Source organism: Rhinolophus sinicus, linkage group LG10, assembly GCF_036562045.2.
Source record: "Rhinolophus sinicus isolate RSC01 linkage group LG10, ASM3656204v1, whole genome shotgun sequence".
In the NCBI taxonomy this organism is placed as follows: Eukaryota; Metazoa; Chordata; class Mammalia; order Chiroptera; family Rhinolophidae; genus Rhinolophus; species Rhinolophus sinicus.
The window spans coordinates 69,771,692-69,886,750 of NC_133759.1; the positions used below are offsets into that span (position 1 = coordinate 69,771,692).

Here is a 115,059-nt window from a genome sequence, read left to right on the forward strand (position 1 = left end):
TTAGAGGAGAGATCAAAAGATACATAGAAACAAATGACAATGAAAATACATCCTACCAAAATTTTTGGGATGCAGCGAAAGCAGTTTTAAGAGGGAAATTTATCTCATTACAGGCCTATCTCAAGAAACAAGAAAACTCCCAAATAAATAACCTCATGTTACACCTTAAAGAACTAGAAAAAGAAGAACAAGTAAAACCCAAGGTCAGCAGAAGAAAGGAAATAACAAAAATTAGAGCAGAACTAAATGAAATAGAGAACAAAAAGACAATAGAATAAATTAATGTGACAAAGAGCTGGTTCTTTGAAAAGATTAACAAAATTGACAAACCCTTGGCTAGAATTACTAAGATACAAAGAGAGAAGACACTGATTAACAAAATCAGAAACGTAAAAGGGGAAGTTATCACGGACACCACAGAAATACAAAGGATCATCCAAGAATACTATGAAGGACTATATGCCACCAAATTCAACAACCTAGAAGAAATGGACAAGTTCTTAGAAACATATAGCCTTCCAAGGCTGAACCATGAAGAACTGGAAAATCTAAACAGACCGATCACTAGTAACGAAATTGAATCAGTCATCCAAAACCTTCCCAAAAGCAAAAGTCCGGGACCAGATGGCTTCACTAGTGAATTCTACCAAACCTTCAAAGAGGATCTAATACCAATTCTGCACAAACTCTTCCAAAAAATTGAAGAAGAGACAGTACTCCCTAACTCATTTTATGAGGCCAACATTACCCTGATACCAAAACCTGGTAAGGACAGCACAAAAAAAGAAAACTACAGACCAATATCTCTAATGAATACCGATGCAAAAATCCTAAATAAAATTCTAGCAAATCGAATACAACAATGCATTAAAAAGATTATTCATCACGACCAAGTGGGGTTCATCCCCGGGGCACAAGGATGGTTCAACATACGCAAATCCATCAATGTGATACATCACATAAACAAAATAAAGGACAAAAATCATATGATTATATCAATTGATGCAAAAAAGCATTTGACAAGATACAACATCCATTTATGATTAAAACACTTAATAAAATGGGTATAGAAGGAAAATACCTTAACATAATAAAGGCCATATATGACAAGCCCTCTGCTAATCTCATAATTAATGGAGAAAACTGAAGCCCTTTGCTCTACGTTCAGGAACACGACAGGGATGTCCCCTATCACCTCTGCTTTTCAACATAGTGTTGGAAGTCCTTGCCAGAGCAATCAGGCAAGAGAAAGAAATAAAAGGCATCCAAATTGGGAATGAAGAAGTTAAATTATCACTCTTTGCAGATGACATGATGCTATATATAGAAAACCCTAAAGACTCCACCAAAAAGCTATTAGAAACAATCAATGAATACAGTAAAGTTGCTGGCTACAAAATCAACGCACAAAAGTCCATTGCCTTCCTATATACTAACAATGAAATCTCAGAAAAGAAATACAAAAACAATTCCTTTTGCAATTGCAACCAAAAGAATAAAATACCTAGGAATAAACTTAACCAAGGATGTGAAAGACCTATATGCTGAAAACTATAAGACTTTTTTGAAAGAAATTGAAGAAGACACAAAGAAATGGAAAGACATTCCGTGCTCATGGATTGGAAGAATCAACATAGTTAAAATGGCCATATTACCCAAAGCAATATACAGATTCAATGCAATCCCCATCAAAATCCCAATGGCATATTTTAAAGAAATAGAACAAAAATCATCAGATTTGTTTGGAACCACAAAAGACCCCGAATAGCCAAAGCAATCTTAAGAAAAAAGAACAATAATGGAGGTATCACACTTCCTGACTTTGGCTTGTACTACAGGGCTACAATAATCAAAACAGCATGGTATTGGCAGAAAAACAGACACATAGACCAATGGAATAGAATTGAGAACCCAGAAATAAAACCACATAAATATGGACAGATAATTTTTGACAAAGAAGCTAAAACATACAATGGAGCAAAGACAGCCTCTTCAATAAATGGTGCTGGGAGAATTGGATAGCCACGTGCAAAAGAATGAAACTGGACTGCTATTTGTCACCATGTACCAAAGTTAATTCAAAATGGATCAAAGACTTAAGCATAAGACCTGACACAATAAACTGCATAGAAGAAAACATAGGTACTAAACTTATGGACCTTGGGTTCAAAGAGCATTTTATGAATTTGACTCCAAAGGCAATGGAAGTAAAAGCTAAAATAAACGAATGGGACTATATGAAACTTAAAAGCTTCTGCACAGCAAAAGAAACCATTGACAAAATAAAGAGGCCACCAACTGAATGGGAGAAGATTTTTGCAAACAGTGCCTCCGATAAGGGGCTAGTATCCAGAATATACAAGGAACTCATGCAACTCAACAACAAAAAAACAAACAACCCAATTGAAAAATGGGCAGAGGACTTGAAGAGACATTTCTCCAAAGAGGACATACAAATGGCAAATAGACATATGAAAAAATGCTCAACATCACTAATCATCAGAGAAATGCAAATCAAAACCACAATGAGATATCACCTCACCCCAGTCAGAATGGCTATCATCAACAAGACAAATAGTAACAAATGTTGGAGAGGCTGTGGAGAAAAGGAACCCTCATACACTGTTGGTGGGAATGCAGACTGGTGCAGCCGTTATGGAAGGCAGTGTGGAGGTTCCTCAAAAATTACGAATAGAATTGCCATATGACCCAGCAATCCCTCTCCTGGGTATCTACCCAAAAATCTGAAAACATTTAGAGATAAAGACACGTGTGCTCCAATGTTCATTGCAGCTTTGTTTACGGTGGCCAAGACATGGAAACAACCAAAATGTCCTTCGATAGATGAATGGATAAAGAAGTTGTGGTATATATACACAATGGAATACTATTCGGCGGTAAGAAAAGATGATATAGGAACATTTGTGACAACATGGATGGATCTTGAGAGTGTAATGCTGAGCGAAATAAGTCAGACAGAAAAAGCAGAGAACCATGTGATTTCACTGATATGTGGTATATAAACCAAAAGCCAGAAAAGAACAAGACAAACAAATGAGAAACAGAAACTCATAGACACAGACAATGGTTTAGTGGTTGCCAGAGGGTAAGGGGGGTGGGAGATGAGGGTAAGGGGGATCGAATATATAGTGATGGAAGGAGAACTGACTCTGGGTGATGAACACACAATGGGATTTATAGATGATGTAATACAGAATTGTACACCTGAAATCTATGTAATTTTACTAACAATTGTCACCTCAATAAATTAAAAAAAAAAAAAAAAAGATGAAATGTGTGTAGGAAATTCCTTGGGCTTTTTTATTAATTCCTGTTCCTGCCCTGAGGACAGTCCCAATTACAAAGCTATAGTGTGGTGCCAGCAGCACAAATACTACACCTCTAAGAGGAGACTCACGTTAGAACGTGTAGTAAATCCCAGAGGAAAGAGCATGAGAACAGAGTCCTCATTCTGTGGTGAGTCAGTACGGATAGATCTCAGGCTCACTTCCCTGCTGCAGGGACCAGACCCAAAGCAGCATGGCAAAGTTCATTTACAAGTCTTTCATTTTGAAATGATTATAGATTCATGGGAGGTAGAAAATCTTGTGTACCCTTCACCCAGCTACCTCAGTGGTGATATCTTACATAACTGCAGTCTAATATCAAAACCAGGAACCTGATTTGCTGCAATACTATCAACTAGACACAGACCTTCGTCAGATTTCACCAGGTTTTACATGCGCTGTGTGTATGCCATTCTAAGCAATTTTATCCCATGTATAGATTTGTGTAACCACCACCACAATCAAGACCGAGAACCATTCCATCCCCATAAATAGATTCCCTCCTGCTGCCTCTTTACAGTTGAATCCAACTCCTTCCCTTTCCCTGTCCTCTGGCAACCACCAATCTGGTCTCAATTTCTATGATTTTGTCATTTCGAGAATATCGGATAAATAGAACCACACAGTATAAACTCTCTAAGAATCACACAGTATCTAACTCTCTAAGATTGGCTTTTTCCACTAAGCAAAATTCCTATGAGATCCATTCAAGGTATGACATGTTTCTATAGCATGGTCTTCTTTAACACTGAGTAATGTTCCATAGTGTGATGGTAACAGAGTTCACTTAACCATTCACCTGATGAAGGACGTTAGGGTTGTTTCTGGTTTGGGACTATTATAAATAAAGCTGCTATGAACATTCACGTACAGGTTTTTGTATGAACATAAGTTTTCATTTATCTGAGATAAATGCCCAAGAGTGAAATTGCTGGGTCATATGGCAAGTATGTATTTAGTTTTATAAGAAACTGCCAAACTAGTTTCCAGATTAGCTGTGCCACTTTACTTTCCTGCTAAGCAATGCCTTTGAAAAGGTGACATTGTATCTACCACCCACAGAAGTTAGGGTAGAACTTGTAATCTGAACCTAACCAGGATGGATTGACTGATTGTTAAAATCACCACAACAAAAATCATTCTTCAGAGGAATTTAATAATACCCAGAATCTCATAATATGGTATTTAAAATGTCCAGGATATAATCCAAAATTACTTGAAGAATCAATAATGAGGAAAATATGGCCAAATGTCAAGGGAAAAGAGAATTAACAAAAGATGCCAACCCCCAGATAACACAAACGTTGAAGCAGCGATTAAAATTATAATCCAGGAGGCATAAGTAAACACTCTTTAAACAATGGAAAGATAGATATTCTCAACAGAGAAGCTGAAACAACCAAATGGAAATTTTAAAACTGAAAAATACAATACAATACCTGAAATTTAAAATTCATTGGATGAGATATATAGCAAAAAGGAGATGACAGAGGAAATAATGGACTTGTTCTTAGAGCCTTAGGAATTATCCAATTTAAAAAATACAGAGAAAGAAAAAGTGAAGAAAAAAAAAGAAGAAGAACTTCAGGGATCGTGGGACAATATCAAAAGTTTTATGATTCATGTTATTGGAGTCTCAGAAAGAGGGGAGAACATGATTGGTACAGAAAAAAAAAAAAGAAGAAATAAGGGCTGAAAATTTCCCAAGTTTGATGAAGGTAAACATTTATGGATTTGAGAAGCTCAGAAAATCTCAAATAACATAAACTAAAAGAAAACCACACTCAATCACGTCATAACAAAGCTGATGAAAACTGAAGACAAAAATAAATCTTGAATGTTCATGTCCATGGATTAGAAGAACTAATATTGTTAGAATCTCTATACTACCCACAGCCATCTATAGATTTCATACAATCCCTAACAAAATCCCCATTTTTCACAGAAATAGGAAAAAAAAAATCCTAAAATTTATATGGAACCACAAAGACTCCAAACAGCCAAAGCAATCCTGAGAAATAAGAATAAAGCTGGAGGCATCACACTTCCTGATTTCAAACTATATTACAAAACTATGGTAATAAAATAGTATGGTTTTGGCATAAAAACAGACACAGAGACCAGTGGAAGGAACAGAATCAAGAGGCCAGAAATGAACTCCTTTATAAACAGTCAACTAATATTTGATAAGGGAACCAAGAATACTCAATGGGAAAAAGACAGTCTCTTTAACAAATGGTGTTGGCAAACTAAATAGTCACATGCAAAAGAATGAAATTGGACCCCTATTCTACATCATCCACCAAAAATTAACTCAAAACGGATTAAAGACCTAAGCATAACACCTGAAACTGTAAAACTCCTAAAAGAAAACATAGGGGAAAGCTTCTTGGCATTGGTTTTGGCAACAATTTTTTGAATATGACACCAAAAACAAGCACCAAAAGCAGAAATCAACAGGTGGGACTACATCAAACTGAAAAACTTCTGCACAGCAAAACAAACAGTTGATAAATGAAAAGGCAACCTACAGAATGGGAGAAGATATTTGCAAACCATATATCTGATAAAAGGTTAATATCCAAAATATATGAGAAACTCATACAACTCAATACCAAAAAAACCCAAATAGTCCAATTTAAAAATCAGCAGAGGACCTGAATAGACATTTTCCCAAAGACATACAAATGGCCAACAGGTATATAAAAAGGTGCTCACCATTACTAATCATGAGGAAAATGCAAATCAAAACCACAAAGAGCTATCACTTCACACCTGGCAGAATGGCTATTACCAAAAAGACAAGAGATAAGTGTTGGCAAGGATGTGGAAAAAAGAGAACACTTGTGCGCTGTTGATAGAAATATAAATCGGTACAGTCACTATGGAAACAATATGGAGGTTCCTCAAAAAATTCAATTAAAATAAAAAATAGAGCTATCATACGATCCAGAAATCCCACTTCTGGGCATATATCTGAAAGAAATGACATCACTATCTTGAAGCGGTATCTGCACCCTCATATTCTTTGCAGCATTATTCACAATAGCCAAGGCATGGAAATAACCCAAGTGTTTATCAATGGATGAATGGAGAAAGAAAATGTAATATATACACAAATATACATATATACACACACACACAATGAAATATTATTTGGCCAGAAAAAAAAAATCCTGCCTTTGTGACAATGTGGATGGAACTTACGGGCATTATGCTAAGTGAAATAAATCAGACAGCAAAAGACAAATACTCACTTATATGTGGAATCTAAAAAAAACTGAACTCACAGAAACAGAGAATAGAATAGGGGATGCCAGAGCCTGGAGCAGGGTGGTGAAGGAGATGGTGAGATGTTGGTCAAAGGGTACAAACTTTCAGTCATAAGATGAATAAGTTCTGGGAATCTAATGTATAGTATAATGATTATAGTTAACAATGGTGTATTATATACTTGAAAATTGCTAAGGGTAAATCTTAAATGTTCTTATCACAGATACACAAAAAAAGGTAATTATATGAGGTGATAGAGGTGTTAACTAGCTTTAAGGTGGTAATATTTCATATATATATATATATATATATATATATATATATATATATATATATCAAATCATCTTGTTGTACACCTTAAACATACACAATGTTACATGTCAATTATATCTCAGGAAGGCTGGGGGAAAAATAAACCTTGAAATTAGCCAGAGAAAAGTGACACATTGCATGTAGGGGAACAACAATTCAAACAACTGTGGATTGTTCATTAGAAACCATAGACCCCAGAAGACAGTGGAGCAGCAGCTTCAAAGTGCCGAAGGGAAATAATTGTCAACCAGGAATTCTATATCCAGCTAAAATATTTTTTAGGAATAATGGTGAAATTAAGATGCTCTCAGATGAAGTAACACGAGGAGATTTGTTGCTAGCAGATCTGCTGTAAAAGAAATGCTTAAGGGAGTTCTTCAGGTTGAAGAGAAATGATACCAGAAGTGGGCTTGGGACTTCAAGAATAAAAGAAAAGCACCAGAATGCTAAATATCTGGGTAAATATACTAGACTATTTTTCTCCTCTTAAATTCTCTAAAAAATATGAATGACTACTAAAAGAAGAAAGTATAACATTGTTTGACAGGTTTTGCAATCTGTGTAAATGTAATACATGTAATAACTTTTTAAAGAGGAGAGGGTAAAGGGATGCATATAGTGGTAAGGCAACTAATTCAAAGTTCAAGGAAACACTGAATTCATTGAAACATGGTATGTGCCCTTTCTCGCCTGTGTCAAAGTGCTGCAGGCCCTATTTGTGCCTCCTACCTAGTTAGACTGAAAGTGTTAATACTCAAAGAAAGTGACTGAAAGAATAAATGAATGGATTTAGCCCCAGATGTGTTGCTCAGTCAGCAGTTTTCATAGGGCCTGTGGGTTCTGTTCTCAGACAGATAGATTTCCAGGGAAAGAAGCCTTTCCTGTGAACCCCTCAAGGTCAGAGCTCTGTCTCCCTTTTTCTCTACATCTTCATCCCCTGCTCCCATTTCCCCCACCCAGCTCCCATTCAGGTCTGGCACAGGAAGTGTGGATCTCAGCAGGGGCGCATGCTCGTCAGCTGGGCCTGGCTTGGGATCATCTGTGGTTTGCCTGCATGGAGCCTCTTTACATACCCCCTTCTTTGGTGAAAGACCCTTGGATTTTCTTTGTGGGACCCGTGTAGCTTGGGTGAGCCCCACCTCCCGAGGTTCAAAGTGAGTCCCTGGCCCTAGTCTGGCCATTCAGGATTGACTTGTCCTTTAGGCAAAGAAGGCACAGTGCCTAGGGCCCAAAATGCTTTCAGAGGCTTATGGAAATGTTTTAATTTCTCTTAAAATCAGAAGAAAAAAAATGAACTTTTACGGTATCCAAGATTATATTTGTCTTCACACCAATGCAGTCGTAAAGCATATTTTAAAATATGTCTTATGGAGGAAGGGGCCTACGAAGTCAGCAGTGCCAGGGGCCCACAGAAGTCATGATGCAGGCCTGCTGACAGGCCAGCAAAGGGCCCAGGGTGGGCACATGCCACATCGGTCTGCCAGAGGGTGTTCTGAGACCCTTGCTGGAATTTCTGGGGAGGAGATTTTCCAAACTCATGGAGGGTTAGCCTTGAGCTACAGTGGGGAATGGGCCTTGATGCCCACACACCTGGGGATGGCCTGCCTGAGAAGGGAACCAGGCCAAGAGGAAAGAGCAGGCTTCTGACAGCCTCACAGGTGCCAGTGGGCCTCAGGCCACTGCTGAGCTGGACTTTCCAGTTACTTGAGCCAAAGACTCTGAAGTTTTGCTGGGGCCAGTTTATGCTGGATTCCAACTGTTCACCACCACAAGAGTCCTCGCAGATGTAGCCCAGAAGGAAATGCCTTTTTCTTTAGTACAACGGAGTTTAGAGTTGCTCAAACACTCTAAAATTACCGGCCCATTCAGATTTTTCAGTTTCTTCTTGTCAGTTTGATAACTTGTTTTTCTAGGAAATTTCCACTTTTATCGTATCACTTTTTAAAGCATGAAGTTCTTTTTAGTATTCCCTTATTCTTTAGAGTTCTTTTTACTTTTAATCATCCAACCCCTTGGTATGCCAATCCTTGTTATGGTTCATAATTTGTTGTGCTAAACTTTGCCTGTTCAAATAACTCAGTGGTTTCTTTTGCCTTCCTGGATTCAGACTGATGTAAGTGTTTTTATTTATTTATTTATTTATTTATTTATTTATTTATTTATTTATCTATCTATCTATCTATCTATTTATTTATTTATTATTGGGGAGTATTGGAGAACAGTGTGTTTTTTCCAGGACCCATCAGCTCCAAGTCACTGTCCTTCAATTGAGTTGTGGAGGGCACAGCTCAGCTCCAAGTCCAGTCACCGTTTTCAATCCTTAGTGCAGGGGGTGCAGCCTACCATCACATGCGGGAATTGAACTGGCAACCTTGCTGTTGAGAGCTCATGCTCTAATCAACTGAGCCATCTGGCCGCCCAAGTGTTTTTATTTTTAATGCAAATTTTATTTTATTTTTTGTATAGATAACCATATCAGTCAGGAGGAGCTAGGTTGTGCTATGGTCACAAACAATGCCAAAATCCCATTGGCTTTCAAACCTTGCTCATGCTCCGTGTTTATTCCAGGCTGTTGTCAGCTTCACTCTGTGTGGTTCTTACTCCAGGACCCGGGCTGATGGAGCTCCTGCTGATCTCTGCAACAAGAGGAAGAGCATGGCATCTGTCATTTCTGCACACATTTCATTGACTAAAGCAAGTCACATGACTGCATCTAACTTCCAGGGGGTGCAGAAGTATAATCTGACCATTGAGTAGGAACTCCTGAAATTTCAGTGAGCAGACTAATGATTACCAGGGTAGTACGTTCATGTGACATACAGCCATATGGACACTAGAAGCATCACTTGTTGACCTCATCCTTGACACAGGGCTCCTAAAACACTTGTAAATTCCTAAGTGATAAGAGCACTAGCAGCATCTTTTGTTATTGAGGTGACTCTGGGTGGGATCCTGGATGGCTCTGAGACAGGGGCATGTCACCAGAAAGACCAATCCATGATTAGAAGCTAACTGGAACAAATTTCATCACTGGAAGTAGGGCTCTGTCTTGATGGAAACCAGAAACATGTGGCATTGGCTTTGGGACTGGTTGCTAGGTGGGAGTGTGAAGGGTCTTGTAAAGACTACTGATAAGCACCTGAAGGGCAGCGAGAAGCCTGTTGTGTGTTGGCGCCCTTGGGCCACAACACCTACCACCCTGCTCTCTTCTTTCTGAACTTTCACTTGGGCCAAGGCTCAGTCATCTCCTGGGCAAAGCCTCCGTACGCCTGCCCTGGACAAGACATTTAGGACGTTCTCTTGCCAAAGGCCTCAAGTTGGTGTCCTTGGGTAGGGCAGGCTGGTCTGGGCCCTTGGGGCACCTGGGAGCCTAGTCCTTGTCCTCCCTCCTTGTCTCCCTTCTGTCCTCCTGTGGGGTCCTCAATGGCTCCCCTCTTTCCTCCCTCCCTGCCCAGTGTTGGCCCCTTCCCCAGGATGGCAGGTCCCGATGGATCTCTGGGACCCACCTCTTCCCAGCTGCTACAGCTGACACTGAAGGGTGGGCTTTGCTTTCCTGCCAATGGTGAGGGGCTGGACTATTAGGGCCAGGGTCCTGTACTAGCAAAGCTGGGGTAGCTTTTATTCTCAGGGCCCCTAGCACCAGACACACTCACCCTGCGACCATTGGCTTTCTCTGCAGACCACGAGGCCACTCCACATGGTCTTTCCACTCATGGGACCGGACCCATTGCCTGGGAGGGAGTCACTGTATTCGCTTCCTGGGCTGCAGCACAACTCCCCACAAGCCTGGTGGCTTTAAACTGCACATGTTTATCCTCTCACACACAGTTCTGGAGGTCAGAAGTTCAAAGGCAGTCTCATTGGGCTAAAGTCAAGGTGTCAGCAGGGCTGGTTCCTCCTGCAGGCTCTAGGGGAGAATCCATTTCCTGGACTATTTCAGCTGCTAGTGCTGCTCTGGTCCCCTTCCTCCATCTTCAAAGCACACATTCCAACCTCTGCTTCCTCGTCACGTCACCTTCTTCTAAAGTCACATCTTCCCCCTTTCATAAGGACACTTGTGATTGCATTGAGGGCCCACCTGGGTGATCTAAAAGAATCTCCCATCTCAAGATTCTTAAATTAATCACACACACAAAGTCCCCTTTGTCACGTAAGGTGACAGTCACAGGTCCCAATGAATTGGGGTGAGGACAACCTAGGGGCTGTTATTCAGCTTCCAGTCACCTGGCATCTTTATGCTTATGGTGCACAGGCCTCCATCTGACCCAACTTTTCCCCTCCAGGGAGTCCCATTGTAACTGGAAATGCTTCCTCCTGAGTGTGTCCATGAACAATGCCAAGCTCAAGTGGCTTCTTTAAGCTTCAGTAAGCTCCCCAGGGCCAGGGTGAAAGGTTCAATTTATCCTGCCATGAGTGCCTGCCTCCCCAGCTGGGGTTGGAGGCCACTGCTCATCACCCTTGCCTTTCTCAGCTCCTGGATGGTACAGGCTTCCACGGCACCCACTGACCCAGGGGCAGAGGACAGTTCCCACTCCCACACTATGGCCTGGGCCCATGACACGGCCCTCTGTCCTCCTGGATGGCTGAATAGGAGGCTCTGCACTCCTTGGTCCCTCACAGCCCGGCCCTCCTTGGTCCCAGCACAGCCCGGCTTGCTGGGCCATGAATCCTCCAGGGTGCATTCATGGCCCAGCAAGCATCCTTTCCTGCCCAGCTGCTCCTCCAGGATACGTGGGCGAGTTCAGTTCTGGGGACAGAGCGGACATCTGTCTTAGCCGAGGGCCAGTCTGGCTTATTCTGTCCAGCTCTGCCAGCAAAACTCCTGACTCTATCGCTCAGAAACCACCTATAAGGAAGGGCCATCAGACACGCCTGGCAGTTTCTGAAACCTTCTCTTCTGGGTATTAAAAAAAAAGAAAAAAGAGAGTGGTATCATTTTCAAGTAGTTGGAAAATTGAGACTGGATCAGATTACAGAGGGCTGTGAATGGATTGTATTTGAAAACACGTGGATACCAACCTCGGGGCTCCCTTAAGCTCCCAAACCCAACCAACTACAGCCCAGATGGGCCCCACAAATGGGTAGGAAGGCCAGTGGGGACTGTATAGGATTGCCATCAGGAGATGTGGGCCAGAGCTAGCAGATGGTGCAGCTTCTCAAGAAAAGCCTGAGACCAAGGTTGGTGTGTATAACCTCCAGTTCTAAAGGTTTGCTGCCAATTACGTGAGCTGAAACCATCCTGCAGGCTGGGCTAAAAGGGTCTGGGATGCGGGTCCCCCACTGTGCTTTTGTGTGGTCGTGCCTTTGGCACCATGCTCTGTGGAGCCCAGGCTGATGATTTCTCATTCTGGGGATTGTGGACCACTGTGTTGTCATCACCTGGGGACATGTTATCATCATGACCCCGGGCCTATCCTGGACCCCTGAGCCTGAGCCTTAGGGATGGGGCCTGGGCCTCTGCATCTGCCAGAGTACCACAGCCGTGGGTCCTTTAAAACTGCTGGATTGGAGACCCTGGCCAAGGTTCACCGTGGAGAAATCAGACATCCAGAGCTATTTACCCTACTCAGTATCATGTTTGGGGCTTATGTAAAATAAGAGTTCCTTCAAAAAGGCAGCCTCATCTGCTGAATGAAGTGTCTGTCTTGCTCTGCTGATGTGGGGGTGGGGCCATGGACTTCTGGGATCCAGAAGAGCCAGAGCCATCTGGATCTTACGAAAATGACTCCAGCATGTCACTTGTTTGCTTCCACCCTCCAGTGGCTCTTTGTACACTCACAGTCCAGTCCTCAGTGTTCCCACAGCCTCGGGCCCTCAATGTCTGGGTCCCTCCTGCTGTCATTCTCCACCATTGTACTTGACCCTTTTCTCAAATGTCACTTTCTCAGAAAGGCTTTCCCTGACCATCTTTATAACATACCCCTCCTATCCTACACACTCTCTCTCGTCCTTACTTAACTTTTCTTTCTAGCCCTTAGCTGCTTTCTCATTCCCCACATCACTTATAGGATGTTTTGTCCCCTGTGGTATCCCCAGGGGACAACTCTAGCAAGAGTAAGAGTTGTAAAACTATTTGTGGATTGAATGAATGAATGAATGACTCCACAATGGTTGTTTCTGCCTCAGGGCCTTTGCATGGGTTGGGGCCTTCACCTAGAATGCTCTTCCCCTAGCTAAACCCACAGTTTGGCTCCTCTTTGTCACTCCAGTCCCATCAAGTGTCCTCATTTCAGGAAGGCCTTTCTGGTCTCCCTAATATACCACCTCTCAGACTTTCCTTATTACCCTGCTTTATTTTCTTTTCCATTAACTTGAGATACAACTCATACAATATAAAATTCCACATAACATGAAATTCACCATTTTAAAGTGTACAATCAGTGCTTTTGAGTATATTAATAAAGTTGTGCGTTGTGCAACCATTACCACTATTCAATTCCATAGCATGTCTGTCACTCCAAAAAGAAACCCCACGCTCATCTCCCTTCCCTCAGCCCTCAGTAACCACTATAGATTTACCTATTCCGGACATTTCATATAAATGGAACCATACTGTATGTGCCCTTTTGTGTCTGGCTCCTTTCACTTAGCATAATGTTTTAAAGATTCATCCATGCTGTAGCCTGTGCCAGTGCTTCAGTTTTTGTTTTTTTGTTTTTCATGACTGAATAATAACCCATTGTGTGGATAGACCACATTTTTTTCATTTGTTCCTCACTTGACGGGCATTTGAGTTATTTCTACTCTGGCTATTATAAATAATGCTATGAACATTCACATGTAAACTCTCGTGTGGACAACTATTCTCGTTTCTCCTGGGTGTACACTTAGGAGGACAATTACTGGATCACATGCTGATGTTTTATTTATTTATTTGGGAGGAGTGTTAGCACTTCCTGAAGTTTTTACTGGGATTACTTGCTTGTTGACTGTGTCTGCTGGGGCCAGGACTATGGTGCGGTGAGTGAAGCACCTGCCTCAGGTGCCTAAAACCTCAGTCATGAATAAATAATATTTTTATGCAATATTTTTAAAAATCAAAGACAGGATCACTCAAAGTGCTGGAGCCTGAGGTAAAAGGAAAAATCAAATTCTGTCTTTATTTAAAATGTTGATGTTTTGTTTATCATAAATTTTTTGCATTAGTTTTGATTTTTTAAAATCTTGCATTAAAATATTATGAACCTTGATGACTGAGTTTTGGTGTCCTTGTACATTTCCCAGGGGAGGTAGGTGCCTCCATCAGCTGAGTCCCCTCGGGTGTAAGCATCATGGTGCTCTTATGTGCAGCAGACACGGCAGGCTGTCAGGAAGCGCATGTCTGGGTGAAGGAAGGGACTGTTTGTGAGCAGGGAATGGACGGTCATTTTTTGTTTTAGGGCAGGCCCTCAAGCTGTGAAGTCCCACAGCCTGTCTGATCCCCTCAGAACCCCAGGTGAGGCTGCACCTCAGGGAGGGCTCCCTGTTGGAGAGGAAGGAGCCAATCCCAGGGCATCTTGGAGGAGAACTGGACACAGACCATCGAGCAGTTGATGAGGGAAGTTGGGAGAGGGATTTTCCCATCCAGGTAGTATCTGATACCTTGCATTCGTGGTGCAGAAGGCCCCATGGCTTTGGATGTAGGGTGGCCAGGACTGGGATAGTTGGGGTTGCTCTCCAGAGCTGAGTTGGGAATGCCAGAGGGAGGGCGCCTCCCTGATGGCTCCATGCTATGCTGGCTCTGGTTGTGGCCTCTGTGAGCCTCCAGGTGAACATCTTAACAGGACCACAACCCAGGTGCAGAATTTAAGGGGGAACCAAAAAACCCAATAAACAAGATCAATATTTTTAATGCTGTATTAAAAAAAAAATGAAATCAGCAAACTGCTGCTTGTGAGCTGGCCACCTGTTTGTTAAAATAAAATTTTATTGGAAATTAGGCAAAAATTAGAGAGCAAAGCCTCTGGTGCTGGCCACAACATCACGGAAGGGGACTCTCACGCCCTCGGTGTCCTGGGTGTCCTGGGAGGACACTGGCTTTGGCAGGGCTCTCTTTGACTGTCTCCCTCATGACTGAGGGACTGGGTGTCCACACAACCTTTTGGGAAAGCACTTCGACAATATCTATTAAAATGTAAAACTACTTCTCCTTTGGAGCTGTCATTGCATTTTTAGAAATCCATTTAATTTCTTTTTATCGGTCCCTGTATTAAATACTCCCATTCAAAACACAAGAATGATTCTTATTTTCTTGTCTGGATTCCGATTGATTTGTCTCCTACATCCCTGTGCAATCATTTTAGGGACAGAGGGGAATTATACCCAGGAGTGGGATCACTGGTTTATAGGAAATATGCACACACAGTTTTTCAAAATGCTGCTAACATCCTTGCCAGCATGACTATCACACTTAATCCCCCTCAGCAGAATCCCTCTCATTCTCATCAATTTCTGAAATTACCTACCTTCCTAATTTTTGACATTTGGGCATGAAGTGGTATTCCATCTTAGTTTTGATGTGCTGTTTTTCCTAGTTCTTGGAGAGTTTTAGTTCTTCTTCATAAAGTTGTTACTCTTTCAGGATTCATGTTTTTGCAGTATATCTCCTTCGCTCATTTTAAAATTGTGTTCCCTATCTTTTTACTGCTGATTTTAGAGAACTTTGCTATAGTCTCTAGGTGTTAAACACTTGTCAATTTCAGATTTCACAAATACTTTCTCCCAGTCTATTATCTGTCTGTTAATTTTGTCATGTGTACTTCTTTGAACAGAAATCCTTAACTTCATGTAGTCAAATTCAATGATTTGTTTTCTGCACCATTTAATTTCTATAGAATTAAAAATACAGTACAGCAGGATACACACACACAATATTTTAGTCTTGTTTATAACGATAAAAAACTGGGGCCTTTCCTGCCCCCCATCCCAGTCCCATGTCATCAGTAGGAGAAAGGCTGAATACATTGAGGGACACCCATACTTGGTACAACATGTTAAAAAAGAGTGAGAGACATCTGTATCTATTGCATTTACAGAAAAAAGACAATTATAATGTGTACCATAAGATCCAATTTTGGTTAAAAATTGCTTTACCACTATCTATTCATGTATACATGTTTATAAGAACAAGGAGAAAGATGAAAAAAGATAGCCAGCTGGCTGTTAATATTAACTAGGCTATAATGGGATGCAGGTGTAGGAGCAGAGGGTGGCGGGCATTTCATGTGTGCGTGTGCACACTCTGGGCTTCAGCACATGTTCCTTCACATCCAGTCGATCCCAAGTCCTGACCAGTCCACGTCCTTAACACTGTCTGTTCCCATCACCTCTGCTCCATCCATCCAACCATCCCTCCCCCTCTCTCTCCCTCCATTCCATCCATCTGTCCATCCATCCCTCTATCTGTCCATCATCCATCCATCCATCCATCCATCCATCCATCCATCCATCCATCCATCCATCCATCATCTATCCATCTATCCACCCATCTACCCAGCTAAGCCTCACCCCCTAACTCCTTACCCACAGTTCCCTGTTCCTTGCGGGCTTCCTTGCCCTCAGCTGTGCCTTCTTTCCCAACTGGCACACTGACCACAAGGAAAAGTATGTGACCTTGTCAGGGACCATGACTCTTCAATGGCTCCCAAGGACCTAGAGGATAAAAGCCATACCCCTCTTCACGCTGAGAGTGAAGAGTGAGAAAGCAGGTGTTGGTTCAGACGACATAACTCTCACTGTCCTGAGTTTTAGTATGTTTTCTTAAATTTTTCTCCATTTACTCTGCGCTTTTAAGACAATTTCCAGAAGCTTTTTCCTTTAAATCCTTTTCACCGCTTATGCCTGTTTTGCCGGGGAATGAACACAGTTCCTTCGCCACCATTCTGGAATTGGCATCCCTCCAGCCAGCTATTCGAGATTTCTGCTCCCAATGCCAGGAGGAGGCCCCTGATGCTCACTGCCTGGAATTTCCCTGGCCCTCCCCTCCCTGTCCCGTCCCCTGTCCCTTGTCCCCTGTCCCAGGGCTTCCTCTCCTGGCAGTCCTCTGTGTTTGGGATCACATTATTTTGCACAGAGACACCTTTGAGAGATGCAGGCACCACACAGCTGTCTGTGTGCTTCCCCACCACCCTGCCCAGCATCGTGGGTGCAGAACCCCCTTGCAAGGCCACAGGCCCTCTCGGGAGCAGGAGCCCACCCTACTTCCCACCATGATTTACTGTAAGTTGTGGTTATACGGAGCATGAATGACATTTTATGATTCGGCTTTAAAAGTTATATTTAAATTAATTTTAAAAATTGGAGTATTACTTGAAAATGATTATAGTGATAAAGGGTTTATAACAAAAGCCAGCCATCCCTCTCTTGCCCTCTCCCCCTTTATTCTACCCCCAGAGGCCTCTGGACCAATGGTTAAGATGGCCGTGCCTGCCAGCCTTCTCTCAGTGCCGGCTTCTCCTGTAGCCCCTGCCCTTCCCCTCACTCCAGTCTGCCCTGCGTGCTCCCTGGACACTGTCCACTGTCTCCCCTGGACGCACCTTGTTCTCTCCCTGTGTTGGATGCTATGGTTTCTGACTCATCGTCTTTCTTGATTTATTTCCTCATTTTGGTGCACATATCTTGCAGCAGGAACATACCGTATTTCCCCGAAAATAAGACCTAACCGGAAAATAAGCCCTAGCATGATTTTTCAGGACGCTTGTAATATAAGCCCTACCCCAAAAATAAGCCCCAGTTAAGATCGTCAGCCAGACAGAAACATTTAGTACATCCATTGCAACACACAACGGACATATTGAATTATAAAATAATAATATTAATATATAATTAAATATAAGTAAATAATATTATTGACATAAATACTTAAAATAAATGAGAATATAAATTATAATTAAGTATTTGTAAATACCCAAGCGGGCACCTTTGGACGAGAGGTAAACGCCTATGTAAACAGATGAACTCGAGACTTATTGCTGAATGACCAATCAGAATTTAGACACAACGCATGAATAACGTGCGCACTTGATGACGAACGGATGTGGTTGTGTCTAATATGAATCTTCATAATTCAATGTGTCATGTGTTGTAACGGACGTACTTACTGCACTCATGTGAAATAAAGAAATATTTTCTGAATTGTGGTGCCTGCAATTTTTCGTCGCTCTTGTGTGGACCATCATTCTTAACTGTCATCATTTTTGTTGCCACTCCTGTCTCGTAAGTCTTCAATTAACACTTGATTTAATGGTAGATTTAAAGGGAATAATATTTTGACCCCCAAACAAGATGAGTGCAAAAAGAAAGAGCTATTCCATTGAGTATAAGAAAGGAATCATGGAGGACTCCCGGGGCAAGAATCTTACGGCTTTCTGCAAAGAGAAGAAGTTGGATCTCCGAATGGTCCAAAAATGGCAAGCAGAGTACAATAACCTCAGTCAACAGGTGGACAAGGGAAATGCTAAGAAGCGCAAGTGTGGATCAAGTCAGCAACCATTATTTCCTGAGCTGGAAGACATCATCTGTGAATGGACTGCTGACAGGAGAGCAAAGGCTTTGGTTGTGTGCAGGGCTAATATTCAAGCATTTGCCCTTGCAATGGCATCACAGTTAGAAATATCCCCAGAAGAATTCAAAGCATCACAACACTGGCTGGATGGCTTCCTTCAGTGATATGAACTGTTTCTAAGATTGACAACACTGTTCCAGCTGGAAGATACTGAAGTTATTAAACGTGCACTTGCATTCAAGTCCTTTGTTGATGGCATCGACTTTTCTAAATACCAACTCTCCAACATGATTGCTATGGATGAAACTGCAGTGTTTATGGGCCAAGGATCTCAAATGACAATTGATCAGAGGGGTGCCTCGTCAATCTATATTCCCTCCACTGGTTTCAAAAGTGCATGTGTTAGGGCCGGCCCGGTGGCTCAGGCAGTTAGAGCTCCATGCTCCTAACTCTGAAGGCTGCCTGTTCGATTCCCACATGGGCCAGTGGACTCTCGACTACAAGGTTGCCAGTTCAACTCCTCGACTCCCACAAGGGATGGTGGGCAGCACTCCCTACAACTAAGATTGAACACGGCACCTTGAGCTGAGCTGCAGCTGAGCTGCCGGATGGCTCAGTTGGTTGGAATGCATCCTCTCAAACACAAGGTTGCCGGGTTCAACTCCCGCAAGGGATGGTGGGCTGTGCCCGCTGCAACTAGAAATGGTAACTGGACCTGGAGCTCAGCTGCACCCTCCACAACTAAGATTGAAAGGACAACAACTTGACTTGGAAAAAAGCCCTGGAAGTATACACTGTTCCCCAATAAAGTCCTGTTTCCCTTCCCCAATAACATCTTTAAAAAAAAAAAAGTGCATGTGTTACCTATATTTTGGTAATTCGTCTGGATGGAAAGAAAGCCCCACCTCTAATCATCACTAAGGGCAAGAAAGATAAGGTTGAACGTGTTTCAGGCATTTATGTTCTTGAAACCGAAAAAGCCTGGTGCACACAATCAGTTATAAGGAAGTGGATCGATTTAATGCTGCCACTTGTTTTGTGAAGTGGCCAAAGAGGTCTGCTAGTCTGAGATTCAGCCAGCACTCACCGCGCTAAAGACATGAAGAACTTCCTTGCAGAGAGAAGAATAAATCAAATAATGATTCCTGCAGGAATGACTGCCTATCTCCAGACTCTTGATATTGCAATAAACAAGCCATTCAAGGACAATTTGCACATGGAAATCAATGACTACATTGAAAATAGAATGAAGAGACATCAGCATGGAAACTCTGTGAAGCCTCGCCTGCAAGAGGTCGTGACTTGGGTGAAGAATTCATGGGATAAAATCACTGCCAGCTGTGTTGCCAATGCACTAGAGCAGGCTACATGGACAAGAAGTGCTCATGTAAGGAGAGCTCTGTTGCTGGACACGAGAGATTGGGGCCAATGGTTCTACAGGAAATGGAGGCGCAAGAAATTCAACCCGGAATTCGGGGTTTGGAAAGTTATGATGATGTTCCAGAAGAAGACGACATGACTGTATTTGAATAAAAGTAGATTTTTGTACATGAATAAATGTTGATTGTTGTACATGAAAAAATAAGACATCCTCTGAAAATAAACCATAATGCGTCTTTTGGAGCAAAAATTTATATAAGACCTAGTCTTTTTTTCGGGTAAATATGGTATCCTGGTGATACTAAGTGTTGGCAAGGATTTGGGGGGCCCCCGAACCCTCTTGGTGGGAGCATAGACTGGTACCATCACTCTGGAAAGCAATATTCTGTAAAATTAAGAACCTATGTATAGATCCTGTCTAGTAATCCCGTGTACAGAGAATTTTCCCGTAGCTGGAAGTTGGTAGCAACTTCCTCTCTCCTTAGACTCTCAGATATATGCTATGTGTGTGAGTGTATGTGAGTGTGTGTGTGTGTGCATGTGTGCACGCATTCACTAAATTGTAATTGATTAACTAATTGTTTTCAATAGGTAATAAGCTGCATGGTTCAAAAGCAGAAAGTCTTTATCTACCCCGTCCACATCTCTCCAAAGTTCACTATCGTTAGGCTTTCATATTTTTTTAATGTTTTAAAAGTTTTAAAGAGATTTTTAATGTAATATAAGCGAATCGAAATGTATGTGCTTTCCTGTCCTTTCTGCACAAATGCTGTGGCACATACTGTACACTCTGTCCTGTGCCTACATCATATCACAGGTACCTCTTCATGTCAGTACATCCCCATGACAGCTGTGTAGTCTCTATGGTGGGCCATGCAGTGTCCTGTGCCTGAAACACTTGCGTTCTTCCAGTCGTGGGCTGTCAGGGCTCACTCAGCAGGAACATACAAGCATGATGGGAAGAGAAGGGCTGGCGGTGGGATCGGTGCGCTGCAGCACACACACATTTGAAATCTTGATGAAAATTGCCAAGTTTGCTTCCAGAGGAGAGCATCTCCCTGCACTGCACAGCGATGTCAGAGTGCCTGCTGCCCCAGCGTGGCCTGCCATGGTACCACTATTTCTCTGTCACCCTAAGAGTTAGAAAGGATACACTGCTGTGATGCTCCTCAGTGGTGGTGCTCCTCTGAGTGAAGTGGAGATTTCTCACCCTGAGCTTCTTTTCTCACTTTCAGCTCTCACGTTTCAGCCATTTGCATTTCCTCTCCTGTGGACTGTTTTTATCTCCTGCCCATTTTGCTATTAAATAGTTTATCTTTCCATTTCCTTTTGAATCAACTTCAGTCAGACTTACACCCCCAACATTTCCCTGGAGCTCCTCCTTTTGAGGCCACCATTTGCGTCTATGTTTGTGTCTATGTTGACAACCCAAAGGTCAACTCTTTTTTTTTTTTAATTGGGGAATATTGGGGAACAATGTGTTTCTCCAGGGCCCATAAGCTCCAAGTCGTTGTCCTTCAGTCTAGTTGTGGACGGCGCAGCTCACTGGCCCATGTGGGAATCAAACCAGCAACCCCATTGCTCAGAACTCCCGCTCTAGCCAACTGAGCCATCAGGCCGCCCCCGAAAAGGTCAACTCTGGATTCTTGTCTTACTCCTACCTGACCTCTCAGCAGCATTTGGCACAGCTGATCACCCTCCTTCTTGATTCTTCCTCTTTCAACTTCTGTTTCTTCCTTGATTTTCCTCTTAACTTCCAGAAACTCCTTCCTACTGTCCTTTGATGGATCTGCCTTATTTCCCCAACCTCTAAACATTCGACTGCCCCAGGGCTCAATTATCCCCTCTCCATCCCCTCATAGAGCTTCATCCAGCCCCCAGGCTGTAGAAGCAACCTGCCCGTGGAAGACTTCCAGATTTCTACCCCCAGGCTGGATCCTCCCTGTGAAGCCCACTCATGGCATTCCAATCGGTACTCATGTCTTCACTGGGCTAACAGACATCTCAAACTGAACATGCTCCAAATCAAATTCCTGATTTTCCTCTTCCGTACTGATCCTCTCCCAGTTTTCCCACATCTCAGTAAATGGCAACACCATTCCTCCATTTGCTGAGGCCAAACAACCTTGGGGTTAGTCTTGACCCTTCCCCTTCTGTCACTTTTGACTTATATTCCATTAGCAAATCCTGTTGGCTTCACCTTCAAAATGTATCTGGCCACGTTCGCCACCTCCACTGCTACACTCTAGTCCAGGCTACCTTCTTCTCTCACCTGCATCACCACAGAAGCCTCCTAGCAGACCCCGGCTAAGTGCCTCGGTGTGTGAGACCCAGCGATTAACTTGGAAAGACAGACCTTCACAGAGAGGTTGTATATGTTAGCGTTAACAGATTTTAATTTGAACTGAACCGTTTTACTTATGTTCTAATTCAAAAAGGTAAATCATTATTGAAATAGTGTGTAACCTTCTACAAAACCAGTAGGAATAAGTAAATTGATTGAACAGATTCCTGTATCGCTGGGCTGCACTGATCAGCCCATCCGACGTGCACAAGAGACCAGGAGAACGCACCGGTCTCCCACGTGGGCTCCAAGAAAATCCTGTTGTTCAGGTGTGACTCCTCAGCAGGTGGGGGCTCGCCAGGGTCTGGGCTGGGCTGGGGAGCACAACCCACTTGCTGTCAGCGAACTGGAGTAATGTGATCATTACTTACTTCTCTGTTATGCAAATACTGTGCTAATCTTGGATTTTTTCCTTAGGATAATTTATAAAAGTAGAATTATTGGGTTAAAAGTTATCAGAGAAATCTTTCTAGAACTGACCTGTGTTACCCCTGGATTAGTCTGGGTTCTCCAGAGGAATCAATAGGTGAAAGAGGGAGGGAGGGACAAAGAGAAAGAGAGAGAATGGACAGATGGACATTTATTATAAGGAATTGGTTCACACAGTTGTGGAGACTGAGAAGTTCCAGGGTCTGCTGTGTGCAAGCTGGAGATCAAGGAGAGCCAGTGACGGAAATTCCAGGCCAAATGCAGGAGAAGAACCATGTCCCTGCTCGAAAATCGAAAATCGTCAATCGAAAATCGTCAGGCAGAGAGAGCTAATTCTTCTTTACTCCACCTTTTGTTCTGTTCAGTCCCCTGACTAGATGAGGCCCATCCACACTGGGGAGGGCAACCTGCTTTACTGAGCTCACCAGTTCAAATGTGAATCTCACCCAGAAGCGCCCTCACACATACACACACCCAGAAAACTGTTTGAACAAATGCCTGGGCACCCCATGGCTGAGTCAAGTTGACACATAGAATGAATAATCACGTACCCCCTAAATTCTTTAGTGTCCCTCCACCTACACCCCCCAGCCTTCAGGGTAAACTTCAAGCTCCTTGGTCCGCCCAGTGGGGCCTTCCACCACTTGGCCTCTGCTGGTCTTTCCTGCCATTGCTCTCTGCCCCACTCACTGGGTTCCTGTGTCCTGCTGTGTGCTGAACTCTTCTCCCAGCTTGCCCACTCGGTGAGGTCTGTTGGCCAGCAGTGGGGGCTCTGGCTTATGCTTCAGGTCTGTTCAGTCCCAGTTAATCTTCCCACCTCTCTGGTCCTGCTTGGAGGCCCAGGGTCAGATACCAAAGGAATGTGGTGTCAGGGGCCCTGTTCAGCCTGTAGGCAGGAACCCAGCTGTAGCCTCGAGGCCTCCTGTGCATGCATTTTAAGTTCTTCCTGTTGGATCTGTGTCCTGGCCCAGGACCTCATCTGAATCCTGGGGATGAACATGGAGCCGTTTCACTGAGGACGCTGTGCAGTAGACCTGAGGCTCAGGTGCCTGGTGACAAAGGATGGCATGATGGGGAGTTAGGCCTGCTCTCTTCTATTGCTGGGGACAAGGCAGGGCTTTGCCTGGCAGGGCCCGTGGTGGGGGGGTGGGGGTATGTGCAGTAGGGGAACTGGGGCAGGGGGAGGTTTTGTATTGAACACATATGAGACACTGCAGGACACTCCTGAAGCACCAGAGGATACCAGGGGCTCACAGACCCTCCTAAGATGGGGGGCAGGAGGGGAGTAAAGACGTGTGTCACTGTATATGTGCTTGTGGGGAGAACAGGTGGTCAGTCGGTCCTCGTTGGCTTCTGAGCACCCTCAACAACAGAGCTCTGGAGGCCAGAGACCTGGGGCCCAGGCCGAGCCCCGGGAGCTGGTGTCCTCGGGCAGTGGCATTTCTTTCCTGAGCTTCCATACCCTCACTGGCCATGGGGAATTGTGACAGCATCGACATTGTGTGGTTTGTCAGGCTGAGTGTAAAGTGCTAAGCCTCGGGCTAGGCACTCATGACAGAGTATTTGAGTTTGGGGGTGAAATGGAGCTTTTAGCTGAGGCACACCCCGACTGTGGCTCTTGACTGTTATGTGACTTCTGGGCCCATGAGCATTAATGGGCGTATCAGTGGAGAGTTAGAAACTGTGGAGGGCATTGCTTGGGGTGCTGTGGGTGGGGTGTCCCTCCCTCGAGAACCTCATATTGTAACCTGACCTATATATACAGCCTGTGGGGTAGCTTAGCACAGACTAACTTTTACTTGGAATTCATAACTTTGCTTAGATTAACCTGTAGACCCACTTAGATGACCCTAGGTATTATAAGGTTTGTGTGACCATATGCTGTAATTAGCTCAGAGTTTAACAGGAGGGCTGAGACTTAATTAGGTAAACTTCCTTCCATGCCTGTGTCATCCCTGGCATTGACGGTTGCCAGAGCTGGTTTTCAGGAGCAAGCCCAGGATGATTTGCAGGACCAGGGGGCTGATTTGACTGGAACTGCGTGAGGCAGGCAGAAGGGCTTGGAAGACCCTGTAGTGACCTCCTCATGAACTGTTCTCTTATCTTATACCCTCATTATAATGCTACTGTTTTGTCCTAGGGGCAGAGATTGTCCACCATTTCTGAATCTGCGATGTATGTAGACCCATGTTTTCTAAATGCATGTGAGCAGGACTGTCCCCACCTATTCATGCAGTGACAAAGCTCACCTTGATGTTTATGTATGATTTCCCTGAATAAGGACGAATCCGAACCTTTGTTCAGGGACACGCTGCTTTGAAAGTGACCTTCTGTGTGTCCTTGTTTGCTGCCTCACAATAGAGACAATAAAATCTTTTCATAAAATTGTCTTGGTGTTGTCGTTTGGCTGGCAACAACTGAGTAATTGGACCTGGTTCGGTCCTGGACAATAGGAGCTCTGGCAAGGTGTTGGGACACAGTACCTGAGGCCTGATGCCTGCCTGAGAGGCCTGAGGGACGAGGGGCCATCCTGGCGCCGTTTGTTAGGGAAAGGGTCCCTGGGGCAACTTTGGCCATGCGTTTGAGATCTGCCCTGGGGTTACCGGGGTCCTGCCCTGGAGGGTTGCCAGGCAGGATGGACAGGCTTCCACAGAGGCCTGGATGTGGCTGGGTTCCTGGGATAAGTCGCTGGTTGTGATGAGATGCCCTCCCAGGGAACTGTGGGGTATAGGGGATGGTCCAGGGTTCTCCAATGGTGCAGAAATATGGGGAAAGGGCGTCAGAGGACTCCTGGATCACCCATGTGAGAATGAATCAGAAGCCCCATGCCTGGGGCTTCTGAAGCAAATCCCAGTTAGGGAGGTCTTCCTGTCCCCCGACTCCCCACTCTTCCCTCCCTGGAGGGCTCAGGAAAGAAGTGCCAGGCTCCGAAGGACAGACCACAGCCATAGCTCTTCCCTGGCCTCCTGGGCACAGTAGGGTGCCTTGGAGCCCTGGGGCCCAGGCACCTGACATGTCCCTGAGCTGGCAGCTTCAAACCCTGCGCTGCGTGTTCAGGTTGCGTCATCTGGCATTGAGCCGCGCCTCGGGGGCATCCGTCTTGGGTGCTGCTGACACCTGCTCCACAGGTGTAGGCCCCGCCCATTGGGGCCCTGTGGGCCATCTGACCAGGGTGGCAGAACAAAGGGGCCTGTGCAAGGAAAGGGTCCCTGGGGCAACTTTGGCCATGCGTTTGAGATCTGCCCTGGGGTGACCAGGGTCCTGCCCTGGCGGGTTGCCAGGCAGGATGGACAGGCTTCTTGTGGTTAAGGAACCGTCTGTGTGGCTCTGAGCAGGGCACCATCCCTCTCTGGGCTTCAAGGCTGCACCCAGAGAAAGGGCACCATGATTCCCACCTGGGTGTCTGCTGGGGTCCACTGAGGGAAGGCTCTCCTGGCTGCACTAGGGCCTGGCACCCAGCAGCTGTACAGAGAGGTGGAGAGCAGGTTCAAGGGCCCCTTGCATAAACCTGAGACACAAATGCACCACCTTGAGTCCCCTTGGCCCTACGTTTTCTGTGGGGCTGGTTATAGGCTGCCTCTTTCTTCTTGTCCTACACCCTCCCCCAAATGGGGGTGAGCCCAGGCCTCATGTCACCATCCTGCCCTGACACCCATTCTGCATTGGGTCACCGAAAGGCTGGCAGGCTGGAAGGAGCAGGTGTTGAGGAAGGGGTTACATGTCAGGAATCCCTCCCAAGAGGCTGCATCTCTGACTAGATTGACAAGGTGGGGAACAGAATACCAGGCACTGAGAACAGCATGTGCAAGGCCACAATGTTTCCTTTGCATTGGGGCTGCAGGCCTGGGGGTAGCAGTGCCAACTATACTCTGTTAGCACCGACAAGCTTGACCTGCCTCTCCATCTAACCACTGGAGCTTCAACTAAAAGCCCTGCACCGCTTTTTCTGGCATCCTTCCGTCATGCCCTCACAGCCTGGGGAAGGCTGCTGCAATCTCCTGCAGGAGACAGAGAAGACTGAGTTGGGCTTTGGCTGCCGGGAGCGTGGCTGTGGGAGGCACCTGAGGGCTGGCTTTGGAGAGGGAGCTGGGATCTTGGGCCAGAATGAAGGATTAAATGAGGCAGGGGAGGGCACTGTGGCCAGCTGCCTCAGGTCTCTCGGAACTCACCTGCTGACTCCGAAGCTCAGCATTCTGGGGTTTCCTCACAGGCCCCTGCATGAGTTGCGCAGGAATAAGAAGATGGAGCCAGATGACCAGCAAGGCCTGGGACTTTGGGGTGGGCTGGGAGTCCCCTCCAGTGTCCTTTCTCCCTGTCACTGGGTTAGCAGACAGCCTCCTCTGGTGGGAGCTGGGCCCTGGGCAGGATTCCCAGAGCTCCAGGAGCATCAGACTTGGAGCTGCCATCCAAGGACACTAACTCCTTTTGTGTCACTTGTCCCTGCTCCTGACAGGCAGCTCTCAGTGTGACCATGAGGCAGGGACAGTCCTTGCTGACATCTGCCAGGGCCCCGTCTAATGTTGCCCCAGGGAAGGCCAAGCACTGAGGGAGCGTGCTGTGCGGGGATGAGAGGATGAGGAGATGCTTCTAGCCAGCTCCTGGGACCCCCAGGACTCCTTGGGTTCGGTCCCAAGGCTCCGCCCAGGACCCCTCAGGAGCTGGGTGTGGTGCGAGGTGGGGCGGAGCCTGCTCTCAGCTAACGCCCAGTGCCTGCGCTGCCACCACTCCCTGAACTACTCACCGTCTCTGGGGTCTCAGATGGAAAGGGGTGGGCTGGTCGGGCGCAGAGCAGATCCTGCTGAAGCCTTACATGCAGCATCCCACACCTCTGTCAGGCTTCTGGGCCCTTTCGGGGCCTTGCTGAGGTCCCGGGTTCCCCAGGCAGAGTTCCCTGAGCTGGGGGAGACACCTGGATTGCCTTGTCTCTGCCTGTCCCTCAGATGGGAGAGGCCATGCTGTGGGTGGGGCTCAGCCCCTGAGGGGCCTGATGCGGCCCCCCAGTACACTGCCCTCCACCTAGCAGGTCCTGGCCAGGAATGGGGGTGCACATCACACTCCCTGACTTCCTAGCTGGGGGTCCTGGCCACATGCCAGGTGAGAGCTCAGCAGCTCCACAGCTCATCTTCCCGGCACAGAAACTTAACCCACTGTGTGCGGGCTGATGGGGACCCCACAGGAGGAGCCTCATGGTAGGCTGAGGGTTCTTCCCCACCTTCATCACTCCCCCTTCTCTCCACACCCCCAACAAGAGAGGCGTCTGGCCACTCGCAGGGCTGTCGGTATCTGTTCAGCGGAGGTTTATCGAGCACTTACTACACACTAGGCCCTGACAGCATGGCCTGGGGTCTACGGAGTGGAAATGGCCACTGTGTCCCCTTCCCGATCCAAGGCCACCATTCCCAGGCCTGAATCCTTGCAGACGCCCACTGTGAGAGGAGATGTGGACGTGAATATTCGGGGTGTGTACGAATGTGTTTATACCAACTCTACAGTTTAAATGTACTGTACATGTTGTCAACTCTGTGACTCAAATTTGTCCTGCTGACCAGCATCCCCGTTGTCCCCAGAAAGCTATCCCCTGATGCCAGCATGGTCCAGAAAGGGAGTGCATGGAGCTGCAGAAACCAACCCATCTCAAGGGGCAGGAGAGGAGCCATCTGTAGAACGGCAGAGGCCACTGGTGGGCTCTGGCCCCTCTCTCGTCACTGTGACCTGCTGGGGATGTGGAGGCTCCCAAGCCACCTGGCGGCAGACTGGGTGCCAGCTTCCACGGAACGAGTCACCCAGTGAGAGTAGGTCCTTGTCGAGGATGGACAGACTGACCAGCAATGTGACCGCCACCGTCCCGAGGCTCGTGTCACCCACATGTCTGGAGGTCCTGGGCCCCGCCAGGGCTGAGGCTCCACAAAAGGCAGAGGAAGTCCTCCAGAGCCGTGTGGTCACTGTGGTGGGCACCAGGCCACGGGGTCACGGTCTGCAAAGCAGCAAGGTGCCCAGGCCTTCCCTGCATTCCTCACGTCTTCCCCAAAATAGAAGACCTGTAGATTTAAATGGGCCCAGACTGGTTAAACTTCCCTCCAGCATGTCACCTTCTCAGCAGGTGCCTGCCACCTACAGGGGTGTCATGCAATGCCCTTGGCTCAGGCCTCCGCTGTGGATCATCTCTGAGCAGAAGGAGGTATGTGCCTCACTTTCTCACATAAGAATGTGGACTGGGGGTTCCGAGCCCTAGGACACACAGCTGATCACCCACAGAGGCAGCCACTAGCCGAGGGGCCTTGTGGTCCCAGCCGCCTCTCCTACCCAGCCTTGGAGCTCTGCCCCCTCCCAAGACTCTGGCCTGAACTGCCCTCTCGTCATGGGCTGGCGGGGCTCCCTAGAGGCTGATGACTGGGGTGCTGATGACTGGGGTACTGATGAAGCCCCTCGGCCCCCCTCTGGCCCCAGGTACCCCACGTCCTCCCTCGACCCTGTCTTGGCACAGACTCACCTGAGAGTTTTCCACCTCTCTTTTTCTGTGTGGTTCTCTGGGCTCTCACTTTCGTAGGAAGCCAGATAAAGACCTAGTCAGAAAATGAAGTGAAATTACACAATTATGGTCGATGATAATAACCTGCTCTACACCCAGAGACTGACCTGCTTTTTTATTTTAAAATTAAACTTGTGGTTGGGAGAGAATTCATATGCAGTTCTAAGAAATAATACAGAGAGATCCATGTACGCTTTACCCAGTTCCTCCCAATGGCAGCCACTTGCAAAACTATAAGATAGGTCACCACTGGGCACCGGATGTTGGCGCTGATACAGTCAAGACACAGAACATCCCTCACCACAAGGACCCTATGTTGCCTTTTATAGCCTCACCCACTTTCCTCCCATCTCCACCTCGTTCTTAACCCCTGGCAATCCCTGATCTGTTCTCCGTGTCTATGTTTTGTTATTTCGAGGATATGATATAAATGGAATTAACCAGTATGTTAATCTTTTGGACCTGGCTCTTGTCATTCAGTGGAATTGTATTGGAGATTCATCGTGTTGTAATACCAAACTTCACTCCTACTTGCTGCTGACTAGTGTTCCATGCTGCGTGTTCTCCACAGTTTGTTTAACCTTTCACCCACTGAAGGGTATCTGAGTGGTCCCCAATGTTTGACTATAACAAAGTAAGCTGCTATAAACATCGGTGCACGGGTTTTTGTATGAACATGACTATTCATTTCTCTAGAGTAAATAAGTGCCCAGGAGTACAATTGCTGAGTCATACTCGTATAATAGTTGCATATCTCGTTTTATCAGAAACTCTTTGTCCAGTTCTACATCCTGAATATTTTCTCTGCTTTTTTCATAGTTTTACATTTAACATTTGAGTCTGTGATCCATCTTGAGTTGATTTTTTTTATAAAGTGTAAGACTTAGGTTGAGGTTCATTTTGTTTTTGGCCTATGGATGTCCAAATGCCCCAGCACCATTTTTTGTAAAGGCTATCTTTCCTCCACTGAATTGCTTTTGCACCTTTGTCAAAAATCACTGGGCATATTTGTGTGGGTCTATTTCTGGGTTTTCTATCCTGTTCCATTGATCTATGTGTCTGTCCTGCCAACACCACACTGTCTCTATTACTGTGGCCATATGGTATTGGCCTTAATACTGGGTAGAGAGATTCTTCCCATTTTATTCTTTTTTTCTTTTTTTTGTAAAATCGTTCCAGCTATTCTTGTTCTTTTGTTGTTCTGTATAAATTTTAGAATAAACTTGTCAATAGATACAAAAAAAATCTTGCTGGGATTTTGGTAGGAATTGCATTAAACCTGCACTTAAATTTGCAGAGAATTTGTTGCGTCTTCCAATTTATGCAGATCATATCTTCCCATTCGTTTAGATCTTCTTTGATTTCTTTCTTCAGCATTGTGTAGTTTTTAGCATATAAACCTGGTACATGTTTTAGTAGATTTACACCTATTTCATTTTTTGAGCAATTATAAGTGGTATTGTATTGTTAATTTTGGTGTCCACCTAGCCATTGTTAGCACGTACAAATACAGTAGATTTTTGCATGTTTATCTTGTATTCTGAAACTTCTGCTGAACTCAGTTCTAGGAGTTGTTGTAAATTCTTTGGGATTTTCTTTTTCACATTCTGCAAACAGGAACTGTGTTAATTCTTCCTTTCTGATCTGTATGTCTTTATTTCCGTTTCTTGCCTTATTGCACAGATGAGGTCTTCCGTTACTACTGTTTCCCTGAAAATAAGACCTAACCGGAAAATAAGACCTAGCATGATTTTTCAGGAGGACATCCCCTGAACATAAACCCCAATGCATCTTTTGGAACAAACCTTAATATAAGACCCGGTCTTATTTTCGGGGAAACATGGTATGTTGAATAATAGTGGCAAGAGTGGATATCTTTTCTTATTACCACCCCTTGTGCGAAAGCATTCAGTCTTTCACAATTAAATATAATGTTTGCTGAAGGGGTTTCATAGATACAATTTACGAAGTTGATCAATTCCCCTCTATTCTTATTTTTCTGAGAATTTTTCCCCAGGCATGGGTGTTGAAATTTTCAAATGCTTTTTCTACATCGATTGATATGAACAAGAAAATTTCCTCCTTTAGCCTGTTCATATGGTGGATTACGTTGATTGATTTTCAGATATTGAATAGCCTCACATATTGAATAGCCTTGCATCTCTGGAATAAACCCATTTGGTCATGATGTGTAATTATTTCTACACTTTGCCGAATTCTATTTGCTAACATTTTGTTAAGGAATTTTTGCATCTATATTCATGAGTGACTATATTCATGAGTCTGTATTTTTTTTTTTATGCTGTCTTTGTCTGGTTTTGGTATCAGGGTAATACTGGCTTCATAAAATGAATTGGGAAGTTCCCTCTTTTTCTATTTTTTTAAAGAGATTATGCAGAATTCATATTCTTCTTTAAATGTTTAATAGAATTCTCTAGTGTATCCATCGGGGCTTAGAGATTTTATTGTTGGGTGTTTTTAAATTACAAATTCAATCACCTCAAATAGTTACAGAACTATTCAAATGATGTATTTTATGCTGAGTTGTGGTAATTTGTGTTTTGTCTAACTTGTCAAATTTATGTGTGTAGACTTGTACATAGTATTTCTTTATTAGCCTTTTGATGTTGGCAAAGTTTGTAGTGACACCTTGCTTCATTCCTGATATTAGTAATTTCTGTCTTCTCTCGCTTTTTCTTTGTCAAGAGGTACTTTGCTAGAGGATGCAATTTTATTGTTCTTTCCAAAGAACCAGCTCTTTTAAAAATTGACTTTATTGTTTTTCTGTTTCATTGATTTCTGCTTTCCTATGTTCTCATTTCCTTCCTTCTGCTGGCTTTGGGTTTATTTTGCTTCTCTTTCTCTAGGTGCTGGAGGTGAGAACATAGATGATTGATTTGAGACTTTCCCTTTTTTCTAAAGTTTGTATTCAGTGCTGTAAAATTCCCTCTCAGCTGCATCCACAAATTTTGAATTTTGATTGTATTTTAATTTAGTTCAATTATTTTTCTTTTATTTCCTTTGACATTTCTTCTTTGACACTTGATTATTTAGAAGTGTGTTGTTTAGATTCTAAGTGTTTGTAGATTTTCCTGTTGTCTGTGTTACTGATTTCTAGTTTGATTCCATTGTGATTAGAGCATAAACTCTGTGTGATTTCAATGACTTTAATTTGCTGCAGTTTGTTTTATGTAATTCAGGATATGGGCTATCTTGGTATATGTTCTGTGAGTAATTGAAAAATGTGTATTCTGTAAATGTGTAATTGTATGGAGTGTTCTATAAATGTAATTATACACTATTATTTGATGGTGTTGGTGAGTTCTACGAGTGCTGACAAGTTCACGAATTTGTTGCAATGCTGTTGCTAATCTTTTTTTATATCAAAGGGATTATTCATTATGAATTTGTACCAACTGGACAGTTACCCACATTTACTATTTAGAAGTGATGAAAAGGCTGTGTGAAAAAGTTAGATGACCTGAACTTTTCGCCAATTCATGGCTCACGACAATGCACCAGTTCACATGGCACTGTCTGTGAGGGAGTTTTTAGCCAGTAAACAAATAACCGTATTGGAACACCCTCCCTACTCACCTGATCTGGCCCCCATAACTTCTTTCTTTACCTGAAGATAAAGGAAATATCGAAAGGAAGACATTTTGATGACATTCAGGACATCAAGGGTAATACGACGACAGCTCTGATGGCCATTCCAGAAAAAGAGTTCCAAAATTGCTTTGAAGGGTGGACTAGGCACTGGCGTCAGTGCATAGCTTCCCAAGGGGAGTACTTCGAAGGTGACCATAGTGATATTCAGCAATGAGGTATGTAGCACCTTTTCTAGGACGAGTTCACGAACTTAATTGTCTGACCTCATATGTCTTTGCTGATTTACTGTCTAGTTGTTCTGTCAATTATGAGAGAGGGGTGTTGAAGTCTCCAACTATAATTGTGGATCCATTTATTTCTCCTTTTAATTTTATCAATTTTGCTTCATAAATTTAGCAACTCGGTTGTTTGGTGGATTCACATTTAGGATCGCTATGTCTTCTTCAGCGATTGATCCTCTTATTATTATATAATGTCCCTCTCTGTCTCTGGAAATTTTCTTTCCTCTGAAATGTACTTTAGCTGATATTAATATTGCCATTCTCACTTTCCTTTGATTAATGTTTCCCCATCTTTTTACTTTGTAACTTGTCTATATCATTATGTTTGAAATGAGCTTCTTATAGACAACATATAATTGGGTTATGCTCTTTAATTTACTAGTCAATGTCTGTCTTTTATTTGGTGTATGCAAACCATTTACATTTAGTATAATTATTGATACATTAGAGCTTAAGTTTACTATTTTATTCTTTTGTTTTCTGTTTGTTCTCTCTGTGTTGTTTCTGTTTTATCTTTCTTGTCTTTCTGTGGGTTACCTGAATAGTTTCTAAAATTCCATTTTGATTTATCTGTAGTAAACTCCTGAATGACATTTTAACTGGATATGGAATTGTAAGTTGACAGTTGTTTTCTTTCAGCACTTGAAAAATGTGCCACTGCCTCTGTCTACCGTGGTTTCTAATGAGGAATCTGATGTCATTTGAATTGTTTTTCTCTTATAGGTAAAGTGTCATTTCTCTCTTGGTGCTTTTAAGATTTGGTTTTTTTCTCTTTAGTTTCCAGAAGTTTGGCTATAATGTGTCTTGGTACAGGTTTCTTTGGGTTTATCTTCTTTGTGATTTAGTCAGCTTCTTAAATCTGTAGGTTTATATCTTTTCTAAATCTGGGAATATTCCAGGCATTACCCCTTCAAAAACTTTTCAACCCTGTCCTCTTTTCTCCTCCTTTCCTGACTCTGATGGCATGAGTGTTAGATCTTTTGTTATAGTCCTAAGTCCCTGAGGCTCTGTTGTTCAGAGTGTATAATTTCTATTGTTCTATCTTGGATCTCACGGATTTTTTCTTCTGTCCTCTCCATTCTGAAGCTGAGCCCATCCACTCCGTTTTTCTTATTTAAGTTATTGTATTTTTCAGTTCTAAAATTTCCATTTGGCACTTCCTTATATCTTCTGTTTCTTTGCTGAGACTTTCTATATTTTCATTGAGTTTCAGGGAGACCCAAGGCTGAGTGGATCACCAGGTGGGCCCTTCCAAGGAAGGCCAGGAGTTGAGGGTAGGGTGGGACTTCTCTCAGAAGCTGTGATTGAGCCAGTCAGAGCTCAATACATTTTAGGTCCCTTCTCTTGCTTTTCTCCACTTTGGGGTGGGGAGGGACAGAAAGAAGAGAGGGTCAAATGGAAGATGCTCTTCTTTAATGGTGCTTCAGAAGGGGCAGGGTTTTATCTGTATATTCATGGCCAAATCACTACCTGGCACACAGCAGTCTCTTTAGAAATACTGTTGGCTGAAGGAGTGAATGAAATGCCCTTCTGTCATTCTCTTCCCTACCCATAGACTCCCCTTACCTCTCTCAAATGTGCCTTTGGCACATTTTATTGCCCAATTTCTATTGGCTAATGACAACACTCACTGTAATAAGTAGTGTGGTAGTTTGAATAATGGCTCCCAGAGATATCCAGATCCTAATTCCCAGGACCTGTAAATAAGTTACCTTATACAGAAAAAAGGGATTTTGCAGATGTGGTTAAGAATCTGGGGATGGTAACTTATCTAGGTGGGTCCTAAATGCGATCAAAGTGTCCTTCTAAGAGTGATACAGAGGAAGACTTGACCACAGAAGAGAGATGATGTGATGGTAGAAGCAGAGGTAGGAGTGATGTGCTTTGCAGGTGGAGGAAGGGGCCATGAGCTCAGGAATACAGGCAACCCTAGAAGTCGTAAAAGGCCAGGAAATGATTCTCCCCTCAGAACCTCCAGAAATAATGAGCTCTGCCAACACCTTGATTTCAGCCCAGTGGAACTGATTCTAACCTCTATAACTGTAAGAGGATAAATTTGTGTTGTTTTGAGCCACCAAGTTTGTGGTGAATTGTTTCAGTACCAATAGGAAACTAACACAACTAGTATTGATTGAGTGTAGTCCTATGGGCTTTGCCAACTCAAGTGATTCTCACTGCAACCCTGGGAAGTATAGGTTCCCCACTTTGCAGATGTAGCAGGGGAGGGTCACTCAGGGTGAAGACCCTGCCCAGAGTCACACAGCTTGCTGGGGTGGGAGTGGCCCAGGTTGGTTTACTCATCAGGCTGCTGAGCTTATTGCAGGGAGGCCTCCAAATACTGGTGAGACCCCCTCCAAAAAGTTACTAGCTCCAAAAACAAAACATAAAGTGGCAAAGTTGAAAGTTGAAAAATTAGAAAGCAAAATCATTAAAAAATCCTTCCCCCTGATTTTTTTGTTTTGGGCAGAATGTGTTCTCCTGTCCCTGAGTGTGTTCCCTTTGTAAAACGCTGGCCGTGACAAGAAGCCAGGCTGGGAGTCGCCCAGCGTGGCTCGGGGGTGCTGGATCCAGGGAGCAGCTAACCATGGGACCACACTGCCCCACAGTGAAGATCGGCTCAGGCCCAGATGACCACTTGCTTCTTCAGCACTTTCTGTTCCTGGAGGAGGGGGCTCCTGAATTTCGCTCACTTAGCAAATTCATTAGCAAATCTTATATCTGAGAAGTGAGCAGGTGGGGATGCTGATTTTCTGGAGGGGGCAGACGTTTACAGTGCTCTGGAGCTGTCTCATCTGACGCTGGTGTGTATCACATACACATGCACACTCACACCAGCTAGAAGGACATCCCCACGGGAACTCTGGGAAGGCAGTTCTTATCATCACCCCCACTGTTTTGAAGAGGACAGTGGGGTCAGACAGAAGGTGGTCCAGATTTACGATGCCCAACAGCTTCCAAACTGTGTCCAGGGGAAGCCTGGCTCTGGGAGGTTCAACCTGCAGCTCCTCAGGCCCTGTCCAGTGCTCCAGGGTGACAAGCAACTGGCCAGCGGGATGCAGCCTTGTCTGCTCCTCCCGAAGCCAGCAAACGTGGGCATGGTGTGTCGTGCTCAGGGCAGGGGCCCTGAATGGTGAGATGACTAAGAGGGCACACAAGAGTCCCATGGCCCGGGGGGGTCAGTGCGGCCTGGGGCTAGCTACCTTACCGTCCTCACTGAAGATGGGGGTGGTGTACAGGTAGTGGGTGATGATGGGGTCTTGCTCGAAGGGACACTCCACTTGTTTCCATGTGATAAACTCTCCAACCTGCTTGGCCAGCTCCAGAAATTTCTGTCAGGGTCATAGAGACACAAGATGGATACACTCCCAGGGTCTGGATGTCATCTGCAAGAGTGGGGCAGGCCCTGGCAAGGCCTTTCTCTTCACCTCTGAAACGGGCAAGGTGGAACATGGGGCAATAAATGACAGCATCACCCACCAGTATTGGGTATTCGTCACTTCCAGTCACCCCCTCTGAGGAATCAGCTGCACCTGACACCTAGGGCTCACCAGCCCCCTGTGTCGGGACAGGGCTCGGGCTACGGCCCTCAGCAGGCAATGCCTCTAGCTAGAGGTGAGCATTCCTTCAGTTTCATTCTATTTATTTTTGTTGTTATCCCTACTTATGGCAAGTTTGTTTATTTAAAGAACATGCAAATAAATTTAAATAAATGTATTTAAGTAAAATTTAAATAAACTTACTGAAGTAGCATTTCATTTAAGTAAAATTTAAATACAATTATTTAAATTTTAAAAATGTGCTACTTTAAAGAAGGATTTTAAGAAAATAGCAGCATCAGGTCATGACTAGGTGGGAGCCCCACTCTGAGCCTTATTTGATCAACCCTGGGCCGGCTCCACCCCTACTGACTGCACCCTGAATCTGGGACCACGTGAGAACCTTGTAGTCTTGAATCTGGACCCCCAGCCTTGGCTTTGCAGAGCAATTCAAGTAGGCAAAAGACAGGGTTCCCAACTGGTGTGTCACAGGGTCAGCTGGAGAGGGAGCTCCCCAGCCTGCAGGTTCTTGCAGCCCTGCCCAAGCCCAGACTCTTCCATGTCACCTCCAGCCTGAACTGCTCTCGGGATTCAGGGCCCAGGCCTCCTGTGGACTGACGTCCCCAGCCAAGCTGGCCCTCAGTGGTGACCAAGCCTGGGAGCAGCATGTGGAGGTCTACTGGGGTGTCCGTGTGAGGCTGAAGGGCCCAGGAGGCTGCTGTGGGCCCAGTCCTCAGGGGACAGCTGCAGAGCCCTTTGCGGGCATCACAGCATGTCCTCCCAGCTCCTCTGTGCAGTTGTGGTAGAAGCCCCGTTCTATAAATAGAGAGACTGAGGCTCAGACAGAGCAAGGGGCCAGCCCAGGATTGACTGCCCTAGAAGTTGGAGGCTGGATGGGCCCAGCACTAGGGTGGGCTGGCCCTTCCGTAGGAGAAGAGCCCCCTTCTTCCTGCAGTATGCCCACTGCCGCATCACATGCTTGGTCTGCCTCGCTCAGTGACCACCTGCTGTCACTGTCCCATGCCTTCAGTTCTTCTGGGCCTGGCGCCCACTATGCCTAACCTATCAGCTACTTAGAGCCACGTGCGCTGGGTGGCCCCATGTGGGGGGGTCGAGAGATGGAGTGGAGCAGCCTGGCTTGGCTTCTGAGGAGCTCAGGGACTAGAGAACTGTGCCCAAGGAATGTCCAGCCTATTTTGCATGGGTTTCCCTCTACCTGGGAGACCAAGGGGGCTTCCTGGAGGAGGGGACACTGACAGTGGTGAGTGCCTGCAGAGGAAGAAGTCTTTCTTTCTTTGTGCCCACTCCGACCTCCCTCTGACCACTTCCTCCTGTTGCTCAGGGCCCCTCCTTTGGGAGGCTTCCCTGACCCCTGGGGAACTGGGCTCCTGTGCAGCCTGTCACAGCCTGACAACCTCACCACTTGTCTTCGTGGGTCTGTGGGGTTTCTCACCAACCTGGTGCTCCTCAAGGGCGAAAATGAATCTGCTTCACCTGTGCTGGGCACGAGGCCCACATGGACTGGGGATCAATGGCTGCATGAGCCTCAGTCTCCTCTTGTGGCAGATGTGGGTGGGGAGACCCCGATAAACCTGCCCTGATGTTGGTGGTGGACGGTTACACTCGCTCTCAGAGTCCCCATTAGTCCAGTGCTTCAGGCCCGTGCTCCTGCTCTGGGAGCTGTTATGTCCTGACTAACAGGTGGCACGCCTGCCCCCTGGGCCCTGAACCCTACCTCAAAGTTGATGTGTCCATTGGGGAGGCGGTTGGCACAGCCCTCATTCAGGAAGTAGATGTCTTTGATGAGCAGGCTGAAGAAGGGAATGACGATCTGGAAGGGACAGGGGGTAGGTCAGCCCTTGTCAGCAGCCACCTGCCCTGGGGCCTTCAAATGCTACTGAGGGCACAGTTGGCTAACCTCAGCCTTGGCCTTGGGGCTGCACGGGGTATAGGCTACTTAGTGTGCATGATGGGGGCAGTGTGGAAACCAGAAAAAGGAGGCACAGGCCTTCTTTCCCTGGGGCCAGACTGTTTCTTCCCAGCCCCCGTCAGGCTCCAGTGCTGACTGAGCTCCTTCTGTATACAGTGCCATTCCCCGCTGTGGTGGGGCTGGTGAAAGTCCCAGTGCCCCTTAAACATTTCTGCCATCTCCTGCTGGGAGGAAGAGCGCATGCTGAGCACACATTAAATCCTATGGATTGGGAGTCATCTGCTATGAAATTTTGTGGCCTCCTTTTTAATGCATGTATATTTAACAATTTGTCATTATATCTGTCTTGGTGCTACAGGTCTAAATCTGCGGCACGATGGTGAGGCCCAGCACATGCCCTCTCTGGTTCCTGAGGTCAGGCTGACAAGCTCAGCCTGTGTGTGTGTGTGTGTGGGGGGTGGGGTAGGTGGGGGGGTGGGCGGGGTGTGTCTCTGTGCTTCACTGTTCGATGTCTTGCTTCTCCCTCCCTGCTCTGCCAACCCCTAGAGGACGGAGACCACTGCTGACAGCTCAGACCACCCTGGGGAACTAGCTGGCTCTACCCTGCTGTTTTGGTTGATGTCCTAAACCCCAATGTCTATGAACGAGGCCTTATTTGGACAGTCTTTTCAGACAGATCAAGTTAAGATAAGGTCATACTGGATATGCTGGGTTCTTGTAAAGAGAGGAAAATTTGGACACAAATAGGAAAGGTGGCCATGTGAACAAGGAGACAGTGATGGGAGCGATGTGGCCACGGGCCAAGAAACTCCTGAGGCCACCAGAAGCTGGAAGAGGCCAGGAAAGACCCTCCCTAGAGCCTGGGAGGGGGCATGGCCCTGCCCACCCTGATTATGGCCTCCAGCACTGGGGGAGGGCACTGTTCTATTCTAAACTGCCCAGCTTGTGTGCTTCGTTACGTCAGGCCCAGGAGCCTAACATACCCACTCTGCCCTTGGGCTCCAGAGCTGGGCATGTGCTGCCAGTCCAGCCTATCATCCTGGGACTGGGCACCAGACCCTGACATTTCTGGCTCAGGGATTGCTGAGGTCACGCCCCCATCTAAGTTGACAAGGGCTTTGAGGAGAGGACCTGTACGCCGACCACTCTGCAGAGCACAGAAGCACGGATGGCTCAGCTGGGCAGGGCAGATGGGGAAACTGAGGCCCATGGAGTGGCAGGCCTGGCCCAAGGTCACTGCCTAGTGACCATCAGGGCCAGGACCAGAGCCAGATTTAGCAGGGAGACCAATGGCCTGGTGTGCCCGGGACCCAGGAGTTTCCTGGGATGCATGACTTTTGGTTCTAAAACTGGGGCAGTCCCAGGGAAACTGGTCACCCTAGATTTATGTCAGTTCCACAGCATTCACTCAGGTCTTCTCTGTGCTGGGTGCCAGGGCTTGGGGGACAGTGAGGATGTGTCAGACACATTCATCTGTGACCCCAGTGGAACAGGAGACAGTTGTGGGAACAACTACAGATTGAGTTGTTGCTACCCCTAGGCTCCCAAAGGGCCTCCACTTACACCTCTGTCACGGGGCATCAGTGGCGGCCTGAGGGCTTCACTGTGCAGAGCTGTGATGCACAGAATTGCATTTTGTCCTCACTAGTCCTGTGAAGCAGGGTCCTTGTTACCTTACTGAGGAGGGAGCCAAGACCCAGAGAGGTTAAGTAACTCTCACAAGCTCCCACAACAAATAAGGAACAGAGGCAGGATTAAGACCCAGGTGGCTCGGCCCCAGAGTCCCTGTCCTGCCTCTTCCTCACTGTGCCAGGATGGAAGGTGGCCTCGCCACCCTCACCACTGGTGCTGAGTCCCAGACCCATGTCAGTACATGATGGCCGAACTGGGTTGGAATGGGGAAAAGTGCTGGGAAAACGACGGGATTAAGGGCAGTGGGACTCTGTGGACAGACGGCTCCTCAGGGGCCTGGTGCAGGCATCCTGGAGGCAGGGGCATGGGAGCTGGTCCTCTGGGCAGTATCATTTTCCATATACGAGCACCTCCCACCACTCCTGCCACGTGGTCCAGACCCATCCTATAAGGCTTTAGCGTCCTTGCTGGTCTCCTTGTCTCACGCATGACTGTAAACCCACTGCCCTTGCTTTCTAGAGCTGAGCAGTTCCATCAGAACCGAGCCCAGCCTGGATGTCACCCAGAAAAGCTTGTGTAGAGCCTGTGACAGAGATAGGGGCGGGGAGTGGGGTGGGGAGAGGGTGGGACAGACAGGAGCCGGCCACAGGCAGGAAGAAAGCAAAGGGCAAATTATGAGACCTCCTGGCCTTCAAGTTTCAGCTGAGGGCACTGGGAGCAACCTCTTCCTTCCTTCCTTCCTTCCTTCCTTCCTTCCTTCCTTCCTTCCTTCCTTCCTTCCTTCCTTGCTTGTATCATTCCTTTTATCCATCCATCCATCCATCCATCCATCCATCCATCCATCCATCCATCCATCCATCTATCCTATAGCCTTCCATCCATTTAAAGCAGCTTCTGTGGGCTTAGCCTATGGTCCACATCGCTCTAGAAATTAGAGGAGAATGCAATGAATCTAAACACACACCTCTGTAAGCCACCGCTTTCAGCATCAGACCTAAACGCATAGCACCCCAGCACCCCAGAGCTGGAAGGGTCTCTGAGCGCAGGAACAGGAAGACCCAGTGTGTTCCCTCGACCCCATGGTCTCAGATGGAAGACAAACAGTACGGAGTGCCGGTGTCATGACTAACATCTGAGACCAAAAGCCGCAGTCAATGCTATGTACCCCTACCCCACAGTCCAACTCCGGGGCCCTCAGCCAGTACCCCTGTGACAGCCACACGGCGCCTGTGCCTGGGAACGGGAGGCAGCCCGATGGCATGCAAAGACCATAAGATTCAGAGCCAGACAGGCTGAAGTCTGACTCCCAGCTCTGCTGCCCACTCGCTGTGTGACTGGACAAGTGAGACCTCCTCTCTGAGGCTCAGTCTTCTAATGTGGGAAATGGCCATGCTGAAATCCACCCATAGAATAGTTGTTAGAATTAAATGAGGGCTGGAGGTCAAGTGGCCCTCATGTGGTAGGTGCTCAGTGAAGCGAGGTCCTGAACCTCTGCCCTGGTTTTCCAGCTTCCTGGCTCATGGGGGACAGGCTCACCTGCCATGGGATTTGAGGTCTCACCTCACCAAATGCTGCCCACACGTACTCAGCCCTCATGGGAGCAGAGGTACAGAAATGCTCATGGACTGAATAGGAAGGGACAACTGGATAGGAGCGTCCATATTTCAGCCAGCTCCCCAAACCTGACCACTGGTATCCACCCAGTACAATCCCAGAGTGACTGCGAACTTCAAGAAATGGTGGCTTGTTCTATTATCCCTCAAGCTGGACACAGACCTCCACAAGCCACACAGGGACCTGATGCCACCAAGTTCCCACAAGAGACCAGAATGAAGGCCCAGCCAGCCTTGGTGTTTCCTGTGCACAGAGATGAACAGCGCTAAGCACCACTGGCGACAGGATTTAAGCCAGAGAGAGAGAGAGAGATCACTGCCGTCCCAAGGCCTGCGCACGGCTTGTGTCAGAGGTCACGAGGAGAAATTGGAGGAGAAATAAAATTGATCGTGGTCAGCGAAGATCCCCTCTCGCCCCCCAATGCAAATGTATAAGAACAGAACCTGGAAAAAGATAGTTTTAGTGAGCAAGGAGCTTGGGTCACTCATCGCCAGAAATGTCAATGGGATCTGAGGCCACATCAATGAAAGTATTGAGTTTAGAATAAGGAGGTGTAAGACCCTGTGTACTTGGAACCACACTTTAATCTGAAACAGAAGGGATTCTGACAAATGGAGTTGTTCAGGGATCAAAGGGACCCAAGTGGGGAGGGAACAGGAGACCAGAATACAGCAGGGTGGGCTTGGGGCTGTGGAGGAGGGGGGACCTGCAGGCTCTGAAGGGCTGGTGGGTGGAAGAGGGAAAAGTCTCCCTCTGCACGGCCCTCCAGAGAGGACAACCCCTGGGGGCTGGGGGCAGCCCCATCAGGAAGCATTTCCTATCAGTTAGAGCTGCTTGGGGGTATGCTGATCTGTTTGGGGAGGTCATGGGTTCCGCATACCGGAGGCCTGCAGGCAAGGAGGCGTGGCTACAGATGCTGTAGAAGCACAGGGGGTTGGACCACGTGACCCTGGAGTCAGCATCCAGGTTCCCTGATGTGGCTGACCTGGGCCTTGCTGCTCTAGAGCAGGGAAGAGCCTTGAAGTCTGGGCACACCTCTGACCTACCTTCTCCCGGCTGCTGTGGGCGGTCAGGGAGCGGTGGGCCGCCCCGCGCAGGGCTGTCCTGTAGTTGCAGAAATTCCCTGTTGGGTCCATCTGGTGCTGGAAGGAGAGAGGGATGCAGCTGGGCAGCTGTGTCAGGGACGACTGTGTCACCCAGACAACCAACAACCTTGCTTACCTCGAGGATGAAAAACTTGGCCGTCTTCACTTTGGCCCAGGTTTTCTTCAGCCTGGAGACAGGGCTCATGTTCATGCCAGCTGAAAGAGGGAGGGCTGAGCTGGGGATGGCTGCTCCGGGCTGCACAGTCCCCTCACTCTCTCGGGCAGGAGCCTTCTGTGTGGCCCCAGCTGACCCAGTCTCTCAGGCTGCACCCTGACCAGGGCTTAGGTCTGTGGCAGCTTCAGCTGTCAGATGGCGGGTAGACATTGTACTGGGGTGGGCCTGGCTTCTGTGTGTGCAGGCCCCCCATCTTAGTTCCCAGCACACGGGTCCCACACCGTGACCAGAGCCTGCTTGGGGCCCCCGCTCTCCCTGGATCTGGGGACACATTGCCAGGCCCTCACCGAGCATCCTAAGGGGGCTGAGCTTGCCTCAAAAGGGGCACCCCCCAGACTTCTACCAGGGGGATGTGCACCCAGCTGGCACCTACCCCCTGCTCAGAGGCACGCCCGGTTTGCACCCCGCATGCTGGGCACCCACGCCCACTCCTGCTACTCACAGATGATGGCCATAAGGGAGTTGAAGTTGCCGATGTTGAAGCACTCACGGGCCACGTCGATGAAGAACTCCATCACCTGGGCCCTTCGCTTCTTCTTGGCTGGCTGGGGACAGAGCACCTGAGCCTTAGTGATCACGGGTCCTCATCCTACCTTGACCACACACGCTGCTCACCTGGCCAGTTCCTCCTAGTGGCTGAGATGCATGATCTGGGCAATCTGCAGCTCACGGGCTCAGGGTCTCCAAGCACATCCTGGGCAGAGCCAGCGAAGCCTACCGCCAGGGAGGGCTCAGGTCGGGGCACAGGAGCTGCCTGTCCAGCTCCAGCACCCCCTCTGGAGGTAGAAAGCATGCTTTCTCGCTTTTCCTCCCAGCACCAAGCTGGCTCTCCCCACATGGGCCGCACACTGACCCCGACTCTGGGGCAGGCTCCGTCTAGGCTGCGCTCAGGTAAACCCCATGTCAGCTGCCAGGTCACTGATGTAAATGTGGGAAGCGGGCAAAGCCCCAGACCCTACGCTGTGTTCTTCCAGAGTAAATAGAGCTGTCCTGCCTCCTAGATATGCAGTAGTGGCCTTATTGCCACTGAGAAGCATGCTGTGGCATCTGTGGAGACAGGCCACTAACACCCCTTCAGAGAACTGCCTACTTTGCAGGGCATCGCGGTGACAGTGACATTGGCCAAGCGAGATTGGGAATGCAGGCCAACCATCTCGCCTGATGTGGGCACCAGACAAGACAGGAAACAGTGACAGGTCCATAGGCGGAGGCATCGCAGGTCAGCTTCTCCTCCTGACCAGGCCTACTTCTTCCCCTTTTTCTGTCACAGGTGTTCACCCCCATAAACACCTCACACCCAAGCTCTGTCGCAGCATCTGCTTCCGGAAAGCTCCGCCTGGCACACATGCTACCTCCAATATTTCCCTGAGACATGTGGACCCTGCTGGTGGAGAGTGGGCTCAGAGGTGGGTCCCTTTGCTGTAATGGAGACAAGAGGGTGGGCTGGTCTGGCTGGTGGGACCGTGTCTTGGTGACAAGCACAACTGGCTCAGCCTTGTTGGGTCTTCCTAATTTCAGGAAAAGATGGAGACCTGGACTTTGAATGTGCACTCTCCCAATTCTTAAAGGCTGGGTCATTTCTACCTCTAAATCCCGAGTGAGCCAAACAAAATGCGGCTGCAGACCAGGCCGCCCAAGGCAGACAGAGACAGAGGGGGGAAGCAGAGGTCGCCCTTAATGTCTTCAGCCAGCAGTCTCTGACGCCCTCTGTCAGAGGCCAGTGGATCCATGCCAGGCTCTGCCCAGACGGCAAATGTCACTGCAGGCAAGCCAGGTGACACCTGGTATTCTGGAAGGGTGCCCAGCCTGGCCTGGGCTTGGAGATGGACAGGCTCAAGAAGTCTTTCCGGTTCCCTCCCAGGTGGGCTCCTCCCAACCCTTGGCTGCCTTGGCTTTGCCAGGTCGTGCCCCCGTTTTCCACGCACCATGCAGATCTCAGTCGCCACAAGGTAGCACAATCTGTTGAACCACTTCACGTAAGCCTCCAGGTTCTTGGTCTTGTCACTGAAACAGGGCTAGGAAAGACGCAAGGACCATATTCGGTTTTTTTGTCAATAATTTTGTGAACATGAAGTCAGTTCACAATCAGAGATAATCTGGAAAATGTTGAAACCTCAAAACCATCCACAAATACCAATGATTTGATGTGTATCTTTCTAATCTTTTTTCTATACACTCAGAGATGTAATTTTATGTACTTATTTATATGAGATATAATTGTTGATCCTCATTATTCAGTTTCTGTATTTGTGAATCTATCTACTCCCTAAAAATTTACTTGTAACCCCCAAAATAATACTCGCATTACTTTCACTGTCATTCATAGACATATGCAGAATGGCAAAAAATTTGAGTCATCTAGTGCACACTGAGGTTAAGCTGAGCAACACCCTTCCTTCTTGCTTCAGCTCCCATACTGTAAACAAGTGTCCTTTCTGTGGTCTATTTATTGTCGTGTGATTTCACCGCTTAAATTGGCCCCCAATGCAGTGCTGTCTGGTGGTCCTAACTATAGGAAGGCTGTGATGCATTAGATAAGCTTTGTTCAGACATAAGTCATAGTGCTGTTGGCCATGAGTTTAATGTTACTGAATGAACAATATATATTAAATAAGGCGTCTTTAAACAGAAACACCTTGCTTTATGTAAGCAAGGCTATATGTTGATTGGTTGATGAAAACGTGATGAGAGGTGTATAGGAACCTAACCCCGTATTTCCTGTAGGAGCAATGTCATTTGCTAATTCAGTGTTCACAACTTTATAGGATATAAGTACTTTGAATAATGGGGCTTGACTGTATGTATGTATAAGGCGTGATCACAAAATACGGTGTATGTTTAAATAAAAAAAAATTTATTACAGTAAAAGACACATTGCCATTAACACCACTCAAAATATTCCCCCTCACTTGGAACACACTTATCCCATCATTCTTGCCACTTTCTGAAGCAGTTCTGGAAGTCCTCTTTCATGAGGGTCTTTAGTTACGCTATCATAGCTGCCTCGATGTCCTGAATTGATTCAAGACATTTTCCTTTCATGGGCATTTTGACTTTGGGAAAGAGCCAGAAGTCACATGGTGCCAGATCCATGAATAAGGTGGATGAGGACACACTGTAATGTTTTTGACAGAAATTGCCGTACCAGAAGCGATGTGTGACACGGAGTGTTGCCATGATGGAGGATGAAGTAAAGATATTCACGAAAGATACGTTAGAAGTGAGGGAGAGTATTTTGAGGGGAATTAATGGCAATGTGTCTTATACTGTAATAACTTTTTAATTTAAACATTTGCAGTATTGTTTGACCACACCTCGTATGTAGAATCTAAACAACAATACAAACAAACAAAACAGAACATACTCATAGATGCAAAGAACATTTTGATGGTTGCCAGATTCGGGGGGTGGTTAAAGCGGGTGGGTGAAAAATGGGAAGGGATTAAGAAGTACAAATTGCTTGTTACAAAGTAGTCATGAGGATATAGGGTATAGCAGAAAGAATATAGTCAATAATATTATAGTAACTCTATCTGGTGTCAGATGGATACTAGATTTATTGGGGTGATAGACGGGAGAGGGGTTGGGGGACAGGGTGAGAAAGGTGAAGCAGTTAAGAAGTACAAATTGGTAGTTACAAAATAGTCATGGGGATGTAAAGTAAAGCACAGGGAATATGGTCAGTAATATGGTAATAACTACGTATAGTGCCAGGTGGGCACGAGACTAGTCAGGGGGAATTACTTCTTAGATTATACAAATGTCTAACCACCAGGCTGTGCACCTGAAATTAATACAAAATAATATCAAATGTTAATTGTAAGTAAAAAATTTAAAAAGGGGTTAAGGGTGAAGGGGAATAAGAGGTCCAAAATTTCAGGTATAAAACAAATAAGTCGTGAGGATGTAATGTACAGCATGGGGAATATAGTCAGTAATATTGTGATAGCACGATATAGGGTCAGGTGATTGCTGGACTTATCATGATGATTATTTCTTTAGGTATATAAATGTTGAACAACTGTAGTGTACACCTGAAACTGATATAATATTTTATGTTTTAATATTTAAAATTTAAAAATTTTAAATATTTAAAATTTAATATTTTAAATTTTTTTAGGAAAAATCTTTAAAAAAATATCAGGCCCAGATGGTTTCACTTGCAAATTCTACCAAATGTTCAGGAAGAGGGAATTCCAGTGCTGCATACGGAATAGAGAACAGGCAAAAGACTAGACAACCACAGCAACAGGAAAGGAGAATAACAGGTTAAGAAACACAATGAAGAAAATACCATATATCATAGCAAAAATATGCATAAGGCACCCAAGGGAAAAAGTCTAACAAAACCTGTTGAAGACATTTACAGGGAAAATGATGAGATCTTAAAAAGATATTATAGAGTAAACCTAAGGAAATGGAGGGACATACCAATTATATGGGTTGGAAGAGTCAATATCATGAAGATGTAAATTCTTCCCAAATTGATCCATACTTAATAACTTCTAAAAATAATCTCAATAGGACTTTTCATTGAATTTGAAAAGTGATTCTAAATTTAAATGAAAAAACAAAAAAGTGCCAAGAAGAGCCAAGTCACTCTTAAAGAGGAACCTGGGGGATTTGCTCCACCAGACAAGACCAATCATACAACAGTCGTAATGAAGACAATGTATCCTGACCCGGAGATAGAAACACTGACCCATGGAGCAGAACAGACAGTCCAAGAACAGATCTATATGGAAATCTGACTTATGACAGCAACACAACTGTCAGGGAGTATCAGTGGGCAAAGGAACACATAAATAATGGTGCAGAAACAATTGCTATTTGTATAGAAAAAAATGAAAATGGACCCCACCACCTCAAGCCATATCCACAAAATGAATTTCAGACCTAAGACTTAAATGTGAAAGGCAAAACTAAAACTTCTAGAAGAAAACATAGGAGATTATCTTTATGACCTGGGTGGAAAATAGGGAGAGATTTCTTAACTCCCCCCGCCCCCCTGCCCCCTCCCCCAAAGAAACAAACAAACCGAAAAGGGAAAGTTTAGTAAATCTGACTTGGTTAAAATTAAGAACACATGCTTATCAAAAGACATAATAATGAGAATGAAAAAGCAACGCCACCAACCAGGAGAAGAAAATTTGCAGTACGTTTAACTGACAAAGGATAATTATCTAGTACATATTAAAAAAACCCAAAAAACTCTTAAGAATCCTTAAGAGAAAGACAAATCACCAATAGAAAACTGGATGCAAGTTAGGGCTAGGTATTTTACAGAAGAGAAAACAAGAATATCCAAAGCCCATGAGAAGATGCTCCATGTAAGAGTTTGACAAAAATTAAGAAGTCTGACAATTTCAAGTGTCAGTAAGGATGCAGAGCAAGAATAGCCCCCTGCTGGCAGTGTAAATGGGGACAGCCTCACCGACATTGCCTGCTGAGGTTGACCATGTGCCCACCCTTTGATAGATGCAGTCACCCCCCTCCCAGGTGTATCTTAGAGCAGAGCCCTCAGAGTGTTATCCATGGACTCCTAGGGGTCCACAAGGTCAAAACTGTTTTCATATTCATACAGTGTTATTGCCTTTTGCTGTGTTGACCCTGCAGTGATGTGTAAAAGAATGGAGGGAAAAACTGCTGCCACCTTAGCCCCAGTAGAGGCAGAGGCACTGAACCATTCTAAGGGTCATCGTGTTCTCCACTACCACACACACAAGGGAAAAGAAAAAAAAAGTGAGTGTTTCTTAAGAATGTCCTCGAGGAGGCAACATTTTTTCAATTTTATTAAATTTTGACCCTCAAGTACACGTCTTTCTCATGGTCTCTGACGAAATGGGAGCATACACAGGCACTCCTGCTGTAGGCAGAGGTCTGATGGTCGTTCTGAGAAAAAGCACTGGGTGACTGACTTGCGAGCTGGCCACTTTTCTCAGGGGACACTGTTTTCACTTGAAAGAGGGACTGACTCACTATGGTTATTCAGACTTCAATATTTGTCTGATATTGTTTTGAAAATGAGCAAAATAAGCCTGTCACTTCAAGAAGAACAATTGGTAGGATTTTTGCCAATGATAAAATTCAAGTTTTCAGGAGAAAATTGGGAACTTGTAAAACATTGTACATCTCTGGAAACTTGACAGATTCCCAGTACTTAAGGACTTTTTATTTTTATTTTTATGAGACCATTAAGAGATATTAATGTGATTTTAAAATATTGTATAATAAAATGTGCCAACATTTGGAAGATCTGCTTGATTCAGTGAACCCATATTTTCCAGATGACCAATGTATAATGTTACAAAATCATGCATGGCAAAAAAAGAGCTATTCAAGATGCAAGACAGACCAATGGATTTTAATGTAATAGAGTTCAGAAAGTCCATTGACATATTTTCATACTGTAAATTGCAATTAATCTTTAAGAACTACCCCTTGCTGAGTTGTAGTGTAGTATCAAAGAAGAATATTCACAACTATTATCTGAAATAGCTGTAAAATGTCCTTCCTTTTTCCAACTACGTATTTGTATAAGATTGGATTTCCCATCAATAATGTATGTCAACAGATTGAATTCAGAAGCAGATTAGAGAATCCAGCTGTCTTCTAAGTCAGTCATTAAAGAGATTTGTAAAAATACTGTAAAACAATGTCACTCTTTTTTTTTTTGGAAAAAGAAAAAAATATTTTATTTTTCCAAAATAAAAAAATACTTTTTTTATTTTGGAAAATATAGTTATTTTTCATAAAATATGATTTTTAGGTTAACATATAATGGGTTATTACTGTTTTTTGAATAAGTGAGTATTAAAAAGTTATCAGTTTTAATGGCCATTATGACAAATTTTGTTAAATAAAATCTACATAACCAAAAGTTCTTTGGTTTCCCCCATAATTTTTGAAAGTGGAAAGGTATCCTGAGACCAAAACATTTGAGAACTGGTGCTCTAGAAACATTTGTACCTGTGTACCCCAGGAAACGTTTAAGAATGTTCACAGCAGTAATATCTGTAATAGCAAGAGGCTGGAAACCACACACATGTGCATCTACAGTAGAGGAGGTACATGTCATGTAGAATCTTCACAATAAAAAAGTAATACTTGGAAATGACCCAAACCTAAGACAAAATGAACGAAAGGAAACGAAACAAAACAAAACAGCAAACAACCCGCTACGAGTGGCAAAGTCTGCTTCCCACGGCTGGTCCCAGCCCCTGCTGGGCTCCCAGAGCGACCCGTGATCCTCGAGCCTGTCCTGCTTGTGCGAGCAGGTCTGTGCCATGCTCCTTCCTTTTGATTGTGGTTACAAATGGCACGTACTCTATCACTGCTCTTCACCGTACTTTTTTCTCTTGACAATGGAGCTTGGTGATTATTTCATATTTAACAGTCACTCTTATTCTTTTTAATAGTTGCATAATATTCTACATTTGGGTGTATTATAATTTTTAATCCAGTCCCCAGCCTTTGGATGTAATAAACACTGTTTATTCCAAATCTTGTTCTGTGGACATCTTTGTGTACACGGGTGTGTACATCTTTAGGATAAATTGGTAAGTGTAGAAAGTTGGGGTCCAGGGTGCACATTTCAAGTGTTGATGCTATTGTCATGCTGCCCTCCAAAGTGGCTGTGCCAGTTTCACTCCCTATCAGCTGTGTATGAGTGTCGCTTTCCCTACACATGTGCCATATTAAATCTTTGCTAATCTGAGAGGTGAAAATGCAATGCAAATTTCGTTTGTGTTTATTACGTTCAAGGCAGAAGACATAATGTTTCCAGTTCTGATTCGCATTTAACCCCATTGATAAACACCAGACACCCAGCTGGTTGGGCTCTGATAGGGGAAGGGATATGAAATTCGAGTGTGGACGGTGTCCTGAGTGCATGGCCCTGGGGCCACTCCACGTTCAGAGGGAAGAGAGAGCCCTGACCTTCCCTGGGCAGTGCGCAACAGCCTGCGCTTCCCCGAGTGACCGCTGGAGGGCATCGGCGCCCACCGAAACGCACCCGGAGGGCACGCGGTGTCCCTGAGCAGCCCAGAGCCGCCCTCCACCCTACCCCCCACCAGTGGCTTCAGCTCCCCTCCCGCTTCTTTGCCCTCGCTGGGTGGGTAATCTAGCCTGGCAGTCCCAGCCCTCCCAGGCTTCCCCCGGACTCAGAGCTGTCACAGTCTGAAGCCCGTGGGCTGGGGCCTGGGTGGAGTGGGCACCACCCCTCTAAGCCCATAGCCTGCTCTGGGCCCCTCCGAAGCTGGCCCAGGTGATGCTCGGGGGATCCCCCAAATGGGTCAGTGGGTCACTGTGGGAACAGCCCATTCAAGGGCCTTCTACCTTTGTGCTGGCCAGAGGGTCCTTGTTCACAAAAGCCTGGACAAACTCCTCAGGCCCGATGTGTCGCAGCCGTTCCTGCATGGGGAGGGAGAAGAGGAATCGGGAAACGGGAAGTTGTGCGGAGGGAGCTGCCTCTGGGGGCCTGGCATGGTGCTCCTGCCGGCTTCCTGCTTCCCAGCCCACCCAGGAAGGCCTCTGGGCACCTCCCCTTCTCACTGGGGCTCCGCAACCCTGTTCTGCATTGTTACAGAGCTGAGCTCCATCTCTGAGGGAAGCATCCCCAGTTTTCCCATACTCAGGGGCTGCCTCAGTTCATGGGGGAGGGGGGCAAATATCTCCATAGGGGACATTTGTGATACCCAGGAAACCAGGCTCAAAATTGAGTAATTGATGACCCACTCCCTTCGGGGAGGCCTGGTGGCTAAGAGCATGGGGTCTGGGTCAGAATTGAATCCTGGCTCTACCCTTCTGCTGTGTGACTTCTGGCATACCACTTAACCTCTCTGGGCCTTAGTTTCATCATCTGTGAAAAGGAATAATAATAGCACCTACCTGGTAGGGTGGTGGGAAGATGAAATGAGATAGTGCATGTAAGCGTTGAGTATAGTGCCTGGGAAACAGCAAGGGACCCATAAATGGTGGAGGTTTAACAGGAAAGAAACCCACTCCCCAGCCTACTGTTTTTCTGGGATGGGCCCCTTGGCCTCTATACCTACGAGGAACCCAACATGCTGGAGGCTCGGCTTGGGCATCTCTTTTACAAGTAGGAAGGCCTGTCTGGGATCCTCTGGAACACTGGGGTGGGCGCAGTGTGTCTGTGTGAGCCCTGAATGGGGAAACTGAGGCCCAGGTGGAGAAGTTACTACTTGTGGGAGGCTCACACAGCAGGCGGTGTCAGAGTCAGGATTTGAACCCAGTTTCTCTGAACCAGGCCTGGACTTTCATGTTGGCCAGGGGTCAAAGTTGGGCAGGGTTGGCACCTCCAGTCCTCCTGTTCTCACCCCAGGGGTGGCGAGAGACTGTTCCAGAGCCAGGGCCCTCTAGAAATGCCTGGCTGGTCCTGCTCTGATGGGTGCAGGCACTAGGTTATGCTGAAACAAGGTCAGGGGTCAGATGGGGGTCCAAGGGTAGCTAATGGTTCTCAGTTATTCTTGGCTCTGGGTCTAGGCAGACAGTGGCATGGGTCTGCTCACCAGCTCCACGTGGGTCAGCTGCTGGGCCAGCGTGTAGGGGTCACTACAGATGCCGAGAAGCTCCCTATGGATGGAGGCTGGTGGCTTGGTCCTGTAGGCGATGGGCTTGTCGGCACACAGCAGGCTTTCCGGCCCCTGGCCCAGAGCTGCCAGCTTCTGTTGTAGAGCCTGCAGGAGCTGGTGCATCCTCCTTCTGTAGGCCTGGAGGGTGGAGAGAGGGGTGCGCAGGCCTGAACACCCATCTCGACCTCTCTAACATCTAAGGCAGGCAGGCCTCTGGGCTGGCAGGGATGGGCTGTTTCTCTGTTTGCCCACACCTGCCCCACCCTGGAGCAGGACAAAATCCAGGGCAGTTTGGGGCCCCAGTCAAGGCCAGTGGGGAAGAAGGCTGCAGGTTTGCCAGAGGGAACTGAGAACAGCACACATCAGAGAGGGTGAGTGGCGTCCAAAGCCGGCTCAGCTGTCTGGGTAGTGGGGCAAGTGGGCTGGGCAGTGCCAGGGAGCAGAGGAAGGGAGGGAGGCGTGAGGCATGGAATGCGCCCTGCCAGGGGTGGCTGGCCTTCTCCTCGGCCTAGTCTTCAGAGCCGGGCCGGTTCCGGGCACACAGTGGGTGTTGGACAACCACTTACTGTACCGAGGGAATCCCTCAGCAAGCAGCTCAGGTGGACAGGTTCCTCTCAGGCCACCCTGGGCTGGGTGCAGGGGTGAAAGACCATGGTCCTACCTTCGAGGGGCATCCACCCTCCTACCCAAGGGAAAATGGGCCATTTGCCCCAGTAGAGGCCCCTATTTCCAAGGAAGGTGCCATTAGACTGGCTGGGTTACTAAGTGAGATGCCCACACATTCACAAGGGTGTGGTCAGTAACCCCCAGAACGAGCCCATGACAGCAAATGCCCCCCCCCCCCCAGAAGCAGACTCAATCCCCCACAAGCTGAGGAGCTGACAGGGAGCGGTGCTGGGCACCGGAGTCAGGTCTCTTGGTAGCACCCAGGTATCAGGCAGACCAGGGGTGGTGTGCCTCAGGCGGGGCCGGGTCCAGAGGCCTGGGAAGACAATGGCAGTGAATTGTCAGTACTGACAGGTAGTTTCAGATCAAGTGCATTTTCATCACGTGGTTTTGACACACACAAGCCGGATGCATTTTGTAGGTGGGGCATCTGGCTTGCTGGGCCCAGAGGGCTGGGGAGATGGATGGCTCCTCCAAGTCTCTGACGGGGCTCAAGGAGGCTGCTGAGATCCAGCACTGTTTGTGCCCAGAGCTCTGGTGATGGAGATTGTGTCTACCAGTCTCTGATGGAAGTGCTTCTCTGGGTGGGAAATGGCCACAGGCACCTCTGGACATGGGAACAGGATGGGAGCCTAACCTGAACCTGAACCCTAACTCCCAGAGCTGTGGGTGGCAGACCCAGAAGGTACCCGCTGGTTAACTAGGCAGTAACTGGGGGTGAACTGAGGTCCGACTCTTCTCTCTGTCACCCGTGGATGGAACAGTCCATCTCAGCTCTGCTCTATCAAAAAGTATGGTTAGCACGCTGCCTCCTAGGCCTTCATTTGAGTGTCAGAAAGAGGTGAGTTGGGTCCAGCCACGGCCAGCCCTGGGCGACACAATCAGGCACCTGTGAGCCCATTTCTCAGACTGTATATCTGCGTTGGCCACGTTGTCTCAGCCCTGTTGTCTCCCCTTCGGGATGTTCGCAGGCTTGTCAGTCGGCACCATGGCTGGGTGCTGGGGTCCCTCCTGTCTTCCTCTATCCTGTCTTCCCCTTGCTCTGTACTTCATTCCTGGGTGTGCTGGTTCATGTCCAGAACGTCATTTAGTGTGCATGTGTTTACATGTGCAGCTTCTCTGATCGCCAGAGCCACATGGACAAGGGGCTACCTCAATCCAACACGTGCAAGCAGAGGTCACACTGTCCTCCCCCAGAGCTGCCTCCTCTGCCTGCCAGCGTGTCTGAGTGAACGGAGCACACAGGCCTGGAGCCATCCTCCAGAGCCCTCTGCTCACGCCCTGCAGGCCATCACCACCCTCTTGATTTTGCTTTCTTCCCTGTCTATGCTTTGTCTTCCACCATGGTCCCCGTGGTCATTTCCCTGGTGGCTGCAGCAGCCTGCTCAGTGGGTCCCTGCGTCCACACAGGCCTCTCTCCACTGCACTCCGCTGCCAGTCATCTGCTCAACATGCACATCTGACTCTTGCACCCCCTTCCTTAACACGCCTCCACACGGGCACAAAGACAAAGCTCTGCGTGGAGTGGAGGCCCTGAGGTCAACTCTGGCCTCACTCGATGGCCTCCCTGTGGCCCTTGCTCAGTCTTGTCGATGCTCCAGACACAGGCCACTCAATCCCTTTGACACCTCCCCGACCCCTACCCTGTGCAGCCTCCTCCCTCCTCGCATGTCCTCGTCCTCTGGCCAACGGGCATTGGTGCCTTTCCTTCACAGCCCCTGCATACACCCCGCTCGGGGCCTGTCCTCTATCCCTGCCCCTCCTCTCGTTGCACTGCCAGCTCCATGCTGACCACAAGGGCCACACTGTTTAGCCCCAGCATGGAGGGCAGTGGCTGGCTTTTGGGAGGGGCCCACACATGTTTGCTGGTGGATGGACATGGCCAGTCAGCCTCTCCAGGGTGGACTGTGGGACGCTCATGAAGTCAAAGATGTGGCACGTCTGCGCCTAGGGTTCCATGAAACCATGCGCTTACCCTGTTTAAAAATATGCAGATGATTCAGCAGGAGTTGTTTCTATTGAACCAGTATTCACTCCAAGTAATTATCATTTCCTGTGTGCTAATTCATTGAGAATTTTTCCAGTGGTGTTACCTCAAGCTTATTGGTTACTTCTCTCCCAAATCTTCTGCTACCCTCTGAATGTGGGGGTGGGATTCGCCCTTCTCTTTGCTCCTCTCATCTCCTCGCTGATCCACGTCCTTGTGGGTCGGTGTGGATGGAGGCTGGGAGGTCTCTGTGGCACATCTGGGCCCATGCAGAGACCCGCACTGAGAACGTCAGTGCATTTCCTGTCCCTGGCAGGAGCCCATATTTCAGAGCACCAGGCCGTGCCCAGCATGGCTCGCCCACAGACCTGGGAGTACGGGGCCGGCCAGGTCCACAGAGCTGCCTGCTGCCTGCACACAGCCAGGGGTGAAGTGCAGAGGTTGCCCAAGCGTGCAGCTGTGGCTCCCCAGGTGCCTCCAAGTTCTTTTGGACTGTGTGTTTTGTGGTTAGAGCCCATCTCTGGCCAGGCAGGGGGCCTCTGTTCTTTGAAGTTCTTGAAACCTCCCCCCTGAGCCAGCCCAAGGCGGAGTCCAGTGGGTTCAGCCCCAGGGGCAGGAGCTCTGTGCCCCCTGCCAGTTTGTTCTCAGTCAGCTGTCTGTCACCTGTGCCGTCAGGGGAGTGGTCGGAGGGCAGCAGTGTCAGTCCAGCAGATAGGCGTGTGAGCCAGTGGGAAAGCAAGGTCAGTCCCTGGGTCGTGGGACTGCCATTCACACCAGCATCTCTGTTCAAGCCCAGTGGGTGTGGCCAGGGCACTGCTGTCCTCCTGTCCTGTGTCCCTTACCAGGACTGTGACCTCTGGGCCTTCTCTGGGCTCCCCCAGCCTCCCTCACCTTTGGCACTGGCCTCCCTGAGATACTGTGGTGTCCAACACACTGGGAGCCTCTCCAAAGCAGGGCTGGTCGTGACACACCCTTGGGTCCCCTGCCTACACAGGGTGGCCCAGAGCAGGTGTCTCGATGCAGTGGCCAGGTGCTGGGAAGGCTTCCATGTGAAGCCCAGTGCTGGAGAATGGCTTCCCCAGCTCCTTTCCAGCCTTGTCTTCCCAGCTGCTGAGAGGTGGAGGGGAGTACAGTCAGGAAAGCCGCAGGAGGAAAGAGGAAGGCCCTGCCTTTCAATGCTGCTCTGATGGGAAGCCCCCTGGCCCTAGCCCTGTGCTGTCCTCTCCCTGTGCCTGAGCCCCTTGTTCTCCTCACAGTCCTGAAAGGGAGGTATTATCACCCTCCCTCTTACAGAAGACATTTAAGGCTCAGAGAGGTTAAGTATGAGGTGTGATAAAAAACTACAGTGAATGTTTAAATTTAAAAAAATTATTACAGTAAAAGACACATTGCCATTAATCTCCCTCACAATACCCCCCCCCCCCCCCCGCTTCAAACACACTTATCCCATCGTTCTTGCCACTTTCTGAAGCAGTTCTGGAAGTCCCCTTTTGTGAATGTGTTTAGTTGTGCTGTCATGACTGTCTCAATGTCCTGAATCCATTCAAAACATTTACCTTTCACGGTAATTTTCACTTTGGAGAAGAACCGGAAGTCACATGGTGCCAGAGCCGGTGAATAAGGTGGATGAGGACACAACATAATGTTCTTATTTGACAGAAATTGCCAGACCAGAAGCGATGTGTAACACGGAGCATTGTCATGATGGAGGATGAAGTATAGACACTCACGAAAGAGGACTTCCAGAACTGCTTCAGAAAGTGGGAAGAAGGATGGGATAAGTGTGTTCTAAGCGAGGGGGAGTATTTTGAGGGGGATTAATGGCAATGTATCTTTTACTGTCATAAATTTTTTAAAAAATTTAAACATTCACTGTATTTTTCGATCACACCTTGTAACTTGCCCAAAGACATACAGCTCAGAAAACACTTGTGATCACTTCACTGCCTGTGCACGGCACTTCATATCATTTGACTCTATTCTTGTGTAAAAATTATTTTACAAGATAATGCTGAAATAATTTGATAATGCAAAAACTATAATGTCTATGATTTGTTTAAAAATAATTTGGCAAGAGGAGTGTGTGAGGAGATAGAAGAAACAAGTTTGTTGAAATGTTGATAATTATTAAAGCTAGGTGCTGGGTACACAAAAGTTCATGGCTACTATTCTCTACATTTACATATGTTTGAAATGTTCCATGATAAAAGTTGCATCAAGTTAAAAATAGTCCCCATATGCCTGGATTTTGGAAAGAATTCGTTCCTCATCAGAGTTCACATTTACCAAGTTCTGAAATAAGAGCACACGTGACTTCAAGGATTCTGCCTCAAGCTGTGTGGTGGGAACAGTTATCATTTCCGTTTTACTGATGAAGCAACTGAAGCTCAGAGAGGGGAGGCGTTTTGCCCGAGGTCACACAGCTGTGGTTCCTGAGTCTGGATCTGGGCTCAGGTGGTCTGACCCAGACCCCTTCCTCTGAGTCCTAAGGGCCCTTCCTCATCAAGAAAGGAGCAGGGCGCATCTGCTTCCTTCTGAGCCAAGTCCCTGCCTGTGCTGGGAGGGGAGCAGCCCACACTCCCCCAGCAGCATTCAGGGGAGGAAACCAGGCCCTTTGGAGTGCAGGCTTTCTGTGGAAGGACAATTTGGGAGTCCTGAAGACACTGGGTGGCCCCTGGCATGGGCCTGGGCGAGGTGGGGGGGGGAACAAGGAACCCTGGTTCCAGCTCACACCACTCAGCATGCCTAATTGGATCCCAAGGGAAGGGATGAAAAATGTCCTGAATGAGTTATTTCTGCTCCAAAAGCTCACACCTTGCAGATGACCGCTCTCAACAGCCCATTCATAGGTCTCAGTTGTATCTTGTGTCCATCCACTGGGTGGTTAGAAACGATTTCCCAGCATAGCCCTGACAGGTTTCCAGGGGGTGGGGGGAGTCCGTGAGGAGACACGGCTTGTCAAGGAAACCAACCCGGGACTTATACCCATCCCCCACTGTGGCTAGAACAACAGGGTCTGCCTCTGAAATGGCTGTGCCAATGGCAGAAGCAGGCTTGAAAAAGGTAATAATTCTGTCTAGTCAATGGTTTAGACCTCACCACTGCTGAAGGCCTCCTGGGGGGATGGAGAAGAAGCAAGAGACTGAATTCTCAACACCCTACATAGACTTTACTCCATCCATCCATCCATCCATCCATCCATCCACCTATCCATCCACCCACCTACCCTCCCATCCGTCTATTCATCCACCCACCCACCCACCATTTCATCAATCTTTCCACATCCATTCACCCCATAAATCCACGTGCCTATTGAACTACCCAAACATCTATCTCCGCCCTCCACCCATCCATCAAAGTAGCCAACTATTTATCCAGCCAGTCAGCCAGCATCTCCTCTTCCTGTTTCTCCCCTCTCCTCCTGATCCGTCTAATAATTGAGCATTCCCCAACTACATTCCCTGCTGCATCCAAACCAAGAGTCATGACCCCCAGATGGACCAGCAGGTGCAGAGGAGAAGGAGGGATGACCTCATCTCTCCAAGCTCTCAGAACAGCTAAGTCACTTGTCTGCTATGTGAAGTGACCCCAGGGCAGGGCCTCCCTCTCTGAGCTTCAATTAGGCCTTCCTTCCTTCATGGCTCCCTTTGCCCAGCTTGCCGTAGCAGTTTTCCTCTGCATCACATGCAGTTGGCTCTGCCAGACCCACTTTGAGGCACATCACTAGCTGCCAGCTTGCCATGGTCAGTGTTCTCCCAGGGCAACTGACATGCACTAGCCCTAATGTTCTCTCCTTCCAGATAATGCAACATCAGTGCTGGCCACAGAGTCGTTCTATAGGTGTTGATAAACCTGCCCCTTCTAAATGTACCAGGAGAGCCCCATTCATTTCCTTGTTTGTATTCTCGCCATAATCCTGGAGGATTTTTGTCCTCCTGTCACCCATAAGGGAAGTGAGGCTTGGAGACCTTTACATGCCTTCCCCAGAGTAACACAGCTGTGAGAGCCGGGCAGGGCACAGGACGCAGAGGCACCTAACACCCAGTTCACTGGCTGCTTCCCAAGCCACTGGAGTGCAAGGGCTGTGTTTTCCCTGGGGTTTGGTTTGAGCCACAGGGGGGCCTTCTTTCCTCCTCTGCCCCATCCTGTAGGATTTACAATTTGCCCGAGAGGCCCAGAGAAGCCCAGAAGACTGCCCAGACAGTGTGTGGCTGTATTCCCCACAATTGTTAGTTTGGTTGGCCCTGCAGAATCCTTTCCTGCACTGACTGTCAGGCTCTTGTCTAGGAGCACTGACTGCCAGCCCAGCCCTGGTGTGGTACAGGGTGGGAGGGCGAGGCCTTTGTGGCACAAGGCCCAGGAAGACCCTGCCAGGCCAGCCTAATGGGTCACAGACCAATGACTTGACCGTGCAACCACAAGAACCCACGAGCGGGCCTTCCCTTTCCCCCCTCTGATGCCACTAATGAGAGCAGGGCAGGAGAGAGGACAAGAGATCGGGCCTGGAGCTGGAACACCTGGTTTGCTGATGAGGCGGAAAGGGGACGATGTTAGGGGGGCTGTAGTGAGCAGGTGGGGCGATAAGGGCCCTGAGGTGGGCTCGGGAACAGGCTCGGGTCCTGGTGTGAGGGTGCAGGCAGGGTGAAGTGCTCCCCATCTCACCCACCTCGTCACAGGGGGTTATGCGGCCCACCACGTCCTTCATGTACCCGATGGTTGACTCCTCCTGGAAGTCCCGCGGGAAGGTCTCCATCCACTCAGCCAACAACTGGAGCAGTTTGGGGCCAAACTTTCGGACCCGGGCCTGCAAGGAAAGGTGAGGGGCGCCCGCACTGGATGAGGGGTGCTGGGGTCATATCAGCCACCGCCTCAGCCACTCTCTGCCCTGTCTTTGCGGTCCTGGCGGCAGCAGCGGCGGCTAAGGGGGACGTGACAATGCCTTCCCAGTGCCAGGTGACAAGAACATCACACAGGGATAGGGATTGACCACAGGGGAGCCGAGTGGGGACAGACACATTTGGGCGGGGTCATCTCCTGTTTTTACCTGCTGCGTATTCCATCCCCCTTTCTGTAGTGACACATCCCTGCTCCCCATTCTCAGCCTGTGGGGTTCAGGACAGCTGATCCTGCCCCAGGGCTCCAGGAGCAAGCTGAGATCTATGCTGGACAAGCAGAGCACGGCATAGCTCCATCATGTGCAGTGATTGGTTCACAGGAAGTCATGTGGCGTAGGCTAAGCCAAGGAGATTGGGATTTTTACCGGGCCTGCTGAGGATCGGCCTCTCTCTTTCCACGGGATTAGGAAGGGTAGACAATGAGCCTGAAGCAGCAGGGGCCACCTGTTCCTGTGAGGGGTGAACCTGCCCAAGAGTGTGAGACTGGCCCAGGGGAAAACGGAACAGAGGGTAGGAGGTAGAAAGACCATGTTTTAATGACGTCGTTTGAGCCCCCAGAACCAGTGGTAGTTGAGACTTTGCAGTTACATGAGCCAGTAAAATCTCTTTGCCTCAGGCCAGTTTTGTTGGGTTTCTATCACTGTGACAGTAGAGCTCCACGGACACCTGTACTAGCAGTCACAGCCCGAGGGATCAGGCCAGGGAAGGTTGGGCCACAGAGGAGGGAAAGGTGGAACGGAGTGTGGTGGGGGGCAGGAAGCCCAGCAGATGCTGCAGGGCCATCCCAGTAAGGCAGGAGTCTTATTGATGGGGTGCTGGGGACCCAGGTCTGGGTTTGGTGTGAGCTCAAGGGTTCTCATAAAGCACTGGAAAACAGCTCCTGGGGTTAGAGATTCCAAGTCTGTCCCTTTTGGCTCTGGGCCTCAGAAAGTCAGAAACTTCTTGTGGGCTCCACGTCAGGGGAATGGGGACAATCATTGCCTTTCCAAGGGTTGATGCATGAAGGCATGTGAGGGTAGTGCCGGTACACTCAGAGGCCCCTGCTGTGCCCTGCCCTCACCTTGTCCAGCACTGGCGTGTCCAGCTGCTGCTGCTCAATACACAGGTGGCAGACCCGGGCCAGGAGTTCCTGGGGCTCGATGAAGAGGCGGGAGCTCAGCAGGAAGGTGAAGATGTAGGCTTTCTGGGGGACATGGGAGAAAGGCGGCACGTGCTCACCAGGACATGGAGGGGACATACCTCCCCTTACCCCAGGCCCAAGACCAGCCCCAGCCCTGTTGTCTCCCCCATGCCTGGAGGAGGACAGCCCACCCACTCTGCGGCTTCCCGCCCCACCTGGGCGGGCCACCCACCTCGGGATAGTAGTCGGCTGTGGGCACCAGGTGCTGGATCAGGGTGTCCAGGGAGGCTGAGGATGGAGCCCCATCCAGGAGGGGCTGATGGGCCTGCTCGCCATCGGTGGGCTTGGTGGGTGGTGGGCCGGGGCTGCTCGGGGTGACCATGTCGGAGGTGCTCAATGTCTGGGGCATGTCTGCCTGCAATGGCAAGGAGCAGTTGGCTGCTGGCTCCCTGGGCTCCTGGCTGGGTGGGCCCTGCTTCCCCCAGGCACTTCTGTGCCCACCCGGGCCCAGTGATCACTTCCTGGTGGGCTGCCAGGGACCCCCAGCCCAAAGCACAGCATCCCCCAGGAACCACGTCTCCCTCACTACCTCCCACCCTTGGCCACAAAGATTGGACAGGGATGAACCTTATCTGAACTGGGGCCTCAGGTGCAGCCCCAGAATTTCTGCGGCACTTGGAAGTTATTTCACCTGGAGTTCCTGAGCTGGTGGAATGGCACTGTTGGGACCATCTTGTACCAGGGGACCAGTAAAGTGGGCACATTTCTGAGTTCATTGTGTGAGGCCCTGGGTCCTGTTGTGCCTGAAGCTGCTCTGTGGACTTCTCCATTGTGTGAGCCTCTTTAAGCTGGTTTCTCTCAGTGCAGCCAACTGGCAGCTGCCCATAGCCTGGCATTCCAGGCTCTTTGTGATTAGGCCCCACTGACCCGTCCAGCTGCTCCCTCCTGCAGGCTCTCCCAACACCTTCTCTCTTCCATTCCTCTGGACATGGCTGAAATGCCTCCTCCTCGCTGGGAGCCTTCCCTGACTTCTGCTGTGCCCCGCCTCCCGCTGGGGGCCCTGACCTCCGGTGGGGCAGATTCTGCTTGTGAGGACAACTGAGTGCTGGGGTGCTAGTGCTCGTGCAGGTGCAGAGAGGCCGCCTGTGGCTGTGGTACGGCACCTTCTCCAACCAGACCTCCTCCAGGCGGGGGTCGGGGCTTGTCCTCCCACCCGGCACTGAGGCAAGGGCCTGGCCTGCACCAGGTACCTCCACAAGTGTGCAGTGGGCCCCTGCTTCCTCTCCCAGGCTCTTCTACAAATGCTTGTAGGCCAATCCTCCCGAACAAAGCTTGCCAGGGCCTTCATAGCCACAGATCCCGGCCAAGCCTATGACTGTTTTACCATCCTTGACATTCAAATCTCCCCACATTCTTAATTAACCATGGAGTCCTGTGGGCTCACCACAGGGACCTTCCCGGATTGGAGTCTCCCCATTGCCCGCCTCACCTCACCCCTTCTTCCCCCAAGACAGACCCTGACCCAGGCCCGTTTCTGTCTTTCCTGGTCTCCTGGGTGACCTGGCCCTGAGAAGAGACAGAGGGACATGGACAGTCAGAGTTGGGGATCAGAGGGAGCCCACAGAGGGCCATTTGGAGGGTTCAGAAACTGGGTCACAGCCTGGGGCAGGCGTGGGAACCAGTGTGGAAGCAGCCTGGACAGTGCTGGCCCTGAGGACAGCCATAGCTTTATTTTCACCTCCCTGGCCAAGCTGTAAGTGTTCAATTTTCAGCTGATGAAACTAAAATTTCACAAAGCTACCTCCTGTTCATCCCAGTGGGAGGCCACTGAGCACGTGGGCATGCAGGGGTGATGGCTCTGCAGGGGCAAGGCTCTGCCCCACACCCAGGGCCCATGTCTGAGCCTGATTCCACAGGACAGAGTACACGCGAACCTGGCAGGTCCACTCTCTTGCCGGACACCTGGCACCTTCTTCCTGTGACGCTGAGCCTGCCCGAGATCCCAGTCCCATTTTCTCAAAGACTGGCCAGTAGCTGGGGTGGAGGTGATTCTGGAAACCTCTCTGCAAGGCAGGGTGGTCTGTCAGACATGTGGGAGGGGCCAGGATGCCATCACTTCAAGAGACAAGATGGGAAGCTTGCAGAACAGCTTGGGCCTGGCCTGGAACTGGTGGCTGGGTGTGGGGTGCTGGGCTTGCAGGGTGGGGTGGAGGCCAGAACCATCGTGACTCACAGGGACTCTCAGAGAGCAGATAGGCTGCTACTGTGCCCCTACAACCTTCCACCAGCCATTGTGTCCTCAGCTGGGCCCAGGTCTGGGTCTTAATGGACTGGCTTGTCCTGTTGCCACAGCCTCCTGTTTCTTCCCGCCATTGCCGAGGGACATTTATTCATGTGTGCGTAGGCATGGAACGATGGCTGGCATCTTTTAGGCACTGAGGACCTGAGGACCGCACAGGACCTCTTGGATCTGGCAGTGGGAGGCAGACAACAAGCCGGCCGAGGCATGCCAAGAGACTGTCTCACTAAGGCATGTACTCTGCAGCATGAGGGGAGAGGAGGTGACAGCTCCCTCTGTTAGATGTTCCCTCAAGAGAGGGTTGGTGAGATCAGAGCCTAGTGGCGCCCCACCAACCCTCCCACCTCTCCCTGTAGGTGCGCTGGAGAGGACAGGGCCGAGGGGGCCCACCCCTGGCCTCCATGTGGGAACTGCCAGGGGCACAAGCAGGCATCCCCAGGGGTCTGTGCTGAGGACTGGGGGCAGGAGGCAGTCTGCAGAGACTTCCCAGGCAAGGAGACAGCATGTGCCCATCTGAGCAGTGGGCAACATGGTATGCTTACCATGTTGTATGTGCAGAAACATAGCCATGTGAAGATGGAGGCCCCCACCCACCCCACATGCCCCTCCCATAAGCAACTGCTTTTATTACTTCCTATGTTTCCAGAGCTTCTTTATACACAAAAATGTAACATATTGTACACACTCTCCTCTGCTCTTCTCTCTATTACATTTTGGAGATCTTTCCATGGCAGGACAGAGCATCCTCGTTCTTTTTATTTTTTAACTGCCTCACAGTATTCCATTGTTTGGGTGTCCAGGGATAATATATATTTTTATTTTTATTAAATTTATTGGGGTGACAATTGTTAGTAAAATTACATTGTTTTCAGGTGTACAATTCTGTATTACATCATCTATAAATCCCATTGTGGGTTCACCACCCAGAGTCAGTTCTCCTTCCATCACCATATATTTGATCCCCCTTACCCTCATCTCCCACCCCCCATCCCCCTTACCCTCTGGTAACCACTAAACTATTGTCTGTGTCTATGAGTTTCTGTTTCTCATTTGTTTGTCTTGTTCTTTTCTGGCTTTTGGTTTATATACCACATATCAGTGAAATCACATGGTTCTCTGCTTTTTCTGTCTGACTTATTTCGCTCAGCATTACACTCTCAAGATCCATCCATGTTGTCACAAAATGTTCCTATATCATCTTTTCTTACCGCCGAATAGTATTCCATTGTGTATATATACCACAACTTCTTTATCCATTCATCTATCGAAGGACATTTTGTTTGTTTCCATGTCTTGGCCACTGTAAACAAAGCTGCAATGAACATTGGAGCACACGTGTCTTTATCTATAAATGTTTTCAGATTTTTTGGGTAGATACCCAGGAGAGGGATTGCTGGGTCATATGGTAATTCTATTCATAATTTTTTGAGGAACCTCCACACTGCCTTCCATAACGGCTGCACCAGTCTGCATTCCCACCAACAGTGTATGAGGGTTCCTTTTTGTCCACAGCCTCTCCAACACTTGTTACTATTTGTCTTGTTGATGACAGCCATTCTGACTGGGGTGAGGTGATATCTCATTGTGGTTTTGATTTGCATTTCTCTGATGATTAGTGATGTTGAGCATTTTTTCATATGTCTATTTGCCATTTGTATGTCCTCTTTGGAGAAATGTCTCTTCAAGTCCTCTGCCAGGGATAATATTTAAAAGCCAATGACAAAGCAGCTAAAGTATCCATCGATGGGCGAATGGATAAACAAAATGTGGTCTATCCATACAACAGAATATTATTCAGTCTTAAAAAGGAAGGAGATTCTGACACATGTACAACATGGATGAATCTTGAGGACATTATGCTAACTGAAATAAATCAGACACAAAAGGACAAATGTTGTGTGATTTCTCTTATCTGAGATTCCTGGAGTAGTCAAGTTCATAGAGACAGAAAGCAACATGGAGGTTCCCAGGGGCTGGGGGTGGGGAATGGGGAGTTAGTGTTTAATGGGGACAGAGTCAGTCTTGCAAGATGAAAGACTTCTGGAGGTGGAGGTGACAAAATAATATGAACGTACTTAATGCCACTGAACTGTACACGTAAAAATGGCAAAAATGGTAGATTTCATGTTATCTGTATTTTCCCACAATTTTTTTAAAAAGCCAATGATGATGGGAAAACTGTTTATTGTCATGTCTCCCTTAAAAATCTTTGAAATCATCAGTTCACTAATCTGTGCTTCGAAGAGCATATGGTGTATAGAAACAGGGGCTGGAGCCTGGCCGGCATAGATAGGGTCTGAACTTGGGCTCACCACAGACAGGGTCACTGGGGGGCTGGCGGGCTGTTCCGCCGCCCCCTCTAAACCACTATTTCAAGGTCTCCCACTCTGCCTTTGCGGGGCCTGGTGCTTTGTGTGAAGAGACAAGTGTACAGTGTGAGTTCCCTGGGTGTCCACTTTATATCCATTAAGTGAACAAGACTTAATAAAACAACCAGTGCTGTTTGCCCCTTAAATACTGCTGGATGGGGGTGGACACTGACTGTCACAGTCCCTCTGAATTGTACAAGATTTGGCTTGATGTGCCAAGAGCCTTATGTTCTCTAGTATCCTTTCACCTTAATTAACTCCTTGGAAATTTATCCCAAGAAAATAATCTATCGAGGAAAAACTGTGGAAAGGAGTTTGCTTTGATGTTAATTGTAAGCAGTGCACAAAATATCAGAGAGCACCACAGATAATGAGCCAAACGAGAAGGGACAAGGACACTGCCATATACCTCCCGTTAGTGGAGTCTCTGTTACCGTTGAAATGATGGTTATGAAGACTCAGGGATCACACAGACACGGTTATGGCATAAGGAAGTGAAAATGGCAGGCGAGAAAAGCGCACATACGACAGGATACAAACATATGATTCAAGTGGTGAAAACTACAATGGGGCACTGAAAATGCGTCATTGATGTGCATGTGGCCCTGCCCTGTTGTTACTGTTTCAGTGTCATTCATTCAGGTGAACGTGCAGATCAGTCATCCAGCGAAGCCGTGAGGATGAAGGGGCCCAGGAACATCTGAACCAATCCCAGGACCATGGTGGGTAGTGGGGTCGGGGACGTGCCCACCCTGTGACCAGGTCACCGATGGGACACAAATGCCTGTTCTGGCACACAACCGAGAGTGGCCAAGGCATGGTTGGAGGTGCAAAGTCCACTTTCTGACCTGTCCAAGTGAGGGTCCCAGGATGAGGATGCACCACACCTCACATGCTGGACCTGCCTGCCTGGTGCCCCTCCGGACCCCTGGCGCCCCTGTGCCCCCTGCCTCCCAGGCCTCACACTAGCCTCGGTCTCCCTAGGAGGAGCCTGGCTTATGCCCTGCTGCATCCCCAGGGCTGGGCTCCATACCTGACACACCCATAATGGGTACTCAGTCAAGATGTGTGGCATTCAAGTGACGCAGTGATGCAGGTGAGAAGCAGTGAAGCCTGAAATGAATAGTGCAAACGGGGAGGGTGGGGCAGTTGACATGCCAGGCATTCGAGTGGCAGAGTCAGTGGGAGGGAGGTGCTGGGGAGAGGCCTGGGGTCCCAGCCTGGGAAAGCTGACAGGGCCACTCCTCTCTGCCTGAGCCCTTCCATCTTACAGATGAGGAAACTGAGGCTCAGAGTGCAAGGCAGAAGCCCAGCACACAAGCTGGAACTTGAGCACAGGTGTCTGAGCCCCAGGCACTATTCTTGCCTAGCAGTGTTGCTGGAGTCCCCAAGCCATAGCATCACGGGGACATCATCAGACTCCTGAGATGTGTCAGTGGTGCCCAGGACATGAGGAGAGAAGCACACACTGGCTGGCCGGCGGTCACAGTGGCGCCTCTAGGGCCCAGCCAGCCCCTCTGGACATTGTGTTTGGCCTGTAGGTGCACAGGGGATCCCCCTCCATGGCTGAGTCTCCTTCCCAGCCCAGATCCGAGATCCGGACCTAAGTCCACTCCTCTTGGGGCCTCCATCTGTAGGGTGTGACTTCTATACATCCATTTCCTTTCATTCTCACTAGAACACCGGGGGTTTTGCCTTGGGGAATAACTACAAATGGTAGTGGTGGGACTGTCAAGGTCCTGCCCTTACCTGGCCAAGGGGTGGGCACCAGCCGGGCTGGACCAATCAGATGCAGCTGCCCTGGAGAATGCACCTGGGGACCTGACCTGAGGAGTCCTGACCCCTCTGCAGGCCTATGTGGGAGGGCGTGGGGTGGTTTCTGAGTCACAGCTTCCCCACTCGTAGGCAGGGGTTTCCCACTACCCAGCCCCCACCCCTCAAGTGTGTCAGTGTCTCCTCATGTTTAGGTCTCCAGGACTCACATCTGGAGGTTCTTGGGTTCCCGTGACAGTTATACAGAGGCAGCCAGCCTGCACTGTGGAGATTGGGTCCTCAGGGTGACTGGGAGAGGACCATGCAGGTGTGCTCCCGGTGGGCTACCAGCATCCAACTGGGCATCCTGCCTTCTGGGGCTACACACTGGCAGGCCACCCTGCTCAAGGGCTCTGGAACTGGTCAAGGTTCTAGGACCCTGTGGTTTAAGCCTAACTTCTCTATGGGAGACAGTTTGAGGATTGGTTTTAATTCTTCTTTAAATGCTTGGTAGAATTCACCGGTGAAGCCCTCTGGTCCAGGGCTTTACTTTGTTAACAGGAATTTGATTACATATTCAATCTCCTTACTATACTCTTTACAAACTCCTTACTATAGTTAGAGATCTATTTAGATTTCTTTGTGATTCAGTCTTGGTAGGTTTGTGTTTCTAGGAATTTGTCCGTTTCATCTAGGTTATCCAATTTGTTTTCATATAATTGTTCATAGTACTTTCTTATAGTCCTTTTTATTTTTGTAGAATTGAAAGTAATGTCTGATTTTAGTAATTGAGTCTTCTCTTTTTTTGTCAATCTTGTTAATCTTTTTTGAAGAACCAACTTTAGGTTACATTGATTTTCTCTATTTTATTTATCTCTGCTCTCATCTTAGATCTTTCTTCTTTTCTAATGCAAGTTTTCATAGCTATAAATTACCCTCTTAGCACTGCTTCCACTGCATCCCATCAGTTTTAGTGTGGTTTCATTTTCATTTGCCTCCAAGGCTTTTGTAATTACCCTTGTGATTTCTTCTTTGAACTGCTGGTTGTTTAAGACAGCATTGTTTAATTTCCACAAATCTGTGATTTTTCCGGTTTTCCTTCTATTGTTGATCTCTAACTTCATCCTGCTGTAGTTGGAGAAGTTACTTTGTATGATACCTATATTTTTAAATCTATTGAGACTGGATTTGTGGCTCAAATATGGTCTATCCTCGAGAATGTGCCCCGTGCACTTGAGAAGAATGAGTATGCTGTCATTGTTGGTTAGTGTTCCTTATATGTCTGTTATCTTGTTGTTCAAATCTGTTTTCTACTTACCTTCTGTCTGGTTGTTCTAACCATTTTTGAGAGTGGGGTACTGACATCTCCAACTATTATTGTAGAACTGTCTATTTGTCCCTTTAATTCTCATTTTTTTTTTTTTTTTAAAGATTTTATTGGGGAAGGGGAACAGGACTTTATTGGAGAACAGTGTGCACTTTCAGGACTTTTCTCCAGGTGAAGTTGTTGTCCTTTCAATCTTAGTTGTGGAGGGTTCTGTTCAGCTTCAAGTTGTTGTTCTGTCTTAGTTGTGGAGGGCGCAGCTCAGCTCCAGGTCCAGTTGCCGTTGCTAGTTGCAGGGGGCACAGCCCACCATGCCTTACGGGAGTCGAACCGGCAACCTTATGGTTGAGAGGACATACTCCAACCAACTGAGCCATCTGGGAGCTCAGCGGCAGCTCAGCTCAAGGTGCCATGTTCAATTTTAGTTGCAGGGGGTGCTGCCCACCATCCCTTGCGGGAGTCAAGGAATTGAACTGGCAACCTTGTGGTTGAGAGCCCCGCGCTCCAACCAACAACTGAGCCATCCGGGAGGCAGCTCAGCTCAAGGTGCTGTGTTCAATCTTAGTTGCAGGGGGCAGAGCCCACCATCCCTTGCGGGACTCGAGGAATTGAACTGGCAACCTTGTGGTTGGGAGCCCACTGGCCCATGTGGGAATCGAACCGGCAGCCTTCGGAGTTAGGAGCATGGAGCTCTAACCACCTGAGCCACCGGGCCGGCCCTAATTCTCATAATTTTTGCTTCATAGATTTTTATAGTCTGTTTTTAGTTGTGTAAATGTTTATAATTGTTATATCTTCTTGCTGTATTAAATGTTTTCTTAATATGTGACGTCCTTCCTTTTCTCTTATTAACTTTTTAAAGTCTATTTTCTGCTATTAGTATAGTCACCCCATTCTTTTTTGGTTACTATTTACATGGAATGTGTTTTTCCATCCTTTCACTTTTAACATATTTGTCTTTGGATCTAAAATGAATCTCTTATAGACCGCATATAGTTGGATAATTTACAAAAAAATCCATTCTACCAATCTCTTTCTTTTCAACTGGAGAGTTTAACCTATTTACATTTAAAATAATAACTGTTAAGGGGGATTTACTTTTGCCATTTTGCTATTTTTTTATGTGCCTTATATCTTTTGATCCCTCACTTCCTTTATTACTGTGTTCTGTTGTGTTTAGTTAATTTTTTGTTATGAAACATTTAAATTATTTTCTCATTTTCTTTTGTGCTTATTCTATAGCTACTTTCTTTGTGGTTACCATGGGGATTATGTTTACCATCCTAAACTTTTTATACTCTAATTTGAATTTATACTAGCTTAAGTTTAATAGCATACAAAAAACTCTGCCCCTATCGTGTTTCAGTTATTGATGTCATAAAATCATATCTTTATGCAGCTGGTGTTCAAAACAATATACTAACAACTATTTTTTTTAAATGCATTAATATCTTAAATTATATAGAAAGTAAAAAGTGGAGTTAGAAATAAAAGCTACCATAATACCACTAACTTTAATAATTGCCCATGTATATATCTTTACCGGTGATCTTAATATTTTCATCTGACTTTGAGTTACTGATTAGGGTCCTTTCATCCCAACCTGAAAGACTCCCTTTAGTATTTCTTGTGTGACAGTTCTAGTGGTAATGAAATCAACTTTTACTGAGAATCTCTTAATTTCTTCCTCATATTTGAAGGACAGATTTTGTTGTATATAGGATTCTTGGTTGACAATGTTTTTACTTTCAGCACTTTGAATATTTCAATCCAACGCCTTCTGGCCTCCAAAGATTCTGATGAGAAATCTGCCAATAATCTTATTGAGGGTCCCTTGTATGTGATGAGTTGCTTATCTCTTGTTGCTTTCAAGATTCTCTGTCTTTGTCTTTCAACAGCTTTACTATGATGTGCCTCATTGTGCGTCTCTGAGTTTATCTTACTTGGAATTTGTTCAGCTTCTTGGGTGTTTATATCCATGTATTTCACCAAACTTGGGGCTTTCAACCATTATTTCTTCAAATAATCTCTCTGCCTCTTTCTCTTTCTCTTCTCCTTCTGGAGCGCTCATGACATGTATGTTGGTCTGCTTTATGGTGTTTCATGGGCTCCTTAGGCTTTGTTCATTCACTTTTGTTCAGTATTTTTTTCTTTTTGTCCCTCAGATTCAATAATTTCAATCATCCTCTCTTCAAGGTCATAGATTCTTCTGTCTGCTCAAATCTGCTTTGGAATAGGTCTAGTGAATTTTTCAATTCAAGAGTACTTTTTCACTCTAAAATTTCTTCTTAGTTCCTCTTTATGTTTGCCATCTCTTTATTTGTATTTTTATTTTGTTCATACATAGTTTTCTTAACTGACCACCTGTCTTTGTCTAATAAATTCATCATCTGGTTTTTCTTAGGAATGGTTTCTGTTTATTTATCTTTTTCCCTCTTCAATGCTCCATTTTTCCTGTTTTTTTTTTTTTTTTGTATGCTTTGTGATTTTTGTTGTTGTTGTTGAAAACTTGACGTTTGAATCTTATAACGTGGTAACTCTGGAAATCAGATTTCCCCAGAGTATACTGTTTTCCTGTTCGTTTGTTTGGTTGGCTTAAAAAAAAAAAAAAAAAAAAAAAAAAAAAAAAATATATATATATGTGTGTGTGTGTGTGTGTGTGTGTGTGTGTGTGTGTGTGTGTGTTGCTGGGATCAGCCTGAGGTGTAAAATTCAAGGTCTTTTTGTTTTTTTTCTGAGCCTGTACCTTTCCGTGAACATGTGCAGTAACTTTTTAAATCCCTTCTCCCCATATGTAGTTACTTCTGAATGTCTTACTCCCGGCTCCCAAAAGGGGAAAATGGGGTGGGGGAAGGAGGACAAAACGGAGGCTCTGGCCCTTGAAATCCCCTGGAAGTCTCTTCAGACAGGGAGGATTGCAACTGTGGTAGCCTGCCTGTGTATCAGCACCTCTTCTACGATCAGAAGCAGCAATAAGCATCAGATACCAGATCCCTGATATTTGGACAACAAGGTCCTCATTGCCCACCTTGGCTCCTGCAAGCTGTACACAAGCTGCTCCAGGAACATGTGTCTAGCTGCCTGCCATGAGGCTCAGGGGTGGAGAATGGGTAGCTACTACCAGGCTAAGACCTGAAATTGACCAAAGTTAACTGAAATTTACTGTCCAAGCCTTTCTCTGGAAGCTGCAAGTCTTTGAATAGACTCCAAAGTGCTAAAATGGTTACATCAGACAGATTCTGCCACTTCAATTGTCATCTAGCTGGAAATGGAACCCTGGTACTTCTACTCCACTATCTTCCCTGACATCTCCCCATTATATCTTTAACTGGATGTTGCTATTGGGTTTTGTATATGGAATTTTATATCTCATTAGTTTTAACAGTCTTTGGTTTTCCAGAGGCCAATTATGCCTACAATTAATGGTAATTTCATCTCTTTCTTTCTGGTGGTTAGACTTCACTTTCTTTTCTTGTCATAATGGATTGGGCAGAACTTTCCAGCAGAAACAGTACTGGTGAGAATAAGCATCTTATATTGCTCCATCTCTCTATCAGGACCAGGTGTGCTCTGGGAACAAAGCTGAGAGCCCTCCTAGGATGATGTTCCTAGTCCCCCTGCAGCTTTTTGGGAGAACTGGTTTCCCTCCTGGGCACTGCCCTGAATCTGCATGTGTCCTGAAAGCCCCAGGCCTCCTCCATCCCCAGCCTTGATGGGCCTCCTCAAAGCTGGTGTTTCAGCCTTGTTCAGTTTTACTCTATCTGTGCAGGGCCCCTGGAAGCTCTGAGAAGAGGCCTGAATTCCAAGCTTTCCTAATAGGGTCCAGGTCAGACCTGCTGCCAGGTAGGGTGTCTGGAGCCTCAGTTGGCCCAGAGAATGGCTGAGAGAGCCAAATGGGTATCTTTGTTTGGGTCTGATTCTGTAGGAACAGGGACAGTCCTTGTGCTCTTGTGGGATGAGGAGCTGAACTTGGGGCCATTTCCAAGGATCTTGGATGAAGTTCCTGCTCTATCTGATCCAGATGGATTCTGAGCTCCTGAGTCTTCAGTTCAAAGAAACAGATTCTGTGTCTTGCTTCATGTGTCTTTTGTTCTCATATTTCACTTAATCCTCATAGGAACCATATGGGAATGATTTCCCATCTCACAGATGAGCAAACCTGGGTCCTAAAAAGTAAAGTGGCATGAACAAGGTTACCAGCTGGTGACTAGTACCCTGATCGCTGGGCTCCCCTCTCCAAGCAGCTCCTGGCCTTGGCTGGGGAAAGTGGTAAAGCAGAGTGGAAGACAGACATAGTCCAGAGGTTGCAGGGGAGCTGGGCTCAGGGTCTGGGAGCTTGGAGAGTGCAACCTGAATACTGGGAACCCTGATGTGGCCTGGCCTCTAGGAGGTGGGGAGTCCCCTAAGCAGCCCCAGAATGACCCACTTGAAGGACAGACCTATAGCCAAGCCCTTTCCTGCACTCATAGGAACCTCAGGGGAAGAAAGGGTCCACCTGGGGTTGGGGCCTGGACCATGCCAGCTTAGGCTTGGCTGCTCTGAGTAGTGGCAACATCTTGTCCAGGTCCCTACAAACCCTGTGGTCCTCCTCCTCTCCCTCCCTGACAAAGCCTAGAGCTAAGACACTCATGTCACTTCAGTTTGGGTCCCATGAAGGGATGCTGTGGAGGCGCTGGAGCCTCCCCCAGGCCTGAGCCTAGAGGTTCCCATTGCCCAGGCAGGGAATGCACCAGGCCTTGCCTTCGGGAAGCCACTCAACAGACTTGGTTGTGAGGGGAAGACAGGCCTGAGTTACATTTGTGCTCCATCTGGTCCTTAGCTCCTGCTGACAGAGCCTGCTGCTTCCACAGCTCAGGAAGCACAGGTCCCTGAAGAACTCCGGGCCCAGCTTGCAGGAAATCTGTCGAGTATAGGTTGATGACACCAGGACCCACTACTGGTCGGTAACTAAAAATAGAGAGCTTTTCAAAGAGGGAAATGTCAGCCTCTCTCTTGCTTTATAAACCATCAGCTCCCTCACTCTGTGTCCACATGCACAATTATTTCCTGAGGACACACTTCTAGGAGAGGAACGGGGTTGAAAGATACCTGTCCTTTCAAGGGAACTGAAAGATACTGCCCAATTGCTCCCCTAAACCAGAGTGAAAAGATTTTGTTTTAGCCTCCCAACTGCCATACTTCCTTACTTCCAGGAACCACTTCTCCCCACTGACTGGAACCCCAGGTAGGGTGGGAGGCTTGTAGACTGGGTCCTAGTCAATGACAGTGCAGCATCCCCTCCTCCCCTCCCTAAGCAGGGGACCCAGACTATCCAATCAGAGTAAATCCTGGGTCCTGTTTAGAGACCACCATGGAGAGATGTTTCCTTGATATTTCCCCCTTTATTTTTAAAAATTAAACACAAAAGATTCTGTAAACATAGCTACAATTTAAACAGTAGCAATTATTATTATTATAACGTGAACATCTGTGAATTGCTACCCAGGCTAATAAAATCAGCATAACCAGTAACTTAAAATCCCTTAGTCATCTTCTCCAATCAAGCTGATTCTCAGTCCTCTAACCTCTGGGTGACGACCACCCTTTGTGTTAACAGCTGTGATTTGTAGCTCCACCACCCTCATGTAACCTACCCCCACAATAAACCACCTTGTCTTGAAGACGGAGCGCAAGCGCACAGCAGCCAGGTAAGGACAGGGCAGCACTGCCCTGCTGGGTGGAGGCCCCAGGAGGAGGTGAGCGGGACAGTCTCGGCTCAGGGTCTGACTTCCGCTTCTCTAGGAGGTGACGAGACCCCTTTTGGGGAAGTCATGAGTGAGGTCAGGAGCAAATCCTGGGAAACAGGGTTCCCCACAGTTGGGCACCTGGCAGGACTGTGGGGTGGACCAGGTGTGGGACTGCAGCAGGTGGGTGGGCAGAGGGAGTGGGCTGCCCTGCACCTCCTGCTCCTAAGCCCACCATGGACCCCTCAGCTCTCAGGGAAAACTGAGAGCTTCCGTCAGTGACATGTGTGTCCTCGGGAGAATCCAGGCCAAGTTCTCCTGGGTGTTCTGTCCTCGGGTTAAGAAGATGGCCTGATGGAAGTGGGGGCCTTGGTGTTGACACTGTTGCAGTAGGGCTCAGTTGCCTCCAGTCTGGTGTCGGGCTGTCATCCTGGGATCACCTTTCATGTTCCTCCAAGGGATCCCTTGTCATCTCGTGTTGGGTGTCCTACTTCCTGTCTCTAATGTCTGACTCTTTCTTGCTTTATACTTTTGTTTTGATGGAGCACATCCTCTAGTAGCTTCTTGGTAAGGGGTGCTTAGGAAGTAATTTTTTTTGAGGCCTTACATGCCAGGAAATATTCTCATTTTACCATCATACTTGCTAGTATGATTGACAGTTCAGCAGGGTATAGAATTCTAAATTAGAAATCATTTTTCTTCAGAATTTTGAAGTCATTGTTTTCTGGCTTCTCTCTGTATTTTGTAAAATTTTCTTTGTCCCAGAGGGTGACCAACCATTCTGGCTTGTCCAGGACTATCCTGGTTGTAGCACTGAAAGTCCCACATTGATCATCTTAATCCCAAGTGATCTGAAATTTCACAATGATGTGCCTTCATATGGGTCTTTTCCATGCACTGTGTAGAGCACTTTCCAGCCTCTCCAGCTGGAAACTAATGCCTTTCAGTGCTGGGAAATTTTATTAAGTCATTTCACTGGTGATTTCCTCTCCTTCCTTTTCTCTGTTTGGAACTCTCAGTATTCATGCTGGATATCCTGGACTTGTCCTCCAATTTTTTAAATCCTTTCTCTATCTTCCATTAAAAAAATCTCACTGCTCTACTTTCTGAGGGGTTTTTCAATTTTACCTTCCAAACCTTGATTGTTTATTTCTGCTGACATGTTTTTTAATTTCCTTGTTATTTTTCCTTTGAATGTTCCTTTTTAAATGTGTAACATTTGATTCTTTTTTCATAGATGTAATATCTTCTTACCTCTCTGTGGATATTGGCAACAACTTATATTTGAAATTTTCTTCTTCCTGCATTGTTTTTGTGTCCTCCAATTTACCTTTTCCCCCATTTTTCTTGGTCACCATGTGCCAAGTTAGAAGCTTTCCTCAGATGTCTGGGAATCTTTGGCTGCCAGATGGAGACTAAGAAGCTGACTGGACCTCTGAGGGAGAGGACAGGGACGATGGACAGGCTCACTGTGGGGAGACCTGGGTGGGCCGTTTTGGGGAATTCTGATACTGGGGTTGGGAAGAGGAGCTGTGCGTGTAAATCCTGACTGTAACCACCCCCTTTAATTGATCCACAGGCTGGGAATTGGCTACATCAGGTCTGCTGTATTGCTGCTTACTCAGCTACCTGCTTTTCAGCTTTTCTTGCTGTTGTTGCTACTTCCGTTCTCCCTGTCCTTATTTTATTTTATTTTTTTTTTAATGAAAAGTCCCACTAGTGTATTTTAGTGTAGGTTTCAGGGGGGACTGGGTGTTTGGCCTGTCCTCCTGCTGCTCTCTTTCCAGCAGGATTAGAGGTTAAGCAGATGAAGCTGGTGGCCGTCTAGCCACCAAGGGAAGGCTGGGAGCCACTCTTACTGCCCCTTCAAGGCTAACAGGAGGACAGGTGTCGAGCACAGGTTTGAGACCTGAAATCCAGCTGCACCTGAAGTTAACCCTGCTGGTAGACTTTTTATTTATGTGAAACTGTAAATTCCCAGTTTTTTGTTTTGGCTAATTTGAGCTGGGCCTCTGTCACTAGAAGTGGAAAGAACCTTGAAAGCAAAAAATTGCCCCAGATGACAGTCCTGCCTGCAGGACCGAGGATGGCCCGCCTGTGGTCTCCTTTAGCCCCCAGAAGGCAGATGGGAATGCACCAGTGGAATAGTCTCTTGTTGCTAAGTTAGAAGTATTTCCTGCAGATTCCTTTGGTTCTTGGTGGCTCAGCCCAGCACCCCTTCAAATCCCTCCTGCAAGAAGCCATTGGCTCTGCCTGAGCCTGAGAAGCAGATGGGTCAGTGAGGGTTCCAGGATCCAGTCAGGGCACCCACTTCCTTCCATGCGCAGTTTGTCCCCAGGCACCGGCATGAATTGCTCTGTGAGCCAAGACACCCTTCTCCAGATTGTGTGAGGGGTGGGTTCTGTCCTGGGAGGGCACCCCTTGTGTTGGTGTCACTCACTGGCCATCGCTTCACCACCTGAGATCACTCCACCTGGCTCCCAGAATTAGAGACTCCTGGGAAAGACCCCTGAGCTGCCCTCATGCAGATTTCTATCCTAATACAACTCCAGCACCCCACTCCCCTTCAATCATTCAGCTTTGCCTCTGGGAAGAAAAAATTGGCCCTCTATTTCCGATAAGCCACATACAATATGCCTGTCACCAGTGATACAGTGTAAAGAACGCTTTAAAAATGTCTTTAAAGATAACTAATAGAAAATCCGGGAACACACCATCTTGTGCCTGCATTTGCAGGTATCTCTGCCAGGAGCACCCTTCCCTCACTTCACCTGGCTGACTCCTCATCACTCAGAGCTTGCTCGGATGCTGTGCCCTGAGAGGACCTCTGTGATGTTGTGATTTATAATAAATACATTCATTCCCTTTCCTGGCACAGAGCTCCCACAACCTCTGACATTTCCTAAATGGTAAGAAAGACAAAGGTGTCGATATGTGTAACAAATCCCTTTCAACCAAAATTGATTTATGTTAAGGATGGGGGCTGGTTGCCAGGGGAACCAACCAAGTGATTAAAGTGTTGAAACTTCAGTCCCGCCCCCCTGACCTCCTGGGAGGGGAGGAGCTGGAGGTTGAATCAATCGCCAATAGGCAATGATTTCTTCAATCGTGCCTGTGTAATGAAGCCTCCATAAACACCCAAAAGGATGGGGTTGGAGAGCCTCTGGGTTGATGGACACGCGCAGATGCTGGGAGAGTGGAGAGAACGTGGAAGTTCCTCGCCCCCACTCCATGCCTTGTCCTATGTACCTCTGCATCTGGCTGTTCATCTGTATCCTTTACCATATCCTTTATAATAAACAGGTAACGTAAGTAAATGTTTCCCTGGGTTCTGTGAGTGGCTCCAGCAAATTAGTTGGAGCCAGGGAGGGTGTTGTGGGAACTTCTGATTTATAGCCAGTAGGTCAGAACCTGGACTTGCGATTGGAGTCTGAAGGGGTGGAGGACAGTCTTGTGGGACTGAGCCCTTAGCCTGCGGGACCTGGTGCTGTCTCCAGGTAGACAGTGTCAGAATTAAGTTGGGGGACACCCCGCTGGTGGTTGGAGTGCTGTGTGCAAAGGAGCCTCTCAGATCACATCATGCAGACCTTCCGGGGCCCCTCGACGTTGCATCTCTGGGGTTATCTCCTCATGGTCCCTGCCACCTACTGAGGTGCTCATCTGTTTGTTTACTTATTTCTTCCCTGTCTCCCCACAAGATCGTGAGCCTTAGAACATGATCTCATATCCACTGCAATATCCCTGTGCCTGGACTGTGTTTGGGCGCATGTTGGGTACCCCCCAAACATGTCTGAAATGAGTGAGTGATGGATGACCATCAGGTTCTGGTCCTATCTGGCCACTGATCTGTGGTGTGCCCTTGGATTGAATGCTTCCCTTCTTTGGGTCTCATTTCCTCACTGAACTGGAGGGACAAGGAGGGAAATCCCTGTCCTTGTCTAGCCCTGGTGTGCACAGGGGACTGTCCAAAATCAGTGGTCACTTGGCTTCCTGCTCACAGGCCCCACCTTCTTTCTGAAATTAAGGACAATGTTTGCCTGCCTGTGGCCACTTGGGCCCTCCATTTCCTGTGCCACGGAGGCCCCACACAGAGGCTGGCCATGTCCCCCTGAGTCTCAAAGTACTGGGTAGGATCCAGCTGGGCCAGGAGATGGGGAAACTGAAGCCCAGAGAGGGGACATTTACACTCCAGGTCCAGCCCCAAGGATCCCAGTCCCGGGAAGTGGATTGAGGGGCCACAGACCACGTGCCACCACGAAGAGCAGACCCAGAGGGGAGTTTCAGATCCTCAGAGCCAAAAACCGAACTGTCCTCCTGACTTAGACCCCATCTGTGTCACCGTGAGCAACTCAAAGCCAAACAGCCTTTTATTAGTGACATTTGATAAGTGGATCCCCTCGTCTTATGAAGGAACTTTGTACAGGCCTGCATTGTCATAAATAGATGTATGTTTATTACTACTTATATTTTGGTGTTTTAAGCTATTCTTGTTCCTCTGCCTTTCCATATACCTTTTAGAATGACCTTGTCTATGTCTACAAAAAATCCTGCTGGGATTTTGATTGAAGCTGTGGTAAATCTGTAGATTAATTTGGGGAGAACTTATAGCTAATGTGAGAATTTAATGCTATCAATTCCTTTCAAAGCATCATTTTAGGCATATCCCACAGATTTTGATATGCTGTATTTTCACTCTCATTCAGTTCAAAATATTTTCTAATTTCCTGAGACTTCCTCTCTTATTTAGATTATTTAATTTCTAAGTGTTTGGAGATTTTTCTGTTATTGTTCTATATTTGATTTCTAATCTAATTCCCTAATGGTAAGAAAACATACTTTGTGTTACCACCATGCTTTTATAATTGTTAAGGTATGTTTTATGACCCAAGAAATGATCTATCTTGGGGAACAGTCCATGTGCACTTGAAAAGAATGCAGATTCCGCTGTGGTCAGGTGGAGAGTTGTATACATGTCAGTTAGATCCAGCTGGTTGGTGGGGTTCAGTTCTTCCATACCCCTGCTGGTTTCTGCCTACTATTTCTAATGGTTATGAGAGAACAGTACTGAAGTCTCTACCTATATTTGTGGATTTGCCTATTTCTATTTTGCCTTTTGGTTCTGTCAGTTTTGCTTCATGTATTTTGAAGCTCTGTGGTTAGGTCCATATACATTTAGGATTCTGTTATGCCCTTGTTGTAAACGACCCTTTTATGTAACGTCTCTCTTTTATCTTTGGTAATTTTCTGAAGTTTACTCTGGTATTAGTATTGCCACTCTAGGTTTCTTTTGATTAGTATTTTCACGTTATATCCTTTTCCTATTCTTTTTCTTTGAACCTATCTTGGTCATTATATTTGAAATGAGTTTCTTTTAGGCAGCGTAAAGTTGGATCATCTAAAAAATGCATTAGGACAATTTCTGTTTTTTAACTGGCGAATTAAGACTATTTACAATTTATGAATTAATTAATGTGTTTGGATGAGGGCTAACATTTTATTATTTTTTGCAAATAGATTTTATTTTCTAGAGCAGTTTTAGGTTCACAGCAACCATTTTATTTTTGTTGCCTCTGTTTTTAATTCTTCCGTTTTCCCTTTTCTGCCTTCTTTGGAATCATTTGAACATTTTTTAGCATTCCTTTGTAATTTGCCTATTTTGTTTTTGACTGTATCTCTTTGTATAGTTCTTTTCAAGGTTGTAGTAGGGATTACAATATACATAATTAACTTTTCACAGTCTATTTAGAATCGTGTCACCACTTCAAGTAGAATATAGAAAAACCTAACCACTATGTAGATAGCTTTAAAGTCTCTCATTTATACTGTAGGCATCTCATGTATTACATCTATATACACTGAAAAGACCATTTGACAATGTTATCATCTTTGTTTTCAACCATTAAACACATTTAAAAAATTCAAGAGGCGAATAATCACATTTATACAGTGTTTATCATTTCTATTGTTCTTCCTTCATTCCTGATGTTATAACTGTCCTGGTGTCATTTCCCTTCTCCCAGAGGAATGCCCTTTAGCAATGCAAGAGAGCAGGTCTATTGGCAATAAATTCTTAGTATCCCTTCACCTGAGCAAGGCTTATAACATCTTCATTCCTGAAGGATATTTTCTATGTATATGGGGGTTGACAGTTCTTTTCTTTTCATCACTTTAAATCATGATTCCTCTTACTTCTGTCCACTATGGTTTCTATTGAGAAATCCACAGTAATTTGAATCATTCTTGCCTAATAAGGAAAGCATCATTTTTCCTGGCTTTTTTCTTTTAGCAGATTGATTATGATGTGCCCGAACATACATTTCTTTTTGTTTTGTTCTGTTTGGGATTCATCCTGTTTGGATTTCTTAAATATGTGGGTTTAAGTCTTTGACTAAATTGGGAAATTATCAGCCCTTATTTCTTCAAATACTTTTTTCTGCACTGCTCTCTTTCTCCTGTCCTTCTGGGACCCTAGTTATATAAATGTTAGACTTTTTGCTATTATCCCACAGGCACCTGACGCTGTTAATTTTTCTTTCAATTTCTCTCTGTTGTTCAGACTGGATAATTTCTACTGAACTATCTTCAATATCACTGCTCATTTTCTCTGCCATCACCATTCTGCTACTGAGCCCATCCAGTCAGTTTCTAGGTTTTGGTTATGGTATTTTTCAGTTCTAGGATTTCCATTTGATTCTTTTTTATGTCTCCTATTTCTTTGCTGAGACTTTCTATCATTCCATTTGTTTTAAGAACATTTGCCTTCACTTGTTGGTGCATTTTTATAATCGCTGCTTCAAAGTCTTTGTCGGATAATGTGAACACCTGCTTCATCTTAGCATTGATGTCTGGCCATTAGCTTTTCACCCTGAGAGTTGAGGTTTTCCTAGTTCTTTATACATCAAGTAATTTTGGATGGTGTTCTGGACATTTTGAATATTATGTTTTGGAATTCTGTGTCTTGTTTAAATCCTATGGAGAATATTTATGTTTTTGTTTTAGCAGGCAATTGACTCAGTTGGGCTTGGGCCAAAAGTTCTGATGAGGCTTCTCTGGGTTGTGGTTTCAATGTTGTTTTTCGAAGCCATTGAGTTGGTATGCAAATGCGTGTGCCACCTTGTGGCCACTCTGAGACCGGGACCATGGTCTGTTTAGTACTTCACTTATTAACGCCTATGGTGTGCTGTTGAGGGTCAGATCCACACTTGTGCAGCTTGAGAATGAGCCCTGGAATTTATAAGCAACTTCACGGGGTTGCTTCCCTGAGCTCCTCCCTTTCTACAGTCTCTATGGTATTTGCCAGTTTCCTGGGGCTCTCGTTTTTGGTCTTCCATCTGGAAAGCTAGGGCTTTACTTACCATGTTCTGATGTGCACTACCCATGACCGTGCCTGTATCCAGGGCAAGTAGGGGTAGGACTGTAAGAGAAAGAAGAGCTCTCTGTGGGCGGCGGCTCCTTCTCCGCTTAGAGAGGAAGGTCCCCTGCCTCAGGGTTTTAGGCTCTTGCAGGGCCCATGCAATGCCCCTGTGGGGCTGCTTGTGGGCTGGGATGGGAAAGAGCAGAGAAAAGATATTTAAAATGGATTTTCCCATTCTCTCTGAGAAATGAGACCCCATGCCTACCTCTTAAGCCAGAACCAGATGGTTCGTCCTGGAACTTCCTCTGTTGGTATTGATGTCCCTCCTAGATTTCAGGCTGCTCTGAGCTCAGGTCGAGGAACAGCAGTGGAAGGAAAATGGTAAACTCACTGCTCCAAGCATTCTGCCAGAGTTTCAGCTGCATCCAGAGGAACAGTAGCGTGCGGCACGCTCATGTTGCCCCAGAACGAGAACACTGGCACTTTCATTTTGTAGTTTTATTCTTTTTAAAAATAAAGTTTGTTTTTATTACATTAATGTTTATGGTCATTTTCTATTTATGGGAAGTGATGCTAGTGATTTAGGTGGGAACGTAAAATTTTATTACAAAATATATGCATTTTAATATATGAGTTGATCTTTTGAAAAATAGTAAGCAAGGCTCCACCACACCCAACTGCCTGCTTGCTGTGCCCCAAACATGCCGTCTGCATGCCCACCTCTGAGTCAAGCTTTCATTGTTTCCTCTCTTTTACAATACCCTTCTCTCCATTCCCCTTGAAGGTCCAGCTGCAGTGTCCCCTCCTGGAAGAAGTCTTCCGAAATGCAGCAGACAGCGGGCTGGGGCCCATGCATCTGGAGGTGGTAACCAGAGGAAGTGAGTGAAGAAAGGGTCCTCCAGGCAGCCAGGGTTACAGACAGGGACCAGGCGAGGGATGGTTGGCTGGGAAAGGCGGCATGGGTGGCGGCAGGTGGCGGCAAGGGTGTTGTGTGGGCTCCCCAAGCCTCAGTTTCCCCCATGCACAACAGGGCTAATGAACCCGTGTGAGCATAGACAGGCTGTGAGTGAATGCGCCCAGCTCAGTGCTGGGACTTGGTCAGCACCATCGGCTACATCCCATGACATGCCCGGCCCTTCCCTAAAGTCCTTCTCATGGTCCATGAGGTCCCACCAATTGGGCTCCAAGCCCAGCTCTCCAATCTGGTCCCTGATTCTCCCTTGCACACCCTGTGCTCATTCCTGCCTCAGAGCTCTGTGATTGCTGTTCCCCCCACTGGGAACGCCCTTCCTCCAGGCCTCACCTGGCTGCCTCCCTCAGCCCCCATCAGAGCAGAGGCCTTCTCTGACAGCCGGTCCACATGGCACTCGCTGCCCAGCTGCTCTCCACCCTGGACCTTGTTTCATGTCCCCGTGGCATCTACTGGAGTCTGCAGTTATGCGTCTTGTTTACTTGTTGGTCTCCCTCCTCCCCATAGGACCTGTGAGCTCGTCTGGGGCACAGCTTTGCCAATCCTGCTCATAGCTGCACCCCTAGCACCTAGAAGAGTGTTCAGTCAACATTTGATGAATGAATGAATGAATGAATGAATGAATGACAGTCACTGTGAGGTGACTGGATGCAGCAGCAGATGCAGGGGGTGGAGTTTGTTGAAAGTGCTCAGCGGTGCCTGGCTGGGGTCCGAGGCTGACAGTGTGACCAGGCTGCCCCACGGGCTGGCCAGCCAGGCGGCAGCTGCCCGGAAGGAGTGTGGCCTGTTTTGGCAAGGGGGAACAAGCGTCTTATTTACCACGGAGAATGAATATCAGACACTGTGTAAGAAACATATTTGCCACTGAGATGCATGAAGGGAGGATCAGGGATGAAAGAGCTAACTCTCCCTCAGCTGAGATTCTTTTAACTGCCCCACACCCCTAGCCAAGAGGGGCAGCCCTGCCTGCCCCACCCCGGTCCAGCCGACTTGTCCCTGTTGGGCCCACCAGCCTCTTGTGACTGCCCCCAGGTTCCTCTCCCGTCACACTTCTGACAGCTTCTGTGGCCCCAGCCCTCATTCCATCCTGCACTGGAGCCACCTGGACCTCCCCCTGCCCTGCTCACGGGCCACCTGTCTCCTGCTGCCTCTGAGCCCTCTCTGTGCTACAGCCGAGGGACCTTTAGCAGCACCCCAGATCCATTCCACTCCTGCTCCCCTGTCCTCAGCCCCCCATGTGCTGGCTGCTGTGGGATCTGTCCCCAGGCTGGGCTCTCTGCTCTCTTCTTCGGGCTCGCCTTCCTACCTTATCCACTGCGTGTGCATCTCCTCTTGTGGGTGGAGTCAGGATGGTCCCTTGGTGGCCCCTGCCCAGAGAGGGCCTGGAGGGAACGTGTTCTCTTAAGCATTACAGAGCTGCTCCAAATTGGGGCCCTCAAATCCCAGAGAGCATGAGACAGTCTGGGTCAGAAGGCTGTGGCCCCAGTTCCAGGGTGCAGGAACCACACTGGGAGACACAGCCCGTGTCTACCATTCTAGGCAACTTGTGGCCCTTTCCTGGCCCAGGAGTGGGACCCCAACCCCTTATCTTCTTCAAGGAGGGACCACTCAGCACAGCACAAGGGAGAAAGACCCTTTGCTGCTTCCAAGCTGCAGAAGCCTTCCACGGTTCAGCCCCTAAAGCAAGACCAGAATGAATCTGGAAAAAGGTGTGAGCTGCCAGGGGGTGGGGTGAGGGCTGCTCACCAGAGGAGGGGGCATCAGCAAGGACCATGGTCCTCTCTCCCCACGGCCCGGGCCCCAACATCACCCCTTAGAGGACGGGAGATGGAGCTGACAAGGCACCCCAGGAAACTCAGAGCCTGCCCTTTGCATCTAGGGCTTTGTTTTCAGCAATGCTGACACTAAGTTCATTTACCCCACTGTGCCTGCACCACTGCCTGCCTCCTGCTGAGGGTCAGCGTGGGCTGCCCATGCACCCTGCAGGGACGCTGCCCACATCATACCGGAATCTGGGGCAAAAATAGCCAGTTCCGTCTCCAAGTGTCTGCATGAGTCATCCACACCTCCTGACAAACACCTCTCAGGCACTTTCAAGGATAGGGAACAGCTGATGAAAATAAATGTTTTGTTTTCTTCCTGCATTTCTGGGAGTCATTTCAAAGAGTGTTCCGGGGAGGCAAGCCTCTGGGGCCTGGGAACCTGCTCTGTGGGAAGGGCCAGAGTATGGGTCTTCCACACTATCTGGCTGTGAAACAGCCTCCTCACCTGACTGAGCCTCAGTTTTCACATCTGAAAAGTTGGCTCATAACAGCCAGCCTGTAGGTTGGCTATTAGGATCTACTAGGGTTAGGAGTATGGTCAGTGCTCCTTCAGTGTAGTCCTGCCCACCCCTTCTGCCCATTGCACCTGAAAGTGGACTGAGGAGGACCAGTGGGGCCACCTTCTCTGTGACAGAGACACTCAGGCCCCCAGCATGCCCAGACAGCCGAGTGGTTACCTCAGCTTGCTGCCCCTCTTCCGCCCAGCCCTCCACTGCCATTTGTGTTGCCTGAGCCTCTCACCAGGACCTGGTCCGGGGCCTGGCCCAGTGTGCCTGGGTCTGTCTTGGTGAGGGCCCACAGATCCTGAATGGCTAAGGAACTGGGCGGCAGAGAGGCTCAGGGGTCCCCAGAGGTCAGGACAGAGTTGAGGCTGCATAGCATCACTCCCTGAGGCCATTTCACTCTAGCCAGAGATGTCTGTGATGAATCTGGAAAATTTTAAAGGACAGAGAAATAATTTCATTTCTCCTGGTATTTGGGGGAACGAGTTAAAACCTGTGTAGTTTTTTGTTAACGGTGACCCGTGACTGGGATCCACAGGTATAGGGGCCCAGACACATGGGGTGGTCCCAGGGAGTGGGAAGCTGAGTGACCCGGACAGGTGGCTATGGCGTCCCCAGTCTTCCCTCCCCACGGACGGCAGGGACTGCAGAATGGCTGCGAGCCCGAGTGGGGCCTGAGTGACACCGAGCAGGGCCACTTATCTGAAAATAACTCTCAGAGCAGAAGCTGCTTTTAAATACTTCTCATTCTTGCTAAAAGAGGAGGCTCTCACAGCTGAACGTCAACAAATTCGTCATCATCTTTTCTGGGAAGAACAAGGACGATGAAGTCATCAGTGTTATAATAAAACAAAGAAACACACTGTTTTTCTCTGGCTCCGCTCAGAAACATCCAGCAGACAGAGAAAAGGCCCTTGTCAGAAAGGCTGGGCAGATGTGTTCGTGTGCGTGTCTGCACCCCCGGGGGCTCCACTCGGAATTCCGGGTTCAGTGCTGTCCTGGGCTGCAGCCTTTGGGACAGTGGGGCTGTCATCCCCAGCCAATGCCTGGATGTTGTGTGCACAAACACGGACTGTGAGTCTGGTTTCCTGGAGACTTGCTAAGAAGCAATTTTGTCGTTATCTGCATTTCATAGAAAGGGAAACTAAGCTCGGAGAGAGGGGCTGGGCTAGATCACCTAGCTGGAGCGTGGGGGGACAGGAGGCCCTTACTCACCCCTTCTAGAGACACGAACTGATATTGGGCTTTTATTGTCTTCTGAAAATGGGTTGGAGGTAGGCCCACAGCAGGGACTCATTCTGATGTGAGAGGGTCTCCACGCAGAGACCCCAGGCAGCGTGTGTGGGGAAAGGCCCAGGCGACTGACACCATAGGTCCTAAAGGCTGCCCCGCTGTCCAGGGCCAACTGCCTGAAAGACCGTCAAAGAGGTGACAGTGTTAGAACCCGAGTCCTGTGTAAAGAGGCCACTTGGCCACCGTTGCAGAGCCCAGCAAGCCCTTGCCTCTGAGGCTGGGAGCTCCCCCTAGCAGAAGGCCCTGGACATCTATCCCCACCCTCAGCATCGGGGAAGGCTGGCCGGTGCTGAAAGTTCTCCTAGAAAATGCGGGTGCCTGGCCTTACTCTAGCTCCTGGTCAGCCTGCCCAGATGCTCCACCCAGAGGAATCCTGGGTTTGGGGACCCACAGACCCACCCCATCAAACACTGGGGAGCCCGCGGGGAAGTCCCTTCCCCCAGAGCTTCCTAATGAAGTGGAAAGAGTGCATGTCTCACACCAGGGGAGGGGAGGAAGGGGCAGCCGCTGCACCAAACAAACACAGTCCAAGCCTGGCTATCACACGTGTCCTTGAAAGTGAACACATGAGCATTAAGAAAGCATAGCAGTGGCCTGGAGAAAAGGGGGCAGCCGGCATTTCCTCCTGGATTAACCAGCCCTTCTAGCTGGCAGTGGGGATGGCAGAAGCAGTAGAAGCTGTCATGACATCAGGAGCCCAGAGTCATGGCTGGCTGTGCCGCAGGCTAGCCGGGCTGCCGTCACCTGGACCCACTCACTCCATCCCTGACGTCCATCACGTGGTTGCGCCCGTTCTGTTCCACACGAGGCAACTGCGGTTGAGTGACTCGCCGCTGCAGCACAGGGGGCTGGGAGAGCCAGGCCACTGAGTGGTGTGGGACTCAGAACCAGTTCACCCTACCTCTCCCATTCTGGGCCCTGGGCCACGTGTGTCAGCGTGAGGACACCTACTGGGAGAAGCCTTCGCAGAGCTGGGTACACCTGCACGCCAGGTACCAGCAGGGTGACTTGGGTGGGGCACACCTGTCCTGGGCAGCCTCCTTGGGCACACCTGTCCTGGGCAGCTCTTGCCCTGAGAAGCCCCCTGGGTCCCTCCAAGAGCCTGGCCTCAGGCTCAGGATCTTCAGGACATGAAACCCTTTATTTCAGCGTTTTTGAACAAGGCACTTCAGGGTCTCTTGCAGGATATTTCCAGGCCTGATTACTCTCTGCGCAGCTATTCACTTGTCATGTGCCTCATATCAATCTACATTTTAAAATTAGCATTGTCTTTACCAATAATACCCATGAACTCATGGGCCTAATGTGCTGGCCACATGCTTCTTAGAATCCATTAAAATAAACACATCAACATACAACGACTGAAGAGTGAACACACGTGTTCTTGCATGCAGTCCTCAGCCAGCCTGAAGAGGCAGCATTGTTCTCCCCACCCCACCCCCAGTACATACGGCTGCTGTGTGAAGTGGACTTCAGTACCTCCTGCCTTGGGATCTCTTAGGTGGACCAAGCTGTTTCCTTGACATGCCCAAGACCCAAGGAAGCTGCGTCCCTGTCCCTGGGCCTTGGCTGGCCCCACTCTCAAGTGGCAGGTGGAACTTGAGGCAGAGTCCATGCAGGCCACAAGTTCCCCCCCCCCAGCCCTCCCTTTCCTGCAGGCTGTGGCAGACGGAGGGCCCAGAGGACAGTGGGTGACACAGCCATTGAGTGCCTGCTTTAATCTCCCAAAGGCTCAGCCTGAGCGCTGTCAATCCCGTCATCAGGACACTTCTAGGCTCTGCACAGGTCCCAGGTGTCAACTGTCACACTCCCGGCCCTGCCAGGGTATGGCAGGGAGACTCACTGCTGGCACACATGGCCTGCTGTGTGGGTGACGGGGGCCTGGCTTTCTGGGGCTAACACTTTTCTTTCAAAAGATTCGGCCACACTGATGCTATGAAAACACCACTGCTCTGGCGATAGTAGCTGTCTCCTCCTGCCCCAACCTTGGTCAACTTGTCCTCTTGGAGGAGGGGGCTACCACAGGAGGGGCTTCCAGCAATGGCAACTTTGCCAGCATGTGGGAAACCAGGGTGTGGAGGTGAGACACTCAAGTAAGAAGTAGAGGTTGGGAGAGGGGCAGCGGGGAGGCTGGCCTAAGGGCTGCAGAACGACTGTGGCTATTTCCACAAACATCCTGGGCGGGGTGTCTTTGGGCCATCTGCATATCAGACCTCTGGCTCAGCAGCCCCATCCTTTCCTGCTCTTGGCCGCCTTCATACTTACGCTCTGCTCATCCAGCAGCACCCCCAGGAAGCAGGCTGCTCACAGGCTCCATTTTTAGCACCATCACAGCTTCAGCAGCCCCATGTAGGCCCTCACACGGGTGTGTGATGTGGCCAGGCTGTAGCACATGTGGACGGAGCGAGCCGGGCTGCTGTGACAGCGGGACCCAGGGTTGCTTCCTGCTGTGGCCCAAGGCCACAGGCCTCTGTGGCTTCTGCTTCCCCAGCAGCTGTTCCCGTCCTTATGGCAACAGAACCCATTTTCTCCTCCCTCTCTTGCCTGTGGTAGGAAGGCATGTGGCCCTAGTGGCCCTTTGGGGCAGGAACTGCCTTGGCCTACCTTGGTTTGGGATGGGCATGTAAGTCAGCTCAGGCCTCTCAGTGTAGTCCATTCCCCAGACTTTGGGGTATATTCATGGGTAGGCGTGTCACGTGGGTGGGCCACCAGACTCAATTCCTGGGATATTTATTTAAATGGTCGAGGCGCAGACTGTCTTTCTACTCAGTTAATGGAAAGGTTAAGTAAGTGTGAAGCTGCTGGGGGTCTTCTTCTGAAAGGAGCCCACATGGAGAAAGCAGAGCCAAGAGGCAGAGACTGAGACCATGTCCTAGATCTAGCCATGCCTGAAGTCCACCTGGGCTTTTTATTCTTAGATGCTTAAGTCTGATTGAATTGAGTGTCTGCATGTACCACAGAAAGAATTCGAACACCCCAGGCTCTCGAGATGGGCATGTTACACCATCATCAGCAGGCAGGAGCTATGCTGAATCGGCTGTGGGCTGTGGGAAGAGCAGGCTGACCAGAGGGTGGATGTGGGCTTGGTCCTTGGTAGTGAGACTCTTGGAAGCTCACTTTCCCTCTCATATTCTCATCTGTAAAATGGGCCTTAGTGACCCCAGCTCCCACGTGACATGTGGAGGTGATATCTGGTCTGAAACTCCATGAAAGGAAGGACATCCTGGGGGTGGGGGTAGGGTGTGTGTTGGGGGACAGCAAGAGCCAAGGCCAGGAGATAGAAGCAAGCCAAGAGGAGCAAGGCTGCTGTGGTTGGAGCCGGATGACAAGGACACTCTCTGTGGGGCATGGGAGAGAGAAGAAGCAGAACCTGGGCCAAGGGCGACATGGGATGTCCCTGGAAGGTCTCTGACTTCTGGGAGAAGGATGGGTGGAGGGAGAGTTATGGGTGTGGGACAAGCTGGAGTCAGGGGGGTGGAGAGAAGCGGCTATAATCTGGGCAGATTGGGAAGGTAACGCCCACAGGCCATGCTGATGTTTGGATAGCAGGGGCATCACTGATGGGAAGGGCAGTCAGCTCCTTGGGTTTGCATGACCACCTGGGTGACTTGACCAAGATGAGGAAAACTGCAGGGAGAAGAGGTGGGAAGGTGGTTGGGAGGCGGGAGCAGTAGAAGGAAGCTGGGGAGGGGACCTGGAAAGCCCAGATTGGGACAGTGCTGGAGGGAAGGGCTGATTAGTGGGCCAAGGGCACAGAGAGGGGAGGAGGAGCATGAGGCACAGGACCCTGCAGGGGATGCCCCAGGGCTCTGAGGACCCTCCCCAGGGGATGGCATGCAGGCAGATGCCAGTCTGGACCAACTCCTTTGACCTTAGCAATCACTCCGAGGACCCTCCCCAGGAAGCGTGCAACCATCCATAGCACCTGTGGAGGGAACAGAGGCTCCCACGCTGAGCCCAGGAGGGGGCCCAGCAACAGGTGCTGGTTCAGCAAAGTATGGCCCCACTTTTTCAATGGCTCTGCACGCAGCCTTCAGAGGGGCACAAGAGATTCTGAGCAGAATGCCTGCCAGCTATGGAGTGAGGAAAGCCAGTTATTATTCAGGCTGCTCTTAGTACCAACGGATCTTAGCAAAACAAACAAACAAACAAACAAACAAACACCTCCATGCACCCAGAGAAAAGGTCTGGGTACATTCAGTGACAAGACAGATTACCTCTCATTTAATGAACTGGTGAATGGTTTTAGTCTCTCCTCTACCCTTTTCTTCATTTCTGACTTTTTTTCCTTCAGTGAGTGTGTATTACTTTTACAGGCAAGCACCTTGGTTTTCATTTGGGGGAAAAAAGAAAGGAAAGACAAGGAGAGCGCAGACAGGAGAAGGAGGTGGAGTGAGGCGCCGCTGGCGAGGTGGGCAGGCCGGGTTGCAGGCAGGCGCCAGGAGGAGGCAGCCACTGGAGCTGCACCGTCTGCCGCTCTGGGGAAGCCAGCCAATTCCAGTAAAAGGCACGGACACAGTCTCCTGTTTCTCCAGCCACTTACTAGTCTGTGGAGGTAGTAACATGGGCAAGCATGAGGGGCGCATTGGACTTTGACAAAGAGCAGGGATGGGAGATTCCAAGTCATTTGTCAAAGCAAAGGCTGGTGTACAGGGAGGCCAGGCGCTGCCTCAGACACATAACAGCTGCAAGGCTGCCTCTTCTCTAAAGCCACTGCCACCATCACGGCTCTTTGAGATGAGCTTTAAGATTCCAAGTAGTCAGAAGACAAACTGCGATTTTGGGGTTTCAGACTGGCATGTGCACATAAATTTACAATTTCCAGAGTCCTTTCACAGAAGTCACTGTTCCTGAATTCTAGGTCCCTGCCTATAGACTCAGGGAGCTGGGCCCCTGCCCCAGGCTGGCCACAGGTGGGGACAGCCCAGGTTTGGCACCTGCCCAAGGGGTGAGGCCCCTTGCACAAGCAGGGCCCCTGGGGCCCTCAGCCTCTCTTTCAGCCTTAGTTAGTGCTGCTTGTTTGTTTCGTTTGTTTATTTAACTTTTTACTGAAGTATAACAAACATCCTGAAATGCACACACATGTAACGTGTGCAGCTAGGTGAGTTCTCCCAAAGCAAACACACCTGTACAGGGCCCTTACCATTCACTAACCCTTAATTTCCACTGGAAAGAAAAACAGAGAGGGCTCACCATGTAGAAAACCATCACTATTGAAACAAAGCCTGAGACTGCAGCACCCAGAAGGGAACATGCACCAAATGCAGGAGAGAGAGGATGAAGAGGGGCCCACGTGGTCGCGGTGGGTTGCACACCCAGCAGCTGCTCTGGCCCTCCTGTCTGTCACTGGTGGTCAGAAGGCAGCTGCCCGGGGATGCACCAGGCCTGCTCAGCCTCAGTCCCACCCCAGATCTACACGAAGGAATCACGAACATGGTAACTACACGGGTAAAAAGAAACACTTTTTTCTTTCTATTTAAATGTCTTTAAAACATAATCAACTGTTCAAAGTAAAAATAATGTAGTGTGGGTGTGTGAACATGTGGGAAAAATATATGATAACAACAGCATTGTTATGGGTTGGATTTGGTCCCTCCAAAAAGATACGTTGAATATGATACCCCCAGAATCTCAGAATATGGCATTACTTGGAAACAGGGTCACTGCCAATGTCATCAGTTAAGATGAGGTCATGCTAGAGTTGGGTGGGCCCCTAATCCAATATGACTGGCATCTTTATAAGAAGATGGCCATTTGAAGACATAGACACACAGGGAGAATACTATGTGACCATGAAGGTAGAGATCCGAGCTGCAAGCCCAGGGACATCAAAGATTTCTGGCAAACTACCAGAAGCTGGGAGGAGGCAGAGAAGGATTTCCCTGGTGGTTTCAGAGGAAGCATGGCCCTGCGAACACTTTGATTTGGGACTTCCACTCTGTGAGAGAACGCATGTCTGTTGTTATAAGCCATCCCAGTTTGGGGTACTTTGTTATGCAGCCTTAGGAAACTGATATAAGCAGAGAGGCTGAGAGGGAGAACGGAAGCACCTGGCAGAAGGTCCTCACACTGTACATGAAGTGTATGGCAGCTCTTGAAGGTAGGCTGTGCTAAGTGAAGGATGTTGTGGTGGGAAGAACTCCAAGCCAGACTCCCTGATTCCCCACCCCTGGTGTACACGCCTTCTATAATCCCTGTTCCCTGAGGGTGGGTGGGAGCCATGCAGGTGAGGGATGTCACCCGTATTAGATTATGTTATAGGTGAAGGAGAGTTTTGCTAATTTAGTTAAGGCCCTTAATTGAGTTTGCGTGAGTCAAGATTATCCTGCATGAGCCTGACTTAATCAGGCATGCTCTTTAAAGGAAGGTCTAGAGGTCAGAGCCTGGCATCAGAGGCTCTCCGGATATCCTTGAAGAAGTAAGCTACTATGAGTTCTGCCATCATCTACTTGAGCTTGGAAGGGGACCCTAAGCCTCAGCTGAAATAGCAGCCTCAGCCTTGTGAGACTCTGAGGAGAGGACCGAAGCTGTCCCTGGAACCTGACTCATGGAAAGTTTAAAAAAATAAATGTGTGTTGTCTTATGCTGCCAAGATTGTTTTAATGTTTTAGGCAGCAACAGAAAAGTAATACAATGTATATTATGACACCCAAATCAAGCACTAAAGTAACATAACAAGGGATATAACTAATAAGTCAACAAAGGGGATAAAATGGGACCATAAAAAATATACAGTAATCCAAAAGAAATCAGAAAAAGAAGATAAAAGGACCAAAAAGCATGTGAAACAAATAAATAGTAAATAGTAGGATGGTTGATTTAAATCCAATAATACCAATAATCACATTAAGTGTAAATAGTCTAAAAAAATCCAGTTAAAAGGCAGAGATTTTCAGATTGGATAAGAAAGCAAGAACCACAGAGATGCTGTCTACAAGAATCCCTCTTTAAATATGAAGACACAAATAGGTTAACAGCAAAAGGAAGAGAAAGGAAAGAAAGCTGGCATGTCTACATTATTAATCAGACGGAATAGATTTCAGAACAAAGAATAGTCCATAGGTAAAGAGGGCCATTTCATCATGACAAAGGGGTCAATTTATCAAGAGGACTTGACCATCCTAAACAGGTACTCACCTAATTACTGAGCTTCAAAATATATGAAGCAAACATTGATAGAACTGCAAGAAGCAAATCCACAACTCATGGTTGAGATTTTAACACACCCTTTTGTCCTATAATAGACAGAACAAGTAGACAGAAAATCAGGAAGAATATCGAACACTTGAGAAACGTTACCAAGCAAATTAACCTGATTGATGCTTATATAAACGTTCACACAACAACAGCAAAGCATACATTCATTTCAAATGCATAATTAACAAGATAGACTATATTCTGGGCCATAAAACAAGTCTCAGTAAATTTAAAAGGATTCAAGTCATAGAAAGTATGTTCTTTGACTACAAAGGTATTAGATATCATTAACAAAGATACGTGGAAAATCCCCAAAAATTTGGAAACTAAATAACACATTTCTAAATAATTTATGGGTGAAAGAAAAAGTAACAGAGAAATTAAAAATTTTCTGAATAAAAAATAAAACACAACATATCAAAATATGTAGGATGCAGTTAAAGTGGTAATTAGAAGAAATTTTATAGCAGTAAATGCCTATTTTAGAAGAAGAGAGATGTCAAATCATTACTCACATCAATGACTTCAGCTTCTACCTTAAGAAACTAGAAAAAGGGCAAATGAAACCTAAAGTAATAATAAGAAAGCAAATGATAATAGTCAGGGTAGAAATCAATGAGGTATACAACAGAAAACAATGAAACTAAAAGCTGGTTCTCTGAGAAGATAAAAAATTGAATAACCTTCTAGTCAGACTAATCAGGAAAAAAGAAGATAATATACAAATTAACAATATCACAAACTAGAGAGGTGACATTACTACAAGTTCTAAAGATATCTAAAGATAAATATATCAAAAGATAAGAAAATATCAGGGACAACTTATGACAATCAATTGACAATTCAGATGTTATAGAAAAATTTCTTGAAAGATAAGAACTATCAAATTTCATGAAAAAAGAAATAGATAACTTATTGAATAGCCCTATATCTATCAAGAAATTGAAATTGTAGTTAAAAACCTTCCCATCAGGAATAAGACAAGGATGCCTGCTTTCACTGCTGCTATTTAACACTGTACTCCAATTCTAGACAGAATAATTAGGCAAGAAAAAGAAATAAAAGACACCAAATTAAAAGCCAATAGTAAAACTATCTCTATTCACAGGGACATGATCATAAAATCCCAAAGAACACACACACACACACACACACAAACCTACTAGAACTAATAAAGAAATTCAGCAAAGTTTCAGAGTACAAGATCAACACACAAAAATCATTTGTTCTATATACTAGCAATTAACACTCTGAAAAAGAAATTAAGAAAACAATACCATTTACAATAGCATCCAAAAGGAGACAATATCTAGGAATAAATTTAACCAAGGTGAAAGACTTGCACACTGAAACTATAAACTATTATTAAAAAGAAATCAAAGCAAATCTAAATAAATGGAAAGACATCCATGTTCATGGATGAGAAAACTTAATATTGTAAAGATGGCAATACTACTCAAAGTGATCTACAGATTCAATGCAGTTTCTACCAAAATTCTAATGGCCTTTTTTGCAAAAATACTAAAATTCATATGGAATTGCAAGGGGCCCTGAATAACCAAAACAACCTTGAAAAAGAAGAACGAAGTTGGAGGACTCACATGTCCTGATTTCAACACTTAGTACAAAGCCACAATAATCAAAAGAGTGTGGTACTGTCATATAGAATGACCAGTCCAGAAATAAACTCATCTATTGCCAGTTGATTTTTTTAAAGGGTGCCAAGATCATTCAGTGGGGGGGAGGGGGGGAACAGTCTCTTCAACAAATGGTGCTAGGACAACTGGATACCCTCAAACAAAAGAATGAAGGTGGACCCTTACCTCACGCCACATAGAAAAATTAACTCAAAATGGATAGCAACCTATATATAAGAGCTAAAGCTATAAAATTCTCAGAAGAAAACATAGGAGGAAGTTTCATGACATAGGATTTGGCAATGGATTCCTACATAAGATACCAAAAGTGTGAGCAACATAAGAAAAAAAAAATGGATAAATTGAACTTTACCAAAATTAAAAAACTTGTTTGTATCAAAGGTCAATATAATGAATGTGAAAAGACAAACTATAGAATGAGAGAAAATATTTTCAAATCATGTATCTGATATAGGACTAGTATCTTGAATATAAAACAAACTACAACTCAACAACAACAAAAGACAACCCAATTTTTAAAAACGGGCCTAGGACTTGAATATACATTTCTCCAAAGAAGATATACAAATGACCAAAAAGCACAGGAAAAGATGCTCAGCATCATTAGTCATTAGGAAAATGTAAATCAAATGACAATGAGATAGACACCACTTCACACCTAGGATGGCTACAATCAACAAAATGGAAAGTAATGTGTTGATGAGGATGTGGAGAAATTGGAACACTTGTTCATTGCTAGTGGGAATGTAAAATGGTGCAGCCTCTGTGGAAAACAGTTTGGCGGTCCTCAATAAATTAATCATGGAATGATCATATGACCCAGCATGTCCACTCCCAGTTGTATACCCTAGAGAACTGAAAACAGGTACTCAAACACATACCTGTACACACATATTCATAACAGCATTATTCACAATAGCCAAAAGGTGGAAACAACCTAAATGTTTATCAACAGATGAATGAATAAATAATTGTGGTATATAGATACAATGGAATATTATTCAGCCATAAAAAGGAATGAAATACTGGTGCATGCCACAACATTGATAAATCTCAAAGACATTAAGTGAAAGAAGCCAGACATGAAAGGTCACCTCTATATGAAACATTCCTAGAGCTGAAGTTACCAACTATAACCACAGATTGGTGGTTGCTAGAGGTTGGGGGGAGAGCAACTACTTAATGAGTATGGAGTTTTATATTGGGTTGAGGAAAATGTTTTGGGACTAGATAGAGGTGATGGTTACACAACCTTGGTAATTTGCCATATTAACAGACTAAAAAAGATCATCTCATAAATGCCAAAAAGCATTTATCGGTAATCCAAAATTCATTACTGATAAAAACTCTGAGCCAACTAGGAATAGAAGGGAAGTTCCGCAACCTGATAAAGGGCATCTATGAGAAACCATAGTTGATGAAAAACGGAATGTTTTCCCCCTAAGATCAGGAAAAGGGACGGTTGTCCACTGTCATTGCTTGTATTCCAGACTGTACTGGAGGTTCTAGCTAGTGCAATAAGGCAAGATAAACAAATAAAAGAAATCCAGGGGTGGACGGTTAGCTCAGTTGGTTGGAGCACAGTGCTAATAACACCAAGGTTGCCGGTTTGATCCCCACATGGGTCACTGTGAGCTGCTCCCTCCTTAAAAAAAAAAAAAAAGAAAGAAAGAAAAGAAAAGAAATCAGGGTTTAAAAGGAAGAAATGAAACTGCCTTTATTTGCAAATGATGTGATCATCTATGTTGAAAATTCTACAAAACCTGTAATAAGAGCACTGTAACTAGTCAGTGGGTTAGGCAAGGTTGCAGGATACAAGATCGGTATACAAATGTCAATTGCATTTCTATATACTAGTAACAAAATATTGGAAATTAAAATTTAAAAAATACTATTTACAATATATAAAAAAACAGAATACTTAAGGCTAAGTTCGAGATAAATGTGCAACAGCTCTGCATGTGGTAGGACAGAGGCCCTGGCTCTGAGGCCACCCACCTTGTCCACATCATGGCGGTTTGCTTCTTCAAGGCCAGCAGGAGAATCTCTCTCAGGCTTCAAATCTATCTGACTTCAGAAAGGACCTAGTCCTTCCTTCAGCATTTGCCTGATTTGGTCAGGCCCACCCAGAAAAATCAGTTTTCATGAACTCAAAGTCAACTGACCAGCGACCTTAATTGCATCTGCAAAACCCCTTCTGCCATATAATGTAACCTAATAATCTAAAAATCTTGTCATATTCAGAGATCCCTCCCTATCACACTAAAGGGAAGGGGATTATTCAGTGTATGTCCACACGCAGCAGGGGGGATCTCAGGGAACATCTTAGAATGCTACCTTCCACACAAACAACTGTGTACGTCCACACAATGGGACTCCTGCTCGGCAATGAGAGGAAGAAGCTATTGATATACATAACACAGATATATGAGGTGTGATCAAACAATACGGTGAATGCTTAAATAAAATAAAAAATTTATTACAGTAAAAGGCACATTATCATTAATCCCCCTCAAAAGACTCCCCCTCGCTTTGAACACACTTATCTCATCGTTCTTACCACTTTCTGAAGTAGTTCTGGAAGTCTCCTTTTGTGAGTGTCTTTAGTTGAACTGTCATGGCTGCCTCAATGCTCTGAATCATTTTGACTTTGGGGAAGAGCCAGGAGTCACACGGTGCCAGATCCAGTGAATAAAGTGGATGAGGACACACTGTAATGTTTTTATTTAACAGAAATTGCCATATACTAGAAGTGTGTGACACGGAGCGTTGTCATGATGGAGGATGATTTACAACACATTCTAAAACACACCTTCCTTCTCTCAACAGTAGCTCACACCTGACTGACTGCATCAAACAAGTTGAAACTTGTCACACCCTGTTACTACGGTTTAACGCACCGCTTCCTGTGTTGAAGATCCCTGCCTTTCATTGGATGGCACTCGGCAGCAGCATTCACCGTATTTTGTGATCACAACGGAAAGGCCTCGTGTCACACATGGCTTCTGGTATAGCAATTTCTGTCAAATAAAAACATTACAGTGTGTCCTCATCCACCTTATTCACCAGATCTGGCACCATGCAACTTCTGGCTCTTTCGCAAAGTCAAAATGATTCAGGACATCCAGGCAGCCATGACAGGCACAACTAAAGACACTTATGAAAGAGCACTTCCAGAACTGCTTCAGAAAGTGGCAAGAATGATGGGATAAGGGTGTTCAAAGCGAGGGGGAGTATTTTGAGGGGGATTAATGATAATGTGTCTTTTACTGTGATAAAATTTTTTTTATTTAAACATTTACCGTATGTTTTGATCACACCTTGTACTTTAAAATAATTACGCTGAGTGAAAGTGCTAGATGGATATATTTATTATTTCAATTGTGGTGATAGTTTCACAAGTATTTACATATGTCCTGAGTGTTTACTGCATGTTAATTATACAGGTATTTAAACAAAAAAGTTTATAAAACCTGATATTTAATAGTTATTGAACAAATATTTGTTTTTCAACTTTTCAACTGTAATTTTTATGAAATTTAAATACAGGTAAATTATTTATGATGAAAATTTAACATAAGCCCAAAATGCACATTTGATTTTGAAGATAGTGTGAAAAAGGAGTATAAAATATATCACTAGTAACTTTTATATTGATTATAGGTTGGAATGATAGTGTTGTGGGTGTATTAAATAAATAAAATAAAATATATTATTCATCTTAATTTCACCTTTTTAAATTTGGCTACAAGAAAACTTCAAATTACAGGGACCCATGATATTTCCACTAGCTCGAATTAGCCAGCTAGGGGACATGTGAGGGACAGACAAACAAGTTCAATCACTCTAGAAGGAGACAAACAGCCAAATTCAGAACATGGCACACTCTACAGGGCAAATGTCCCCATTTCTCTAACAAATGAATGGAATGAAGACCCCCCAAAATAATTACATATAAATACAAATATATATATATATATATATGAAGGACTATTATATAGAATCAAAGACTTAAGCATTATAAAAATCAAATGCAATGATGCAACATGTAGAACTTGCTTAGATCCTATTTGAACAAATCAAGTGTAAAAAAATATTTTTGAAGCATCAGGGCATCTGATTGGTTATGGACGGGCTATTAGACGACATTGGGAAATTATTAATTTCACTAGGTGTTCAGTGGCATGGAGCTCATGCCAATCTGATCCCTATGAGTTCAGAGCTGCATCTCAGAGTCATGACAGGGGAAATGATGGCCGGTCTTTGATTTGCTTTAAGAACCTAACAGGGTGGGAATATAGATAAAGGAAGACGGGCTGTGAGTTGATAGCCGTGGAGCTGGGAGATGGTGGTTCATCTACACCCTGTTCTTTATATGTTTATGTTTTTGAAATTTTCTATAAGGAAAGTTTAAGGGAAAAAGAGGGAAAGTGTGACTTTCTCCTCAGAAGTACCACCTGGTCTGGTGCCATATAACCTTGGGCTGCCCTCCCTGCTTTCCAAGTGCAGGATCACAGGGTTGTCCCCTGACCCCTATCTGAGCCAGGGACAAAGATTGCAGCATCAGGAAGGGACATGGGGTTTCCTCATTAAAGTGAGTGGCAACAGTGCCGATCACGCTTATTACATGCAGTGTGCACCTGTCAGAGACTCTGCTCATGACGCTGGTTACGGCACAATAACTTAATTTGTTCCTGCTTACACTGGCTGTCTGCAAAATAGAAGGACATTTTCCCCGACAACATTTCAGAACTGCAACATGCAGACACTTAAAGTCCCTTTCATCATCCAAAGTGCTAATACAATTTGGCTGCGTTCATGCAGAAACATCTGTTTCAAACCGCAGGCCACTGCAATTCATGTCCCAGGAGCAGCTGTCACACACTCTGCCATCTCAGCCTCTCTAACCCTTCCATAATCCCCCTACCGCCTGTACTCGGTCACACAAACCACTGAGTGTGCAATGTTTTATTCGTAAGGGGATTGTCAGAACAGGCCAGTTGTCAGAACCGCTGAGCTGGGGAAAGCCCTCAGTGTGCTCAGGACACGGGTGTCTTCCAGGTGATTGATGGGTACTGCCCTTAAACACAGGACTGGAGGGTCCAACCACTTTCACAGGAATACGTCTTTAAGTGGATAGCAGCTCCCGTCAGGGGTTCTAAAGTGTGGTTAACCTTCTCTGAGGGTCAGAGACAGCCACTCCCCCAATTCACCTGCCCAGGTGGGGTCTGGGTGTCCGAGTGCGCAGGGTGACCCTCCCTTGCACCTCAGAGCCTCCCCCTTCTCCTCTGCCTGTGTTTCTTGTGTTTCGGGTCTGCTGAGGGTTGGGAGGGAGCCCGGGAATAGGCTGGTTAGGACGGACCACAGCCCTCCTGTGCATCCCACACCACACTCCCAGCCTGTGTGCAGGATGGTGGTGAGAGTGGCCCAGTGCCCGTTCTTGAGCTGCTCACGGCCAAGACGCAGAGGGCGGGCACTGAGCTGTCAAGTCTCTCATGTGGGGTCCTGGACCCAGGCTCCTCCCTCCCTCTTCCCAACCACCGACACTTTGCCTGACTCCTGTTTGACCTTCCAGAGCAGCTGGGGCATGGCCTTCTTCCCAGAGTTTCCCTTGATCCTGACTGCAGCCGTCCTCACGTAGGTGTGAGCTCAGGGCACCCTGGGCCCCTCACCAGGGCCTACTGCAGAGAGGTGCCCTGGTGACCACCTCGTGTGATGAACTTAGTGGTCTCCAAAGTGGGAAGTGTGTCCCCAGAGTACAAACCAACAGGAGGAATATGGGAAGAAAATATGGGAACTCCTTTATCAAACATGATTTTGTTACATAATATTTGCTACATAAAAAGATGACCCGTAACATATATGCAAGTCGTAAAGCCCTCCACCCAATCAGACAGTGGAATGTCACCAATCCCTCCATTTCATCTGCCTACCCACCATCCTCCCTACCCACCCCACTTCCATCATTCCCACTATCTGGAATTAAAAAAAACTTCATTAAAAAATATTTTATCTCAGAAATATGTATTCCTAAACAATGTACTGTATAGTTAGTTTGCTTTTAAGTTTTACAAACATGGTGGCATTCTGTACACAGCACTCTGTGACTTGATTTTTTCCCACTTAACATGTTTCTAAGAGTCTACTGTCTGACTGTCCATTATGTGAATGTTCCACAATTTCTTTTTCCGGTTTCCTGCAAATGGAACTTAAGTTGGTTCCAGTTGTTGCCACTGAGGGCAGGACTCTGGGAGCGCACACACACGCACATGCACACCCCGTTCTCTTAACATCAGGGATGGAGCTGTCCCTTCTCAGAGGACACACCAAGTAGGCAACTTGACTACATAATTCCCAGCGTGATTAGATAGAAGGGTTTCGTTGACCCACAGCCTCTCCAGCATTTCTTATTGCAACACGTATTAATTTTTGCTCATTGAGTGGGTATGCAATGGTATTTCTTCCTTAAATATTTCATAGAACTCACTAGGGAAGCCACCTGAGCGGGATGTTTCCTTTCAGGGAAGGTTTTTAACTATAAATTAAATTTCTTTAACAGAAAATTGTATTGTTCAGATTTTCTATTTCTTCTTGTCAGTTTTGGTAAGTTATGTCTTTCAAGGCATTTGTCTCTTTTATCAAATGTATTGGGTACAAAGGTCTTCATATAAACCCCTTGTTCTTCTTTTACTATCTGTAGGATAGTGGCAATTTATGTTTTCTTTTGGTCAGTCTTGCTAGGAACTTATCAGTTTTGTTAATATTTTCAAAGCGTTTTTTCTCTATTTTTTCAAAGGCTGTGGTGTTTTTTTCTCCTCTATTCTCATGAGATGATGTTGATAAACAACTTGGCACACCCTGCCTGATAGAATGAGAGATAGTAAGCACTCAGATGGATGGACAGATGGGTGGCCGAGCAGAGAGGGGACAGTCCCCATAAAGACAGAAAAAGGGCAGGCCATGCCGCTTAAAGATAGCCCCGACTGTAAACATCTCAGACCATAAACAGCAGCGCCCATGTGAACGCCAGGCCCACCCTGGCTGGTGACCCTTTGAAGTTCCCTTCCGTCCCTGAGCCTCTGTTTTCTCATCTGTGAAGTAGGTGGAAGTTGCTGTGAGAACTGCCTGAGGCCACAGGTACACAGTGCTGGTGCTTCAACCACTGAGGAGAGAAGTGGTCATTTTACTATGTAGCCAAACACTGGCGCTTTTGAATGCTGTCTGGATTTAAGAACAAATGAACAATTTACTGACCAAGTGAATCAAGTAAATATTTATTCTGGAGGGGCAATATTTAGCTGATTCTCAGAGACTGGTCCTTCTGATACTTGGCGAGATCCCTTGTATGGAAAGCAGGAATCCGCCAGTTAGAATGGCCTCTGGAGCAGGAGGGAAGGGCCTTTAACTGGCAACACTCGAGCCTGTGTCAGCTTTATTCAAAAAGAATAAAATGCAGGTGCCCTGCCAAATTCCTGGACCTTTCCCAGATTAGTCCCTAAGACTTCCTGGCTGAGTTTATGTGGCTTGGTCGTTTGGGGCACCCTTGGTGACGGAGCCCTGGGTAGTAAGGCCCTAAGGAAAGCATGGAGATGGACAACATGCATGAGAGGGCTTCCATCTGTAGGCCTGGCCCCAGGGAGCGCTGCCTGGCAGAGGGAGGTCAGGCCCCCTCTCAATGATCATTACTGAGAGCGAGGAAGGTGTGTTGGGTCTGGGAGATGGGAAAGAAATGAACACAGAGTGGACACCGACTCTGCCGCACATGCATTAGGGGCCCCACCTGATATCTGAAGGTCAGAGTGACCCTGGGAGGAAGAGCAGTCACTCGGTGAGGAGGCAGTGGGTTCAAACCCCACCTCGGCTGCTGCTACTTCCGCTTCACTGAGCAGTCCTTGGGACCTGTGTGAACAGGCATGGTGGGCATCTGTGCTGAAAGAGGGAACTCCCGGGACAGAGCCACGCTCACAGGACCAGGCCCAGAGGCTGCGGGAGTAGGAAGCACCCCTGGGAGGCACAGTGACAGTGACAGGAAGGGGATTGGGAAGGATGCCTGGAGGGTGGTAAGGAAAACTGAGTCCAGGGGTACCGCGAGACACCAGGTAAAGCCTTTAGCCCCAGCCACGCCCCCTCACAACACCTGCTACCCCACCGCTGCTGGCAGACGCCCTGGTCTGCAGGAGGGCATGGGATGAACAGGTGAAAGGTGGGTAGACTTCTCTTCCTAGAGGCATATCCCAATCTATAATTTTAAAACAGCTTCAACCCAAAACTCTTAGCCTGAATTCGGTTTTGAGGGAAGAGTCCAACATATCCATATTATGGGAGAAAGTTGATGTACAGCCTTTAAAACAATGTCAGGAACAATGAACAAAAAATGTGGAGGGACTGTTGTAGATGAAAAGTCTATAAGACCCGACAAACAAGCATGATGCTGGATCACTGAGTGGATACTGGCTGTAAAAGTAAGGCCAAAAGGGACATGACTGGGGCAACTGCTGAAAGTTGCAGATGGACTGTATATGAGAACACAATCTTGTGTTAATGTTGTTTCTTGCATGTGACATCGCGATGGAGGTTTTGTAGGAGATTGTCCTCCTTCTAAGGAGATATAGGCACATTTAGGGGGAGGGCGTGATTCCGTCAACTTACTCTTAAATGCTTTAGCCAAACTGATGAGCGCTGAGATAAAGCACGCGCTGCGAGATGTTAATCCAGCACCGCTGTGGGGGACAGATGACGGAGAGCCCGGGATCCCTGTCCCTCGTGCTCATGCCCTTGAGTGAAGATGGACCTTTGACTTTCCTCTAACCCACAGAATATGGCAAAAGTGATGGGATGTCACTTCTGAGATTCTGTTATATGAGACTGTCTTGCTAGCAGATTTACTCTAGAGACTCTCTGCTGGCCTGATGGAGACAGAGGCCATGCTGGGGAAGCAACGCGGCAAGGAACGGCAGTGGTCCCTAGGAACTGCTGCGGCCTCCAGAAGCTGAGGACAGACTCCAGCCAACCACCAGTAAAACACTTCAGCTCTCAGTCCTGAAACTGCAAAGAATTGAATGTTGCCCACAACCACATGAATGGAAAAGAAAATCCATTTCTAGCTGAGCCTCTAGATGAGGGCCTGGTCCTGGCCAACACCAGCAGGAACCCAGCTAAGCTGTGCCCGGACTTTGGATCCACAGAAACTATGAGGTAATACATGTGTGTTGTTTTAAGCCACTAAGTATATGGTCACTTGTTACATAGAAATCAATAGCTAATACAACCATATTAAAACATAGTATATCATGCCCAAGTGGTATTCTATTTCAGGAATGCAAGGATGGCTTAATATTCACATTAACAAATTTTGTGTCCTACTGTTTGCCTCACTCTCCTCCTGGACCTGATATTAGGAAATCCATTAGTACCGTATGATTCATCTTGCTAACAGCATAAGGAGAAATATCACAGAATTATCTCCATATCTTCAACAAAGGCCAACACCCATTCCTGATTTTAAGAAACCACTGACTAAATGGATGGAGAGATAAAGCATCTTTCTTCATGGGAGAAGTACTAGAGGCCATTTTACTAAAGTGAGGAACAAGGTAAGGATGTCGATAATATCCAGTACTTAATATTGAATTGGAGGTATTCAGCCAATTTAATTAGATCAGAGAAAGTAATTAGATGCGTAACAATCAGTGAAGAAGAAGTAAAACTACTTCAATTTGCAGATGACAGAATAACTGAACTAACTAGAAGCACCAGCAAGCAACTTTGTTGATAAAGCTAACAACAGAATAAATTTAGTGCGATGGATAGATATAATAACATACACAGAAACAATAACTTGTTACAAGATATAATGGAAGAACAAACATTTATAATAGTAACAAACAAGGTAAAATATTCATGAATAAACTTAAACCAGAAATGTGAGGAAAACTTCAAAATGCTCTTGAAAGTAGTCTTGAACAAATAAAAGACTAAGTAGTTTTGAACACACAGAAAGATATTCCTGGTTTTTGAATAAGATGACTGAACTTCACACCAATGTCAACTGTCCTGAAGTCGTCTATACATTTAACACGATCCACACAAAAGACACCAGCAACATGCTGGCTTAGTTAGGAAACCCCTGAACACACACAGATACACACACACACACACACACACACTTCCGTAATTCCCACCATGAGAAGAGACAGGGCTGTGAGACAGACTAGAAAGTCCAGAAACAGGTCTAACTGCCTTTGGATGTTTAGTGAATGATACGGGTGCATTTCAGATCAATGAAGAAGAGATGGCCTCTTAAATCGATCATGTTGGGATAGAGGGTTAGACAGTTGGAAAAAGGTTAAATTGGATCCATAAACTAAGTATAAAACCAAACAAATGTTTTTTTAAAAATGGATAAATTCATTACAATTAAGTATGAGGAAGCCTTTCTAACTAGGATTCAAAATATACATGCAATACAAGAGTGATTAAATCAATGACATAAAAGTGGAAAGCTTTAAATGGCAAAACCCACTATCCACCACACACAAAGTAAAAAAAAGGAAAAAGAAACTGGGAGAAATATTTGCAATATAACAAAGATAAAACACTAATAATCTCTCTAATATGTATTTTAAATAAACTTTTAAATCCAAGAGGGAAAAAAACACCAAAAATCCAATAGGAAATGGGCAAAATATATGGACAGGCAATGCACAGAAAAAGATAAATCAAATGACTCATAAACATATGAAAAAACGTCCAATTTCACTCATAAAATAGAAATGTAAATTAAAATGCATTTAAATACTCTTTTCTGGCCCTCAGATCAGTGAGGTCGAGGGGGAAACAGACAGTGTCATACGTTACTGGGAGAGGGGGATTTGGGAGTAGCCAACAAAATAAGTGCAGATTTACTCCTACTTCCAAGACTTAAAGATACACCTCCACAAATACAAGCAACCTATGTGCAAGGTTACCCATCAGTCCATTATTTTTAATAACGAAAGCCAGGGAGAAGCCAAATGTCCACCCATAGGACACAGGTGAATAAGTATGGTATGGCCATACAGTGGCTGTAAAAAGAACGAGGAAAGTCTCTAGGAACTGGCAAGGGGATATTTTTAAGCAAGGTGCAAAGGAGATGTATATGCTAACTTTTGTGATAGTGCATAAATGGCTTGTTTTGCAAAGAAACCCAGGACAGATCAACCAGATTTCAAATGGTTACTCACACTGTGGGAATAAGGAGGAAGAGACAGGGACTTTTTTCAAAAAGTGAAATTATCATAAAAACTAAAAGAAAATAACTGAAATGTGTGCAAACAAACAGATGGAGTATTAAACTGGAATATTAACTGGTAACATGTTCACACAGTGCTGACTACACACCCAAAGAAATCCTGAACTTGACCTAGTATGTTTGGTTGGTAGTGATTTGGATGTAGTGATTCATAAATTATTTTGGGTGCATTCTAGGACTAAGCAAATGATTAAGTATGTTGATGTTTTGGGGAACCAGGTTTTTACTATGGGAGAAAGGAGATGGAGATATTAAATTTTAGTAAAAGAAAAAAAAGTTTTCTGGGCTCAGTCTACTGAGAAGGCCTGGAGGCAATGTCGCCAAGGTAGCAATGAGCAAATCTAATGCCCAGATCCTGGCTTCTCAAACCCACCCCCCACTGAAAGGCACCACGGCTTCTTGTAGGAACGGCTGACCCTAGGTCTGGGTCAAAGCATAAGTGAGAGCTGGAACAATGCTAAAAGATTTATGGGAATATGTGAAAAGGATGCAGAGACCAGCCCAAACACTCAGCATCCAGTCTTATCTCTGCAAACTCTGCACACGGTGGGGTGGAGAGGGCTGCTGACGCCCCTGGGAGGACACAGGGAGATGGGCAGGGCTGCAGCCCACCCTCATCGCCCTCCAGGACCTGCCAGGATGGAGGAGGCATCCTTGTGCCTGCAGCCCCATGGGGTGGGTCCCATATGGGGCAGCATGTTGACTCCTTCTGGAAAATCCCTGACCAACTCCAGCAGTCTCCTCCCTGCTCCCTCTCCTGCCAACCCCTTAACCCCTAACCCTCTCCTTCCTTTCAATTCTCAAACTCTAAATCCTCCGCAGACTTCCACTGCACTAGAGGAAAATCCAAACCCCATAGCTCCCCTCACTAGCTCTGCTGCAGCTCTTCCCACCCACCACCTGTGTCTGCCTTAGGGGCCACATACCTGCTGTTCCCTCAGGCCTTTACAGTGGGCCTTCCATTCACATCCTAGCCAGTGGTCACTGATAAAGGGCACCTTCCCTGAGCAGGCTAAGGCTCTGCCCCCACCCCAGTCTCTCTCCACCCCAATTACTCTGTTTTATTTTCTTCCTGGCACTTATCCTCTGCCATGACCTCGGTTTTTCTTCTGATCACTTGCTCAGCTTCCCTCTCCCACATCTGCTTGTAAGCATTTACTGGAGCCAGGAGCAGAGCACACACAGTAGGAGCCCAGTGAATATCTGGGTAAGTGAGTGGACAGCTGCAGGCCTCTACTGGTTACCTGGCACAGTGGCTGGAGTATGGATTTTGGAGCCAGTCCTACTACCACTGTTGAAACCTCAGCTTTGGTCCTGAGACCTTGAACAAGTCCTGTCACCTCTCTAAGCCTTAGTTAACTTCAACTGTGAGAGAGGGCACAGCACCTGCCGGGCAGGTAAATCTTCCCAAAGTGCATCTCTGGCTCTTGAAGCTCAGCAGAACACTTGCCTCACCACTGCCAGGAGGCAGGAGGAAGGGGGTTAGGGTGAGCCCCTCCACCACCCCAAGCTGCCATGTCTGTTCTTTCCACACTGCCCCCATGCTGAGTATGGGACAGGGTCGGAAGCATCTCCTCCAGACCTCCCTTTCCTCACCTGACCACAAACAGGAGTGGACTACAGTCCCCTGACACTGCCCACTGTCACTGAGTGGGGGACACACCCAGAATCCCGAGCTGACCCCTTATCCCCCACGCTCTCTGATGGCAGTATCGGTCCTTTTCTCAATCTCATCCCAGCTTCAGAGACAACAGCATCCTCTTCCCGCACGGACATGGCTCTTCCCCTTCTTCACAAGGACCCACCATGCTGGTCCCATTTCAGAGACCAAGAAACTGAGGTCTAGCGCGCGGTGCAGGCCTTGGGTACAGGCTGGCTTTTCCTGCCACCCGAGTGCCTGAAGAAGCCGGCTCCTCGCGCCCAGTGGAGCCGCGGGGGCGCGCAGAGCCGGTCTCCCCGCGGCGGTCGGGGGACCCTCCACCGGTTCCCTGCCCGCCATCACCCGGCGCCCGTACCCGCGCCCCTCCGGGCACGCTCCGCGCCCCGCAGCCTCTTCCTGCCGGCCGGTCGACCACGCGCCCTGTCACCACGCGAGCACCTGTGCCCCGAGTCAGGCCGCGCGTCCTCGCACAGAGGCCCGGCCACCCGCAGTCCTTCCCTACCGGCTCGCCGCCCCGCACCTCCGCGTCCCAACCTTCCGGCTCCGCGCCCGCCGCTGCCGCCCCACCCCGGCCCGCAGCGCCCGCGTCGCGCCCGGCAGCGCCCCCACTCACCGGCTCCCGGCGCGCCCGGATCCCGGGCCCGGCCCATGGGCAGCGCCCACTGTGCCCGCTGCGAGCGGACCTGGGGCCGCCGCCGCCCGCCGCCCGCCGCCCGCGGCTCCAGGGCGCAGCCAGCCCGGCGCTGGCGGCCGGGCTTGGAGCAGCGCGGTGCAGCGCCCCCTGACGGCCGCACTGGGGAGCGCGGCTGGGGTGGGGCTGCGGCTCCCTTTCCAGCGCCGCTTCTGCGGCCTCTCAAAGCAGGGCGGCCCTGCCCACCCGCCTTTTCTCTGCTCCAGGACTCAGGGTCAAGGTCAAGCGCCCTGCGTTCAGGGCCCTTGGCTGCCGCTCGCCTCCCACCCCCGCTGCCACAACCCACAAAGAGCATCACATGCTGCCCCCTGAGCGCGGCTCCTGCCCTACTCTGCAACCGAACTGACCCCCACCGATTCTCTTTCCTGGCAAACCCCTGGTATCCTAATACCCGGGTCACCCCCTTTCCTCAAGGCTGGGCTCTGGCCGCTCCTCTGGGTTCTCCTTCTGCCATGGTCACTGAACTGTGATTTGTCTGTGTCCCTGAGTCCTGTGGGCACAAGGCAGGCATCAAGGGGTCGGGGAAACTGCACTCGACCCCCACTACCCAGTGCCCTCCGTGGGGGAGGGAGAGAGGGCAGGCCCAGGAGCTGGACTGCAGGGAGGGTGGGTCACCTCTCTGAAGACACTGGGGGCCTAGGAGGATAACAGTGAAATGTTTCATGTTTAGAATGGTGGGGGGGCCTGGACAGTGTCTGGCGACCTTCTTCAACTGTCTCCACCGGACATTATAATTTCCCGGTTTGTCCCAACATAGAGGGGAGGACATCTGTCCTCTGCTTCAGTCAGGACCTGCCCCATGAGATGTGGCAGGAAATCCATCCCAACCAGCTTAAGCAAAAAGAATTGGCTCATGAAGCATAAAAAGCCAAGATATGCTGCTTTCAACAATATGAATAGGAATCCACCTGCCGTGTCTTCCAAGACCTCTGTAGCAGAATGGTCCCCAGCAGCCTCCAGTTGACACCAGAAAGAGCACGCCTGCCTGAGAATTCCAGTGGCAGCCCAGAGAGGCCGCACCCGGGTTCTGCGGAGCCCAGCTCAGGCCATTTCTGCAGACCTGGAGTGTGAGGGCAACAGGCCTGGGTGTGGGCTCCCTAGAGTGGAGATGAAGGGCACTGCTCTAAGCATGCCCCAAGGGCTGTTTCTAGAAGACTGGCCAAGTAAAACAAGTAGACTATAGCCATGGTTTTCACAGCTGGGGAAACTAAGGCCTGGGGCAAGCAGGCACGTGGCTGGGGCACACAGATGTATTAGGGCCAATGCGGGTTGGGCGGGCTGGGCTGGGAGGCACTAGGGCCTTGAGATGGGCCAGGTCCAAAGGTTGGCCCCAGTGAGGGTGATGCCGGACAGCAATGTCCAGGCACAAGCTGGTGAAGGGGAAGGGTAGACAGGTAGATAGATGTGCCTGAGTCAGGGGCAGGCACTGGGGCCTACCCCATGTCCCTTGTCCTCAGGCCAGGCCCAGACCCAGAGTGCTCTCAGGAGAGAAGGCTGCAGAAGAGAACTTGGAAGAGCTGGCCACCCCCCTGTGACATGTTGGGACCTGAGCAGCGCTGTGGGGCCTCCTGACCAAGTGTAGCTCTGGGGAGCAGGGCCAGTCTCTCTCCACCCTTCACTCCCTCTGTGAGTGAAGGCCCACGGGCTACTGAGGCATGATTGCCATGCCAAGTGTGGGATGGGTGCTTAGAGTTGGGACAGCGCTTAGCAGTGCAGCTGGAACCTGAGGGAGTACGTGGCCACAGCTCATGTCCCAACTAGGCTGCCCTGTGATGAGGGGAAAGGGCTGTGTCTCTGAGGGCTCCTGTGGCATGGAGAACATGGAGGACAGGTTAGCTGCGGTCACCTCATGAGGCCCATGTGGAGTTCTGCTCTGAGCCAGCCCAGCTTTGAGGGCCACTGGCTGGGCCCTGGGAGAGGCCTGGCCCAGCACAGGCACTGTATTCCCTGTGACCCCTCCCCAGCCCACCAGGGAGCACACTGTCCAGCAAGGCCCTTGGCTGACCCCACCCCAGCTTGCCTCCCCACTCTCAGGGGCTGAAAGCCACATTGTCTGGAGTACACTGGATCAGAGGGTGAGTCTACTTGGAGGTGTCAGCTTGGCCCACCCCCACCCCGAGACTCCTTTCTGGGGGTCATTTCCTGAGGGCCTGTGTATGCCAAGCAGTGTTCTGGGGGCTGGAAAACTGTAGCAAGTAGGATGGGGGTTCCTGCCCCCTTGAAGCCCACAGTTTAGAGAAGGAAACTAACCACACAGAAAAATAATGAAGACAATCACTTCAGAGAGCACAGGTGCCAGGAAGTCACCGATGCAGGGCGAGGTGGCCGACGGCAGGGTTCAGGAAAGGCCCTCTGCACACGTGGGCTTTGGGCTAAGACCTTGGGACCACCCGAGTTTGCCCACCAGCCCACTATGGGGATGGTGGGCGGGGACCTTGTCCGCTGAGAAGACCATGCCCGGAGTGGCTGCACTGAAGGAGGCTGGGAGGGAGGGGCGATGGGCAGGGGACAGCCGACGAGGACAGGGAGCTACCAGGGTGGGTGAACAGACCTGGGCAGGAGCAGCCCTGAGGGCTGTTGCTGGAGAGAAGCCATGGGACTAGGTGGTGGGAAGATGCGGAGAATGTGAGAAGTGAGAGGCGGTGGGGTCCGGTGAGAGTGAACGGCAGATCTGCTGAGACTGGAGGCAAAAGGGCTATTTGGAGGATGTCTGGAGGCAGCTGGACTTGTGGGTGCAGAGTCTGTTGTGGGCCCTCATGGGTGAAGGAAGGGGACCCTGGGGCACCAGCTGCTACACTCAGACAGCGTCCAGAGCCTGAGAGGCCCAGGCAGTACATCTGCCCCATCTCTTTGCTCAGCCAGAGCAGGTGACTCAGGAAAGAAGGAGCCTGACACCAAGCAGGGTTGCTGAGCAGTATCACTGATAAAATCAGAGGAAAGTGAAGACAGAATTTTGGGCTCTGGCCAGTGCATCTTATTGGTGCAATCCATAACTTGTTCATTCTGGGGTCTGGTGAAAACTCTTCAAACTTATTAAAAGGATAAAGCTCCAGGAGAAAGTCACGACACAGCTAGTCACTGGTGGGGCCAGTTATGGACCGAATGTTGTGTCTTCCCAAATTTACATGCTGACATCCTAAGCCCCAAGGTGACAGTGTTAGGAGGTGGGGCCTGTGGGCGATGCTTAGGTCATGAGGGTGGAGCCCCATGAATGGGATTAGTGCCCTTATAAATGGGACCCCAGAGAGCTCCCTCACCCCTTCCACCATGCGAGGACACAGCGACGAGGCGGCCGTCTGCAATCTGGAGGATGGTTCTCACCAGAACCCAGCTGTGCTGGCCCTGATCTCAGCCTTCCAGCCTCTAGAACAATGAGAGGTAAGTTTCTGTTATTTATTAGGTTGGTGCAAAAGTAATTGTGGTTTTTGCAATTGTTAACCTTTTAAACTGCAATTACTTTTGCACCAACCTAATAGAAGCCACAGGGTCCATTGTACTATAGCAGCCCAAATGGACTAAGATAGTCATGTTTCATGATTGTTCATAGACAAGAGCCCTAACTGAGTGTGGGCGGGATTCAGGGAGTGTGCATGTATTTGTGTGCTCGTGTGTGTGCACTTGTGGTATGGGTTCCATGTACACGCATGGTGCATGTATGTGGCACATGTGTGTGTCTAGTGTGTGGTGTGAGTGGTGGGGGGGAAGAGTGTGGGTCTGATTCCCATCTGGGTGCAGGCAGGGCTGGCCCAAGGACAAAGGCAGGCAATATAGGTGGGGTCCCCAGAAGCAGAGCCTGAGAGGAGGTACAGGTGGTTTTGGGGGGCTCCCAGGGAGGGTGAACACGCAAGGGGACACTCCATAACAGCTGCATTATTAGGATGTTTGCCATCCTCCTCCTCCTCCGCATGGGGAGCTGTGCAGCAGCGTCCGGTCACTCTGCAGTCAGTCAGTCCACATGCCCTCTGCTTCCCGGCTGCTCCTGCGGGAAGGCTGAGCGGACTTCCACAGCTCAAGTAAAATTTCCGAGGTAGAAGAGCATGAGCTCACCGTGGGCCACGTACAGAGCCATCACCCAGCTATGCTGAGTGTAGGTGGGTGAGACTGTGGCATGGATGTGACACTTGTCTGCAACAGACTACTGCCCTGTGGAACACTCAGAACACGGAAAGTCCCTGGTCCCCCTCCTCTCCTACCTTCCCAGAGTCTCTGCACCTGCAAGCAGCACTTCAGCCAGCCAAGGTGGCATAGCTGGGGTGGTCACCCTGCCTCAGAGTGACGGCCTTTTGCTAACCACTGGTTCACTGGCACGAGGAGACGAAGTATCTTGGGGGCAGAGACTGAGTTTCAGAGGAGCCATTTCTGGGGTTAGGGCAACATCCAGGGAGCCTAAATCTGAGGGCCTGGGAAACACCTGCCGCGGGTCCTCAGCGCCCATGCTCTGATGGTTCTGGGTGCGGGACTGATGGCATAGGCATCCTCCCACTCTAGGCACCCCAGCACCTGCCACACTTGAGGTCTCACTTATCCAGGCTGTCAAATGTCACTGTGCGTAGGAATCACCTGGAACTTGAGGCAAGGCAGCACCCCGAGACCCCACCAAAACTCAGGAGTGCGGGCTGGGTGGCCCTCCTCTCTTTGTAACAAGAGCTGCAGGTGATGCTTACTCAGGCAGAAGACGGGGCCCACCTCAAGGATGTGGACCGAAAAGGGGACAGGGGGACCAGCCCCATTTGTAGTGGGCAGAACAGTGGCCCCCAGAGAGATCCACATCCCAGTCTCCAGAACCTGTGACTGTTACCTTACATAGCAAAGGGGTCTTTGCAGATGGGATTGTTCGGGCTGTGGGATGGCATAGCATCCTGGATTATCAGGGGAGCCCCTTGGAGCCACCTGGTGCTGAGAAGCGGCACAGGGAGGCAGAGGGAGAGACAGGAAGATGTGAGCAGGGAGGCAGGGCTGCAGAGGCCATGCTGCTGGCTCTGGTGGAGGAACAGCCCGCCAGCCACGGAATGAGGGCGCCTCTGGAAGCTGGGAAAGGCCAGCAAACGGATTCTCCCCGAGAGCCTCCGGACACCTTGCTCGAAGCCCAGTGGGACCTGTGTGGGACTTCTGACCTACAGAACCACAAGATAATACGATTGTGTTGTTTTGAGCCACAGTATTTGTGGTCACGTGCAATGGCAGTAATGGGAAACCCACACACCATTCCACAAGAGACTCGGAGAGGGCAGATGACTTGTTCAGGTGGCACAGTAGAGCCAGCACCCAAACCCTGCATGCTTCCCACCTGCTGCGGGGATGGGTGTGAGGCCAGGTAGCCAGGGCCCAGGTCGGGCAGAGTGGACGTGTGCTCGGCCTCCCCTGGCAACTCATGTACAACACGGGAGCCCAAGTTCCTGCTCAGACTTGGATTCAGAGGTTGGGGGCGGGGGGCGGGAATCTGTATCTTACAGCATCATCACAGCATCAACATGGCCTACCAACCTTTGCTTGTTTAGAACCGACCAGCAGGAAAAGCATAGAGGGTGGTTTCAGGATATCCAGATGTCCTAACTGTGACACTGGCCACCTTGATCACATAAAAGTAAAGGTGTGTGTGAGCAGCGTGGAGTGGGGACCCCCGGAGGCAGTCACACGGTGGTCACAGCTGCATCCTAAGAGGCTCATTCCAGGGTGGGATGAAGACCAAGCTGTAGCTGGACAAGAGTGGAGGCCAGGAGGCCCTGTTCCCATGTGTGAGGGCTGGTTTGCAGGCAGGGTGATGATGAGGTCGGGAATGTGGGACAGAGCTGAATGATCTTTTGGGGGTGAAGTCTGTAGGATCAGGTCCTTCGCCCAGGCAACTTTTCCTTGGTTGCTGGTTGTCAGCTC

The 115,059-nt window shown here is 47.6% G+C and overlaps 1 protein-coding gene across 11 annotated transcripts; it reads right to left on the minus strand.

Annotated features, from left to right (window-relative positions):
* Positions 1-22,705: 22,705 nt before the first annotated feature.
* RASGEF1C (RasGEF domain family member 1C) lies at positions 22,706-109,269 on the minus strand. Of its 11 annotated transcripts, XR_012489749.1 has the most exons (17): positions 109,111-109,266; positions 63,217-63,345; positions 61,515-61,697; positions 61,223-61,345; positions 59,934-60,071; positions 52,552-52,752; positions 51,359-51,433; positions 44,947-45,036; positions 43,464-43,566; positions 42,923-43,002; positions 42,748-42,843; positions 38,261-38,356; positions 36,195-36,318; positions 29,058-29,130; positions 27,309-28,605; positions 26,737-26,781; positions 22,706-23,616 (listed from the first exon to the last, which is right to left on the minus strand). XR_012489749.1 is itself a non-coding variant. In XM_074313343.1 (15 exons), the coding sequence occupies exons 2-15, from the start codon at positions 63,292-63,294 to the stop codon at positions 28,581-28,583; spliced, it is 1,485 nt and encodes a 494-aa protein (XP_074169444.1). In that variant the 5' UTR covers positions 63,295-63,345; positions 109,111-109,266; the 3' UTR covers positions 22,706-28,580. The 11 variants fall into 11 exon arrangements, 7 of the variants coding, with proteins under 7 accessions (XP_074169444.1, XP_074169447.1, XP_074169445.1 ...); XR_012489750.1 differs by lacking the exon at positions 26,737-26,781; XR_012489748.1 differs by having other exon boundaries at positions 22,706-26,781.
* Between the last annotated feature and the right edge of the window lie 5,790 nt (positions 109,270-115,059).

Bases quoted from the DNA above. Each gene is read 5' to 3' on its own strand.
- RASGEF1C (XM_074313343.1), bottom strand. From the start codon at position 63,294: ATGGGACTGGGATCTCGGGCAGGCTCAGCGTCACAGGAAGAAGGTGCC. The intron at 45,037-51,358 runs GTAGAAGGCCCT...CGTCTTTCCTAG, and splicing joins ACCCTCTGGCCAGCACAAAG to CCCTGTTTCAGTGACAAGAC. The intron at 28,606-29,057 runs GTGAGTCTGTGC...TTAAATCTACAG, and splicing joins GAGAGGTGGAAAACTCTCAG to GTCTTCTATTTTGGGGAAGA.